Source organism: Eubalaena glacialis, chromosome 15, assembly GCF_028564815.1.
Source record: "Eubalaena glacialis isolate mEubGla1 chromosome 15, mEubGla1.1.hap2.+ XY, whole genome shotgun sequence".
In the NCBI taxonomy this organism is placed as follows: domain Eukaryota; kingdom Metazoa; phylum Chordata; class Mammalia; order Artiodactyla; family Balaenidae; genus Eubalaena; species Eubalaena glacialis.
The window spans coordinates 5861118-6005296 of NC_083730.1; the positions used below are offsets into that span (position 1 = coordinate 5861118).

Sequence of the window (144179 nt, forward strand, 5' to 3'; positions counted from 1 at the left end):
GAGAGAAAAGCTAATGATGGAACTGTTCACATTTCAAGCAGAATTTAGAGAAAACATAAAGGAGCCAGAACTTGCTAAATTCAAAAAATAAAACTTTCTGTCATCCCCAGACTTTGCAGATAGCAAAATACACTCACAGTTAAGAAATGACTTCAAAATAAAAGTTAAAACCAGGACATAGCCAGTAAAACAGGACTTCAGGATAAGTTCAAATCAAAGTTGCCACTCTAAGAATCTTGATTAATAATTCAGCTAGAAGAAAAGGTCTCAAGAATCTTATATGTACAATGTAGATTCTCTCAACTAGACAATAGGGCAACTAAAGATCTTAAAGGCATTATTCCACAGCCCCTAACTCTTAGCCCAAGGCAGAGAAGGAAATCTCTCAAAGAGATTTATTAATGTAATTTTTATCTGATGGAGGAGACCCCAATAAGATCTATAGGAAACCCACAAAGCTTTTAAGAAAAGTGTATTGGCAGAAGCATCCAGGGCAATGAAAGGGAGAGTTGTGACATTATTATAAAGCTCCCTCAGCAAACCCCACTCACAGCCCCTAGTCTTCTCCATCTCTGCTGCAGACTCCAGTTTTCCCAGCTCAGGACACAACTATCTTCTGTTTCCTTAAGAGTTTCTCACATTATTTGTATTAGTTATTTTGCTTGGCTGTGATATGTGTCAAACTTTCTCAGCTTAGATACCTATAAGCATTTTTATATTAAGCTATAAAAGTATATGGAGCTTGATGATATAGCTATCCTACAGCTATTGCTATAGATAAATATATAGATATAGATGTAAAAATAGGTACAGGTACATGTATAGATATAGGTGTAGGTATAAATATTATCCAGGTACCTAGGTTTTTATGGAATTGTTTCCATCTGCAAGACACAAAAATAGGTGTTTTTGATCATTGTGTTAATAAAAACTAGCAATAATTATTTATGCGTGCCTGACACTGTGCTCAGTGCTTTATCTGTCATTCCATTTAATTATTCAATAACTCTATATATTATTTCTGTTTTCAAGATAAGAGCAAGTAGGCTAAGAAAGTTTAAGTGATTTTATATATCTTCTAATTTACAGACCTGGCATTCTAAAAAGACGTTTCTGATTCCAGTGTTCTTAACTTCTATGCCTCACATTTAAATATTGTAAAAATCTTATTAAAGAATTGCAATTTCTTCTAACAAGTCATATGGTTATTATTCAGTTTGGATATATGCAATGTCTACCCACCTTCTGTCTCCTTATGTTGTGTGTGTCTGTGTGTGTAATTACTCATTTATTCCAGTAAGACTTTATAACAACACAAAAAACTCTGCCATTCTCCATTTTTACCTTCTATGCCCCAAGAAATTTCTACTCCCTGAGCTTTTCCTTACAATGCACTTGCTATTTTCTTTAATTGCTTTTTGGATTTTTTTTTAAGCTAAGGCCCATGGATGCACTTATTACATTCAGCAGTGGCTCTGGAGGTATGCACACTCTGGCTGGATGTGAGTAGTGAAAAAAAGCAGAAGAAATTAAGGCTTTCCTTTGAACTCAGGTGAAAAAAATCCAAATTGAGTAGCAAGCTTTTTTTCCTACTTTTCTTCCCCTTGTGAGTTAGAAGATCTAGGATTCCATCAGTTATTATGTTACAAATAAAGCGGCATTGGGGAAATCTCTGCACTTCTTTTGGTCTCATTTTCTTCGTTTGTAAAATGATAAGATAGGATAAGACTGAGGCTTGCTCACTCACATGCACACAGAGGCCAGCAAATCACCACTCTATTCTGTGTCCTAAACAGTCAAAACTGGTATTATAAAAATGTTGACAGAGATGGAAACGATATGTTAGTGCAGATGAAATGGTAAAGTGGAGCAGATATTCCCTACATAGTATCTCAGAGTAGTTGAGGATGGAGGAGATTGTACTGAATTATCAATTACTCATTCGGATTAAAAGGGCTGCTGACATTTAGGAATGTCGGTAAACTGTGGTCCACTCAGGATTTTTAAGTGAAGCAAGAATTATCCAGAATGGGATCGAATAAAATACATTACTCAAAAGCATCAGCTTTTGGACAAACAGAACTATGCTGTGCTTTTCAATTACAAACTAAGATAATTTTAACTTAGTCCTCTGTGATTTTAACTCAGATATTAACCGGTTCTCATAATCTGACCTGGTGAGAACATCTAGTTCTTGTAATACCAAAGCATGTCTCCCATCTTATAAGTTGTCAAGAAAGACCTGAAAACAAACATTTTAAAATAAAATCTTCAAATTCGTATTCGATGCATATATAAGAATTATTTTCTCTTTACTTACCTGTCTGTTTCTTTGACAAAGATCCACTGTGCTCAGAGGACCGTGTTAAGACAGTTTTCAGAGGGCCCCTCCAGGTGCTACTGCTTTATGTCATTTCCAAAACCCTTTTCTTTCTTTTCACTCCATTAGAAAGCATCATTGTAGAAGGAAGTGCAATTGTGAGTCATGTATTGCATACAACCTAGTAATAACTGTAATAAATCCTTTAATTTCCCAGAGAAATATATTGAAAAATTAACTGTGTTTGTCAATTATAAAACTATTTTGAAGGCTATTACTTTAAACAATACATTTACTAAAAAACATTGATGACACTTTTCCTTGATTAAAAGAAATCATAACCATGACTATTTGGCAAAAATTCTGCCGCAGCATCTCTCCTTTCTGAAATTGTATTTTTTTGCAAATTGGTCTGCCCTAAAACTAGGGGAAAAGAGCTATTTCAAATTTCTCTTTTTGTCTTGCAAAAGGAAATGAAAACATTTGGGGCATTTCCTTACAACCTATTGAGTATAACAAAAAATGGACAATCAAAGAAAGAATAGATAAATGACTTTGTTATTATATGTATATAAAATATATTTTTTTAATTAATTTATTTCCATGTGCCAAAGCTTGTTTATCTCCTCAGAATTGTTTCATGAGTCAGATATAAGTCCTGTCCTACTTTAACACTCAGGGTTAGAGTAAGTCCTTTTTTTTTTTTTTTAATTTTATTTATTTATTTATTTTTGGCTGTGTTGGGTCTTCGTTTCTGTGCGAGGGCTCCCCCTAGTTTCGGCGAGCAGGGGCCACTCTTCATCGCGGTGCGCGGGCCTCTCACTATCGCGGCCTCTCTTGTTGCGGAGCACAGGCTCCAGACGCACAGGCTCAGTAGTTGTGGCTCACGGGCTTAGTTGCTCTACGGCATGTGGGATCTTCCCAGACCAGGGCTCGAACCCGTGTCCCCTGCGTTGGCAGGCAGATTCTCAACCACTGCGCCACCAGGGAAGCCCTGCCTTTTTTTAAAAATAAATTTATTTATTTTATTTTTGGCTGTGTTGGGTCTTCGTTGCTGCGAGCAGGCTTTCTCTAGTTGTGGCTAGCGGGTTTCTCATTGCGGTGGCTTCTCTTGTTGCGGAGCAAGGGCTCTAGGCACGCAGGTTTCTGTAGTTGTGGCTCACGGGCTCTAGAGCACAGGCTCAGTAGCTGTGACGCACGGGCTTAGTTGCTCCGAGGCATGTGGGATCTTCCCGGACCAGGGCTTGAACCTGTGTCCCCTGCATTGGCAGGTGGATTCTTAACCACTGCACCACCAGGGAACCCTTTTTTGCCTTTTTTAAAAAAAATTTTATTGGAGTATAGTTGATTTACATTGTTGTGTTCAACAAGTAAATCTTGCCTTTTGTTATTTTCTAAATCATCCATATAATATCCAATAAACTGTTATAATAATAATACGATATGTCCTAAACTAGCCAACGCAAGTAAATTTAGGTGATGCTATTAATTTATGTATTTAAGGATAAAAAAATTATACCTAACCCATAAGTATCATTCACACATCTAATTTAGCAATTTTAAGTAGTTTTGTTTTCTTTAATGGATGTTTTGACATGGAATATGTATATTTATTCTTCAGCTTAATGTATTTTCTAAATATGATTAAATCCCTTTTTAAACTCTTGATGGAAGCTCATTTTCTCCCCGAAATAACAGTGAGTGAATATAGTGCGAAGGTGGCTCCTTTACAGAAAAATGCACTTTTCAATCTCAATACATATCTTTAGAAATGTTCTTTAGTTTATGCTGATTTACAGATTACTAGTGATTTAATTAGGCCAGCGGTTACTAAAAAATCTCGATCTTATTTTTATAAGCTACTGTCAATTAAAAATGAACCAGAAGAAAAATAAAGGTTTTTTTTTTAAATGTTGGCATAGATTGGTAGATAATGGGGTTATTTTTATTCCCCTCATATTTTTCCAGACATAATAATACATTTTTCTTGGAGGACAATTATCAGTAAATATGTAACAACATAGACAACAACTACATATCTGCAAGTATAGGTGAAAATTGGTTGAGTACTGTGCTATGAAAGTTCTTGCCCACAAGAGGCTAATATTCTTGTGATATAATACAATATATTTGTACTAGGAAGAGAATCATATTTTATTTTCCCTAGTCATTTTCATAACACATCCTGCCTGGTTTAAATGTGAGATTTCAAAGGTTCTATCTGTCTTCTATTTTATGAAGATTTTCTACTCTGTCAGGATACCTTTACAGACTGAAAGGAAATGGCTTCATCAATACTGCTTAAAACCAGTTTCATACCAGAATATTGCAGATAATTTTCCAAAAAAATTCCATTATTTGGTGGCAATTATTTATCAAGTGTTTTTGATAAACTAATATTATGACTTGTATATTGAGTTAATAAAATGGAAGAAACAGAACTTTACAGCTCAGAACTATGTCAATTAAAATATGGTAGGAAATTTTCAAGAAACTAATATAATACAGAATGTATCAGAAACACTATTGATATTGGTCATTTTTTTTTTGGTAACGTCACTTATTTTAGCTATTAAAAAAAAACCCTTGAAGATGTCAATACTGCAGATGAATTAATGAAAGATCCCTAGTGGGCCTGGAGCTTTATTATTTTCTATAGAGAACTACATGTATGTAGCTAAATACTACTTACTTTTGAATCAGAAGAGCAAGTGTCCTACACCAGTTCTTTATAGGGTTTTGGAAATCCTCCTTATCACTCATTGTTATAGGGTGCAGGCTCAAAGGAAACCAGTGACAGTGTAAATTGGGTTCAAGAGGCCTTAATTCTGCCATATATCCTATAAGTAGTCTCTATTGCAATGCTAACTTTGGAGAACTGTGACAAAGCACCCTCTTCTAGGACAGCACATTGAACTTATAAAAGCTATCCGTTTATAAGCTCTCTCTTTCAACATAATCACATCTTGAAATTTGGCCATATGTGTGCAAAACCTTCCCTTGGAGAAGCTGAACTTTTCCCGTATGTCGGTTTTTCTCAGAAAGTAAAAACTCGTGGGTCTCCGTCAGGGAGGCAGCATTACTCAGCAAGTGGTAGTTCAGAACTCAAAAACGAGAAGAGAGTTTGCCAAGCAAGCAGGATGTGGTGGATGGTTAAAAGTACTTGTGCATGTGTGTGTGTGTAGGAAAATGAATGGACTCTTCAAGGAAAAAGTTGCAGCCATAACCTGGAAGGATTAGGGGAGCAGAGCAAAAGCCTTAGCATCTGCCTGACTCTGTCTCTTGGTGAGTGAAGAAGTGAATAGAGGACCTGAGAGCCTCTGTCATGGACCAGGTCCGAGATGTGCACTCTCATTCCATCAGCACTGAGGTTTGCGGGAATAAAGACATGGACAAAAGGTTTGGGTGCCCCTCTTTTTTTCCCCCTGGGGTTTCCTTCCTGAATTTCCTGGATCCCCCTTCAGATGCAAGGACCACCCATTGGTCTAGGAATATTTCGGTGGTCACTTCCTTGGCTACGTTACAACGACCTGTGTCCTGGGAAAGCAAAGAGAAGGGAAAAAATGTTAGACATACTTGAGTGGACGGATTTAGCCAAGACCAACTTTACCTTCTTCTACCTTCAAGTTGCTATTGAGAAATACAGTGGTTTCCCTTAAGAAAAATTTTAACGTTGCCACTGTTTCAGTGAAGGATTATTTTTCCAAAAAATTATTTTGTAAATAAGATTTTTGGATGCGAAAAATAATTACGATCCATTCTTAAACATGTCAACATTCTACTATCAGCTTGTGTCATTGACCAGTTTTCAATGACCCTCCCTCCCCCATCGGTGACCTGTTTCCTTTGTCATCTATTCACCATCTACTAACCGCTCTAACCGTGCACTAGCCACTCTTTCTCAACTCCACTCCCATCCACTCATCACCCCGCCCTAACACACACACACACACACACACACACACCCCGAGCTGGCACAAGAATCGCACGTGGGTCACACAACTCCCTCGGGACCTTCTGCTATTTTTCCCCTTTGATCCTTTTACAACTACATATGTGGGCAGATACACACGGATTTTCTGAGACGCTCCTCCGGGCTCTCCATCCGTCAGCTCACCCCTTGCTCCTTTCTCGAGCCTGTAGCTCCTCTTGCAGGCACCAAGTTCATATGGAGTTGGCATTCCGCGGGCGCGCAGTCTCTCTCCCTCTCTGTGTTCTCTCTCTGTCTCTGCGTCTCTCTCCCTCTCTCCCCTCCCCTTTCCTCTTGGTCTGGCGGTCTGGCGGTCTGGCGTTCTCCTTCTCTCGCTCTAGCTCTCCATTCCATCCTGCCCCATCTACCCACTTTTCATTAAATGGACGGAAGCACACACACACGCACACACGCACGCCCGCACGCAAGCACGCGCGCGCCCTTCTCTATTTGATCACTTTACCCCACCGTCGAGGGCCTGCAGCTTCCGGGAATCAAAGGGCCAAAAGCTTGATGGAAGGCGTCTTCGAGGTTGCTTCCAGGGCTCGGGGATTCCCCCTGGCCTTGGGGGTGACCTCATTGCAAATTATTGGCCTGTAGACCTCTACCCTCTCCCAGCTGCTCTGCTGGGAAAATGAGGGCAGGACAGCCGCGAGCGTTCCCCCGCACCCGCGCGCACGCACGCGCCCTCGCGGGCTGCCCCGAGCCGCGGCAGCAGGTGCCAGAAGGTGGAGGTCAGGCTGGGAGCCCGGCGGCGGCAGCAGCCCGGCAGCCACCAGTCTCCGGGCCACTCTCCCGGCCCTTTCCTCTCTCTTCTGCCTTTTGAGGTGACCCTAGTCTTCGCAGCAAAGCGCCTCTCCGCTTTCGACCTCCTTTAATCCTTCCTACGCCCACCTCCTCACCGCCATCATCCCCAACAGGAGCCCCAGTCCGGTCTGCGGAGTGGGAGGCACGGGGGCTGCGGCTGAGCGCCCCTGGGGTCCCGCGCCGCCGAGGCGGGGGCCGGGGGTCGACGGCCTCTGCGTGGCCCGGAGGTGCGGCTGGCGGCCGGTGGGCGCGGGCGGAGTCCGCAGCGGCTGGAGGGCGGGACGCAGCCGGGAGGGGAGGAGGTGGCGCTGCTGCGCCCGGGAGGGACTCCTCGCTCCGCGCGCTCCAGCCCTCCTCGGGCCGCCCCGGGTTTACTGTTCTTCATATTCATTTATTTGCATTTTACAAACTGGGGTCTTTTTCGGAGCTGTTTGCCTAGCAACTCTTTTTTCTTTCTTTCTTTCTTTCTTTTCTTTTTTAAAATTTCCTCTTTCTCTCCGAGTTGAACGCACTGCGCGCGCGCGCGTCTGTCCATGAAGGGGTGGGGTAGGAGGTGATCTGTGTTTGCCTTGGGGGTTTTAAATATTTTGGGGAGGGTGAAGGAAAATTGCTAGAAGCCCGTGTCTTTGCAGGAGCAGTTTGTTGCGGGCGACCTCCGCATCAGGCCAGGTGATAAAACGCGAAACTTTTAATGCTGCCTTTGCCTCCGGCGCGCCCCTGCCTCGTCTCCCAGCCCGAGACCGGAGTAAATGGCAAAGCCTTCACCCCCGAAGGGAGACAGAACCCGTTTCTCCTAGACAGATAGAATATGAGGGGCGGGGGACAACAGATCGACCGGAAATTCTAATCGTTAAAAAGTGAAAATTTGAACCCCGAAAGGGATTTTCACACGGCAGCCCCTCCCCCTTGCACGCCTTTTATCCGGCACGAGGATGCAGCTCGGGATTTGCCGGCGCCCTTCTGGCCTTCTCGGCCCAGGTTGGCCGAGTGACGGATCCCAGCCTGTTCCCCCCCCCGTCTCCCCCCTCCGCACCCCCCCCAAATCCCCCGCCGGGTTCGGAGCCGGTGTGCTGTCCTTGCCGCTGCCGCCGTCGCCGCCCCATTCCGCTGCGCACCAGCCCCGGGGGCGCCGGCCGCGCGGAGCTGCCCGATTTCACGCCGGCCCCGGGCTTCCCGGAGCGCCGCGCAGCCCCAGGCGATGACTCAGGCGCCCACCTGGTAACTCTGTCGTTTTCCCGCTGCCTCCCCCGCCCTCCCGTCCCTGCCCCCCTTTGCCACCTCGGTTCCCCTCCACCACCCTCCGGCCCTCCTCCCAGACGCCCACCCCCCCGCTCCTCTTTCCGCGAGATCGCAGAGGTGGCGCGCAGCCCGGCGAGCCGATGACGGACCCCTTCCTCCGGTCTTCAATGCCTCAGCGGAAGATCCCCAGGGGCTGGAGAGAGGCGGGCTGCTGGACATCCTCCCGCGGAGGCTGCTCCGACCTGCTGCTCGTGGTGTATGAAACTGGGGACTGAGCGAGCCCCAGCCGCAGCCGTCCGCTCCGTGGCTGCCGTCGGTCCGGACTGGGCCCCGCTCCGCTCGCCGCGCCCGCCGCCCGGCCCCGGCTCGGGACGCCCCAGGGCTCGCCCGCGCGCCGACTGCCCGCGCGCCCTCCTGACGGCTGCGGCGGCGGCGGTGATGCAAAGGAGGAGGAGGGCGCTGCCGCCGGCGGCGCTGCTGGTGGCGCCCGGCGCCCGGGTGTGAGGCGCGCGTCACGGCGAGGATGCTGCTGGCCTCGCGGCGCTGAGAGGGCGAGCGCGAGCCCGGGGCGGAGGACGCACGGGTCCGGATCTTGCTGCCGTGTGGGCTCCGATCTCCTCCTTTCCTCTCTCTCTCGCCCCCCCCCCCACCCCCCTTCATTTGCTCTTGGTTTGCATATCCAAAACCCCTCTCGACTCCGTCCTCTCCCCGACCGCTGGAAGTCTCCCTGTCTCTAAATGGAATTAGTGGAGATCGGAGCCTCGGGTGTAACGAACAGACATGATCTATGGACGCAGTTTGTTTCACAGTGAGTACCTTTCCCGCCGCGCCGGGGCTCTGCGGGTGCCGTCCTCCCCGCCTGCCCTCCCTCGTGGCCGAACGCGCAGGGAAAGCCTGGCCACCGCCGCGCTCCCGCCGGACCGCGCAGGCCCGGCGAGTCTGGGGCAGATGTAAACTTTCTGTATCGCAGCATCATAGAACCGGCGTGCGGGCTGCGCAAGGCGGTGGTCACCGGATCGCAGAACCTGCCGCGGAAAACAGCCTTTCCGTGGGCAGGAACATCCCGGGGAAGAGCATGGCGAGTAGCTCGGGGGTGGGCACGTGCGCAAGAGCGAGGTGGCCGGTGGAAAGAGGGAGAGAGCTGGCCTGATAGTTCCTTTCGGGGGCTTCTGGAGCTCGGCCGGCCCGCCTGCCCACCCCCGTGGGTAGTTTGTGGTTCACCTGAACGCAGCCCCCGAGGGGAGGGCGAGGGCCAACCTCAACTCTTCCGGAGAGTAGATAGCCCTCTAGTGTTGCTTCACGAGTGTGTGGTGCGCGTGCAATTGGGGCGGGGGGGGGGATTGGAGGAAAATAGTGTCAGAAGTCATCGAGTAAACGGCAGTGTAAGAAAATATATGGTGGAAATCTCACAGTATAAAGCAAGGATTAGGGTGGCTATGCCACGCAGTCGAAGGACCGGCTTTGCCGCTGTGTTCATCACAGCACACGCTCCACAATGTGATGCCAGCAGAACAGGAAAAGCAGAGTGAAAACACCCAAACTCCAGCTTGATACTGATGGCTGTACACCCGGGTGTGTGCGCGTGCGTGTGTGTAGGTGTAGAAACACGGCAAGTTAAAGTAAGACTTGTTTTTTTCCTACCTGAACACAGACAATAGCAACGACTGATATTTTAATCTAAAAGCAGAGAGCCAGGCTAGAGTACAAAGTACAATAATTGACATCATTTCTCAAATACTAATAGCAAGGCCCACATACTTTTCCTGGAATAATCTTTAAGCATAAATTTGTAAGATCCTATAGTGAGCTTTAGTTAAGGAAAGCATTGTGAATTATACCCTCCCTTTTCCAAATGCGTTTTTAAGTGGACTTATGATTATACACCTAATGGAACTTAGAGCTTTCAGGTAATCGAGCAACAAAGTCAATAATAAAAACAGAAATAGAGAATGAAAAATCAGAAATTATGAAGACTAGATGACTTTAATACTTTTCTCAGTTTTAGGCTTTGTAAAAATATTAAGTAAATCAAGGATATGGAAGTAAAACAGAAGGGCAAGTTTCAGTGGTCTTCGTAGATATACTGTTAAGTTACAGATCAGAGGCTCTTTCTGATACTGGAAAAACTGACTCAATAAAATACTTATAGAAATAACCTTTCTCAAAATTATAAAATATTTCTGGATAATACTGAATATTAAATCAAAGTTAAGGCTAGGAGAGATTAATTTCAGAGCGTAGAAAATGCTGAGGACTGGGGTTACTTTGTAGTTCATCATTTTGTAAGAAACATTTTTAATTATGCTGCTTAATGCCTTCAATCCACATTAGTCTGTTTTTCTTCTGTTCCCCTCCCCGACCTGCCATAGGATTTTGCCTAAGTATTTATTTTCTAAAACACAATAACATGGTTGATGAAAATACAACTTTTCCTTTTCACCCTTTTACCTGCTGTCCCTCTGTATTCCTTTAGAGATGCTAGCAAGGTCATTCACAAAGAGCAGCTCAGATGTACTCCTGAAATCCTGCTGTAATGGGACATTAGTAGGTGACAATATTGACTCGTTAGTCTTGAAGTCTGCATTTGCTTTAGGAGTTTGGGTCTCAGCCATTCCTAACTGGCATTACTTCCTGAGGAGATTCCTAAGTTGTCCTGATTTGTACATTTTATCAGTACAAATTTGTACATTTTATCAGTTTATGCAAGTTCTGAGTCTACTCGGAACAGTTAAAAGTAATAAAGTAATCTTCTTTGATATCATTTTATCTTTAAGTTGTTATGTTGTTATAGAATTTGATCATTTCGGTGTACATTAAGCTTTCTAATTTTTCTTTTTTTGTTTCAGTTGTAGCAAGTTTAATCATCGTCCATTTGTCTGGGGCAACCAAGAAAGGAACAGGTGTGTTTCTTTGGAAAAATGCAAGTGGAAGACCTCCAGTCACTTACATTGTCCTATTTTCCCCACATTCTTAATATTCCAGAATATCTGAGCATTTTATAGTGTGTATAATTGATTGGTTTTGACTAAGACACCATTTAGAAGTTAATTTACTAATGGATATTGTAAGAATGTCCTCTCTATTTTTAGTTTTATAAAAAATTGGATAATGGCTTTAAAAAAAAATTTTTTTTCCAGAAAAGCAAACCACCTCAGAAACGCAGAAGTCTGTGCAGTGTGGAAGTTGGACAAAACATGCAGACGGAGGTGTCTTCACCTCTCCGAACTATCCCAGCAAGTACCCCCCTGACCGGGAGTGCATCTACATCATAGAAGGTGAGGAAGCCAGTGCCAGAGCTGGAGAAAACATTCAGCCAAGTCTGGCCACCTCTAAGCTTTGGATGGACAATATGCGTATAGACATTACAAAAATTGGTTTTGGAGACCGTACACATAAATATCTCTGAGTGAATCAAATAGCTGTAAAATCTGGAGTCCAGCTAATTATTGAAATTATTAGTAATGGTTTATAAACAGGTAAATTCTGGGAAATAAAAAGAAATCAACAACAGTTTATTTCGCCGTTCATGTAATTGATTTGGAATTCTAAATTAATGGAATGGATGCATGGTTGGCATAATAGTACCTAATGTGTAAGAGTTTTGGCGACTGGTATTTTTTGGGCTTAATAATTAGTAGAATAACCTATACATTTGTTATTTTTCTCTTAAATAATATGAAGCACAAAAAACATATTCTTGTCGGAAGTACATCTATGATCATATTTTCCAAACGTCAATCTGAATAGCACTTGCCTTAGTTTGTGCTCACAAGTGATATTTTCATACTTTCATGCCAAAGTCAGGATTCCAAATGATGATGCTTCTTTTCATCATTTTTTCCCCAGCTTGAAGGATAAACAGTGCTGAAAAAGGGATTCAGTTCTCTTTGAACATTTTCCATTTCCATTACCCTTGTAGACACCTCTCTATTAAGGATGATACCGATACATGAACACTTCATCTAGTGATAGAAGTTTTCAATATTATGTGTTAGTACTTAATAGCCCAAAACTTTCAACCTCCCCAACCCCTGTGCTCCCCCAGCACACACACACACACACACACACACACACACACACACACACAGCTACCTTAACAAAGACGGTATTTATGCTCACTGTTTACTTATAAGCAAGGGACATGTTAATTTGATAGATCTTTCAAATTAAAAGATGTTCTGGTTAACTGATTTCAAGAATTTCATTTAGAAATGATTCTTTTTGTAATTTCTGGGCCAAGATCTTTCCTCTCTTCTTGTCATGCTTCAAGTTGAACTTTTAGCAAAGATACACCATATTACAAGAAGAAGAGAAAGGAATAAGCTCTGATAATAAAAGCATAAAGCTGAGAAACTGAGCTCTGGCAGTTTTTCTTCCTCTTATGATCGATAGAAAAGGAGACCGAAATGTGGAAATTCTGGGTTAAAATTAGCTGTTCTTTCTATCAAGTTAATATTACATATCTGTTATATGTAGTAATACATACACTGTATAATTGTATCGTGTAGTACTAGTTTAAGATCCTCGGCTGATTGAATTTGAGGGTGTGAAAACCCACAGATACAAATACAGAGGGCCAAGTAAGGGACTTGAGACTTAAGTATCCTTGGATTTTGGTGTCCAGGGAGGGTCCTGGAACCATCTGCCTCCCCTCTCCCCTGCTGCCTGCAGATACCTAGGGACGACTTGTGTATATATACATATATATATATACATATACATAAATATTTAATCATAGAAATTTGGTATTTTTGTTGTCCCTACTGTACATATAAGGAAACTGAGGCACAGAAGGGTTAAACGTCTTGCTTAACTTCGTATAACATAATTTGTGTTTTGAAGCAACAGTATTTCAAAACTACAAATTATTAAAAAGAATAACATCAACTAATTCTCCTGTAATTCAGAAGAAAATCTTTGCATGTTAATTGTGCTTTCATGTTTATTCTTATTGATAATTTAAATGCATTGCTAACATTTGATTCTAATATCATGCACATATTTGCATTCATTCGTAGTCATGTGAAGGACAAAACTTAAAGTTGGGAAATAAATAGAATCTCCTGTCACTGTTAATCATACTTCTGTACCCATCTTGAAATACTTCATACTTGTCTTTTTTCCCATTCATACATTCATTTAACAAATATTTACTGAACCACTCTTGTTTAGAGAGTATTGAACAAAATAGACATGGTACTTGCCTTATGGAACTTACGATGTGGTCTGGGGACTATGCTTTTTTCAGTAAACAATCTAAAGTGGCCCCGAGATGAGCAGTTTTGGAATAAGGAGAAAGACAAGAAGTCTATAAGGAGGAAGAGATGCTTACACTCAGTTTTAAAGAACATTCAGGAGATAATCGTCCTCTGTGTAGAATAGCATGTGCAGAGGTTCAGAGACGCGGCGAGGTTGGTTACACACGTGTAGTATCATAGGGTGTCTGCAGAGGGTGAGGAGAGCAGCAAGTGGGGAGTCTGAAGGGCAGGTGGCCTCAGATAAAGGAGAGCTTGGCATCCATCTTCCACCCAGGCAAGTTTGGACTTTATGTTATAGACAAGCGAGTGCCACTGAAATAACTTGAGAAAAATAATAAGGTGAGATTTTGATGAAGAAACTGGAGGAAGAGAACATAAGCTGAAACTATTGTGAAAGACGGAGTAAACCATAGGAAAAGCCTGAACTACAGAAGTGACATTGATGGTGGAGTCGAGGGAACAAATGAGAGGTATTTGGGAAACCGAGTCTTGAGTGACTAGATGTAGGGATGAGAGAATAGGCAATCTCAGGACTGTTCTAAAGTTTTGGCTTGGTGATGTGTTACATGGACTTGCCATGTCAGTTAAGGAATAGAGGTGGAGAAAGGGGGGGATAAAGGAAAAATAATGTGTTCCATTTGGTGTTTATGGAGATGTCTCATGAAGAGATTGGATGTGTGATCTTTAGTTCAGTGGATAGTTCTGGGATAAAAATATATATTTATAGGTGATAAATATAGTGATTGCTGTTGAGGCTGCTAGTATGAATAAAATTACCCAAAGGGTATTTGGAGCACTTCAACTCTTTTGGAAAATACAGATACTTGGGTCTGCCTCCAGGAATTCTGATTTAATTGGGCTTAGATGGAGCTGCAGATATCATTATATTATAATCTCTTTCCATTGGGATGCTAGTGGCATCCAGAGCCCTGGTCTAGAAAGAGAGGAAAGAAGACATAGAATAGATTTCTGGAAAATAACATGTAAGGGAAGGCAGAGTAAGGAGAAAGTCAACACGGACTGTGAAGGAAAAGCCAGAGAATATCAGGATTGTATTTTATTTTGTAAGTCTCTAATTTTCACGTAATCATGTATCTCAACTGTATATACATTTTGATACCCATGCATGCAAGGCTTTAGTTTTAAAGCCATTCAAGGGTGATATTCAATATATATTTAAGAACTGTTGTGGAGGGGACAGTAGTCATTCAGAATGATTGCTGACCACGTGGGAAGCAGGCCCTGCCGTGCCAGGACTTAACTTTCAAGTTTCTGGAGGGGATTGGTCTTTAAAGAGGATCGAGTGGCTGGAAAGCAACTGAAGGACTCAAGACAACAGTTTACTAACTAGGATAAACGTGTGGATATTTCAACAACTGTAATGGCTGTTCTGGGGGTACTCTGGCTGCATATCAGCCTGGAATGCCAGAATTTTGAACAGTTTTGGCCATGACAAGGGAAGAATGGAAGGGCAGTAGCAAATGCATCCATGTGGAGGTCTATGGAGCTGCTCACCCTATCAGGCTCTTCCATGATTATTTAAAGAGCTATAAACACATTTACGAAGATAAGTTCATTTATAATTCGCCCAACAAAGATTTTTTTTTTTTGAGAGATTCTCAATGACAAGTATTGTGCTTGAATGCTGAAAAAAGAAGGTGAATAGATATGGGCTTTGTCTTTAGTAAGTAGATGTAGAGAGGAGATTTTTTCTTTTTAAGCAAGATTTTCCCACATAAACAGGAGTTGGATTGGAGGTATATATGTACTCAAGAAAGTGGGAAAACACACGAAAGCCTAAAAGAGCATGCTGTCTTAGAAAACATGATATGCCTGGAGTGGCCTGAACTTAGGCTGTATGTGAGGTGAAAAGACCCTGGCAGGGTGAGTTGTTGGATACTTGTAAGAAACCTATATGTCAAGTGAATTGATCATTTTCCTATAGTTGATAGAGAGTTGCTGAATCAATTTAAACCTGAGAATGACATGATAATATTTGTGTTCTAGGAAAATTACTCTTAATATCCCTCCACACACACTTCAATCTAATCAAGACATCTAATTGGGACTATTTGAATGGTTTCACTCCATGCTGAACAGTTCTCAAGTTTCCGACCTTAAAACTGGATTCTCCTGAAGATGTGGGAAAAGTGACAGAGAGATGCCTCTCTACTTTTTACACCTGAGTCAGCAGGCTTTCACAAAACTACTGTGATTTGTTCATTCTGTGTTAGATATTGAAGTGGTCATTTTATATCAGATAATATTTTGTGCAACATCATCTGTTTTAAGAATCATCCCTTAGACATTATTATGGAAATATTATCTCTTAGGATGCTAAGAATAACAAACTTGCTTAGCGTTTCTATGCATATCACAGTCAAAATTTGATAGGAGTTATACAGATAAAATCTGAAGTAGAATCAGAGAAACCAAACTACGGATTTAAAAAGGACCTTCTAGACATAATCTTTCTTTCTTTTTTTTTTTTCAGCTGCCCCAAGACAGTGCATTGAACTTTATTTTGATGAAAAGTACTCTATTGAACCTTCTTGGGAGTGCAAATTTGATCATATTGAAGTTCGAGATGGACCTTTTGGATTTTCTCCAATAATTGGGCGTTTTTGTGGACAACAAAATCCACCTGTAATAAAATCCAGTGGAAGATTTCTATGGATTAAATTTTTTGCTGATGGAGAGCTGGAATCTGTGGGATTTTCAGCTCGATACAATTTCACACCTGGTAAGTGGGGGCTTGTTTTTTTCCCTATATCTTTTTCTTCCTTGGTTTTCTATCTTCATACTATAAAACTTTTGTAAGACAACTTGATAATTTTCAAAGAGCTTCCCGATTCTATTTAAAACCAAACCTACAATACTTTCTCTTTTCATTTCATAAATTCTGAAAGGAAAATAATTTTTCTTTAAAATTTAGCCTACACTAGAGGCACAGCATAGTGACTCAGGGGTCTACATGGTCATCAGCAACACAGTTAATTAGTTGGACTTCCATTATGCTGAAACGTGTAATTTGAGAGGCCGTCTGTAATAGAGAAACTAATTATGCATTGAATCCCAATAAACTTTAAAAGGCAATTGCAATATTGTAAAATGTATCCATCAAAATGATCTTTGGAGAACTCGAATAAAAAATTCATTTGTTCTGAAAATTATAATTTTTTTTCTTTTTTTTGAAAATTATAATTTTTAAAGCAAATGGGTCTTAGTATAAAGCAGTCAGTCTAATCTCTTTTTAGAAATGCAAATTCCTAAGAGTTGTGATAAAAGGAAAAGTGAGTCCCATAGCAGCCAAATACCCATTTGCAAGGTCTGGCACCCATTAGCTGTTATTATATAATTATCTATTCTATGTCAATTTTCCTTTTAACCTGTTAATATTAAAAAGGGTCTGTGATGTTGACTGGCTCACTTTATGATGAGTTATCATTTAATACAATAAAAATTGGTTATATTTTTAAACTGCAAGAACTTCAGGCTGAAGCAATTTGCGATTTGATGAAGTCACTTTTTTTTAATGGAAAAATGACTCAACTTACATAAAGGACATTATTTATTTATAATTACATTTCTTTTAAGTTTGTACATATTGTTTTACTCAGGTTATAAAAGACAATAAATTAAATTGGAATATATGTAAAATTTGTTCCAGTTTCCATTCCATGTTACAGAGGTAACATCAGAGCAGGGCCATGATGCTCAGTTCAAGCACTAACATTTTTGAAATAATTAATATAAGATTAATGATGACTTTTATTATGATATTATGGTTTAATAATATCATAATTAAAATGAGTAAGATATTAACCCTACCGTATGCCTTAGCCTTAAACATTAGAAATATTTTTATAATATTTCTAAGAGATTGTGGTTTTTATTATGCTTTGCTAATATTGGATTGTTCACAGAAGTCATGGGTATTTCACATGTGGCAATCAAACTAATTTGATGTGTTCCGGAAAGGTATAAACACTGAGATTACTTTATTAGTGCTAGAGTTTTCAATGGAAATATATATATATTTTTTTCTTAACTGCTAATTTTGAGTATAGCTAAGACCTAAAAATAATGGCACATGGTATGATCTAGGCTTTTGTAAGTTGTATTTTCACCTTGAGATTGGAGATCATGGGAACAATGTGAGGATCTAACACTGTAGTTTCACTAGAAATGTAGGGTCAACTGACATACTTTATCAACTTAAGCAATTCTATCCACGTTTCTAGCTCTACTTGAGATACGTAAATGGTGGCGTTCAATCTGATAGCCTAGGTTTTCCAAAGCTTCTTTGTTCCCGAGCATTGTACTTTGCGCCTTGTTTCTTTAGACCCACCTTGCTTCATCTGTAGAAGGAGAAGATTTTATTACCAGGAACATCTGGATCGGAAGGGAATGTGAGGAGACGATTCCCTGTAATTAAGAATGAGTTAAGGATAGACTGAGGCTTCTGCTGTCACTCAGATAAGCTTGAGTGAAGTGTGCCGGGAAACCTACACTTGGCATCTGAGGGGAAAGTAGGACCCTGAAAAGGAGTTGTGTAAAACTTCCATGACTGCACAAGTTGACGCGCTATGGCCCAAGGACATTGCCTGCGTGGCACAGTAATCTACAACTCATTCCATAAAGAGGCAATATTGAGGAAGCCACTTAGTTAATGTAGGAGGAAGGGGGTAGGGATTAGTGACCATTTAGACAGCATTTAGGGAATAGGGAGTCAGGCAGGCTTTAGTTTAATTTGGGCTTCATTTTTACTTGGTGGTATGCTTCAAACGGTGACCTGTGGGAATTGAGAGAGTTCCTCAAGTCAACTTAATCATTTACGTGATAAAGCATTGCTGAAATCTCGAGGGCCCCAGAGTGGGATGCACATTGGAGGAGAGATCTTCCCACCAAGTCACTCCGAGAACTGGACTCCAGCACGGCTGTGAGGAACACTGGTTTTGGAAGCAGATTGGGCTTCCAACTCTAGCTTTCTTATTTCTTGCTTGCTGTAAACTCTAGACATGACCCTTCATGTTCTATGCCTCAATATTTTTATTTGTAAAGTAGGAATAATATTGATTACTCACAAGATTGTTTGAAGATTGTTTGATTATCGACCAATGCATATTTATGGATTTTTTCACTTCCTATAAGATCTCAACTGTTGATAGCTATTATTGTATTAATTTGATCACGTGTTCTTTAAAAGTAAAGGAGGCTTGGCATAGTTTATTGGGAGAGCAAGTGTCCCAGATTTTTTAAATTACAACTTCTCTTTCCCTGATTTTTTGGGATGGATATGCAAAACTAATACCTACACGATGTCACTTTTCCTTATTAGGTTTAAGTGGGCCTAAGTCTCTACATGAGGGTTATAGTTATTTCTGATAGCAGTCATAAAATATGTTAGGGCAGAGATAGCAGTAGGAAGGCTAGGTGGTCTTTATTATTTTTGAGAATTTACCATAATCTGGGATCTGGATCTTAATTTACAGTCCCAGAAACTTGTTGTCAGCACAGTGAGAATGTACCCACTCTTAGGAATGAATCACATTAAACAAGCTAAATATACACATATACATACATGTGATTGTACACAAATATATATACGCATACATATGAATATACATGTATACATGTACACATACATATATGTACACACATATAAACATACATACATTTTTAGTAAGAATTCTTAGAATCACACAGCTCAGTGTTTCTTGTAAGAGACCACACACGGGCATCCAGATTATAATCAGAACATTGTACAGTGAGTGTGAAATCCAAATACTGAAGCATGTTTAATAGCATCCAGCGAAGGTACATGAGGATTCATCTTTATAACATGGCTCATTTTTCCCAATGATGCTCTAGGTCCCAAATTACCATGGGTCAGCACCCCTGTCTAGTCTTCAGCTTCAGCCTTGCCTGACCGGGACACTGATTTGTGTCAACTCTTATCTCCAAACTTGTTTCTATCTCTTAATATCTGAATGTCTTTGACTTCCTTTCCTAGTCAACTTTAAAACATAGCCTTTTAATCCCTAGCTCCTGTGTTCCTAGGAGCTACTTCTGAACTGGTGGTCGATGAGAACTAGCCAGCTGGAGGTCATGTGTGGACTTGGAGGGCAGGAAGGCAGAGCCAGAGAAGATGCCACAGATACACACTTAAAGGGGTTTTCCATCTTCTGACACATTTTGATGACTCCGCAGTTTTTATGTTATGGATGCAGTTGATGGTAGATACTGTGCCATTAGCTGGGTCCACAGCGCAATGATGAATCACCTAGGAGTATAGTCTAGAATGCACAAGAAGGATTGTGAGACAGAGCAACAGTCAGAGAGAAGACAGCCTGTCAAACCCCCAGAGCCTGCAGAAATGAAGGATAGTGTGAGGTTCGAAAAAGGGCCAAGGAACCCAGAGCCCCGGTGGGAGCCTCCGGGTGATGCCTGTTGGGAAAACCTCTCTTCTTGCTGTGCAAGCACAGTTGTGTTGTGAGGTCTCCTCAACACACGCTCTCCTACTTCCGCGAAGAGAAATCTCAGAATCACTGAAAATGTTAAAAGTTACATGATGGAAAATTTGATAACCCACAGATAATTTAACGAGAAAACATATAGAAGTGTTCATTGCAATAGACTGATAGTGTTTTCTCATCTTAATAATGTTTTTCTTAAAAACAGTTAAACCAAATGTATTATAGAAAAATGAATCATGAGAAAATATTTTATAATGAAATTACCTTAATAATACTGGAATAACATTCACCAAACTCGTAACGATGATTACCTTAGATGGTGTTGGAGTGGGGTGGATGAGAAGGAACTGAAGGGACCAAGAGAGAGATACAGTGAACTTCTATCAGCATTATCAGTAATGCTTAAATTTTTGAAAAGGATACAACATGGTTTTTGTTACTACTAATGTAAATAAAATTATTTAAGATAAATTAAAAAAAGAGAACATACCATAGTTGGTAATTTTTAAATGAATTGTTATTAGAATTTAAAATGTATTTTTAAATGAATTTTTAAATTTGAATGGAAGTTTAGAAGAGGGAATACCATTTCTCCACAATCTACATTTTTTTTTTTTTTTTTACTTACACTGAGAATGCCTTTTAAGTAGAGGTTAACTCTTCCCTGCATCCAGCTGCCCCCATGCCTCAATTTTCTTTGTTACTTGAAAATATGAACTAAGGAGGAAACATGTAACTGTACTCGCTGTGTCCCCAGTCCAGAGGCGTTATCAAGGGCTTTATTAGATATTAAGAAAGAAGAACATCCAGGACGTTCTAGTCTTGGGGAAAGTAACCCTTTCAATCTCTGTAGGAACAAATATCTCTTGTTAGTCTTGTACTTTCCTTCCTAATGGAGAGATTTTCTCCTCTTTACAGACCTAGAATGTGATGATTTTGGAATCTTCCTCTTTTGATGTTATTTTTTCTGAACTAGTTTTATGAAACAAGGTTACACACACACCCTACTGGAGAAATTTAATTTAAGGATTATGCCTCAAAGTACCAAATAGGTGAGGTCGAGTTAGGTATTGGCTTGGGAGTGAGTGGAGTTGTTAACTATGTTGAAATAATTAGGATACTTTGTACTCAGCACCTTTCATCTGAGCAGCCCAAAGTGTTTTAGGGACATTCTGCCCAACTCCTAGCCTCCTCACAAACTCCATGCTGATTGACTTCAAAGGCAATGGAAAGGATGCACTGCAGTACAGTGATTTAAATTGAGTGTTTTAAAAAGATTTCCATGCATATTAAATGAAATATATTATTTAGGTAAAATATGGTCATGGACTCGATGTTACTTTAATTATCTAATGCAGTGCTTTTCCTCTTTCTGTCTGAAATGTGAATGCATGTGTGAGTATTAACCATGTTGAAAATTCCTAAATTTTCTTGTCTAGAAAATCAGAGTTCAGATATATGCTTTGGTGAGAAAGAAAAGAAATATTTCACCTATCTATTGATATCATTATTTCAACAACTAAACTTTAATTTGAATTTTGCACTAAAAGATGAAAGAAGTAAAAGAGGTTAATGTTAAATTCAGGACTTTATCTGATTACTTTATTTTAACATAGAAATAAAAGGTTGAATACATTTAGGTCAGATAGTATCGTATTGTCTTTCTATTATATTTACATGGTAGACCCAAAATATTCTAAAGGCTGTCAAATGGAAAACGTATGAAACAAATTCACATTTCTCGTTGAGGCTTATTTTTCAAGAAATGAAATTAAAAACTTGAGAGTCACGGTAGGGACAAAATTATCAACGTGTAATAGTTACCAAAGATATTCGTGTGAGGGCAATTTCATCTATCCTTACTCTCTTCTGCCCAGCCTGTGACTTGGTTGATCTGATGTGTAGAAAAGAGGGCTCATGGGGAGGAATAGAGAGAGAGAGGGGGAGGGAGGGAGAGAATGCTGTTTGGTCTAGGTGGGTGTTCAGGAGAGAAGTTGAGAGTGGGAGAGAAAATTTCCAGGATTAGCTCCCATCTGTACAGAGAATATGGAAAGCAGTGGCAAAGGAGAAGGAAGATTTTTAAAGAAGTTTCCTGTATGGAAAGAATGCCTTCCTTATCTTGTTGTTTCCTGAAAAGGTGGAGCAAAGTGTTTAGATGTGTTTATATTTATTTAGTGGTTAATTGTTGGACTGCATGTTTTTGAATATGGTACATTTGAGACTGGACCACGTGGAGTCTCAGATATATTTCCATTGTAGGTGTGTATTTTCTTTTGATCTAAAAGAGACCTTGAAGTTCATCTCATTCAGCCTTTTTATTTTAAAGATAAAGGAACCAATGATCTAGAGAAAATGTGTTACCCAGGTTCATGAGCTCTGTGTAGAAGTTAAGTTACTGCTTGTTTATCAGTTATATAACCACTGTGCTGATACACCTTCTACAAAGGGTAGAGATCGTGACTTTAATTACATCACATATTGCAAGTACTTTCAGTTTAGTTACATTAAGAAATTTAATTAAGGGATAATACTGTATCACCCATATTTCACCATTACTGGTGTATGAATTTTAAAATTCACCTTTTCCATGTTGCCTGAAATGCCTATTAATTCACAGTGATGAAAAAGGCAATGATTTGTCTTCCCTCCCTCTACCTCTGTTATAAAAATCTGCCTTTTCAGTCCTGCTAAGCTGGAAGTGTATGATTCATTTCCTGTTCTCAAATATCTGCTGTACTGACCTGGTCAGTTGTATGTATAATGCTCTCATGACTTGGAACCTGTGACTTACGTGCTGGGTACTCAAGGGAAAAACTAATTTCTTTCTCCTCGATCTCCCACAATTATTCCTCGTTCCTAACACATGTGTCTCTTTGACTTCTTCTGTGGCCAGTTGCTTCCAGTCACCAACACCATCCCTCTCCCCAGGGCTGCTGCGTACAGCTGTCATGTTAAGGACACTAGGTTGAGGGAGAGAGAAGAGCTGATTCCTTTCACATTCAGATGCCCAGGAGCAGACCCATATCCAGCAATGGGTACCATTTACTAATTCCCACAAGGGGGTCTTACGGACTAGCCCTGACCACGCATTGATCAATCATAACATCACCTCTGGACCCAATCACACAGTTGTGCCAACATCCAAGGACCAGCGTCCACCCTTCACTAAAATTGTCCTAAAGAGAAATGGTATCATTTGAGCCAGAGGAACATTCAAGAAACAAAATGAAGAAATAATGCTTATGTTCTATCTCCATTTTGCATTCTCATGTTTTTTCTAGGTGCCCATAGTTATCAGGCTTTTTGGTAAAATCTTCTCCTAGAAAACTCTAACATTTAACTTATTATTGTGTATTCAAGAAGTATGTTTTTCAAATGATAACATCCCACGTATTTTGCCTAAGAAAATATTATAATCTAGGCTTTTCTTTTTTAACCTTTTTTCACAACAATTTGCTGATAGTTTGAGGCTTATTATTTTATTTCTGTGCAAAATAAATCAAATAGTTATCAGGAAAACAACCCACAGTGTTATTTTCTTGACCAAAAATGTTTTTTATATTTTATAATTTGTATGCCATTATAGCTATTTAAGTATAGCTCATGTAACTATTCTTAAAGTGAATTCACAGAATAACTTAATTTTCACTAGGCTGTATTTGCCACTTACATGTATTCAACAAATATTTATTGACTTACTATGCTAATACTGTAAAAATACAGTATGTACAAGACACTATCCTCCCTACAATGAGTTCAATTTCTATAAGAAAAGAGAAAAATCGTGTGTAGTAGACAGAGTAATGCCCTTCCCCCTTCAAAAAAAAAAAAAAAGTGTCTATGATCTAATCCCTGGAATCTGTGAGTATATTTGGCTACACAACAATGGGAATTGAAGATAGTACATTGGATTAAGGATGCTAATCAACTTACTTTAAGACAACAACTTTGGATTATCTGGGAGGGCCCAAGGTAATCACGAAAGTCCTTCTATGTGGAAGAGGGAGGCCAAAAAGTCAGTGTTGGAGTGATGCAATGTGACCAATACTCATATGGCCATTGTTGGCTTTGAACATGGAAGGGCCCATGAGCCAAGGAATGTGGGCAGCCTCTAGAAGCTGGAAAGGCAAGGGACGGATGCTCTCCTGGGGCCTCCAGAAAAGGAACTACACTTACGGACACCTTGATTTTAACTCAGTGAGACCCATTTCAGATTTGACATCCAGAAGTGTAAGATAATATATTTGTGTTGTTTTGATAAACTTGTGATAATTTGTTATAGGAGCAAAAGGAAATTAATATAGCAAGTAAGTAATGTTTAAAATATGTGTTAAGATATGAGAAGTGATGTAAAAAGTAAACAAATGATGTAAGAATTCACCACTGAGACAGAGAGTATAACAATTTGAGTCTATCAATTCAAAATTTTAAAATACTTTTGTTCCAGATATAAAATATCCAATGCTCTCAGCTGGACTTTCCTATATATAAATTGATACTCTATTTCTATATGTATGTATGTATCTCTCTCTCTCTATATATATATCTTTTGATTTTATGTAAATGCCATCTTTATGCATAAATATGGCAGAAACCCCAACAAAATAGCAACTTGCGATCCTTTCCAAAGATGTGCATGGGATGGTGGTATTTTTGTTTGTGGCAATAATAGCTATTTGTAGAACCTGGCACTCTTTAAACCTCTGCCTCTTCATGGCATATCTGCCTGATGCCTTTGCTTCAAAAGAGCTATGCTGTCTGTTCTTGCTTGCTCACTTGGCTAGCTTCCCACCATTCCACAGCTATGCTGACTTGCTTGAAATTCTTCTTCAATACATCCTTATGGCATTTTCCCTTTCCAACTAATTTCAGACACCTCACTTCAACCAGACTACCACAAGAATTACAGGGCGATTATAATATAGTAGGACTATTCACAATCAGCAAGGCAAGTGCCACAAGAGAACTAAACTTGACTTTTTTAAGCAGAAGGACATATTAGTCATACATATGTCACTTATATTCTGTTGTCTATTGATCATAACCCAAATCAGAAGACGGTTCTATTCCCTTGGAACTTTTTTTCTGAAATTTGCACTTCAAAGCCCCAAGGAATTTCTCTAAGTGATTCAAAGAGAAATGAGATACAGAGATCAGTACTACCTTAAAACATTCCCAGACTCTATTATGCTTGCAGGTGCAGTCAGAAAGGAAAGTGTATTTCGTTTAGCGGATTTGGCAGGCAAACAAAGTAGAATTTGTAGAATGGTCAGTGGCTGTGCTGATGAACTAGGAAAGCAGGGATGGGGGTTGTATGGGAATGGTAGGTAAAGTCTGAAATAGAGGGTTTCCATGGGCATGAAAATGAACCAGGCTTGCAGAGATCTGCTGTCGTAGATAATTGTTTAACTGGTGAAAGAATTATTCTTAGCTATTTTTCATGTGTAAATTACTTTCCTTTAATAAGCATTTTCAAATAATATTTACATCTCAATTTTAAATTAAAAGATTATCATTTAAAAATAATACAACCATGCTTATTTTTTGTTGACAGCTGTTTTACCATTTGTATCATTTCCATTCTGTCCATTTCACTTGTTATCTTCTGGGTTCTTCTTGCGCTTCTGTGGCCACCCATTCCTTCTCAGCTCGTCTCAGTCCTCTGAGCAGTGGCTACGTACCTCTTTCCTTGACAACTCATAGGCAATGTGTCTCCCACTAGCTTCTACCTACCGCTTACCACCTTCTATTCACAGGCTGCTGAGTCCCTAGGTTCTACATTATGCCTCCTGACTCTGCCAACCCCATTTTTTTGGTCTGCTCCCACATTTTCTAGAAAAAAATTCAGATATCATTTCCATCTTAACTATTTATGAGCCCTTGATATAGGAGAAATGTAGTGATTATATGAATAAATAGGGTGTTCAGTTTCCTGTTCAAAATGTCAGTGTTGGTATCTATGTTCTTTGGGCTAAACTTTTCACGTCTAGCTTGAATTGGATGTCGGTTTTTCTTCTAACAACCACTTACATGCTCCGTTTTAGATCATAAAGTAATCCACAGTAAAGCCCAACTTTTTGTTAACTTAAGGCAAATTGGTTCTAAGGATGTGATTTGGTATGTTTTCTCATTATCTATTGACGAAATGTTCTTTTATGCCTGTGAGGTACCCATGTTCTAGAAAAGTTCCTCATGTTTCCAAGTTATTTTCAATGTAACCTATCTTTCCTCATTAGGGAAATAATTAATAATTTGAGGCCATAATTTACAATACATATTTAACTGAAAAGAGTTTAGTTTTGGCATTTCCTTTGAAATGTACAGGAGAATGCTCAGTTCCTTTCAGAGGATATTGGCACTATGCTAAATCTTTGTTGTAGTCTACCTGTATGGGTCTTCAGTTTTTCATTTCTGCATAAACCTATTTTTCTCAGTTTCATGGTTTTCTAATAGTTTCATATTATATGTTCGTGTACATATATATATATATATATATATAAATACTTCTATTAAACATGGTCAAATATGGGCCATAGTGCTAGATTGTCTAAGTTTTGGCTTGGAAACCTTCTCATTATGTGACTTTTGGCAACAGCAGTTTCCTTAATGTCTTAGAGTTTCAGTTTCCTCATGAGACCAGCATTTGACACGTTATCATTATGGATTTTGCTACCTAACGATAGAGTCAAAATGTTAACGTTACTTCCCATGTGACATGATATTCCCTGAGATCACATCGAAGCCTCTGATTCATGATTTCATAGGTTCATCCAACAACAGTAAAAGATTATTGACCCATAATTGGTCCAGACTGTACACTAAGTGTGAGATATGAAAATGATTGAGATGCAAAATCTACTCTTGAGGAACTTATCGTGTATTTGAGGACATGAATACTTATACCCAATATAGTGAGTGCCATGGCAAGTGCACAGAGTGCCGGCACCTAAAGGATAAGTGGAGGCATCACCAGATGTGGCGCGAGACGTGTACCTCAGTGGCATTTGCCTGCACGCCCCTCACTGCATCCTCTGGATGGATCATGTGTCCTCTTGTGCTCACCCAGCCATAGCTCCATCATGCCCTTGTGACCTGCATTATAACACGTCATACCAAACTTCTCAAGGAGAAGGAGCTTTGGTTTATACCGTTAACATTTCTAGAGCCTCTTCAGTGTCTAGCATTAGCTGATATTTACTGAAATTTATATGAATGAATATCTAAATGAGTTAATGAATGAATGAATGGAGTTAAGTAACCCAAGAAGGTAGAACGAGTGAGATACCAGGTATGGAGAAGTTGGTAAAATGTATAGCAGGTAGTCAAGACCATTTGGAAACTAGATGTGTGGCTTTGAAAGGAGAGAAGTTGAGGTGAGACTGATTCAGATAATGAATGGTTTTGTAAGCCATGGTAATGATACATACATAATTTTAGGTGAAGTGGGAAATATACTAATATTTTAAATTGAATTGCAATTTTTGAGACCTTTATTGCAGGCCTGTGATTTATCAGAATGTGGAGGATGGATTGAGTCAAGAGAGAATAGAAGCACAGGAAACAAAGATAAACAATTAAAACAATGCAGGTAAGAAACTGTAAGAACCAAGGTGAGAGTAGCGTGTGCAGTAATGTAGTGAAAGAAAAAATTTGGAATCAGTAAGATTTAGTGACCCATTAGATGTGCATGTTGAGAAAGAAAAGTAGAAATGACTGAAGTCTCCATCCTTAATGATTTGGTGATTATGTCATAACTTCTGTTGGAGAATAAAAGAATAGAAAATGCTATGTTTGTTTTTAAAGATGTCGAAAGAGAAATACCAGTGTGGTATCTTTGTGGGCACATTGCAAAGGCTGTTAGCAATTTAGAGCTGACGCACAGAAAAGCAGCCAGGGAAGGTGAAGAAGTGAGCTAATTAGAGGACTAAGCACAAAACCCCAACTAGTTATGACATCCAAAAATTAAAATAGAACATTATATGAGTTTGAGCTAATACTCTTGTCGAAGTAAATTAGAATACAAAATTATGTATTTTGGAATTTTACATTTTATTTGGTCTTGGCTTCTTCTTTTTGGACAATTTTAGCCAGTAGTCAATTGGCATCAGTTTTTCTTTGCGTATAGGTGAACTTTAGCAAAGCATTTTATTTTTTGAAATAAGGGAAGAATATTTCTTCTGTCTCATGCTTGGAGTCTTCCAATGATTAGGGACCTTTTCCTGAATTATGGAGAGACCTACTTCCATGAGACTGGTTACAAAAGATGAGCTTCCCTGGGATACTTTTGAAAGGTGCAAGGGTAGACGTGAGCTGTACTGCACATTAAATGACAGATCATTTAATAATATTTTCATTTTCTTTCTGTATGACTTTGCCATACTCCCTTTTAGGAATGACGTCATTTATTTATACTTACTTTTGAATACATAATATCTCAATTATCAGGATGATTTCAAGTGTCCCGCAAGATTTGAGGAAATACATTTTGTTTAATTTAATGAAGGGGCCAGGGGTGGGAGGGAGAAAAGAAAAGAGTTACTTTTCTCTATTCATTATTTCCTTGTCATTCAGACGGTATTTACTACTTTATCTGTTGCTTGATTCTATTGGATTTATGCTAATTGCAATTGCAAGCTATAATATTGTAAAATAGCAATGGTATTCACTCTTGGCTACAATTAAGATGGTAGGGATACGAAAGGGGAAATAATTTTGGAAAATATTCTATTAAATATATCCTACACATTTATAAAAAATAATTACTTTCTTATCAAAAGTATTTGGATTGTTTATTAGATAAAACATCTCCCAATTTTCTTAATGAAATTGTCCAGCAGAAAAATACGTGATAAATGCAGTCATTCAAAATTAATTTAAATGAAATAATGGTATGATTAGGCAGTGATTCTTGCTTTTTACAATCTGATTATAAGATATTCATCTTAATAAAACTAATGAATTGTTGAGTTCTTATTATATGCCAGGGGTTGTTCTAAGCGTTATCTCATTTGATTTTTATAGCCCACCTATGTGGTATTGTATCATCACCATTCTTGTTTTGAATTTTTGAAAAGAAATATTTAAAATGTTTAAATATTGTGCTCAAGGTCATCTCCCTAGCAAAGCTGAGATTTGAACACAAGAAATGTATTTATTTAGGTATTATGCCCCGCTGTCAACAAATGTCTATTTGCTTCAGGGCTAAACTTCTCAAAAACATTGACCATTTTTCACCCTTTGTGATTTTACTGTGGGGCATTGAGGTGTTTTCAGTGATCCTAGAATTTATCCTTTCTGTATATTTTACCGTCTTTCAGACAACAGCAACATTTGTCCCTGTAATAATTAAGCCAAAAAAAAAAAAAAATTTTCCTTGGATTTTTAAAACCATAATTAAAATATATTACTTTTATTATTGGCTTCATCATCATATAAATCATCAATATTAGTAACCAATAATAAAAATGATATGACATAATTTATATCTTATGAATCAACTTTAAACCCATACAAATGATATTTATATTTGTGAAGTACATTATAATATGCACTTGCCATAGAAAATAATTAGTTCATTCAATCTATACGTTGTCAACTAGTTTTAAAAAGGTGAATAACAATTTCAGATGCTGAAATAATAATGGACTACTTCATTTTGAATATTTCCCCCCATAGGTGAACTACTTTATATTTCTGTGTCTTTTTTAAAAAACTAATTTTGAAACCATTTCAAACTTAAAGAAAAGTTGCAAGTACAATGAACATATCTTCCCACCCTCTTACAAACCTTTTCAGAATGCATTCTGTTTCAATTAAAAAATAGCATCAGTTAGCTTACCTGTTCACTAAATTTCAGAAATAACTTAATATATTTCCACCACACTTTCTTGACCATGAATGTCAACATGATACAACCCCTTGTTTTAGTTGGTGGTGACAGGTGAGAGTGCCATGCGACACAGTAAAAAGAACACAGCTTTGGAGTCAGCCAGGCTGAAGCTAAGACTTTTGCATCTGGGAACTCTGACAACATAGTGGCCAAAAGGACACAGATTTGGGAAGTAAGGTGAGCCTTAGTCAAGCTGCACTTAGGATACTGTCCAGCTATTAACTAAAACATAACAATCAGCCTTTCTGATCTCATTTGCCATCTGCCAAGTGATTGTTACATTGACTGTTTGATCCAGTTTTGCAAGGACTAAGTAAGATCATATGTGTGTAACCTGTTTGGTAGGATCCTTTGCACCATCTTCTCCCACCTTGGGCCTGTTTATGGATGGTTAGAAAACATTTTGTCCCACCATACTAGAACCACAAATATAATAACAAAGTCGTGGATCCATAGTGCAGATTTTACTGAAGGTTTCTTGTGGAGCTGGGTTAGGCAATTATTTCAAATATCAAAAAAGCACATTTTTAAAGTATTTATTTCAAATATTTGCTTTCCCTCCAAATATTCTCTTCCTCCCCTAACCTCAAATGCTTCTCAGTCTTTCCATAAGCCTGGCTTCAACCTTGGGCTCCCAAATCCCTTTTCTCCAGCTCTTTGATGACCAAGCACCAGCTAGAAGGAGAGCTCTCACCAAAAGAGAAGCCTGCCAACAGCTAAATATCAAAGAACCCTTCCCCAAATTTATGCTGCTGGTAGGGGTGAGGAAGGGGCTCCCTCCTTTGGAAGATATTTAGTACGGTGCCCGGGACTATAGAGGTTAGTGGGCACTCTATAAAAGGTGGCTAATGGCTTTATATTCAACCATTATGCTAGTCACCATTCATCTGCTCTACTTAGTGACTACCAAGCTTTTCATTAGTCTCCTGCTGTGGTCATTTCTACTGTCAATCATTCTACCTTGAATCCCTAGAACAAACACTGATCTCACTAGAAATTTTACCTTCCCTTAAACTTACATTAGCCATAATCTTATACCTAGATTATTTGTTAAATCCCAGAGCATGATTTCCAAAAAACTCCTTTTCTTTTCCTTTACCCCTGAACATGCTGCTGGAGCAAACTCAATTTTTTAATGGAGTTATATAATGTATATTTGTGGAAAATTTCTCTAGGCCACTAACAGACTTTCTGAGATCTTTATACATCGTCTTCAATAATTATGTGCCTATTGCTTGTATCACTGAAAGAATAATCCTTGAAATATGAAATGTTTGGCGTGCAATGTTTGTTTGTTGGGATGTTTGTTTGCTTTTAATTAGCACTCTGATAAGATGTACGATGGCTTCTAGATGTAGGGCCAGTAGCTGCTACATGTAGTAATTGGATGTTACTAAACCAAAGATTCATACTTCAGAGTTACTCTAGCTTCCTGTGGGAATAAAAGTCACATTGACCTAGGCTAAAGTGGAGATGGGGAATTGTGTGCAGCCCATTCATATCTTCCGTTTTTGTACTTTCCTACTTCTTCTTATAATGCTTCCTTCCCCTCATCTGTTTTCAGTGTTCACCTTAGAATCTTATTTGCTGTCTCTTTCATGCAGATGTTTATTCTGAGTTAGTGTCCTGGCTGGAGAATGGCCCTATAAACCAATCTCTACTGATGAGGAATATTATCTGATGAGGAATTTTATTCACCCCAGCCAGAGCAATCTGCATTGTAAATGGTGACTTACAAGGACTGAAAAAATATGCTGGTCTCGAAGGAATGAAACATGGAGATTATACTTCTAGGCAATGGGACAGAGTATGGAGAGATAGAAACAGCTTCTGACTGCGAGAGCATTGCAGAATCCTTACCCCTGGACTCCATGCGTTCACTAACCACATGTTCACCAAGCACCTGCTATGTGTAGGCAATGGAAATACAGTCACAGAGACTGTCCCTGTCCTCCGGGGGCAGGAGACTAACAGACAAATGTAATTGTGGTACATATAAAGGGCTAAGGCTGAATTAAAAACAGGAGCAACTTAATAATAACTTTTCTTGCTTGACTATTAGAGCCTCAGACAAAAATTAGCCTTTTCCCTCTTTTCTATTCTTTCAATGTGGATAGGATCTCTCTATGTACACTCTCTCTATATCTTAGGGAGAGTCTATACTTTTTTTGTGGCAAGAATTAAAAGAACTAGGCATTTTAAAGGCATTTGGGGTGTTCTACCAAACTGAGAGAAAGTTATTTCACCTTCAAGGCACTTAAACACAGCACCGTGTTGCATGACCCTGGATTCAGAACGGGGCCATGTGACCTTGGGCAAGTCCTTCACCCCTTTAGGTTTCCATTTGCTCATTCATAAAAGAACTTGCTGTCATCCAGTACTGTTGGAGCTCTAACATGCTAAAATTGTAGAATCATTCACTATCTCGTTAAAACTGGTTTTAGAAACAATGATCACTTGATTTTTCAAAACAAATTTTGTGTTGTTTTCCCTGTTCCCCTGTTTTATAGATGAGCAATTTGAACTTTGGGGCATGTCTTAGTCAGTTTGGGCTGCTGTAACAAAATATCATAGACTGAGTGGCTTATAAACAACAAACATTTATTTCTCACAGTTCTGGAGGTTGCAAGTCCAAGATCAAGGCACTGGTAGATTCAGTGTCCAGTGAGAGCCAGCTTCCTGGTTCATAGACAGCACATCCTTGCTGTGTCCTCAGGAGGTGGAAGGGGGCAGGGGGAAGGCATCTCTCTGGAGTCCTTTTAAAGGGCACTAACCCCATTCATAAGGGCTCTGCCCTAATGACCTAATCACCTCCCAAAGACCCCTACCTCTTAATACCATTGTCTTGAAGGTTAGGTTTTCAGGGTAATGATCACACCCACTCTTTCTAACTCTTCTATATTCTTTTTATTCAAATTGGGAGACAACAGGTTCAGATTCTTTACTTCGTATATTCAGCATAACTTCCCCTTGCTGTTATTTAGTTCTTAACAATAGGTCTGCTTTAAGAAAATGATCATTTATTTTATTTACTTTTTTTGGACGTTACAGTAAAAGAAGTTTAAATTTGTTAAAGGACATGTGGTTGTCAATGTTTTGTGGAACAGTAGAGAAAATACGTAACAGGCAACGTCTGCTTAGGTTCTTTATGCATTATTTCCTTTAACCTCCACATCACCCCTAAAAACTTAAACATTATTAAGATTATAACAGGATGTAATTTTCCTGTTGCTTGGAAATTTTAGTCAAAACCTTACAGTTGATAAATATATGTTAAAAAAAAATCCTAAAATTCTAGAGACAACTGTTAGATACATCCATGTCAAATGTAAGTGACCAAGATTGTGCTTCACATTTTACCGCCAACTCCCCAACAGCCTTTATTAAATAGAAAGCTGAAAATTCACAAAGTCTTAGAATAGGAGAATTTTTATCCTGGTTAGGGATTCTCTAAGAAAAACCAGACTTAGAAATTGCGGGTTCCTGCAAGAAATGGAGCGCCCCACCCAGATGTACTGGAGCAGTGCAGGAGAGAGTGAGACCCTAGGGGAAGGTCTGCGCCCAGGAGTGTGGAAGCGAATGTGAGCAAAAGCATGGCGCCTGCGTCTTACTGGAAGCTAGTCATAGGCTAGAGTCTATAGGGTAGAGCAGCCTGATGGCCCTAGGAGTATGAGGGAGGAGTAGGCCCGGGCTGCACTCTCTCATTTTAGAGAGCGCATTTCCTGTGGGCCATTGGTCACTGCCCAGCCAGCTGGGCTATCAGAAGTAAAACCTAGAGGTGTCACAGCAATTGTCTCAAGATGTCAGTCAAAGAGAATGAGTGAGGGAAGAAGGGTCCAGCCTGCTCACCTAACCGTGACCTGTGTGTGAGAACTACCCTCAGCCATTCATCAACAATCAAGAGATAACTAACTACAAATTTCATCAGCTAAACATACAAACTTCTGCTCCATTTCCTTTAACCTCTTCCCCAACCAGGTAGTTGCAGAAGATGAGAGGCGCATGGGAATCAGAAGAAGAAAGACCGACCGGTCTCCCCTTTCCCTCCACAGGGTTCACATAGAGACACCTGTTAGGATGGAGATGGGGGAGGGAGGATGCTTTGATGATGTGCAGCTATTGGATTTTGAGAAGCTGAAATATGGGAAAGTGAGTCTTCATGATCATAAGAAGAAATATCTTAGAAATTAAAAAGCTATATGATCCTCCCAAGCTCTCATTCATTGACAGGGAAAGAAATTTCTACAATCAGTCAAAGCCTGTAGATGGAAGTAAAATAAATTAAGATTATTCCTCTTTGAAGTCCATAGAAATAAACCTAGTAAATTGGTTCGGCATATAACTATTTTCCTATATTAGAAGGAAGAAAACAGAAGCTTAGAAAAGTTTAAAAACTCGCCTAGCCTCACCCATTTTACAAGTTTCAGTAGAAAAATTAAAATCCCATGCAGTGTGACCCTAACTCTTGCTTTTAACTCCTATGCAGTACTTCCTAAGAAAATTAAATTGATAAACTAAATGCAGTCATAGATATCTTCACAGTAAGGAAGAACAATATTTTGACAATTTTTACTTTGCTGACTAATGCAAAGATTATTTAATCTTAAACTCAAGCCATGGATATTCCTTCATTTACCTTACTGCACTTTCTCTGGAAATCCAATTCCATAGAGAGCTACTTACTAGGGATCCCCCAGATATACACTAGCTCTTATATTTATGATGTTCAAACTTGAACTTATTAATTCTGCACTCCAAATGAACACCACACACTGAAAATTCTCCCAAGCTTACGTCTTTTCCTGTGTTCTATTTGTTGTTATTCAAGAGTACTGTGGTTCACCCAGAAATTCAAATCCAAATTATATGAACCATATTTAATTTTCTTTTTCCTACTCCCTAAGTTCTCATCACTCACCAAGTTCTTATGAATCTATATCCTAAAAGTTCTCCTATGCTTTTCATCTTCTCCATTCCTACTCACATTATGTTTGTTCTGGCCCTCAGTATGCCTCATCTGGCCAAGTGTAATATCCTGTGTCCTTTTATTCAGACACATTTCCCCCGTCTCTCTAACCCACTCTTGCCAGAGTTATATGAGAGAATTCTAATTGTAGCCATCTCCTGATTAAAACCATTCAGCAGCTTAGTATACCATTTCTTATCATGACACTCATGGGCCTTAACGATCTGACGTCTGTCCAGGTTTCCTCCACCATTCTTTGTGACTCAAGTCCTCCATTCACAAAAAACTATTTGCTATTACACTCTTCTGTGCTTTTGCACGTTTCTCCTGCCTAGAATGTCTTTCTCAACTCATTCATTTATGTATGGCACTTAGTAATCAAGTATGTATTGTGTACTTGTTCTGAGTCAGTTTCCACTGTACTGGGCACTGAGATCCACTGATGATCCAGACAAGTACACATCTTCGTCTTAAAGATATTAAATATCTGGTTACAGATTTTAAATAACATATTTTAAATGATTAATCAGTTACAACAAGTCCTGGAACCAATCCTCCATGGATACCTAAGGATGACTCTATGTATATCCCTCTCTTATTGCTCTTTTGCATTGCATTGTAATTAACTATTTACGTAATTTTTCTCTCACTGAACTGTGAGATTCCTAAGGAAGTAACTGTGAGTCATACTTGTGTTCCAAACATTAGCCATAGTATCAACATATGGAAGAATATGCTTCGAGTATTTCCTTCTTCTCACCCATTTATTTCTCAACCCACTCCTATTTTTACTTGCATGTCCCAGTGTCCTCTTCAAATTCAAGAATATCAATATTTCCTTCCCAGAAAATTATGTTTTCCTTTCGTATTTCATGTTTGGGGTAATGGTGTCACCAGTCCCTTGTCCTCCAAACAACAAGCTGTGCAGTTATTCACCATTCTTCCCTCTTATTTAACCTCCACATGCTTCAGAAATGCTTTCTAATTATTTCTTGAATCTTTGCTGTACCTTCCTACCTCAGCACTGATTTCAGGCCCTCCTAATTTCTTATCTGAGTTGCTACAACAGAGTTTTAACTTGTGTTCCTACTTCAGAATTGTCCCTCCCGTAATACCCAAACATCTACTACAGCGGGCTTTCTAAAATTCACAGCTCGTCATGATATTGGCCTAATTAAACTCCTTTATTGGTGGCTCTGCCTCCAGAATAAAATCTAAACTCTTTAGTAGGACACACAGGGTATTTTGTGATCTTGCTTCCCTAGTCTGATGTCTAGATGCTCCAGTGCTCAGAACTCTGATCTAAAGCATCTTGAACCACACTCAGAGCACCCAATGCACCACTGTGCCACTGAAAAAGCTGTCCATCTAGATGGCTCTTCCACTTAGCAAATGTCAGATGAAGACCACCCTCCTCTGCGAGGTACCTCTTGTGAGTATCCCTACTCTGGCGTTCATGGTCTTTCTATTACAATCTTAGTAGTCACTCCATCCTCCCTGACTAGCATACTGTGAGTTCTTCAGCCCCGAAATTGTGCCCTAGGATTTAAAAAATCACCAGTGCCGGGGAATTATCATATATTTAACATATTTTTGCCCAAGCAATGTGTCAATAAAAACTCAAGATAGTATTTTATTTCTCCAAACAATGAGAGATTTGGAGATGATTTCAAGGCCCAAAATAAATACAGAAATAAATTAATGAATTACAAAACATGAATTTTCTCTAGCTCCAACCTCATTATGACCTGAATAAAAATGTTATGAAATTGACAACTAAACTATTTTCATTACTTCTGTGTTTCTCATAAAGAAATTAATATTGTTTAGAATAGTTGATTCACTTTTTAAAATGTCATATAACTTAAAAGTGGAATTGGAGCTGGGGCCCAAATATTTTTTTCTGTGTTATATTGTCTAGTATAGACTGTATTTCTGTGGGAATGGTTTGCATTAAATACTAGAGATCTGGCATAAAGTTACACATATTCAGATCCTTTTAACTGCTGTTCTAAAGATTTTGCTACAGCAAAATATAACCTGTGGTTCAAAGGGAAGTAACTCACTTTGGAGAGTTTGGTTAAAATCCTGCTCCATCACTCGGTAGTCGTTTGGCCTTCGGTGCCCTTCAGATTTCTCACCTATAAAGTGGGAACAACAACACCGAACTCATCGGGTTACTGAGACTATTTAAAATATAAGGCATGCAGAGTTTTTGGTACACTATATGGAATAGATTGCTTAATAAGCATTTATTGCATTTATTATTTTTCTCTAGATTACACATAAACACTTCAATCTTCGGTGAACATTTGAGCAAGAAACATGGTTAGATCTGTCTCCAGGGCAGGAAAAAAAAATTTCCAGTGAACACTTTTAGTCATATGCTAAATGCAACCTGCAAATTCCCTGTTTTGACTGAATGAATTATTTAATTAAATGATTGTTTTGTCTCATTTTTCCCTCTTTTAATTTTACATATCAAAATCTACTTGCTGGTTGTCAGGGCCATCAAAGAGAAAAAACTAGGGAAGGGAAGTGATAAGATAGTAACTTTTTGTTTTCTCTGAAAAGCTCTTTATCGCCCTTTGCCATGTTCTTGTTAGATTACTCACCATTAATTATTAAAAGTACAGCTCTCCCTGCATTTTACCCTGTTGAGAGATAATGTTCTTCTTTCATAAAATGTTTCTCCCTTGAATCTTCCTACCTTGTTGACTTTTCTTTAAATTCCTATAGGGTACCCTTCCTAGACTATATCCCCAGATTTGGCAGTAGTTATTTTTTATTGTTGTGTGTTATTCTGTAAGTTTCGTGTTGATATGTTAAATATTCCTAGGTAGGTTTTACTTCCCTTGATCTGATTCTGTATCTTATTCAGTGCCTACCGTGGTTCTTTTGAAATCAATGTATACATAATGATTATAGATTGATGACCAGCGAAAAGAAAGTACAATAAATACTTTTAAAATCTTTAAATTAATAACACATTTCAAATGAACAATGTTCAAACTGTCCAAAAGTATTTCTAACTTTTGCTCATTTTATTTGTTTCAAGTTATCAGCATAATAAACCACACATTAAAAAGTTGAATAAAATAGTGTCACTTGCTAGTAAAAATATACCATTATTAAAAACAGCTTTTTATTACACTCCTATATAAATAAAATATACATATAAACACCAAAACTATAAAATTTTAAACAGAAAGCTGAATTATAATAAATGATATTCAGTCTATTCATTACTAGCAGCCTATATAAACATGAGGGCAGCCAGTGGAGTGTATTAGGCTAGTCTAGTCACATATCAATCCCTTGGATCATGCTAATAAACCAGAAGATGTTGTGTAACAGAGATTATAAACATCAACTGCCAGATGTTACCTATGAGCTCAAGAGACAGAATTATAAGCCTTGCAGTATATGGGTTAATAAAAGCCTAAAGAAGATGACTTGGTTCTTTCTTAATTCGTATGCAGTATAATTTAGAAGTGGCTCTTCCTAAATAAATGTAAGTAAATAAAATCCGAAGTGTTTATATTTCTCTGAAAGACATTTGATCTTTATGAGAGTGAAGCGAACTACTCTAATTTCAAACCTGAGACTTATTAACTATTGCAAGCAATAATGGTTTTCCTAAAAATATTTTTTGAGTCCTACTGAAATGTGTAGGATGTTATGAAATATTTTTGTAAGTAAAGTTCAGGGACTACATTTGTATTTTATTTTCTAAGAATTACAAAACATTTTATGTTGCACCAAAATGTAAGAGTAAGCACATGGTAGAGTTAGCAGGAATTCTAAAGACATCAACTAGTTCTTCTCTCAGTTATTTATTCATGTGCTAGGCACTGGAGGTAACAAATAAATGGAACTCATACTGCTCATATCCTACCTTAGGAGATAGAAGGTACAATGTGATATATATCATAATAAAGATAACATATGGTTTAAGGAAGAGAGCTGCCTGAACTCAGACGAGGCTAGGCAACAGAGAAACATTCTCAAGGGGTAAATCCAAATCCTATCTCGAAGCACTTAGAAGAGGAAGCACTAGGAGGAAGGTAGAACAGGCCTTCCAGACTCTTGGGCCACAATGCCCAAAGACAGAAATATTGCTATGGCTTTGCCATCAAAACAAACAAACAAGCAAAAAAAAAAAAAAAACTGCAAGCGATTTGGCTTGGTTGAAAAAAATGCTGTGCACAAAAGTATAATGAATGATATGTTTGGAAAAGTTATCCAAGATGAAAGTCAGTATTTGCTATGCTAACGTATTTGAGTTTAGTCTTGAAACAGTAGAAACCACCAAAAGATTTTATGTATGGAGATGATCATAGTTGAAACACAGAAATATTGTTGGATCACAAGATAGAAGGTAAATTGGGAGAAGGTGGACTTGTTTATGAATCAGGAAGCTGTAAAAGATGTCCAGGTGAATTAACATGAGTTCTAGTGGCAGCACCAGAGATAGGAAGATATAGCTTCAAGAGTTATGGAGATGTTAAAATTTATAGCGTATGTTCTCTGATTATATGTTAGGAAAAAAGACAGTGAGTTAATGGGAACATCTTTGTTTTGAGGTATCTTTGAAATACAGAAGTGAAGTAACCCAGTGTTTTTTAATTATCTGATGCACCAGACTGTAATTCTATGCAGAAATAAACCATTTTTAATTCGTTGTCATAGCTCCACTTGTTGAATGGAATTTTAAGTTATAGGAGAGACCTGATCAGTGGAATCAATTGTGTTAGTCATTGACATGGGGGTGGTAGTGGAAATCATGGGTGTAGATCATATTGCTCAGCAAAGAAATATCAAGAAAGATAAAGAAAACATTTGAGTAGGTGTGCTGGCAAGAAAACAGACATGTTGCTGTTTGAGACACCTAAAATAAGTACTCTGATGGGTGGCTAACTAGTGTCAGAGTTTCAAGTGGTGGAGTGGGGGTACCAGAAACCAAGGGAAAGAGACCTTTTCAAGTAAGTTGGTTTGTGATGTATAAGATGGAATACAATTATCAATCCAATTTTTTGCATTTAGAAGAAGTAATTGATATTTCTATCAAATACAATTTTCCTGAGTGGTTAAGGTAGAATTCAGACTGCAGAGAATTAAGCAGTGAATAAATCTGGGCAACCAGAGTTTATAAGTGTAGAATAATCTTCAGGGACCTAGTCTGTGAAAGGAATAATGTGATGGGAGGATGAAGAAAGAGTAGGTGTTTGAATCTGAGGCACAATGCAGCGTTAAGGAAGGGGGCGGTTAAAGTTCATCTTTTGTTTCTTCTTTATGCAAGACTTGGCTTCACTAGGAATTAGCCTTAAGACAGGTTTTTCTTATGCCTTGCTTCTACCTGGTGAAATCCACCTCCTCCCTGCCCATCCTACCCCCCAAACGAAGTCTGCTCCCCCAGAATTCTGGCACTCTTCTTTATTATATCTGCTTATTGAGGAATCTCAAGCCAAGCAACAGCCCCTATAGCCTTTGTTTTTTGGGTCCTTTTTCTACTTCTTCCTTGGGATCCTTGTTTAGATATCCCATTCCCTTTCGGTGCCCAATATAAGTGATATGACAATGGTTTTCTGAAGACATATGTGGTGTTACCGACTTTGCTGAAGTTCACACCTAGATGCCAGCCTCAGTTTCCGGTGTTTGGATACTGTCCATGGTGCTGAACATGTGGACGCAGATGCCACAGCTTTTGCCAATTTCAGCAGCACCGTTCCCACTCTCTCAAGCCCGAGCCAATATAGCCCTGCTGTTCCTATCTCATGTGGAGGCTGCTTCCACACCCATGCTGCTGCTTCCCCAAATCTGTGGATGACTTATATACTCCATACGATCGGATGATAAAGCAATAGATATTTTAGTACTTCCTCTTTGATTTCAGCCACATATGTAGCTCTGGGGACTGGACTGAGACCATCTCAGAGACGTACACTATGAACTCTTCCAAATCGCCCCTTCTTCTTGATTTGTACAACCAGGAGTCTCTCTTTTCTTGGGCTGAGGTTAACTTTCCCGTCTGTGGATACACTCCAAATATATTCAGATGTTTCTTAACCTGCCTGGCTCAATCCTGGGGTAATGCATTTTAGCCTCAAACTGTAAGGCAGTGCTCATCCCTACACACGGGCATGTTGGCTTTAGAGCTACACAAATGTGACAGAATGGTACACCAAGAACAGGACTCTCTTATGCTCCTGACTAAAGAACAGTATGTGTCCTCCCTCAGTTTCAGAGAAGCTGGCCAAACATCGTTTTGTTCCCTAGGGTTTTTCTGCCCTTATTATTCCATTTATTTTTCAGTCTTCCTTTTGGCAAAGGAGGAAATCATTTGCTTGAATTCCTAAAAGTAAACATATGTTAGAGTAAAACAAACATAGATTTACTTTAACAGCTAAAGTAGAAGCTGGATGTGAAAATACGCATTTAAATTTCACAGGTTTGAATCATGTCAGGTGTGTCAGGAATGTGCTAGGACTGTGAAAATACAAGAAGAAGAAGAAGAAGAAATTGTATTATAATAAGATTTAATAACTAGTCAGAGTGTCTTGGATATTTCTGGATCTTTATTCTTCCATCAAAGAAACTGAGAATCAGCTTGTCACGTTCCACCAAAGAAAATCACTGTTGGGATTTTGGTTGGTCTGTAGATCAGCTCGAAGAAAGCCAGCATTTTTCATATGTTGAGTCTTGTATTTCATGACCATGGTGCATGGTATAACTTTCCTCCTATATAGGTCTTATCTAATCTCTTTCACTGCCATTCAGATCTAAGCCTTTTAAAATTTCTTCCTTGGTCCATTCTTTTTTTGCAATGATTGTGGTTTTCAGTTTCCAAATGAAGTTAATTTATTTTTGTTATTAACTTCTTATTTAAGTTGTATTGTGATCAGAAAATGTGGAGTGTTCCTTGTTACCATTTCCTTTGTTTTCTGACCTTTCCTGTTCTCGGATCATTTTTCTTTGGGAATTACAACCTCAAAATTTCATTTAGAACCAGTCTCTTGGAGGTAAAAATCTTCCCATGTTTACTTACTGTCTAAATGTCTTTATTTCCCCTTCATCCTTGAACGATCCTTTGGCTGACTGACAATTCTAGGTTGACAGGTATTTTCTGCCAGCTCTTACTAGATATTATTTGACGGTCTCTTGGCTTGTGTTTTTGCTATTGAAATGTCTGCCATCACTCTAACTGTCATTGCCTTTAATTGACATGGCCTTTCTTTCTGCTCCTTCAAGGTTTTATCTTCATCTTCCGTTTAGTGATTCTACTGCCACGTGTCTACATGGATTTCCTTTTATTTATTTATTTTCCTGGAAGATATTATACCTTCTAGATCAGCGGCTTCTTATTTTCATCAGCTCTGAAAAATGTTTAGCTATTATTTTTAAGATATTGACAATTTTCAATTGTGTTCTTTAACAAATTTACATATGGAAATTCCATTTTCAATCTCTTTGTTTTCTTTTTAAATAATTTCTTATTGTATACGTCTTTTTGCAAATGTCTCTTTTCAAATCATCACATATATATCTACAGAAAGTATATTCTGTATTTGATGATTCCAAACTCTAAGATCTATTGTATGTTGTTTCTGCTGGCTGCCATGTAGAATGACGACCCTTCTCCTTTTGTGAGCTTTTTATATTCTCTTTTAATCTATTGCCATGTGTGGACTAATTTACGGAAACTTTCCTCTTAAGATGGCTTGTTCTGCTTCTGATTTTTTTCAGCCAGTAGCAAATGGTAACACCTGACCAGTACCACTTCAGCACCCTCGAAAGTGTTGGTTTCCAAAGTTCAAACCTCCCATAGAAGTGTCTATATAGGAATCACGCATCAGCAAAACCCTCCTTTTCAGCATGCCCAGACATTCAGACCAATTTATGTTTGAACTTCTATTCCCCAAATTCCCTTCTCCTATGGGCCTGTCTACTTGCCCTGGATTCCAGGTGCTTGTCCCCCAGCTACTGCAGGTCACTTCAGCCCAGGCTCCATCGGTGCAGCAAGGGCTCAGCTCAGGCTTGTAGGATTGTTTGAGCCTGAGAGTCATCCTGTGGCTAGTGGACCAGTGAGACCTCCATGAGTGTGACTGTCATGGGACTATCCTTGGGGAAGAGTGTGGGTGTATGAGTGTGGTGCTTCTCAGAACTTCTACTCAATTAATATGACAAGAAACAGAAGTCCTCAGAGTCATTTTCAAACAGTTATTTTACTACGAATATATTGAACATCAAGAAAAAATAGACTAAATATAAAATTCTGCAAACCCACTTCGGAGCCTTTACAAATATTGGAAGTTTACCATTAAGCAGGTAACTTACAAATTTGAGAACAGCCACTAGGTGTATAGAAATACTGTCTATGGTTTCCAAGCCAGCAAAGAATTAGAAGGGAATACAGAAAGCAAATGGAAGGCAGGAAGATTGGAAAAAAGAAATGTGAAGAAAAAGGAGGTTTAAGAAAACACAAAATTTGGTGTCAAAAATAAACCCACATAATCAATATAAATATAAACAGAGTAAATTCACCAATTAAAAAAAAACTGAGAAGTGGATTAGGTTAAGGAAAATGTCAGCTATATAATACTTATAAGAAACACACCTGAAATTAATTAAAATATACATACACACATATAGGAAGATAGAAAATTAAAGAATATAAAAAGATAGATAGAGAGGCACTAATGAAAAGAAAGCCACTGATTTCTGATCTCTTTCCACATCTACCATGATTAGCTTAAGAGTTCATGGCTGGAGATTTCTTAATTTATTGGAACTTTCACAAGAATATGTGACAACTTTTCTTGTTCTATTATTCTAAAAGCAAGAGGTAATTTTATATTTAATCCAAATCTCTCTTATGGTACTTTAAGTCACTTTTCTAGTCTCAAGAAATGAAATGAATATTTGGGAACTATTCTCATGCAATGATGTCCTCATGACAACATGTCCCATTGTTCAAAGGGGACACCTAATTCATCTGTACCAAGTATACAGAGCCAGATAATTGTTAAGTTCAATTTGAGATCATAATTCTAAGATTGGGGCTCACAAAAATTTTATGAGAAGAGAAACATACTAAGAGTAGAGCACCATGGAAATATAATTAGAAATAAAGTTACCTTCGGACAAGACCCAGCACGTCATTTGAGTGCATTACTTCTTTAACAGTTATTTCATGAGTACCCACTAAATGTTAGGAATTTTGAGAACTATGTTTACTGAGATTAAAACAAACCAACAAAACTCTACCTACTCTCAAAATATGTATCTACTCCCTTAGGAGTTTTGGATGAGTATACATTATTGCCATAGAATAAAATGCTGTAATACAGACATAAGATTGTATAATAAAGTCAAGCCCTATTCCCAACGGAATATTCTCCACATGGCAACCAAAGTGATCTCTTAAAAATATAGTCAAAGTCATTCCTCCACACAACCACCCACTGTTTTTCTTTTCCATCAGAGTCCTTCCATTGCCAAGATGCCCTTTAGTAAAGGGCTAGAAAGTAAATATTTGGGGGCTACACAGCTTCTGTGGCATTTACTCAGCTCTGCCATTGTGGGGGGGAAGCAGTCCCAGACAGTCCATAAAAGAGTGGGAGTGAATGTATTCCAATAAATCTTATTGTGGACAATAAGATTTCTTTGAATATCTTTTTTTTGGGGGGGGGAGCGGGAGGGAGGGCGGTTGAAGAATTTATTGCTACTGCTGCTTTTGTTTTTCTTGTTTTTCCAGAAGTTTGATTGTATATGCAGTTTTAATAATTTCTTTTTTAAAAAGCTTAGAGTACAGTGTCTGCCAAGAGTTAAGTCTTCAGCTTTTATTCCTATGACAACCCATGTTGTTTTGATAATAGTAACACAATTATTATCTATTTTACAGTTAAAAGATGCACAAAACTCGGGGGTACAAAAGTGTCACTCTATTTCATAACTAAAATTCTGTTCTTGACTCTGAGCTCATAGTTTTGCTTGGCAGTAAACAACTTAATCTTATCCAATAAATTTTCTCTTTTTTTTTTAAAGTCGTAGTCAAGATTCACCTCAATTCTTTTGATGCCTCCTCTGCAACTGGCTCTTGCTCTCTGCTCCACTTCCCAAGTCCTGCAAGGAGACACAAGCGGGGCAGTGTTCCTGACACTGTTGGTGTTTTGCTGCTGGTGTCAGGGCACTGTAGCTGCCATCCTTGCAGTCTGATCTGTGGCTTGGGTTGTGCCAGTTTTCACTCTCCTACGTGGCCCACTGGTCAGTCTGCAGCTGCCTGGCATCACGAGCCCACGTGGGCTGACTCTCTTACCCGGTCCACCTGCCTGCCTCATGATCAGCTAGCCCTCTGGTGCCCATCTCTCCCCGCCCCCTCCGGCCTCGTGAGACTTGAGCCCCAGTCAAGCTCCCACAGCACTTCTGACATCCCCTCTGTATCTGTGAGCTACACACACATTCTCCTCTAGCTGTGAGAAGTTAGAGATGATACAAGACCTCTGCTGCTCTCCTCATAGAATCTTCCCCTGCTGGGTCTGGTATTAGGGATCTGTGGTCACCCAGGTGTCTAGGGAACGCCCCTCACTCATCAGACCCCAGCAGGGGAGTAAATTAATCAGCTTCTCTGCTCTTCAATTTATAGGACATTGGGACAATTTAGAAAACTAACAGGAAGCCAGCAGGTGAAGGTCCAGTATGTAGCCTAGGTGAGAATGAGCCCCGTGTCCCATTACAGCCCTACACCTTTCTCCTTGCAGTTCCGTTATATTAAATCTTAGAAGGGCACTTTAACCCCGTAGCAGGGAAGAGTGTGGACTCTAGGGTAAGATTACCTGCATTCAAATTCCAGTTTTGCCACTTTTTTGAGGCATAACCTTCACCAATTTTCTCAGTCACCTGAAGTCTTACTTTCTTCAACTTTAAAAATTGGGATGATAAGCACCCTGTGAGATAAGTATTACTTTGAAGATTAATGAGATCATCAATGCACAGGGCCTGGCATATTGTGAGGGCTCACTAAACATTGCATGATTCTTCTGAGATGATTCCTATACTTTTATTTATTTATATAAAGAGGAAGACAGAAAGGGCAAAGAAAGCTCAGCTCCAGGAGACAAAATATAGGTGCTAAGGAATAGACAATATGTAATGTGTCAGCTAGATTTAGGGCTGTTTCCTAGGCAAGAGACAGGCAGGAGAGAGATGCAGGGCAGATTTTGGGGACCTGTGTGTCATCTGTATTGGTCAGGGTTCTTCAGAAAAATGGAATCAAAGATACAGGCGTATATATGAGATTTATTATAAGGAATTGGCTCATATGATTATGGAGGCTTAGAAATCCAAAGATCTACAGCTGGAGACCCAGGAAAGCTGATGGTTTATTTCCAGTTTGTATCCAAAAGTCTGAGAACCAGGACAGCCAATGGTGCAGTTACAGTATAAGTGGACAGGCTCCCAGAACCAAGAGCCAGTTTTTCAGTTTGAGTCCAAAGGCAGGAAAAGACTAATGTCTTAGTTCAAGCAGGCAGGCAGGAGGTCTTTCCTCTCACTCTAGTTCCATTTTTGTCCTGTTCCGGTCTTCAGCTATTCCATGGATAAGGTCCATCCACATTAGGGAGGGCAATCTTCTTTACTGTCTTTACCAATTCAAAGATTAACCTCATCCAGAAACATCCTCACAGACACACCCAGAATAACGTTTGGCCCCATGTCTGGGCATCCCATGGCCCAGTCAAGTTGACAAGTAATCGTTGCAACATCCTATGTGTTTCCAAAGGAGGACAGATGTCTACTGAACAAATGGCACCACTAGTAAGAGCAAGTGGGCTGGGATGAAGGGGGACAGAGTTCTGTTGCCTACTTAGGTAAAGGTGGCAAAGGATAATGCAGCCTGCATACTCTGTAATTGATTTTGCTTTCCAATCTGGGTGGTTTCCAACATGTTGATCTCTTTGTTTAATTGCTCTACCTGGAGGTACGTTGTAACGGGTTGAAATTTTAGAAACAGGAGCTTATAAAATTTAATCCTCACACATTTATTGTTGATCTTTCCTGAAACATGAAAAGTAAAAATCATTTATCCTTCTCTCATCGTCTCTGTATAAATTAAATGAACATCAGTGGACTATCCATATGTCAAAAGGCCTTTCTGAATTTTTTAGAGTAGCTTATAAATTTGAATTTTCTCACTTATGTAGCTTTAATGTGAAACATATTCTTTACTTGCTTCTAGCACAAAAGCAGAAACAGAACGCTCTTAATTTTTCTGGTGCCAGAATAGTGGCATCTATATGTTTGAGTTTTTATTGCATGCATTTCACATCAACAAAATAAGTTTTGAAATAGAGACTGGGAATGGTTTCATTAAATAGAATGAGCTCAGAGCATTAGTACCCCTGATATATAAATTCAATATCTTGAACTTACAGTCTTTTTTATATCAAGTATAATTCAAGATTAATTTTATGTATTTAAAGAAAAAGTAGGGGGAGGGGCAAGATAGGGGTATAGGATTAAGAGATGCAATCTACTATGTATAAAATAAATTAGCACAAGGATATCTTGTACAGAATAGGAAAATACAGTCATTATGGGGTATAATCTATAAAAATATTGAATCATTATGTTGTACAACTGAAATTTATATAATACTGTAAGTCAGCTATACTTCAATTAAAAAATAACCTTTTTTACTTTTAGTATATTTTATTTAGAAATTTCCCTACATTTAACATAGCTTTTTATGCTTAATATTATTTTATTACTGTTGTCTGTTTCACTATGAGGAAAGTTTCATGATAGTTGACAACTATCAGAAATTTCAATGTATGAGGATAGAAATTTTAAACATGCAAATTAAGAAGTGAAATTATAATTATATCAAAAGTTTTAATGTTTTTAATATTTCAAGTTAGTTTTTTAAATCCAGGTTTATATATTTTAGTGTTGGTAGTCTTAAGATTGATTCAAGGCTTTATTGCTAGAACAAAACTTAGAAATGTTATGAAAATATCTCATTTTGAAATAAACCCTATATTGAGGTCAAATATTTTTGTAATCATAGCACTACTTAATCGTGAAGTGTTAATCAATTCTCAAAATGTCAGCAATTATACAATGTTTTAGAAGCTCATCATTTTCTGTAAAGCAAACAGTATCAAATATATAAATAAACTAAGGTTTGTTAGAAATGCGTATACATCATTGGAATGAAATGTCACAATCTTCCCATGTCACAATTTTATATGGCAGACATCTCTTATCCCTGTTGCATTGGGCATGATTACCACATGATTGCTGTGGCCTTACATCCAAGCACTCCAGAAAAATTCTCGACATAATTTGAAAAGAAAGTCGAGAGACAAAAATAAAGGGAGAAAGAAGATGAGAAGGAAGAAGGGAGCAAAGGGAACCATGATTTAGATTTGCATGGCTTTACAAGTCAATGGCAGATAAAAAAAGAAAAGAGAACTCTATGGAATTTATGCAAAAAAAATTCCATCCAAATCAGTGGAAAAATAGAGCTCATTACAGAGGTGTATGTGTGTGTGTTTTAGGAATAGACTATGTATACATACATAACTGCCCTTCCATTTTTATATTTTTAGCTTATTTTAATTTTCCTGTGCTGTTAATATTGGAAAGTTATACACATAATAAAATTGCAATGACTATCATGGGAGTTTCAAGAGAATGTATTACTTGTTGGTTTTATTTGACTAATAGATACATGAGAAACTCTTTTTATAAAGTTATAATTAGCATAATATTTTATGGTATAAAATTTTCCCAAAGAAATATTGTAATATAGATAGTAACATTGTAATATATATTTTTATCAAGTCAATCATATCTCAATAAGCAATGGATCCTCTAGGATAAAAAAATGCCTCATGCGTGTGTGTGTGTGTTTTTGTGTGTGTGTGTGTGTGTGTGTGTGTATTTATTTATTTTAACGCCTCGTGTTTAATTCTAAAATCTGAGAATACTAGGCTACTTAAAGTCTTCTTTTCTAAAGAATAGTCTTAAAATGGTAAAGGGAATATTTTGTTCTGAAAGCAAAACCATATATTCTTATTTTGAGGAAGAACTACAAGAGAAGCTTCTACACGTTTTCCACTCTATGGCAACCAAAGACTAATATTATTTAAGACAAAAAAAAAATCGACAGGTCTGTGTGCAAGATAACCACAGTTATCTCAAGGCTCAGCTGGTTGAGGATGCACTAGCTCATCCACACAGCTCTCAATAAGGCTCACTCTTCACTGGCCGTGTGGGTTTCTCTGTGCGTTTCTCCATTGGATAGTTCATAGTAAGTCTGTTTATGGGGGGTTTAATTTCAGTTATTGTGATTTTCTTTTCTAAATCGATTTGGTTGTTTTTCAAAAATGTTGGGCTCTTTTTGATAACTAGTCCCTGCAGGTATTTTCAATCTTGTTAATAATTTCTTTACAATATATTTTCATGGTTTTATCTACACACTTCCTGAATTTCTTGTAATTGAACATTGGTAAATTCTCCAGCTATATTCCTGCGTCTTATTTTCCAGGGACATGCTCTAGTTCTTATATCCTGATAATTGTTAAAGAAGAATATATTTATTATCTGTATGCTGTTCCTTTTGCCACTGACTTTGGCAAGACATCCCTTCATCTTCATCATTTTTCTCAAACTTTTCTCACACCTTTTTTTGGTATATCTTCATAAAGAAATCTTCCCGTGCTCATTTGTTTTTCTTTTTTGTACTTTCCTTGAATTTTTTCCTAGTCCCTTTCATTTGTCCCTGTGCTGTGGTAACCAAGTGGCCAGCAGTGACTTAGCTATGCATGGGTCCCCCAGAGGAGGAAGTCTTGATAAGTCTCGATTGGTGGCATTCCTGGTGATTCCTGGTATTGTAGAATGGGAATTCTAGGGCTCCGTGGGAGATGTGGGGCTTATCAGAGTGATAAACCTACATTTAATTCATACCCCATGGTGTAGGACCCCCTGGTGATGGCCACGTGTTAAGTGGATCCTTAGCCCACTCTCATTTTATTCTCCTCACCTGCTGGCCCGCCTCTAAATTCAAGTTCTCCTGGGCCATAATGTTTATAACAATAATGGGAATTAATTATAGCAGGAGTGATTTTCTTCAGATTATCTCATTGTGGGCAGTTTGTACTGAAGAGTACTATACACTGCTAATTTCAGGTCTTACATTAGGTCTTTGATCCATTTTGAGTTGATTTTTGTATATGTTGTTACGTTAAGGGTCAGACTGTACTATTTTGCATGTGGATATACAGTTTTCCCAGCACTGTTTGTTGAAAAGATGGTCCTTTCGCCTTCGAACGTCTTGGCACTCTTGTCAAAAATCATTTGACCACATATGGGAGCACTTACTTCTGCATTTTGCATCAGTTCAGCTCAAAAATTATATGCAAAGCACTGGATAAAGGAGGGACTAAGGCAGAGACTGGTTGAGATTCTGATGCCCTAAGCCTTAGGGCTAAGGTGATAAGGGTTGGGACCGAGATCATAGCAGACTAGGAAAGGAGGTTGCTAGTGAGAGATTTTACAAAAATAATTGAAAGTTCTTGGTATCTCGCTGATGAAAGAACAGTGTGAAAGAGTTTTTGTTTTTGAAGTTTTTGAATTTTTGAATTTTGTTTTTGAAGTTTTCATCTCAGAGAATCATGAGAAGGCTAATGATTGATAAAATGAAAAGAGTCTAAGGGAATAAAGCTAATGGGATCTCATCAATCGTACTCTCTGACTAAACAGGAGAGACCTAATTCTCTCCTTCCAACCTAAAATTTATGATATTGATTTATATTGCTATAGACCATTACTTTGGGAAAACCATGGATTATTTTCACACCTAATGAAATAACTTTAGGTGCTCTTATATTTGAAAGAAAAATGAGCAAAGGGAATGCCGATTTAACAACTGTCTCAATAAAGAGCTGGGTCTTAAACTGTAGTCTAAGGGCAAACAAACTATTTCAGTTTTTATAATGCAACACTATTTTCACAATTACACAAATGTTTTTAAAATACCAGTGGAAAGAAATATCAGTATAGCATTATTAAAAATTCTAAGACATATTTCAATGAACACTTCAAATTGTGCTTGATATAGGCTGAAAATGAACTTGATTCTTGCAATCTTTAGGAAGTGATAGATTTGGGGGCCGAATGGAACCTGAGAGTCCAGCTCTGCCTGGGGCTCTAGCATCTATAATTCTCCCCAAGATGGAGGTTACACTTTTGAGAAATAACTCTTTCTCAGAGATGCAGGGGTTTAGGGAGCTCTAGTCTAACTTTCTTAACAAGTGGTTCAAAACTAGGTACCCAACTCTGATCACTTGTATTCTCAAGTGAAATACTCATTAAAAATACTGGTTTCAGACACTCATTCAAACCTGCAGAATCACTGTGATATTGGGGACATGTGTACCAGGGGGATGAAAAGAGATGTGAGAAATGGAGATGGAAAGATTATGAATTTTTTGTAACTGTTTAATTCCCCTAGACTTAAAATGGACCATGTTACTTGCTGGTGGAGAATGCAAAAAAATGATGATCTTTTCAGTTTTCAGATAGTTGCATACACCTAGGAGTAGACCTCTGAAATTGCCAATTGCGATATTAGACACACTGCTTTCTTACATGGCTTCATACATATTTAGATCAGCTCAATTTTACTGTTATCTAAAATTTGGATATAATTTTTGAGCTAAATTGACATACAAGGGCTTTTGTACCTAGTCTATGTTGTTATATATTAAGGGAAAAATGGATATCTGGAAATTTACCAGGTATCCAGCATTATTTGGATGTTTATAAAAATTCAGTAAGAATTATGTTATGACTTTTCTGCAGAAATTCTCCAGCTGATCTCAGGCATTTGAGTTAGTAAGATGAACTTCCCACAGTTAAATACTTTCTAATAGAAATAATTGCAGTGTGAAGAATATACAATGAAGCTACAGCAATGGTATTTAATTTGTAAATAATGGTTTTAGAACCACAATAATATTTTAGGTATATAAAAATAATATTTCAGGTATTTTTCATCCATTTTTCACCCAGGAGCTAAAATTCTGAACTGTACATGGATGAGATAACTTATATTTATACATCACTTTATGCTTTAGGAAATCTGTATCCTATCCATTATCTAGTTAATATTTGTGAGTCCTCTGCTTTGTACCAAGCCCAGTTGATATTAGGATATTAGGATATATCCTAATCTCTTAGAAAGAAGGCTTATTGTTGTTACATAATACAAGTTCAACATCATCAAACTTTCTGGTGAACTCTTCTTGATGAAATTAATATTTACCCTACCTTTTGATTTTATATTTTGGTTTTTCTTTTAAGTCCATTTTGTTTAATAGAATATCATTATAGTTTTTCATTTTTTTTATTATTTGACTGGCATATCATTTTGTGCCCTTCTAATCTCAATCTTTCCACATCACCACGCATTGCCCATGGCTTTTATATAAAAGTGTGTGGCCGGGTTTTGGGATTTGAAGAGTAGTAGGATAGCTAGAACTCAAAGATACTGACCTTGGTGAAAGGAGATGAGAGTTGTGACTTAAAAATAAGAACACACTTACATTTAAAGACAGAACAAGGTAACTTCAGGGCCTTGTCCAGACTGGCAGAAATTCAGCCTGTTCAAGTCATTCCATGGGCTTCTCCGGGATTTATCAGGAGGAGCCTCCTGCGTGCTCCCACACCAATCGATTGCCACTGCCAGCTCTTGGCGTTTTGCATTTGCTCTTTTATTCTAGTCCTGTTATGGCTCTACTTGCCCATGGGCACTGCTAGTGCCTGGCATGAAAACTCTAGTGTCCTTGCCAGGGGCACCAACAGAGGACACTCCCGAAGTTTCCAGTTAGAGGCTGTTCCAGTTCTATTTAGAAGGGGCTAAGGCTCATCAAATTGACTGGAAGCACAAAAAAATCTTGCCTTGAAGCTAAATTTGCTTAGCTTGTACCACTGTATGTGTCCGTAGTATATTTACTTAGCTGTAACTTATAAGGCTTTTTCAGGATATTTGCATTTATATTTTTAAATAAAACTGAGAAAATGTAATATTTTAACAAAATATTTTAATTTTTTCATTTTCAGTGATGTAATTATTTAGCATACAGTGACTTAAGTGGGATGAAAGATACTGGTGTAGGATAATGCCATTCCTCACCACGCACACACACAATTTGTGGTGCCACCCCTGCTTTCAATTCTTGGCATATCAGAGCCAGGAGAATTCTGTTCCTCTGCAGCCATGTGCTACACGTGCTGGCGCAGGTTCCAAAACAGTTAGTTATTCCCAGACTCTCAAATTGCTCTCATGAAGTAATTTCCTGTTCTGACTCTTCTAGGCATAAAACCTCAGATCCAGTTTCATACTACCTGCCAAACTATTTACCCTAAACCCTTCTATGGTCAATGTTCCACCCTTCCTCCTGATTACCAGACAATACTTGCTGTGCATGTTAAAAAACGTGAATAGGTATTGAGAAGGGAGTAAATGGGAAGTAATGGATAGAGAGAGGAGGCCATTGGAGGTGTTTTAGTCACTAACAGTGCTGGCGCCACAGTTGTGCCAGCAAGAAACGTCCATTAAATCAGTTCTAGTGAAGAAGATGGTTCAGAAGATGGACTCATTTATTTGTGGTTTCGCGTGATTTAGGAAGTCCTTATGAAGCTGAATCTGGCCTCTGTACCGTGACACCGAATTAAATCTTGGAGACAGAGTGTTGGGTGAAATAGAAAAGAATAGCTTTATTGCTTTGCCAGGCAAAGGGGGCCACAGCAGGCTCCTGCCCTCCAAACTGCGTGTCCCGACCTGGAGGGGGTAGTGAGAAGCTTTAGAGGAATGGTTCAAAGAGGGCGTGGTCAGCTCGTGGACATTGTTCTGATTGGTCGGTGGTGAGGTCATGGGGAGTCAGCATCATCAGCCTTTTGCTTCCAACTGTCTGGGGTCTACGGGCTTGTGGGCAGCACACCGTTAACTCCTCCCACCTGGCAGGGGTTTCTGTATCTGCAAAACAGCTCAGAGATATTGTTCTGTGTATCTCTTTTTAGGGGGAGCCAGGACCCTGCCCCAAGGCTGCACCATTTTTTCTTTGACTGTTCCTCCCTGGTCTCTGCATCCCCTCCCTTCCTTAATTAGCAACTGTTTGGACCTGCTCCTTGGAACTCAGGGAAGGTCAGGGAGGCTGAATGAAGCCCATTTCCTGTAATCAAGGAATGGGGGACACAGAACGGCTTCTGTGCCCAGGAGACCCTGCTCATTATCACTTACTGGTTGAATGAATAAGGGCATTCTGAGAGAATTTGGTGGCAGGGGGGGCGGTTTGCTAATAATCAATCAAGAACTTCCCTGGTTTCCTTTGAACAGAAAATTTAATATGTTCTATGATAGCTAATTCAAATATACAAACACCAAACACCAGTTTTGGATGATCTAGTTTTTTAAAAATTGTCTTTATTATTCTTTTGGTCTTCTGATGATTTCTTCTTCCCTCCTTCCCTCAAGGTTTTTCTCTATTCTGTATAGTAAATACATATTTTCTGCATAGAATAATACTATTGCCTTGTGACTATCAAGAACAAACATTGTAAAAGCCTATTTAATATGAACACAAGCAAAATCCAGCACCAGCATCTGTGCATTCATTTTATAAGAAAGAATATATTTTCTCAATATATTTAGAATTATGAATACAAGTATCTTGAGGAAACATAGTATATTACAGCTAAGTCAATAAAATAAGGAAACAATACATCTCTACAGGCCATGCAAATGTCAATAATATTTTATGGGGCTTGCAAGCTTCCCTCCTAAAATTCTCATAAGTTTTGATTTCTAAAACTCATATATGAATAAATTTTATGTTAAACTAGAAAAAAGAAGTCATGGTATGTAAACTCTATGCCAACATTAAGACCCTTAGGGAGGCAAACTCAGTATGAAGCTGTAATTGTCATAGATAACAGTAATCCTTTAAAAGAGGCTTAAAATAATTGTGCTATGAATTTTGTACTAGAAAGATGTTTCTTCTAGAGAAGAGTGAAATAAATTGAATTAGTAAAATACTATGATGATGCAAGCTATCTTAGTGCTGCGCTGTCAAGTTTTTTTGTTTTTTTGCAATCGATTTTTCAAACAGCATCTTAAATTCAGTTAACTGATTTCCAAAACCACAAACAGTGCTTTTAAATCTTGACTAGGAAGCAAGGTGTCGACAGTGATGGGCTGAAGGCAGGTAAAATAGGACAGGAAAGTACCCATTGAAGTGGGCAGTTAGTTTTGATGCAAAAGCTGATTTAATAAAGATACGCGTACAGACATTACTGGCTTTCAAAAGTAAGCAGAGATGAGAAGTGGAGACATTAGGAGCACATGACAAAATTCAGGATGTGTGAGATGGTGGAAATTTGATGAAAATATTGATTATCTTTCTCTAAGACTAGCCCGTCAGGTGGTTGAGCTGTGCATTGAAAACATATTAGAGTATCAAAGTTGATTTCTATAATCAGAGGGCTTTGCAGGTATAGTTACATGGCCACGTCAGGCAATTACATTTTCCAATAATTGTTCTAGCAACGCTACTGTGCTCTGTGATGTAACGGCACACTTGTGCTATAAAAGCCTAAACCAGCATCTTGATTTTAGCTAAGAAAAATATGTTTCAGAACCACTTAGTGATTTGTTCAAAATTTTAGGTTTAGGTTTTGGATCAGAACACGTTTATTTTTCTAAAGTTGTTGAACCCCCGTTTTGTTCATTTGATGAACAAAATGAAGATGCCTCTGATTTTGATTTAGTCATAATCTAATCAGATAAACAATAATTTACTGAAAGTCCAACTACAATGTGGCTAGCATTGTGGAAATTTCCTTGGAATATAAAATAAATGAATTGCACAGTCCTGAGTTGATAAATTGTAAGTTAGATTTTTGTTGGGAGAAGGCATTTACCCATAATTCAAAGATGGGGTTCGTTCAGGCAGAAGTTCTGAAATATTTTGGTCTCAAAAGCCCTATCTTCTCTTAAAAAAATACTGAAGACCTCAAAATGCTTCAGCTTATTTAGCTATGTCATTCAATATTTATCATATTAGACATTTAAACTGATAAAATTTTAAATAGCTATTTATTAATTCATAGAAAAATTACCCTGAAAACCAATTATGTGTTAACATAAAGCATATTTAAAAAACTGATGAAAGTGAACATATCTATTAATAAATATTAAAATAATAATTAGGGGAATTACATTGTTTTCACATTTTTGTAAATCTAATGTCTAGTTTATTAGGGGACAGCTCGATTCTCACGTGTGCCTCTGCATTACATCTTTGCAGTGTGTTCTTATGGTTGAAGTATATGAAGCAAATTCAGCCTCACAGAGGAATGTAGATGGAAAAGGGAAGAGTGTTTTCATAGCCTTTTCAGATGGATACTAGCGCAAACCTCAAAAAGTGATAGTTTCTTAAAGGTTAGTTGCAATGGGGAATGTGAAACTGTATCAATGGAGTTTTTGTATTCTGTTAACATTAACATCTATTAATGTATTTTGCTCTTCAAATGCCTCTTTTACCCATGCATAATTATTTAACACCAAACATCACTAGATGACAGTTATTCAATGTCAAAAAGCACACTTGTTCACATAAACAACAATCACACGGAAAATTATTTAAGTATGAGGAACTGTCAGATACACAGTGATGGATACATTTTTGTTTGCTCGGAGGTGGAATTTTATCTTTGGCAGCAAATATTTTCAATTTGTTTTCCTTAAAGTCAACAGATTCACTGTGTTCTTCCTGCAGAAAAGATATGTATTCAAAATGGTACATTTTTTAAAAATTAGCAATTTTGAGTGCCTCATCAAGGAGACTTTAAAGTAAAATTGTTTTTTTTACCCCCGAGAATGCATGGAGATGAATTATACAATGAATACTAATAGCTAAGGTTTGGTGCCATTGTCTTGATTCGGGATAAAGCATCAGCAGTTTTATTCACCACTGCCTTTGCACTATCAATGCAACTGTCAACACAGATGTTTCAGTATGTCATAAGATTTAAAAGTCATCCAACATTTGGATATTTCAGTACTTCTTGCATTTGTTGCCAAGCATTCGCGTGAAAGAAGATCTGTGATGATTGGTCCATGCTGACACTGAACGAATTCAAGGAAAATAAGCAAGCTTAGCCATGTCTGTACATCTGTCTATCTGTTAGACAAAAGTAAGGTTCTGTAGAAAGATATTAACTCTGTTTTCTTGTTTAAAGCTAAAACTTTCTATCAGCAAGTTACTATATGGTTGGAAAGCAACGGTGTCCTGGGTTTGTCTTTTTTTTTTTAACTACTTTTCAACCAGTAGACATTCAGCAATGGCAGCTGACTAAAGGCGTTGCTTTATTAGTTTCTCAGGTCTTATGTGTGCTTCTCCAGCCAATACAATACGATAACCTACTTTGTAACATGTTTCAGTGACTGTCATTTTTAATTTGAAAAGTGTAACAAATGACTTTTAGCTTTTGTTTTTGTTTTGTTTTGCAATATTATTTTTTGTTTATTCAAAATTTTCCCAAATAAAAAGTTATATGTAATAACTATATAATTATATAACATTATCTCATATACTTTTATAACTATTATATTAACATGTGTTATTGCACCATAAAATAAAAAATTATTATTTTTTTTAATATTTAAAGACTCATTGTAGACCTTTATTAGGAAAATCTGAAGACTTTCTTTCTCAACCCAACTGCACAGTTTAACATCTAACGATGCTGAAGAAGAAATTGGAATAACAGAGTCCTCTGACTCATGAAAGTGAAGGATCTACTCCAAAGAAAATGAACTAAACTCTAAATAAGAAACAAAAGTATAATGAAATCTGTTCTTTCCCAGGCTTCAGAGATGTTAAAATTTAACTGACTGTTATGCAATAGGACATTTTTGAATGGTATTATTGCATTTGTTCAGTTGTGGCATAATTTTGAGGTCGATCATTAAAGAAAAAGAACTGAATTTTTCAACCATAAATGTGATGAACTCTTTAAGATCCGAAAATTAGCTGTTACAGCTTTCAAACTAGATATGCAAAAGCCACCAAAGCATCTTACAAGGTAAATTGTCACAGTGGCTGGAGAGGCACACACAATACTGAGAGAGTTTTAGCTTTTAAAGAGCATATTACGTCTACATTTAAAATATTCAATACTTCCCAAACAATTACTTGTCTCAAAATAATGTTGCAATCAAACTGTCACAATAAAACTACCAGAAAATATTTTTCTTCCTAAATCACAATAGGGCAAATTATTGACATCAATAAAGCTGAAGGAAAGATAGCTTTTGTCTTCTTTTCATTTCTTATGTGAAGCTTTTTCATTTTATTCAGAGTAGATTTCTCCTTTCCATAAATAAGAGACTGCTTTGAAATATCAGTTTCATTGTTTTCTCAAACTTTGGATATAGACAGTGTAATGGTGATGGAGAAAGTGAGGTTTAGTCTCCTCCATCTCTGACAAATGTCCATCCTTCACAGTAAGAAACTTATATTATAAATATATTTTATTTCAGGGGAAATACTGTTAAATTTCATAATACTTACACTTTTATCTATGTGTGTGTATTTATAAAATAGGACAGAGAAATGTACTAATTCTAGCTGTGCTTCCATGTAGGCTCAAGACAAAATTCAAGATTTCAAAATTAGAACGTATCGGACAAAAATGGGGTTACAGGGATTATAGCAGGGAAAATTAAAGATAACATGTCATTTTAGTAGGATTATGAAACACTTTAGCCTTTGGGTCTCATGAAAGGGTCTCATGGACCCTAGGGGCCCTTGACCATAACTTCAGCCTTGAACAACGCTGGGTTAGGGGAATAATAGCTGTAATAACAACAACAAACAATCTAAAACCTCAGTAATTTCACATTATTGAAGTTTACTTCTTGCTCATTTAGCCTAATCAGGAAAAGGCAGTACTCCACACATTCATTTAGGAATTGGAGCTGATGGGGTTCTACGTCGTCAATGTCTGCCTTCTGAGGTTGACCAGGGGAGAGCAAAAGTGGGAGTGGATAATTTTTTCAAGACGTTTTTATGAGCCCAGCCTTCAAGTGAACGTCAACGCTTTGTCCACATTTCATTAGACATGGTATCCACAGGGATACCATGCAAGGGAGGCTGGAAACATAGTCAGCTGTGTGCCAGGAAGAAAAAGATGCAGGTTTAGTAAATAGGAGGTAGGTCTTGAATATAGCACCTAATTTGATAGATTTCCTGTGAGAGCCTCTGCATTGGAAAAGTGTAGGTATAAAGCATTGTACATATGTCAACAATATAAGAAAATCAAGTCGGTGTAATGTAAATTCAATAACAGTCAATAACATTTATTGTGCACGCACTCTGTCCAAGCAGTGTCCTCGGTCCTGGATAAAGGGAGGAAGAATAGACATAAAGGCCCTTGTAGAGCGTACTTCCTTATAGTCTAGTGGGAGTAAGTGGTCAATAAAAAGCTAACAACTGGCAAAATAATAGTGAATTGTGATAAAAGAAACCATGAAGGGAGAAGAGAAAGTGGGAGTCAATGCTGCCTTGGAGAGGGTCATCCAGGAAGACCTTTCCTCAGAGATATTTGAGCCAAGAACTGAAGAATGAGAAAGATTCACAGGTGCGGAGCCCTGGGGAGGGATGCTGAAGACAGAGAAAAGAGCAAGATCAAATTGCTGAGGAGGTGAACAGCCTAGAATGTTGTAGAAGTAGAAAGGATCCACGTGTTTTGAGAGGAAAGAGCAGAGATTAGCAGTCTAGGGTGTGTTGGCCCAGGTGGTCTGGGGCAAGAACACACAGGACTTTCTAGTCCATTACAAAGAGCTGTGGCTTTAACTTAAGGGCAATGGAAAGCCAGGAGCATTTCATGATTTGATTTGTATTTCTAAAAGTTTATTCAGGTTGCCTAGTGGAGAATAGATTTGGGGAGCTGTAGAGTAGTAGATGACTATTAAGTCCAAGGTCACTGTGCTTCTGCATAATAATTTATGTCATTGCCCTGGACACCCTGAAGCAATAAGTCAATCTCAATATTCTTAAATTCAGTGTAGGCTGTTTTTAAAAATTATTGTGTCGTTTATTTTCTGTCATTTATTTTGCAGCTCGTAGGGGCCATGTGTTATTGTGATTGTGATATTACTGGTGCCTAATTCAAATGGAATTGCAGAAATGATTTTTTCCTAAAGATTTTTTTTTAAACAATCAGTGCTCTCACCATTAATACAATGACAAAAATACATTTTCAATTCTCAGAACTGGAATTTCTCTCAACGTTGTCTAGCATGAGTTATAAAAATGACAAATCTTTGCCTTCAAACTAGAGAACAGTATACTAACTACATTCTCACAGGCAACAAATTATGTTGCTAACTACATAATCATAGCAACAGCCATGCAAGACTGAAGCATCCTCATCAAAAAGGAGATAGTGAGTAGCAATAATGACCATTATGAAAAATAGTAAAAAGGATATAATAAATAAAAAAGAATCCAGATAACTGGGGTAGGCAAGCTTGATGGGTGGGTCTCTTCAATACCAATAAAACTGCTTAATTGTGACAGCCAATCTGAGTAATTCTGTACAAAACTGTTATATTCTTGTACATAGTAGGTATTATATATACATTTCTTGAAAGAATAACCAAATATCCGTTGATTTAGATGAAGGAAAAAATCTCTGACAGGAGGAGGCCTGATCCAAATAAACTATGCTGTCCTCATTTCTATTTCTTTCATGGATATTGCATACAGATATTTCTTTCTGTCTTTCTTTTCCAAAAAAGCAAAAGAACTGTTTTCAAAACAGTTATACAAAGGAATTTGTATCTTGATTCAAAATTTATTACCACTGGTATTCTAATAGTGTCCTGCAATAAAGTGAGTCTAAATAGGTGATATAACTAAATTGTAGGGGGGCCAATCCAGGACTTTCAGATTCAACAAATCAGTGCACATTACTGTTTAAAAACGAACACACAAAAAATTAAATATTTTCTTTACTTAGTAGAAAAAAAAAAAAACCTGTAGTGACAATAAGTACCCTAGTAAAATCAGCCTGAGGTTATGGATTTGGTGCATTCACACACACAGATGCACTAGGAAGCACACTTAGGTACACACGGACACACACGCACACATGGTCTTAATATCCAGAACTAATTCTATACAGAAAGAGTGCTACCCTTTCATATTTCAGCCCTAGACTATTATTGAGTGGTGTCTTATGAAACATTTCTAACTTTGTAAGATTTTTGATTTATCACTACTACCATAGTAGCAAAGAGAAATTAAAATTCACAATCATCTTTTAAGTTGAATACCATGTGCCTCCAAGATAAATCATAGCCTCTGATGCCCTCACCCATAAATACGAGAAAATCAATTCAAAGTCACTGAGACTATAAGGATGTGTATTGTTTCAAAAAAGCAAGAAGCCCAGAGAAGTGCAACTCCAGACGAGGTGAATACAGGGCCCCAGTGATATTCTTAAGGACTCACGGTTCTCCATGGTTCTATTCTGCTCATCATAAGAGTCAGCATTTTCTTACCTTAGCATCTGTCAACATCACAAGTTGCCCACCACACATGATCCCAAAGGCGCCAACACAAACGTGACCACAACTTGAGCTGGGAAAACTGTATGCCTTATGTCTATTTATTATCAAGGAAAACGTTCTCAGAAGCCCTCCAGTAGGCTCACCTTTATGTTACCCTGGCTGTATACTGACCTCAAAATCAATTCCAGGAAATGGAAATGAGACTACCGTTTTTGGCTTATAACAATTGAGATGTTTCAGAGGCTCATGATAAATCAAGCTTCCCTGAAGCGCACAAATGAGCAGAGAAGGACAGATTCCTGGACTGGAGTAGATTGAGAAGACTGGGGAGAGACTGGATATTGAGTAGACATAGCAGAAGACTGAGTGGTAGTTTGAAAACCAGCATGGGATGAAAAGTTACGGTACAAGATTTGATGAAAACAGGATAGTGGCGTCAGCCAGGGGAGAAGGACCCTAGGATTTACATCTTAACTTTGTGCTTCCAGTATTTCAGTTGAAATTGAATCTTTTAAATCAGACAAAATAATTGTATCTAGAAGAGATGGAAGTTTACCCAAACCTTGAATTATCTATGGATACATTTTACAAAAACATCTGTTGTCTGATTATAAAGAAAATGAGTAAGATTTTTATTTGGTTATTAGATGAAGGAATGACATGGGGAGGTTTTTTAAAATGACTTTGTTTAATTGATAAAAATCCTGTAGTAATAATATTACATTATGTAAATTAACATTTCAGTCTTAACATTATCATGCACTTTTTATTTAATCATTTAATTTCCCCTAGTATGTTTTATAAGGCAGATTCCTGAATAATTTAATGGTATCTTACTCAACCTCATTTTAAGTCATAAATGCAGAATAAGACTAATTGTCTTTTTCTCAATTTTTAAGATCCTGACTTTAAGGACCTTGGAGTTTTGAAACCATTACCAGGTTGGTAAAATAGATATTTAATACTGTTCAGAGGCCTTTGTTTTCTGCTATGATATATACTTTCGGTTTATTACTCAAGCTCCATTTTTGTATGTTTGTTTGGCATTTCGTTATTTAGTGTGTGAGTTTGAGATGGGCGGCCCTGAAGGCATTGTGGAGTCTATACAAATTATGAAGGAAGGCAAAGCTTCTGCTAGCGAGGCCGTTGATTGCAAGTGGTACATCCGAGCACCTCCACGATCCAAGGTCAGTCTTAAGGTGAAATGCCGGTTTGACAGTTGGCTTGCAAAGTGTCTCCAGCGTGCACTGCTTTGAACCAACTGGACATGCTTCGTTCATTTCAGAGTGCAATCATAAGCTATCATTTTCTTTTAGTTTTGAATTGCAAATCGTCTTCCTCTGTTTAATGTAACTTCCAAGGTCATAAATAATATGGAGAGGATGTTGAAGAGCTCATTGGATAACCTGGATAAGAGACCCTGGGGTAAATCTACCTCTCTGAAAAATGCATTGAAATGTCATATATAAGCTATGGTTCTGAGCATAACTTATGTCCTTATTGTCAGTATCTGTAGTTTACTTGCTTTTTAACCTAAAATCATATCTATGGAAGAAATTGTCCAGGGCTCCCAAAGTCATGTGTCTCTGGAATATAAAATAAACCTGCAATAGGGCTGAGGGACAGTGGTGATTAGGACCATGAAGAAGGGACAGCGGGTCCTTAACTGCCTATTAAACTCCTTGATGATCATCATGAGAAAATGTTGGTCCAGCATCACCAAGTCCTCCATTTTCTTCATAATATGCCCAATATCTAGATTTTATGTTGATTACCTTGTTTTGTTTTTTTTTTAATTTTTTGGCCATGCTGCGTGGCATGTGGGGTCTTAGTTCCCCGACCAGGGATCAAACGTGCGTCCCCTGCAGTGGAAGCATGGAGTCTTAACCACTGGACTGCCAGGGAAGTCCCTGATTACCCTGATTTTTAAATGTTGACGATAAATTTTAAAAGTGGGAAACATTAGATGTATTAAAGTAAATATATTGTGGGCCAGATTCAGACTCAGATCACTGTTTTGGAAACACTTGTTTAGAACAACCCTATTCATTCTATTATGGATGTATCTTAAGAAATATTGGGATGAGTAATTTTGTGCCAGTAGCTGTCACAGGTTTAGAGTGTCTATTACTTGCTTATTCTCCCTTTATTGTCATCCTTCATTTATAGAATATAGTTACAACCGAGCTTTACTGATTTATTAGATTTGGAGTTGCCCATTTATTGAGGTTGAAACAGTTTGTTATTTAATTAATTGACTTAATGATGCTATAAACTCTCAAGCACTATGCTGAGGAAATGAAAAATTACGCTGTCCTCATGTTTCCAGCTTAATCCTTAGACAACTATGTATCAAAATAATCCATAGAATATGACAAGATCATTAAGGTATTTATAAGGTGTAGTAGAGTGAGGGAAAAGACCACATATAGCTGGTGAGGAAAATCAAAGGTGGAATCAAATTGCATTGCAGGGCGTCCTCTGAATCTTAATGAGAAATGGTGCCGTCAGGTAGACAAAGTGGGAAAGACTCTCCATGTAGAGTGAATAGCACCTGTAAGGTCATGGGATCATAAGAGAGCATGCTTCTTCAGGAATTAAAGTAACTGCATGTGACCAAATGAAAGCAGAACTATGGAGGTGAGTGGTTAAGCCGAAGGGTTCTGTCCATTCCCCTAAAGAGCCCAGATTTATCCTGAGTGCATTAGTGATACATGGAAGAGTGTGAAACAGGAAAGTGATGTGATCAGATCTGCATTTTTGAAAAACAGATTTTCCCTGTCTAGAAAAGACAGAGGTGTTAACACCTCAAGCTAGATACAAAAGAATTTGGTGGCTGGATATTTAGGATGAGGGAAAAATAAAACTCATCTCTGAGGGAGTTGGTATTTCAGGAAATATTTTTGTCCTTCTTCACTTGATTTCCCATGAGTATGTCTTTGGGGTTTGCATATAATTTGGAAGTGTGGAACACTTTCCCCAAACTTCTGGTAATGGAGATTCAGACCATGGTCCAAGTTCCAGCTTTGCCACTGCAGGTCTCTTTGCATCTGAACAAGTCTTTAAAAAGTTAATTGCATTATGAAGAAAGACACAGTGATTCCTCCTTCAAAAAAAAAATCCAAGGCTACTGGTGACATAAAACCCAACCCACTACAAAGATGATGTGAGAGCTGATTGCAGTTTATTATGCTCCCTTACATAATCTGTGGGTTCACATGTGCTATTTATTTTCCTTAAACTCTATGAGTGAAAGAGTTTTTAGATTTTTTTTCAACAGGGAATATTTGAGTCCCACCTCATGGTCATAACTAGCACCTTTGTCACCTCAGTGTCAAAGAGACAGTTTCTATGGAATTGTAAACACACAACCATTTCCTTCCAGCTGGTAAATAGACTGTCTTCTGTACAATTGCAGAACAACAATACCCAGTGTACCTGCCTGTTACAGAATTTGGCATTCCGTGACCCAAAGGGTAAGCCGCCTGCAGAGCTGGACAAAGATGGCTCTATTGTGACAGGCTTTCTCTGTTAAATTAAAGGTTAGGGGATAGGAAGTGGCTTTGAATAACTGTCGAGAAAAGCAAGAACTGGAGATGACAGCCTATGTGGGCTTTCTATTTATATGGAGTTCCTAGCAGCCTCGGAGAACAGACTATCAAAGCACAAGTTAAACCTGAAATGGCTCATGCGAATATTTGAATGATAACTAGTGACAGAAACATATTACACAATGAAAGTGCTAAATAGCTTACTGGGGTTCTATTAAAATTTTCATCAAGTGTATATTGCTTCTCAGCCTTTTCACAAACAGAAAATACAATATCTTATATTTCCTTTGTTTGAGAATTGTAATATAGATGATCGCCTTTAATTAGAATGTGATTAACCCAGATTTCTTAGAAACTGGAATACCAGAGCCAGAAAGAAAGTTGGAAATCCGTTACTGATGTGCTCCTTTAACAGATGAATACGGTGAGTCAGGATAGTCAAGTTGGTTAACGATGGGATGTCGAAATATGCCTCTGTAAGCAACACTTTGGTTTTCATACAGATTCTAGAGCAAGGGTAGTAGGAGAGTGTTATGGTGTCTAGTTCTGGATCTGGTCCAGTAAAGAACCACTAGAGAAGACTGTTGGATGAGCCAATCTTGCTAACAATGTTAATTTCATGAAGGCTGAGACTTATTTCTCTCTAGATACCCAGTACCAAGAAAAATCTGTCATTCAGTTAGAACTCGTGGAAAAAATAAACTGATGTATATACATCTAGAAAAATGGACATGGTGACAATCTTCAAACATTTGAAGAACTGTTAGGAGACAGAAATAAGAGGATAAGGCTTAATCTGCATGTTTTCAAGTACTGCAATTTATTTGTGTGCTTGAATCTAGAGAAATATTCAATATAAAGAAGGTTTTTGTTTTTTATTTTAATAATGGAGATGCCCAAAGATCAAATGAGAGTCCATGGGAGGAATCCAAGTAAAGTTTGGCAGGGATTTTGTATAATAATTAAAAAGTCAAGTAATTTTTTGGCATAGATAATATTAAACTCCTTTTAAGACCAAAACATGATGAATCTATGGTAAGTAACTGCTTAAATATTTGATTAGTTAGTAAAAGGGCTGAAGCCAGTTCTCCATGTCCTGACTCGAAGTCCAGTGTCATGTCACAAAACCACACTCTTTGGGGAAATTGTCAAATTTGTTAAGACAAGAAAATAAATAAGTCAAAAGGCTTTTAAAAGTGTATACATGAAGATAATTAATTTAATGATTAAGGTCTTGGGAGAATAAAACTAGCTTTTATTAATTATCTATCATTTAAAACTTCAAATTAATTTTTAAATGTTACTTAATTCAAAATACTTTGATTAAAATTAGGATAAAAAGCAGAAAAACTTGACAAATACAATAAATCAATCTTTTATAGTGAAGTTGAGTTTTCAGCCTCATATGACCTTAGCAAAAAAAAAACAAAGTCCAGCTCACCAATACTTCTAATCTATAGATAATATATGGGCATTGTTTAAAGCTGCTCAATTTGTGGTAATTTGTTATGGGATCAAGGAGAAAATTAATGCAACAGGTGAAGGGTGGCAACAATAATTGATTACAATGATAAGTTTAGGGATTCTAAAGATTGAGTCTGCCCTTATTATCTCCAAAATGAAAATACAAATTGGGTAAACAGATAGAAAATCTTAACTGATTAGAAAACTACCAATGTTATGGTTCAACTTTGTTTTTAAATGAAATCTCAGTTTTGTAGCATCAGATTTTGGAGGGTTATTCAGATGGACCGGAAATATTTTGATACTTGTCTGTGCACGCCAGAAAATCATTTTAATATGGTTGTGTCTGGGTTTGTTGTGCGGGGTGTGTGTTTTTTCAGTAGTATGATGTTCTGGTTTTTTCCTCCAAATAAAGTGCTACCCTCTAAATTCATGGGCTATCCTACCTAAAATTATAAGGCCTGGCAAGTCCAGCCACAAATAAAAAGCAACCACAGAAGTCCTGGGCTACACGCTTTTTAGAATGTAGCTTTATTTATCAAAGTGTAAAGCAATATGGAAACCGTGGTTAGTGTTTCTCAGACTGTGGTGTATTTAATTTGTATTTATCATGGAGAAAACTTTTCTGGCAAATCTTAAATAATTGCGCCAAACAATGTTTGTATTTTGCATATCATTGTGACATGAGAGGAGAGAGCCGGTTGAATGGTTGCTATTACACGTTTGTAAGAAGTATATTAACTTAGTAAATCGCTAGCTAGATTTACTTGCTTTAAGTATACGAAAGGGATTCTGCTCTCTACATTAGTGTGATTTGGAAGACAGATATTACTAGAAATTGTTTATGTGTTCTGAAGCCTCCCACGTCCTATTCAATAAATCATCTTGTCAGCTCAAACTCTTTGTGATTGATTAGAAAGAAGAATGCATCAAAATGATTCACGGAGAGGAGATTGTAATCTGACTACTTTACTGGAGTTATATATGATTCTGTTTATCACTTTCTCTTTTCTTCAGCAGAGAGACTAACGAGCTTTCTGTGGTTTTCTACCTTAAGTAAAAACATTGTCATATGGCATTCTTCCCCTTAGTAATATTATGGCACAAGCTCTAAGCTGATGAGATATCATTTAAATCCTAATGTAGGGAGGGTTTTTATATGATATATACTATAGCTAGTGTGGGAAAACTTGATCACTTTTCTGGCTAAAGGCATTTGGCTTTTGCAGTAACAGCTCTGTACCCAGTAAAGCTAATACCCACTGGAATATTTTATTTCATTTTTTAAACTATTAAAAAAATTTTTTTAAATGATTGAATGCTTCAGAAGTGAATATATAAAATCTAGTGACTGTAATCGTTCACTTCCTCTATGAATAGTATTCTGTCTAATAAGAATAGTCTTTAGATACAGAAGTTTCTTAGACTTCAGCCATTGCCCTTCATGTAAGAATGCAAACCACTCATCTCCCGTGGAAGTTCACACTCTCTAGAACTGTCAAGTGAGAAAACATGGGCCAAATATGCAAATTGTCTTTCTAACTACAGCAGTATTCTTCTATAAGATAGTCTTATTTTTAAAGAAAATTTAAGACAGCCATTTACTTCAGAGAGACACATTTATTTTCTGTGAATGTTATTCATATCTCAATCGTCAATATGTTTCTTAGCCCCTTTAGAAAAATAGAAATGGTTTTGCTTTGCTTGTTTATTTGTCGATTTTGTTGGAGTTTGTTTTTATTCAAGACTATAACTTTCTTTCTGGAATATCGGTCTTTGAAAATTTTCAAAAAAATTATATGAGGCTGCAAAGTTTGATACTAAGGAGAAAAGTGTCAGGCATATTCAATATGAGTTCAATACCAATCTATCAGTAAAGGGCCTGTGTCACTTTGAGAAAGTTACTTAGCTTTTCTAAACCTCGGTGTGTTTTTTCATTTTAAAATAGTTATAATGATAGTGTGTATTACTGTTGAGAGATTTGAGTGAAATAATGTGTTAGCTCAATGTCTTAGTTATTGCCAGTACATGATGCAAATACTAAGTTAGTATGTTAAGTTGAGTTTCTGAAATAATTGTTCAGACATGTTTGGCCACTGAATCACTCAACCTGAAAATGTCACAGGATCAAATATCTTTCTTTCTTGAATTAGTCAAACGATTACTTTATTTTTCTTTCTGTGGGGATGGTGTTTGCTTTTTATAGCTTTGTAAGAACATTGGAGGGAGGGGTTTTCAGTTACCCTACTCAGTGTTTTCTCCTGTTAGTAGCTATGTATGTTTACAATTGTAATTGCGTATTCTTTTGAGGTCTAATAAACTATGTTGGAGTCATTGTATAGTATTTGAGAATATAGATATATATTTGATTTTTGTTGCATTTAACAACTTCTTCACTTTCTAAGAATACCTAGATTTTATAGGTATTTACACTTCTTATATTTTTATAGTGTTTTCAATTTGTTTACTTTTATTCAGGATGGGGCTAATGAAGAGCTCTTTAAAACAAAACTTTGGGATTTTAATACTATTTAAGGCTCTCAAGTTGATTTACTTATTTTCCTTGAGCAAGCTATTTTGTCTCCTGTGCTCCAGCTTCCTGGTAAAGGTCATCTAACTACAGACCCAGTTCCTTTTTACAAATCCTTGTGAAAATTTGAAAAACAAACCAGTTAGTAGAAACTTGGAAGGTTTAACATTTTCAGATATGCCTTCCTAGGGTGGACAATTTGAAATTTTCAGGATGTAACATTTGGTTGGGAAGAGTGGATCCAAGATGGGCTACATGAGTAATATTTGAACTTTTCATAGAATAAAGCAAAGCAGTGACGGAGGAATGAAGAACAGGCAGGCTTTCTTAGGCTGTATGTTTTATAAGATTGCAGTAATGGCAGTTAATTTAAAGTCAGTATCAAAGTATTTGGGAATTTTGGGATAGCTTCCAACTGAGATGTTACAGATTGCATATACATGAAAACCTGCTCACCATGCAAAGCATAATGAAACTACAGTGCTTTCCATTGTTTCTCAGTTTTGCCCATTTCCCCCTATTTTTCTCTTTTTGTTCTTCCTCCTGAGAGTTATATGAGGACTTCCTGCCTTGGGACTCACATTTTATTTACACTCAATTCCTTATAAGTCTGCAACATATGACGTATATGCTTTTATGTCATAGTTTAGAGTTATAAATACCTTGTTTTGAAAATTCTTGCATGTCATTTTCTACTGCAAATAATAAAATGTCAATTATTCTATGTAATTATCATGATTTATGGCACTCAAAACAAAGTCTGGTGTATAGGTGCCCAATAAATATGAGAGAGATGCTGAAAAAATGAAGTTAATAAAGAAAACAGAATTTCCAATCAGTAGGTCATTAAATGTACATCCGTGCAAATTTTATGGAGTGAGTGCTTAACATACATCACACATGGTGTAACACTAAGAATCAAATAAGTACACCACCACCCCAGCTTTTCAGGAACACACAGTTTAGCAAAAGGTACATATAACCTGTAACTAAAGCTTAAAATATGTTCAAAATACTTTAGCACAAAGGGAGAATCATGCCGCTGTGGTTGGGGAGTGGGAGGAGTGAACATTCTTTTTTTAATATTATTATTATATAAGTTACAGGTGTACAGCATTATAATTTACCACCTGTGTACTCTACAGAGTGGTCACCACCACAGGTCCAGTTACCATCCATTCCCATACAGTTGACCCCTTTCACCTGTTTTGCCCACCCTCAACTCACTTCCCCTTTGGTAACAACTAATCTGTTTTTTCTATCGAAGAGTTTGATTTTGTTTGTTTGTTTTATAGATTCCACATCTGTGTGAAATCATAGCGTTTGTCTCTCTCCACCTGACTTACTTCATGTAAGCATAATACCTTCAAGGTCCATCCATGTTGTCACAAATGGCAGGATTTTGTTCTTTTTTATGGCTGAGTAGTAGCCCATTATACATACATATTTATCATTGGTTGAATTAATTGTTTGTGATTTTTAATGCACATTTGTGCAGAGTCAAATAATATCTGTTGCTCTTAAAACAGTATGTCTGAAGCAGTATAATATTGTGGAAGGATTATGGGCTAGAGAGTTGGAAGGAACCTGTGTCTAATTTGCAGTTTATACCATCCGAGTCTGCATTTCCTGAACATGACAATAAAAATGTGCCGCTTTATAGAGTTGTTGGGAGTATTTAACAGTAATCTATAAAGTAGGTTATGCAGTACTTTTTACTCATTAAGTGTTAATTTAATTTTTATTTATGTGGACTTAAAATGCCTTGACCCTGTTGTGGTGAGAATGATCATAGATTAGCTGTGCTTTTTGAAATATTCTGAACCTCAAAAATGAAGCAGCATAGTTATGTGAAATAATCTAAACAAAATAAAATCAGAGACTGTCTTTTGAAACCATTTCTGTTTTTGTTTGATATTAGTACAAATTATTTTTTTCCATGAATTTTTGGAAGTACATTGAAGCCACGGAACTATCACAAAAATGTATCAGGAATATTTAAAACACATTTGTGCTGATTAAAGTAAAACAGTGTGTAAGTATGAAAACTAATAACTGATTCCAGATAAGCTATGAGAAGAAATAAGGATCATTTGTGTAAAAATACTCAGCTATGGGAACTGGTACATTTACCTAAAGAAAGGACAATAACATTTGAAAATAATTTGAAACACAAGTTGATCTGAGTCATACATCTTTACTTTCCACAGGGAAAAAATAATAAGATTGATTGCAATCAAGACTGTCTTGTGAGACAGAAAGAGAAGGGACGTTCTGGTGCTTAGTGAACTACTTTCCTATATTCATTCTGGGAAATTATCCTATCTTTGTTGTTTTACAGATCTACTTACGATTCTTGGACTATGAGATGCAGAATTCAAATGAATGCAAAAGGAATTTCGTGGCGGTGTATGATGGAAGCAGCTCCGTGGAGGATCTGAAAGCCAAGTTCTGTAGCACGGTGGCCAACGACGTCATGCTCCGTACAGGTCTCGGGGTCATCCGCATGTGGGCGGACGAGGGCAGTCGCAACAGCCGGTTTCAGATGCTCTTCACATCCTTTCAAGAACGTAAGAATCTCTGCACTTCACTGTTTATCCTTCAAATGTGTCAGATGATGCAAATCTCATAAACTGTTCATGGTGTTTTCTTCATGCAGTTTGAACACAGCAGGCTGAGCCTTAAAAAGTTGTTCACATCGCTGAGATTCCCTTTCCTTCACTTTGGCCCAGGGACAGGAGAGTTACCTATTACCTTTTGATTACCTATATCAGCATATGCATCATAGCCTTGCTTAAGACATTTCACACTATTCAATTGGGAAATTATGAATTTTGTTTGTCTTTGGTTTAGCTCTTACCAAGCTATGGAACTGAGGCAGCAGCTTCCAATGAAGTTTAAGTCTTAAAAACCTGCATAGAGATATTGGGTAGGTTCTCTTTAGTAAGCTTCTCTTGCCGTCCCATTGATTTCAAATAGGTCTGTGACTACAGAGCTCCTATTAAAGTAGGCAAAGAGGGAGAATTGCTTGGGAAGAGAGTAAATAGAAAAAGTTCCAGAAAATAGTTTAAACGGTTCAATGGATGACACCCAGAGTTATGGGCAAAGCACAGAAAGTTTAGAAAATCATGTTCTAACAAATAATGAATTATATTAATAGATATATGTTTGAACTGTTCTTTAGAAGCTTTGAATAATTCATGTTTAATAAATTTATACAAATGAAAAATAAACCTAAGAAATTCAGCTTCAAGGAATCAGTACTTTACCATTTGAAACTATACATTTTTTTAAAAACAGAAAAGACAAAATATTTTTGAAATGTCAAGGATTTCTCAGTGATAGGCACAGCAGTCACTGTTTTTTCAATTCATAAATGTTAAATGTATTAGACAATTACTTTGTATCATAAATAAACAGTTTGGGCTTTAAATTGCTCTTTAATTACCCAGTTGGAGAATTCTAGGGCCCCAGAAGTACTGAATGTCACTCAGTCTTTCTAAATCTTGATACCGTCACAGAGTATGTTAAATCTCCCACCCAAGATTATTGCAGATTTCAACAGCATGTTGCTATCTATGTCTTCGTTTCAGGAGTTGATCAACATGTTAGAACGAGTGCATCTTTATTTCAGCAAGGTATCTGGCCAAAAAACCCTCATCATTTTCTTGTCTAGAATTTGAAGAAATTCAGGCTATAAGATAGCACATTTGGTATCCGGTCGATTGTGCCTTTGGTGAGGCGCAGAGTGTACCTCATTCAATATTTTTGTCAGTCTTGGATAATCACAGATTGAGAACTTTCTAATTTAACACATATGGAAGTTCTAGTTAATATGTCAGTTGATATAATCAAGTTTTTAAAACTATCACAAAAATATGCAATTTTTATCAAAGCTATGCCATAAAATGTAGTAAGGATAAATTAAAATATGTATTCTTACGTTTCATATATCAAGTAAAGAAACTCTGACTCCTAGGACTTCCTAAGGTTTTATTGCATTCAAACTCAACATAAGCCAATAATTTTTTAAATAATTGACAAAAAAGATCTAATGCAGTATTGGCTTATATTAAGGAAAATGCAATAAGCAGCTCAAAGAAGATACTCCTGTAGGAAGTTGCCCTGGTCAAAATGCAAATTGCATAGCCTGTTCTCTTCTGGGTGTTATTACTGAGGAGAATAGTCATCTATTAGAAGAGGCTGACCAGGATGCAGAAGCATCTAGAATCATGGGAAAAGGGCAAAGGAGAAGGAATGTTTATCTTACAGATTTCTTTTGTTCAAAATGTGATAAGTACCTTACACTTAGGTGGGTGATATGGATTAATGTTTGAGAGGTAAGATTAATGTTTGTTAAATTAATTATAGGAAACCATTTGAGTGTAATTTAGGAAGAAGAAATGTCTAGATCATAGGAGCTGCAATATTCCAAAATTGAATGGGTTCCCACAGAGGATATTTCACAGAAGGATATATGAGAAATGGGTTCTCATCGGGCGTGAATGGTGTAGGGGAAGTGTCTAGGTTGGACAGGGGAAAAGGAAGACTAGCTAACGTCTAAGGTCCCTTTCATCTCGAAGATTAAGACCTGTGAGACTTTAAAATTCTGCTTATATAAGAAATGGTGAATTATATCATACTGTGTATATATCATTAGAGATATTTTTGAGCTAAAAGACAGAGTTTTCATTCTGTAATTAAATAACCCCTGGAAGTCATTCAAGTGGGTGAACTTTCAGTGACTAATCCAAAAGAAACAGGGTATTGTCCCTAAGAAAGCCACTTAATGTTCCTACACAGTGGATGGATGGATTATCACGCTCATCTGAGTGAGTATTACGTAGCAGTTTCCGTGATTATCTCATAAATTTACGGGAAGCTTTGATTGAAACAAATTTATCCTCTGTGTCATGTTGCCTATGCAGTTTTGTTATGATATTTTGTTTTTTCTGCCTTGACTAAAACTGTGCAGAATTCTACTATTACATGCCTACTATCAAAGTCAGCATGTGATGGAGTATATGGGTATAGGCTAAGTATTTTTGCTTTGAAATCAAGGTATTCCCGATAAGAGAGGAAAGGTTTCAAAACAACAGGAAGTTGACTTCAATCAATTCTTTTATTCAGAAATGGGTGATTCTAATCTTTATTCCACATACACACACATATGGAATAAAGATTAGAGATGTGAATCAATGACCAGCTTTTTCTTACTCAAATAATGAGAAATCACCTTGATATTTTTCTTGGTTCCTATGTTTATTAGATGGTATCCCCCGTGCAGTGTTGAAAAGTGCTTAGGGCATATTCAACACTATTCTAATATCTGTCAAAACGTCTTATATTAGGACCATAGGATATTTTTAGGAGTTAGATAAGAGCTTAGAAGCCATCTATTTCTATCTCAAACATTTTATGAATTCAAACAGAAAAAGAAAAGACCCAGGGAAGTTAACTGACTTTCCCTGAATACCCTCAACACCATGCTTAATGATTTGAAAACAGCACGGAGGCAAGAATGTAAGACCTGACTAATGGATGCAAGTGGGAATATATTTTCAACTCATTTTATTTTTACATTTGTATCTGAATAAATTACAGTAAAGGGAAAGGATGAGTGTATAAGAGAGAGGCGTAGAAATTCTTACTATGAGTCATCCTACTTTGAGGTTTCACAGGCACCTTAGAAGAATTTTAAAAGTCTGGATTAAATGCCAACATTTGCAACAATGAAAAATATCCTCTAATGTAATGGGAGGAATATAAGATCACTGAATTGAGAAGTATTTACCTTCAACTGTGTCATGAGAAATAACATCTTCCCTATAGATAGATCCTATAAATATCATACTCCTGCCCCTACTGTCTTGCTAACTCTTCACCTCAGCCTTTTCTCAGCTCTGCCTGAGATTGCTGCCCTGATTAATGGTATCACACTGCTGTTGGCTGCTGCTAAAAAAATGTTTAGAGCAACTTTGAAACCTATCAACTAGAGAACAAACAATCAGTGTTATCACCAAATAGGCACTGTCTTACTTCATTGGATTATAGTCTTTTTAATACTTCAAATGGCATTTTGTACTCAGATTACTCAGAATGCTGAGTCCACTCTTAAATAATTCATACAATGGAGATGAACGCATAGATGGGCACCCGAAAAAGACCTCAGATTTTTAGGTATTAATTTTGGATAGTATTCGCTAAGAAAGATGACTTATTTACACTTTAAATGTATTCTGAAATGAAGAGGAAAATGTATTAACCACTGCGACTAATTTGCTTTCTTGGGTCAAAAATCAACAATTATGAGGGAGAATCACGGTTAGAAACACAGCTGAGGATAAAGAAGAATGGATCCAACTTGAGATAAAGACGGAATACTTTGAATAATTCTCACATTGATATTGAAAGTATGCTATATTTTATTTTAGTGACTCAATTTAAGATTGCCTATAAGAATAGAGTTTTACACATTTGCATCACTTTTTATAAAGACGTTGGTCTTGCTCTAAAAAAATCATCTAAAAATTTTTAAATTGATTATAGTTAGTGTAATTTCAATGTTGAGCATACTTAAGAAAATGCATGATCAATTATGATAGAATTGTATATTTAACTATTGTATATGTATAATGGAGACATTAGTGAAATGTACCTCTTCACATTGAGTCACAAGCCAGATTTTCTGATCCAGCCTTTTCCTGAACACACCGTGAATTTGCAGTAACTAGAATGAATGAATACAATAGTAATATCTCATTGTGACTTCTGAAGTTCTACCTTCAACTGCTCTTCGGCTCTTATTTACACCATGATAAAATCTCAATCACTTAATGCTTGATTAACGGGCAGCATATTTCTGTTAAAAACAGACATGCAAGTAAAAAGAGATGAAAAGAAAATTGTTCATTTTAAAGATGTGGGAATAATGTTTACAATAATTAGCTAAAATGAGATTATGTATGTCGTTTCATATCAATTTATGGCAAAAGGCCATAGAGTCTAAACTACAGATTTATTTACAGTAAAGAAATATACATACAGTAGTATTTAATTTCAAAGAGGAGTTGAATTGAAGGATTCTGTGGAAGGCACAGAATCCTACAATATCTTTTGTAATTAAATTACATTCTATGGCAAAAGTTATTTTGCAGATGTAAATAAGGTCTTAGTCAATTGATTTTGAGTTCATCAAAAGGGAGATTATCTTGGGTGGACCTGACCTCATCAGGTGAGCTCCCCAAAATAAGGTGAAGCATGAGTCAGAAAGACTGCTGGCCTGGAAGAAGAAAGCAAACAGGTATGTTGTGAACTGCCTGCCTGTTACAGGGGTGAACTCTAGGAGCTGAGAGCATCCCTAGCCATTGACTAGCAAGTAAATGGGGACCCCAGTTGTATAACTGCAAGGAACTGAATTCTACCAACCACCCGAATAAGCTAGGAAGACAACCCTGAGAACCAGATGAAAACCACAGCCCCAACCGATGCCTTGATTTCACCTTGTAAGATTCTAGCAAAGGATCCAGTACTTGGGCTTCTGAAATTGTGTGATAAAAATTGGGTGTTGTTTTAAGATATTAAAATTGGGGTGATTGTTACACAGCAATAGAACACTATTGCAGATTTTAGTACTGTATGTGAGATGCTGCTATAACAAAACCTAATAGGTGGAGGCGGGTTTGGGATCAAGCAGTGATCATAGGTTGGTTAAATTTTGAGAATAATGATAGGAAAAGCCTAAATTGCCTCAGACAGAGGCAAAAGACCCCAAATAGGTGGATAATAATCAACTCACAGCAATAATATTTAATTTTCCCTCTAGAAAAATCTAGGCAAAACACATTTACAAGTTTGGGGTAAATGCTAAGATCAAAAGGCATTATATTCTGTATATATTTCAGCAAGGAAAGAAAATTGTAAGCGCTAGAGGGAGAAATGTGACCAATTACAACGTAGATTTAAATGTAAATTGACATTTTATGGGTATAGATCTCCATGCCTCATCATTATGAATTGGTGTATTTTTAAAAGATTAAGACCACTTTATTAATACAGGAATTATTTACTTATATATGTCTTATAGCAGTGTAAATACCAGATGGCATAGATTTAAATATCAACAATACACAAAATATGATGGGGAAATTGCTGACTATGTGTCAGGTTTGGGCATATCTCAATAAAGTAGACATAAAACACACTATGGGTAAGGGAACATATCACTATATACAAATATACAAAATTCAAGATGTATTATTATTTAAATGTTTACATTTAATTTAAATTAAATTTAAATAAAAGGGAAAAGCTGAGCTGGAGGACAATTAGCAACATAAAGGATAGGCAGTGGGCAAATATTATTGTCCTGTAAAGAGTACAGATTGTATGGTGTGTAATCTATAAAACCACTGAATCACTATGTTGTACACCTATAACTACTATAATATTGTAAGTCAACTATACTTCAATAAAAATAAATAATAAATAAGCAACAATAAATAAAGAATACAGATTATATAAGACAGTAAGAAAATGTTATATAACAATAGAAAATGGGGCAAAGTAAACAGTTAATTCATAGAGAAGCATAAATGGCCTACTGGTATAGGAAACAAACACCTATTCATATTAGTAAACAAAAAGACATAAATTTCAATAAGAATGAGACATCATTTTCATCTGTCAAATTGTTTTAAAAAATTAGCAATGATGAAATACCCAGTTTGGGAGATGGTGTGGTGAAATGAAAATTTATGTATGCTGGCAGGAAAGTAAAAGTTTTCTTAATTTAGCACTATATATCAAAATTCTAAAACAGGTAAAAAGCAAAAATAAGGTCTTACCTGTTGATCTAAAAAATGAATCTAAGAATAGATACTAGTGGTGAGAATGTTTAGAATCATTTAAAAAATGAAAATTGCCTAAATGGTTTGGTTAAATGGTTCTTGAAACACGCCTATATTCTTGTAACTGTTACGATGATGTGTTAGATGGATACTGACAATGAACTATATTAAAAAATAAAATTCTAAAAGCGAGTGGCAAGCAAAACACATGTACATTACAAATATATTCTTGTAAACATGTGTGAGAAATATTTAATATACAGTATCTATTATATATGTAATACATATGTGTAGAAGGCAGTGCAATTAACTGATTATTTTTAGGATGAGGCTTATTGATTATCAGTATTTTATGATTTTTCTACAACAAAAAGTTGTTGTTTTAGTAAACATTTTTAAAGTAATAAATATAATTTGGTGCGACGTTCTGAAGGGATTTATTAAATCTAGGAAAACAAGATATATACATTTTTTCTTTTTTAAATTTAAATATATTTGATTTACAATATTGTGTTAGTTTCAGGTGTACAGCAAAGTGATTCAGTTATATATATACATATTTTTTATCAGATTATTTTCCACCATAGGTTATTACAAGATATTAAGTTATACATTAATTTCTTTATTGGGAAAATTAAGATTTATTTATGATTTCAGAAAATAATAATTGGTCATTGGAGGTTTTGTTGGAGGGGTGATAATTATGCAACAGCTGAGGATACCACATTTCTGTCTCATAGCATACTCTTTTAGACTTAATAGTCACTACAGCCTACGACAGAATTTCTCCACCATTTACCTTAAAGACACACTTAACTGAGGGCTGATTTACTGCATGGCAAATGGTGATGGCTAAGCCCACATTTCTGCAGGGTCCTTAGAACAATAGAGGTAGAGTAGCATCAGCCCTTTCTCTCTCAGGTGATATGAATAAATCTTTGTGTGCTCTGATATTTTAGACTATGTAAATAATTAGAAAATGTTGCTCTTAACACATTTCCCAGCTAATTGTGACTCACAAATTGTCAAGGTGTCCTGGTTCCAAACTGTTCCTCTTCCACCTCAGAGATCTCTTTCTTCCCTTTTCCCACTTCTGACCTTTCCTTCCCCATTTTGATATTGTGCAGCCATAGCTATATCTGTGGAACCTAGGGGGGCAGGTCTCTGATTACCCTGAGAAATCAGCTACGAGTTTTCCTATTGCTGCTGTAACAGATTACCACTCACTTAGTGCCTAAAACCACATAAACGTATTATTTGAAATAGGTTTCCCTGGGCTGAAACCATGGTGTCAACAAGGCCACCTTCTAGGGGAACTCTAGGGAAGAATACATTCCCTCACCTGTCCCAGTCTCTGGATTCCTTCTATTCCTTTTTCAAAGCCAGCAAGGTATCATCTTATCTCTTTTTGCTATGTTGTTAAATCATGTTCTGTCCCTTGGAGCTTCTAAATTCCTCTCGTGAGGACGCCTTTGATTACACTGGCCCCTCCTCGATAATCCAGGCCAATCTCCCCATTTTGAAATCCTTAACTATATCACATCTGCAAAATCCCTTTGCCATAAAAAGTGACATTCACAAGTTCTAGGAATTAGGGTGTGGACAAACTTGGGAGCCATTATTCAACTAAACACAATAGGTTCGATATTTTTATTATTATTATTAAACTGACAAACTCTTGTCTGAAATTATGAAAACATAACTTAGTTGACTTAAAGACCAACGGTTCATAATGCCAAATGGTAATCGTATATCTAAACACATGTTCCCTTCATTCCCTACCACTGAATAAATATTCTTCTATATAAAGAAATTATTTTAAAATTAAATATCTTTTCACTATAGCAAAATACAAAAAAGGAATGTATCATGAAGATATCAATATGTACTTTTTGGCAAGTATACATGTGTTTGGAGATTCTAAGATTAATGTTAATATTTTAGAAAGAAAATCACAAATCTGGCATTTGAAAAAATAATTTTTGTTGTTTAAAAAATACGAAATAGGATGAGAAAATGTGTAAAAGCATGAATTTGGTGCTGGTCAACTACTTTTTCTATTTTCCTACCTGTAACACCTTGACATTAAACGTGAATTCTCCAGAAAATGAGGAATCATTACAGGACAGCTGTAAGTTTTAAATATATGTGTCTAGAACAGAGCAAATAGTCAATAGATGGTTCTACTATTCTGTCTGTTAATGGGATAACAGTACACTGAAACTTTTTAGAGTCAGTAGTTTCTTACTTTCAAATACAATGAGGCTTTTGAGCAAAGGACAATGGTATAAAATTGTGTAATCTGCCAGAGACTCACCCTTCTCTCTTTCTTTTTAAATGTTTAGTTGAGTCCTATTGTACCATTAAAAAAATAAATAAAACTGTCAGTCATATCTTAATATTTGAAGTTAATTCTTGATGGACATTTATTACTGGATATTAAATTATTTGATCATTTAACTCAAATCACTGAAGAAAAGTTATACATATAGATATATAGTTTAGTGATATAATTAAAATTTAAAATCAATTTCCTCAACTAATTTTTAGACTAAAAAAATTAAATAATTTTAGCTACCATATTTATATGTTGAATTACTTAGAAAATTTTGTAGAATTTTCATTGAACTTTTTAGATCAACATTGTCTTTAGTTAAGTGTCTGCCAGGGATCCTGGGACAAGAATAAAGGCAGCAAATTCCTTGTAATTTTTGGTAGGATCCTTGGGGATAATATATATTGATCTCTTTGATTCTGGCTTCACAGCTACATGCTTTACGTCTATCAATGAAAATAAACAATGTAGTTTTGCTATGGAGAAAGGAAATTATTATTCCAAGTCGTTAGTCTTTGAACTAACAGAATCACAAGCTGAGGCTATGGCCCTCCGTTGATGCTTGGCTTTAATCCTTATTTACTGGAAGTCCTCCTTTGGGGAGTTGGCATGTTCCATAATGAAACCAAATATACATTAATACATTTAACAAAACGATGAGTCTCCCCTAACAACTGTTGCATATATGTGTGCGTCAGCTATGGAAACAAACCCTGGACCCCATGTCCAAGTCCTAATAATAGAGTGCAGACCCCAAAGAAATATAATATCCTAGTTACTGTAACTAGAGTCACGTCTAATTGCACACAATGAATAAATCAAGGGGTAGTTGACCCAATGCAGACATAATCATAGTATAAAAATGTATAATAATTTCTTGGCATCAAATGGAATGGATAGATCGTGACGTGGTCCTTGCCCTCTGTGAGTAATGAAATGGTCTCTATCTATGGAATATAATTTTCTCCTGAAGGTGCTTCTCTTTTCATAATAGCGTGTCTTTTGGAACAGTAGGAATATGCAATTTTAGCAGAGAGATTGGGGGGTTCTAATAAATGGGAGTGGGATTAGATTGTGAATAGAATTTCTTGTATTAGAAAAAAGATTAAGCTATAGCTTAATAATAACACTGGATATTTTGACTGATAACTAAGTCACATTGGAACATAGGGTTTTAGAAGCAGATATTGATTTTTCAAAAAAAAATATATGAAGATGATGAAAGAGGTGACGAGAAGATGCACAAACCTATTTCTGGCCTCAAATCTGGTCAGCATTTTTCAAGTAAAATGACATTTCCTCTAATTGCATAGCCCAAGGGCCATTTCATGTTTAAAGTATGGTGGCGGGGAGATTATTCCATTCATTTTGGGAAAAACAAAACAAAACATTTGTTTTGGGATGCAATTCTAATGGCCAAATATATTTAAATTTTTTTTACATTTTCTTTTTCTGTAATTAGAATCTCACCATTAAAAATGGTATTTAGCAGCAAGCTCTACATTTTTTAAATCCAGTTTTTGAAGTCTTTGAAAGCTGACACAGATGCTTACTCATAATTGGGATCTCTGATGTTTTAGATATTTTCTTCCATCAAGTTCATGAAGAAGAAAAGTTTAGCTATTCCGTAGAAATTAAAAGCATTGTTAGAATTTAATGAGACTATGGCATATCCATTTTACTGCTTAAAGAAGTTTTGTTCCAGTGTCTCGTTGACAAGTATTTATTAAGGACCTACGATACGGCACCTGATGTTCTGAGCGCAGTGATAAATTAGTGAACAGAACAACGCCTTTGCCTCTCATTAAAGGAAGCTAATGATGTACAAGTGAGTTAATTTAAAAAGATGAACTCAAATCCTAATAAGTGTTGTGGAAAAACACAACACGGGGTAATGTGCTGGAGAAGGATGTGGGCATGAGTGCCCTGGGTTGTGTTGGGCGATCCTTATGCTTAGAAGTAAGTTGGGCAAAGATTTGGGGTAAGCAAAGGGGTACTAAGGAGTTTGAGATTTGATTTCACTTTATTGGGAAGGTTTTGGAGTGTTTTAAAAGGGGATGAAACTCCATCTGATTTACACTTAAATATCCAAGGCTTCTCTGGCCACTGTGTCCGTGGATCCGTGTAAGAGACCATTCGGTGAAAGACAACTCAGAAGTACCAGTGGAGACGTTACCAAGAGCCTGGAGTTGAGAGAGAGCTGACAGACCTACAGGACAGTTTGATGTGGGTGCCAGGGCAGAGAGGACTCAAGGATGACCCTGAGCCTTTAGCCTGGAGCGAGGCGATGCCCCTTATTGATGTCAGCAGGGTGTGTGAGGGGAGAATTGAGGCAGGGAACAGGAGTAGGATGATCACCGTTATCTGAACCCATCCAGCCATATTCCATTTGAGATGGTAATTAGAGTGCCAAGTGGGGATATTACTTAGGGATTTGGATGCACCGAACAAATCTGGGTCTCAGATAGGCGTCAGAGCCAGAAGTGTGAGCCCATGAGAATGAAGCCAAATCCAGCCTCTGTACTCTGACACCAAATTAAATCTCAGAGACAGAGTTCCGGGTGAAGTAGAAAAGAATCACTTTCTTGCTTTGCCAGGCAAAGAGGACCACAGTGGGCTAATGCCCTCAAAATGTGTCTGGACCTGGAGGGGGTAGTGAGAAGTTTTATAGTCATGGTTCAAAGAGGGCGTGAGATCAGCTCGTGGACTTTCTTCCGATTGGTTGGTGGTGAGGTAATGGGGAGTCAGCATCATCAACCTTCTGGTTCCATCCAGTCGGGGGTCTACATGCTTGTGGGCAGCATACCGTTAATTTCTCCCACCTGCTGGCGGTTTCAGTATCTGTAAAACAGCTCAGAAATATTAAGTATATCCCTTGAAGGGGGACCCACACCCTGCCCCTAGGCTGCTCTATTGTTTCTTTTGACTGGTCCTCCCTTCCCTAATAAACATCTATTTAAACCTGCTCCTTGGAACTCAGGGAAGGTCATGGAGGCTGAATGAAACCTATTTCCTGTAATCCGGAAACGGGGGACACAGAAAGGCTTTTGTGCCCAGGAGCCCCAGAGGGTCCTGCTCGGTACCACCAGGAGCCTGACTGCAGGGGTCCGCCAAAAGGCCTCAGAGGGCTGGGAAAATCACCTTTGCACCTGAAAGATCAAAATGATTATTGAATAAAAGTAACTGAGTTTTTCAGTGTGCCAGATTTTGCTATTTAGTAACAATTAACTACCTAAATATACAATGTAGGTACCTATTACATTTACATAATCATAATAATTTTAAGCTTTGTTCCCATCTCTCAGGCAAAGAAAGTGATAGACTGTAGAGCCTCTTGACTGTCAGAAAATTTTAATAAATCAATATCTTCAAGGGGGATACAAGCTGAATTCAGGAAATGAAGCAACAACATGTAAACAACGTGCTCCAAGCTCTTTCCTCGTTCTGATGCTTCTCCACGCATTTTTGTGACCATTTCCACTCCAAGTTATGATTGGGAAAATAAGAATAAAAAAAAGCAGAAGTAGAAAGCTCAAAGACATGGGTGTGTGTGTGTGTGTGTGTGTGTGTGGTCTATTCTCACACAGGCCAGCACATAGAGGCGTGAGCTTTTGACAAACCTCCAATTAAAGAGGTTAAAAGATAAGAATTTGAGAGAAGCAAGGAGAATACCTGTGGAATGAAACAAGATATGGGTTGGGGGCTGGGAGACGGGGTGGGGGGGGGTGGGGCGGCAGGAGCATCTGATCTGAAGCCCCAAGCAGTTTTTAAATGGTATAATGATTTTTAAAGAAAAATAGGATCGAACATCACTTCTATTTCCAGATTTTCTTGATGAAATATGATGTAATTTGACTTTGAACAGATCTACCAAATGATAGTTTCATTAACAAGAAAGCAGAGGTATTTGAAATATCAAGGTTTCAGAGAGAAATCTGACAGTTTTTATTTCCATTTTGTTTTAACTTTCCCTGAGTGGTATTTCTGGACTTGAAAGGTAATGGGTGAGGAAAGAAATGACTCGAATAGAATGAGCATTAGTGCTGGTAGCATTAAATAGCAATTATGAATTACGTGGCTTTTAATTACAGAATTGGAACAGTATTTATAAGCATGTGACATGATACTGAAAAATGATGATACATCCATGATTAGACCTTTAACATTATAAAATATATGTGTGGTGATTCTTTATGATATTTTAAAATAAAATTTCCTTTATTTTGAGTGTGTGGCTGCCCTTTTTCCTCTTGTCCTCCTTAACCTAATTAAAATACGCCCAAAATTCGTTTGTTTGTCTCCTGATAACGTTTTTACTCCTTAAGAATCAGCAATATGTAGGTATAAAGGTTGTTTGTCTCAGATGCCGTCATGATTTAAGCATCTTGAAGGACTGAAACGCTATTTCACTGAAGAATGGTAAATGCTCCCCACCTAGTGGGACGAATGGGAACATATGAGGATTTAAAACTAGAAAAAATTTCCAAAAGAAAACAATGAATTCAGTGAAATATTGAGTTCATTAAGTATCTTTACAAATAATAAAGGATAAATATTATGTGAAAGCTATTCTTTTACTGGTTAAAATTTGAAAGATAAAATAGACTTGTTTGGATTAATATCTGGCTTTTTTTTCATGAAAAGTTATCAGATTTTTCCCAATCATAAGAAGTAACTACATGTGTATATATTTGTGTATATACACACATATGTATATGCATATATGAAAAAATTTCCCAACAAAAATTAAATATAACTTGTAAATATCCTAGAAATAGTCATTGCTAACATTTCAGCTTAGTATTTCCAGTAAAATTTTTCATGTTTGTTTGCATGTGAGGCTTTATAATTTGAAACAATTTGTATTCTTATTTTTCACCCAACTTTATACCTCAATAATTTCCATACTATTCTATGACCCCTTAAGAATTAAGAATCCTACCACTATGATGATTTTTGAACACTGGGGCAACACTTGCCAAGCTTTTGTTTTTGATTTTGTTCTCGTGTTGTCTATTAAGTGGTATACAAATAAAATTGGAGATATTTGGATTAAACAAGGTTAAACATATGCTTTTTGGCATATGACTTCTCTGAACAAGGTGCTGAGAATCGCTAGAAGGGTGACACACAGGAACACACTGTATTTCCCAGTCTTCCTACTCTGCAGTACACATCTTCCTTGCCAGAGCAAAATGTTGAGTTAAATTTTGTGTTTCCAAAGAATTTGTTTTGAAATATTTAGAGAACTGTTCACTTAAGGTATTTTAAATTGGAATTTTTAAATTGGGCTTAAAGGACCTTTAGATAATTTCAAAATCTGCATCTGTGTATTGTGTTTCTCTGTACTGAAAATTCTGTTAATACAATTGTAGGACAAATGTCACTTTTATCCAAGCCTCAGTTTCATAGGATCACTAAAAACTTCAGAACACTCTTGGATTTATACTGGAACCAAAAGACCAAGATCTATTCTCTTTTACACACTGCTTGCCTTGGTTTCTCAGGATGGGACCTGAATATCTCTCTTTACAATTTGGTGTTAGAAAATGCATGTTATCTTGATGGTCTTGTTATTCTGTGAAAGATGGAATATCACAAACACCTTATATAGCTAAACCTTCCTCCTATAAAGTAGTACAAACATTTAAAATCTCCATTTGCTATTGTATCGATATTTCACATGCGTAGATTCTGTTCTGCTTCTTTTTTAGAATTGAACTTTAATGATATTTTACACTGGGTATGAGTGTAGCAAAGAAATATACCCCCAAGATATTAAAATATCTCAGTCAGGAAGTAATAGTTTTAGGGAAGTCCTAGGCATGTCTTAGAAAGGTGTGTTTATTGTGTACTTGGATATAAAAAATGGAGACTGGTTATAGACTATTTTTTTCTTTTTACATGTAAATAGTACAGTAACACAGAATCAAAGACCTTGAAGCTGAAGGGCTCTGGTGTATTGTTGACCTTGTTTTCACATTCAAGTATATTACGAAGCTCATATAATGACTTTTAGGAGAGCAAGAGGATAAAAACCTTCTGCAAATTGTAAAGTTAATTGTTTGTATTACCTGTCGTTGTGCTACTTCATGTAATATCAGAATTAATTTAAAACCACTTTTTGAATCATAGAAGGGAGTTGTCTACTTAGTCCTTGGGATTGAATTTTTGTGAAATACATAGTGTGCTAGAATAAGGACTTGGAAGAAGATATGGTAGGAAAATTATTAAAATAAGCATTCCCCTGTCGTTTTTGAGAAAAAGATGTTTCATTATGCATTAATTTATTTTTCAGTTTCTTACAAGTGACTGTAAACTTGGGTGTTGTAGAGCTGGTACACACAGGTAGGGTGGAATGCACTGGTGTGGTATGTCCAGCAACATCCATTTAACTCTGATTGGTCAGTTCCCATGAAGTAATGATTGTTAAATATTTTAAATATTACTCCCAACATAATATCTTATTGATCTATGTAGCATAATCCATTTAATTATATTAATTTTATTACAATATCTTACTATCTAAAGAATAACTATCTGCTGTTTTGTCACATGAGAAAACAAACAGTTCTATGTATAACTCATCTTTTTAAACAGCATTTATTGCATGCTCTTCTGCATGAAGGGCTGTGCTCTGTTCTTTCAAATTTGCATTCTCATTTAGTCTTAACAAGAGGTCTGTGAATAACTATCGTCACTTTACAAATTAGGAAATTGAATATAAATCACTTAACTTTTATATCATGTATCTCCTTAAACTTATCCCATTATATAGATGTAAACTGAAAAGTGGAAAAATTTAAGGAGTATTTGCTCAAGGTCACACAACCTAGAAGCGGTGAACCCAGGATTCAATCTCAGACATTTTGAATTCACAGCCTCTGTACAATACTCGCCTTTTAGAACAGCTTACAATGACAACTACAGTGCTTGCGTCCATATGGCCGGCACTGTCCTACATTCTTTGCATAGTTAAATCACTTAGCGAAGCATTATCTGTCTCCCTATTTTATAGATGTGGTAACTGAGTAAGTGTTCATGGAAGACGTGATCTCTCCTTACAAATTATCACTCCCTACAGCCTGAGACGCAGCCCTACCCTCTGTAGCGTTGTCAGGACTCTAGCCCAGGATGAAGTGCCTGGAGAAGCATTCTCTAAGCTTCAAGTTCATGGACAGTTAACCTGGTCCAAAAAGGATGCTTTGCACAATTGCGTATGTGTTAGTGTATGAGAGAAGAGGGGAAAGTTGGGAAAGACTCACTTTGCAGTGTTAAAATATCCATTTTCTATGTTACCCGAATGATTTAAATCAATAACAATGCTGTGCTTACACATACGACATTCTTTTGGCTGACTAGCATATTTCACTACGTTCTGTTTCTGGCTTTTCTCAAAAAGAAACACTTAGCATTAGAGCCGGATGATAAAATGGTGATGTTCAATAAACCCTTCCAGAGAAGTGAGTTTGCAATAGCTGCAGTCATTATGTCTAAATATGCTTTTAAATAATTCAGAGTCAAAAAGCAATGCGAATACTGTCTTCTGTGTACTTAGTTTTTAACATCAATATGAGGCTATGTTTGCTATTCTGAAAGCAACAGAAGACCTAGTCCCAGAAATAAGTAGATTCATCTGATCATGGAAACTGCCTGTGTGAGTTACTCTGAATTTTGAGGATTACGTGATTGGCTGCCCTTTATTATTGGTAAACCTTAATTTTGAGTTTCTTCCAGATAATTTTAGGGAATAAGGGGTCTGGTTTTTAAGAGCCAATAGCTTTCGACAATTATATTGAATTTCTAAGTAGAATAAGTTCTCTAAAAATTGGTAGAGTATGTGCTTTTCCAGCAATAGTAAGAGAGCCAAATAATGAATGGGATTTAGTTTCTGAGAGTATCACAATTTGTATTGTATTTGAGAGCTAATTCTCCACAGTAAACACACCTGTGAGAGTCTTCTGTTCTCTGGGATACTCAGGTCGGCAGCCTGGCCAGAGCTAAACTTTTGCTCAGTGATATTAATCAATTAAAAATATCTGTTGACTATTTACTCTAAGCCTAGAGATATTAAGCCACATAAGAGATTACAAATAATTTTTTTAAAAGCATGTCCCTAGCCTCAAAGAACTCTTGGGGAAGGATGATAAGCATATACTAAGTGCTAAACTCTTTTTAAAATTGTAAGTAGAATAGGATTTAAGGAAAAGATAATTTTCTGATAGATTGGAATGATATTTTAAAACTGTAGAGATAATACAGTTCTGATATGATTTGCATAGCAGAGTGGAGAATGGGTATTCCAGGACAGAGAGAGGGAGGGAACTGTATGACCAAGGAACCAAAGATCTCAGGAGAGTGTGGGGAGCAGTGGGCAATGCTTATGTGCAGTGTATGTACTCAGACATCCTTGAAGGAGCAGCGAGAACATGGCTTGATTTGGGAGGCAGGAAGTTGCCATTTTATTCTTTTAGCAGGAGATAGAAATAAGAATCTTTATTGAACTATCGTGTGTCTGCATTTATATGAGAGAAATATTCAGATATGCAATATAAAGAAAATTCAGAATCCAATCTATTTTATTTTTGGTGTCTACGAGAAAAAATTAATTTTTGTTCAAGGGGTATGTTGTGATACATTGGTTTCTTAGCCACTGCAAGATTTCATTGTTTGTTTTTGTTTGTTTATTGTTTGCACAGCAGTTCTATAAATGTAGCAAAAGTAAGAAAGAAAAGATGGAATAGTACTCGGAATAATAGTGATTTTTTTAAGGGAGGATGATTTCAGTTAACTGGCACATTTGCATAATTATTTGATGTAAAGTAGTGTGTCAAGAATGTGATTCATTGACAGTCCTGGATGATCTGTTCCACTCCCAGTCAAACCACCAATATTTAATGATAACTGATACTGGCACATTGATTGGTGTTTTGTAAGACTTTCGCAACAGCAGCAGAAACAGAAACAAAATTACATTTGGAAAATTTGGAAGCCAAATCTCTAGTGCATTTACTAACATACTGTTAGTAGTGTTAGTACTAACATACTTCACTGTTGCAGAATGCAATGTCATTTTTATCTATATATTTAAAACTTTAAAAACACACCCATCCTATTTAATAGTAATTGTAATACATTTTCCAGCTCATTCTGGAAGGTCAATAAATATTTATGCTCTTTTCGAGGTATTCTTTACTTGATGGATTAACTGTACTTTCAAAACCACTGCAATTTATCAGGCAGTAAGTGTTTTTTTACATTTTCTCCTAAAGCAATTTGCAGCTGCTCTAATCTATTTGCAGAAAACTACTTTTTTGTTGTGTGTACACATTTTGACAACATTCATTACCTGCTAAACAGACCATATCAGTTCTGCAAAATGGTTGACTACAGAAATTCAAATTTAGTTCCTTACCGAAAAGCAGATTTTTGTAGTAATAGATTGGATCATTACATTTTACACTATAAAAGCTTTACACCATGTTGAAAGCAGGAGCACAATAAAATGTTCAGCATGATACTTTTCAAAATGACTACTGCATCTGCCTCTTTTCTACTCTTTAATACTTTGTTTTTCAAAACGACGATTACATCTTTTTTATTCTTTAACCAGGGACTTAAAGGCAAACCAAGCAGAAGGAAGAAGAAACTCTCCTGGGAATTGGGACTGTGGGGGTGGGTAAGGGGAAGGGCTTGGAGAGTCAGGGGAATGCTTGGCTCAAGTTCCCCTTGTCTTTGCCACACTTTTGATTTTCAAGACTTGATCTTTTTTTTTTTTAATGATTCCTCTAGGAATGTTAAAATATATTAAATTACCTTACGCAAAGCATTTTCTTAACAATTTTCATTAATATGGAAAATACATTTAAGGAAGACAACTTTCTTTAAAAAAAAAACAACCCTGCAATATGCGGTTTTGAAGGTGAAAATTAATTATAACATGACTGCACTGTTTCGATAATATTGATCATTGATAAAACTTTACTGATTGATGAACCTCTGTAAATTATGTGTTTTGTGTCTAATATATTTTTCTAGAATACCTATCCTTAAAAGGGTCACAAAACTATAACTGAAAAAAATCAATGCTAAAATTACATTTTATGAGATATGTGGGATGATTACAAAGCTACAAACAAAAACTACTTTAAAGGACTGTCTATAAGCTATAATTCATAGTGTAGCATTACTCTAGAGATGCATTATTATAAATAACCAATTACTCTGACAATGAAAGAAGTGTATTTTTTGGTAATATTGAAGTCATAGCTAACATTAGACTTTGCTATATTAGACTTGTCACTAATTCTCTTATTTCTATAGCCAAATTGTATACTTCTTGGAATTCTTATTTTACCTCCCAATGCCCTAAATGTGCATTGTAATCTGGAGCGCATGGACCATTGTACCTAAAGTTAGTAGAACGTGTGATATATACGCAAAGTAGCCTAATTTCATCACCGTATATATTTTAAACATTGATGAGAATAATGTATATTTTTCTTATGTTGTTCAGAATAAATTTTCCCTTGTTCTGAATCTCCATGATATTCTTCGCTTCTTTCATATGCTTAAATAATATTATACTTTCTTCATTAGTATTTTGTAAGCATATACTTTCCAAAATATTTCAATATTTCCATTAAACTAAATCTTTTTTGCACAGAACAACTAAATTTATACATACAGAATTTCAGTGTAAAGCATAATGTTATGCATGTGGTCGGCACTTAAGTTTTGCTAAATGAATGCACCAAGTTAAATAAAAAAGAAGAAGAAGAACCCATATGGATAATGTACTTCATTTTTACGATGGAAAACTTCCCGTGCCAGTTTTATAAGCTGAGCACATCTAGAAGAACTCTAGCTCTGTTAGTAACACAAGGAATAATTACCGCTATGGCAACACTTCTGAGAATGGAATGTCAGTCCTATCATTTATCTCAATTTGACGGCAAATTATCACACTAATCTTTTTGTTTTTAGATTTGCAACGTGAGTGATTTACAACTGAGCATCAGTTAAAACTTTTTTCTTGCCTTTTTCTTCTCCTTTTTAGCTCCCTGCGAAGGCAATACATTCTTCTGCCACAGTAACATGTGTATTAATAATACGTTGGTTTGCAATGGACTCCAGAACTGTGTGTACCCTTGGGATGAAAATCATTGTAAAGGTAATCATGCGTCCCTGGAATCTGCAAAATCCCTCTACCTGTAGCGTGGGAAGAAGTTTATCCAATGTTTCTATGTATCAGACAGCCTTAAAAATATATTGTACATTGGCTTTATGAACTTCCTGTAGGTTTTATAATTGATTTGTTAGCCTTTTCCTTTGCTTTTACTCGTGCTGTAACCAGAAGTTTTCACATTCCCTAACGCACAGTACTATCCTTAGTTTAGCACTTGATGTTCATTGGCAAATCTCCTTTCTGGAGCCTGCAGCAGGGCATTGGAGCTTTTCATGCAAAGCAGGGTTTCCTATCAGAAGCTCCTTCATCTGTGGCTGCACCTCTCACTTAGCCAGTCCGTCTTTACCAGACATTGTGCACATACTCTAGAGATAAAAGTGTATCGAAGGAACATTAGGGCTTTCCGGTACCTAAAGCCACTTACCTCGACTTCAATTTTCCTACCCAAACGCTCTTCTTCCTCTCCAATGAGAATCGCTTCCAATGTTCCGGCTTCCTTCTCTAGCCTGTACGCAAAGGTTTGTTTACATACAGAGCATCCCTTGGCTTGGTTATAAATGTTGCAAGTTTTGGTTAAGTTCAAAGTGCCACATATCCTCTTTTGTTCAGATCCAATATTAACCAGTTTGCAAAGGAAAAGAAACGGGCAAATAACGCTCCATGCTTAATGTCCAATATCTTCTATTAAAATGCCCTCTGTGGATAGAAGCAGAGAGACGTTGCCACAGTACCCATGGTTCGTAGAGTCAATAAGGGAAGCCGATCCAGTATCAACTATTTTGAGGAGATGGGCAATGATTCATGTTGTGTCCAAGGAACCACTTTGGAAAGGATGGGAAATTAAGCATTTTGTGAAGAACCTTATACAGCACGGTTAGGGATTCGTTTTACTTGCCTAAAGTGGGTCTGTTCCCATGGTTCTTGGTGGCCCACCTTTCTCCATGGAGAAAACCTCTGCGCCACTGCTCTGGATGGTAGGGTGGGGCAGGGCCAGTGGCTCGCTTCTCTGAGAGGAACACCCCTGCTTTATGAAGAAGGCACTCGGTGAGGATGGAGAAAGGGGCCATCTGGTCTCCTCAGCTTGTCTCTTCAGGGAGCGCCACACTGTGGGTGAGCTGCAGCCAGTGTAACCGGGGCCCTGTATTCTCAACCTGCTGTGCCTGGTGTAGACCTTCTTTCCTACCAGTGGGGCCTGGGAGGAGGAGGGGAGACCCCGCATTCCAGCCACTCCTGCCTGGAATCAAGCATCTGCAGTATAGATCTGGGGGTGGAAAGGGCATTGAGAAATGCAGGTGGCTTGCCCTTCCTGGGGAGGTACTGTAGCTCCAGACTGGGAGCCTGTAGGGAGAGGAATCTTGTGTTGCCTGAAACCACCCTGAGTAGAGCTTCTATTGGGCTAGAAGCTTCTATTGGGATAGCTTCCATTGGGTGGAGGAGCTCAAAGGCCACAGACCATCCCTGTTCATAGAGAAATTCAGTAGATTTTCTTGAATAAATGTACCTCCCTTAAGACAATTTCCAGAAACTTTAAATGTTATTTTTTAACTTTTACCATGATGGGAAAAGACCCACAGAAGCCCTCATGCCAACATCCCAGAAGTGTCTGTCTTAAAAGTGTAATCACCTCCTGGTATCAGAATACCGTTACAGAGACTTCAGTTATCCACATCAAGAATAAATTCAAAACAATTTAGGCATATTCACGTTCCCATTAGTGGAGTTTGCGGGGTTTCTTATACCAAGAGAAAAAAAAGAATTTACTGTTTTTACCATTACCGATTGATTCGCAAATGACATCCTAAAGGTTTTATAAGACCTTCTTCAAAACATGTATTTACATTTAAAGTAGGGATGCTGTGCAACAGGAGAGCCGTTTCTAAGGCTAGAAGATAGGGTTCTTGTGAAGAGTGAAACCTTTTGTTTCTTTTTAAAGACTTGTTTACGTTTAAGACAGTGAACGTTTTATGCTCAGCCTGTTTCATGTAAAGCTCTCAACGTGCTGTTCGACTACCATATTAACGCGTGGTGGGTTGTTTCTTGTTTTGTTTGTTGTTTTCACTCTCCTCAACGTGTAGAAAAGAGGAAAGCCAGTCTGCTGGACCAGCTGACCAACACCAGCGGGACTGTCATTGGCGTGACTTCCTGCATTGTGATCATCCTTATTATCATTTCTGTCATTGTGCAGATCAAACAGCCTCGTAAAAAATATGTGCAAAGGAAATCGGACTTTGACCAGACAGTTTTCCAGGAGGTGTTTGAGCCCCCTCATTATGAGTTATGCACTCTCAGAGGGACAGGAGCTACAGCTGACTTTGCAGATGTGGCCGAGGACTTTGAAAACTACCATAAACTGAGGAGGTCCTCTTCCAAATGCATTCATGACCATCACTGTGGATCGCAACTGTCCAGTACGAAAGGCAGCCGCAGCAACCTCAGCACAAGAGATGCTTCTGTCTTGACAGAGATGTCCCCACAGCCCGTCAAACCCCTCATCCCACCCATGAACAGAAGAAATATCCTCGTCATGAAACACAACTACTCCCAAGATGCTGCAGATGCCTGTGACATCGACGAGATCGAGGAGGTGCCGACCACGAGTCACAGGCTGTCCCGACACGATAAAGCCGTCCAGCGGTCAGTATCTATAGATTTTTTGATGACAACTATTACCTGAAGACTGAAATGCTTCCAGAATATTGTGTTCTATTTTGTCTTCATTTTTCAGTTTCTCTTTTTATTAATGACTTAAAGCATAGTATTTCGACTTTTGCCTCTTCTTTTCCTTTTTTCCGTGCTATCCATGCTTTTCCTAAATCCCGTTTGTGTACATATGTGTATGTGTGTGAGCACACACAGACCAAAGAGATTTCATTTATTTCTATACAGATATAATATTTATTTCTATAAAAATTATGGCTCTAATTTATATTGCTAATTTGCTTCCATGTGGTCATAAATGTTGCTCCAATCAATATTTATAGATTTTAAGATATGAGATGATATTTGGAAATAATTGCCTTACCAAGATGGTTAACCCATCTTGTTGAATAATTTTAATGTAAAAATAACATATTTTGCAATATAATGTATTATATTTTTGGTATGAAAGTTAAAACTTTTTTCCACATATCACATAATACTTACATTACAAATTGCATATGATAGCATGGTATGCTAAAACAGTAAACATTTATATTTAAATGTAGCGAGGATTAGTAGAAACATTTTTCTTTTAATATGGAGACAATATTATCTATATTGTATTATTAGGCCTAAAATTAGTAGAAGTCTTGAGGAAAGAAGATTTAAATTGAGAAAAATATTATTTAAAATTCCCAAATCCAATCTTCCTATGTTTTGTTTTGCATGTTTAGTAGCATTTAGTTTATTTTGTAAATGTACGTAATTCCTCAATTCAATATATATTCTCAAAACCTAAACTACTTTTAGTTGATTTAATATTTTTGCATGCTGATGGAAAAAATTTTATTTCCACAGTTTTATGTATTTTTAGGAATGCTTTTAAGTAAATATTTGTGTGCATATTTATTTTTTGTGAAAATATTTCTTTGTTGAATGAAATAGCCATAACATTCCAGGTTCTGCCTCATTGGGTCTCTAAGCAAACATGAATCTGAATACAACACAACTAGGGTCTAAAAAGAAAATTCAAGGTAAGCAAATGCCCTTGGTTCCTTCTCCGACTTTGTTGTACTCTGTTTCGTTTTGTTCTGTTGAACTTGTCTTGTAGTTTTTTAGGGAATGTGCTATTTATTCATTCTTTCTTGAGAGATGTGTTTCATAACATTTCACAATTAGAAATATACGGGATTCAATGCTGATGGAAGGATGATTCTTAGTATACGTATCTTTAAAATAAATGTTAATATTCTTACCATCAAGCATTGTACTACAATGTTATTGAAAAGGATGTTAAGTTAATAAGTTAAATTTTATCTATTTTAAGGTAAACATACAAAAATTGGTGAAGTCTTAAAAGACATACCAGAAGAAACCCAAGGTTTTCATAATTTAAAAAATTGAATAGTCTCAATATAGCTGAAGTCAATATATAAAACTGGTAATAATGGTATTGATCGAATTTGGCAACATTTTACTCCAAACTCATACACTAAGTATTCTGTGGTACTTATACAATTTGTGCCCTCTTATTTTTGCATGAATATGTAGCTTATTTCATCAAAATTAAATGCAGCATGTTATGTCAAATTTTATAATATAAAATTTGAATGCTTGGTAATGTAAAATGTTCCATAAATACCAGTTGTCTATGTGTACATCTATTTTGTCATCGGGTACCATAATGGCTTTATTTTTAGCGCTTAGAGTCTGTATCTCTATTAGACTAATTTGTCTCCAATTAAATTTGCTTGGCGGTTAATCTCTTCAAAACTCTTCAGACCTATCAATTATTCTTGAATTAGGTGAATGCATTTCCATGCTCTATATTACTTTGATAAATTGGTGTATTTGTGTGCATATTTCATCGGGAGAAAATGTTTTAACTGTGTTTTATTTTCAGAGAAGAACTATTTATACAAACATGGGGACTGTGAAAAGAAAATTCTATAGTGAATTGTGAAAAGTGGACATATTTCTAAATTCATTCCACTGCCTTTATCCAAACTTAAGAATTACAGACATTTGTTATCCCTTCAGCAAGACATCCCCGCTGCACAATGATATGTTCATTTCGTAATTTGGTTGCTGGCCACCAAGTGCTCCTTAGTTTTTAAATACATTTTCAGATTTACTGGAAACTTGAAGAAGAAATTATTTCCTGATTAAGACTATCCCAACTTTATTTTTACTGTCAGTTTCACTTTGTTTCTATGTTGTTTTATGTCTTTGTTAGATAATTGTACATTGTGTGATATGTGAAAAAACACGATTTTGGATGAACTTTGTGTTACATGTACATTGTTTTCATTATATAGACTGCTTGAGAATAGTGCGTTCCTGAGTGATTTTGAACATGCTACAGTGAAAAGTGAGAATATGGACCATGGAAACACCAGCTAGAGGTTTTATGGACTATAAACATCTATTGTTGTATTAAGATTAAATGCAGCCAAAAGTACCGAGTAAAATTACTGGATTGCAATAAGAAAAATCTCATTTTTTGTCTTTCCTATATACCCCCATTTCCTTTTTTTAAATAAAAAATCAAAGGAAGATACCGAGTTTCAGGAATAGTTTTGAAATCAGGTATTTTACCGTTCATACCCTTCAGTAGAAATGATTTTTGATTAAGCACTTAGCAATATGATTGATTGACAGTTTGAGAAAATACCCTGCATGCCAGTACTGGATATTTGAATTGGAAAAATATCCTTTTTATTAGACACATTGTAAAAAGCATGCATTCTCCAATACTGCTGTTACTCTTCCATTTCCTTGTGTCATATGCTTGCTACTTGTAACTTTTTATATAAAGATATATAAAAATGTATAATAATTTCCTAACTTGAGTTAAGAGAAATGTTTTCTTCTATTAGAGTGATAAAAACTGACTTCCGTAAGTACACACTTTATATCTACTCTTTCCACATTTTAGGCTACAGGATGTCCTTTAGTATTAAGACATACTTCTTCAAAATTTGATTTCTAAAACTTTATGGAGTACTCAGTCCACAAGGCAGTCAGAAAGAGTTAAATTAACTGGGGTAAATAAGATTCCTACATTACATCAAAAGCATATGATATTCTGCAGCAACTGGGAGCATTTTTAGGATGGGCATGTTGTCCTCTTTACAACTAATTTTATCAGAAGAGTTTAAGAAAGTGGACATTGTACCACTATCAAGCGCATTTAAAAGTGACATGTTTTTGTGCTAATCTGAATGACGTAGCTAGTGAACTAGTCACCAGTAACTTGGTCACCAGGCAAATCAAGCCTGCAAGAAAGGGAGCCAATATTCAAATTACCATGTTATTGTCCAACCCACAGAATTTATTTTCAACATAAACATATAACCTCAATATGAGATGTCTAACTAAAGGAAGCACCACCAAGACCAAGACAGCATCTCCTCTTCTAAGGTTTAGGTTTTGCCCAGAATTCTCGATACATGGAATAGCCCATACCTAAAGAAAAAGAATGCTAGTTAAGCATTTAAATATTTTTTTTCAGTATTAGAAAATTAAAAACAGTTCATAAAGTAGCTAAAAGTAGCACCCTTGTTAGCATACAATACTTACAAGGGGAACAAGGCCCTACGCTGCTAACACTGTTGCTTTCTTAAACAATTCAAATTTCTAAAATTCTTTTTACACAATTTCCCAAGTATCTCAAGGCCGGTATGACTAGCTCAGACTGTTAAAATATCAATATTTATCTGGCAACTTTAAAAGGAGTTACTCTTGCTGTAAAATACCAGATAAAGTCAATTAATTATAAAGCCTATAAAAGCATGTAATATCTTTTCCACCTTCAAAAACTCAGTAAAACAGGAATCATGTCTCTCCCAGATGATGGATCTTATTACCAATCCTATTTACATATCTAGACTCTTCAACCAAATTATAAACTCAGTGAAGGGCAGTACTATCTTTTCTTTCTTTCTTTAAAACCTTAGTAAGATTTTATCATAGACAGTAAAACTATGTCACGACTTGAACTATTTTTATTAATTCAGTTTTTATGTGAAAATGAATATAAGTGATATTTGCAAACTGCTTCAAAGTCAGCTAAAAGTATCTATCTTGTTTTATTTACAAAGAAATCCATTACTGGGGAACCACAAATTTGAGATATCCTGTAGGAACATACCCAGAGTCATTGCTCCCACAACAAAGCCTTGGGCTGCCTCGCGCATGTGGATCAGGTGAATAGACACTTTAGTATTGCCCCTGCTCTTCAATTTATATAATCCATATGCAACGATTGCTGCAATCCTGCCATTACTGTAAAACAGACAGTCACAAGTATGTCAGATGCATGGGGGCAGGGAATCAAGATGATTTTATCATCAATCAGGGTTCTATTTTTTTTTATAAGGATGCTTTAGGAGACCATTAACCAGCTAACATACAAATTGAGTTTTTAATTTTTCCCCCTCAGAACTAAAAATCCACAATTGGAAGCAAACAGTAGCAGATCCAGAAAGCTAAGATCATCTTTAAAATGTGGGCTTGTGAAGCCAGTAAATAAATTCCTTTAAGCGTGCCAGGGGAGCTCTTCTCTGTCCTACTTCCATCCCCGAAGGCAATCAGTTAATGTGGTACAGACTGTAATAAACCATAACTGTGAGTATAACAGAAAAAAAAAAACTTTATGGAATATATTCTCCTTTTAGAATAGGAAAGTCTTTTTTAAATGCTTTAAAATCACAAGACCTTTTATGACCCAAATTACACAATTCTGAGTTGTCCTTATACTCAGGCACATACATGATTCCTGAAAGCTTACTAATTATGGTGTGTTTAATATAAATAAAGGAAAATAATATTATAATTAATTGCTGTTGAATTACATACTCTATAAAGTTTGATTTAGTGAGTGGGTACTTTTAAAATATTGAATGTGTATTCTCAGAAAATAATTTCTAAACCCAGATTACTGTAAATCTGCTTACCAGCATTTCCCAAATGGCTGAATTCTACAGAATTTTGTCCTACAAACACATAGCCATCTGGTCTATCACAATGCCAACCTGGTAACTCAAGCAAGCTCCACAAAGCCAATAGATGAATTATTCACATACATCCCTGTTAGGAATTCAACTTCATATGTGTTACAGAAAGAAATAAATGGGAAAGAAAAAATTTTCTGATAGAAAAATTAATTATCATAGCAATTCTGAATAGTCTGTATTGAAAAAATGTCAATCCACAGAATTTGATAAACTGGTAAATAGAAAAAATATATCCAACATTATAAAGAAAGATTATTTTCTATTGTTTTGCTATATATTTTGTATACATTATGTTGAAATTTAACCTTTTTTGTTTGACTTGACTAATTCTTTTATTATCATGCCGATTTTCATTCCTTTTACTTCAAAGTTGATGCATCCAGAGACTTTTTCAAGTGATTAGCCATGTTTTATATTACTGTCTCTATTTAGAAATCTTCATAAGACCCTGTACACTTTGAATGAATAATCTCAAAAAGGATGATATACATGTGAACCACTTACTATCCACTGTCCTTTCAGCTGTCCACAGGACTTTCCTCTTTCCAGTTCTTCCTAAATAAGTAGAATGCTTCTGATCTGCTGGTTCACTGCTGAAAGGATATTTGTACCAGAAATCGAGGACTTAAAAAATAAATCCAACTACATTAAGTATAATGATAAAGATAGATTGCTTACATATATTTAATACACAACAGCTCCATAGGAAAACAAAAATATTGAAATGAAGAATAGGCCTCTTCGGTGGTAATACTGAGAATGTATAACTCAATGTATAATTGGGCATTGCCTAATCAGAAAACAAGATAGTGATGGCTCTGAGGCAGGGGCCTGGAAGCATCCTGTCGTCCCTGCCTCAACTCTAGATGCTGGATCTTGAGTGTGTAGGGGCTCCATGATGCCTGGGGGTTTCCTGAAGGAAGGTCTTTAAAAGCCAGTATTGAAATCTACCAACACATTAAAAATTCCTGTTTACTGGCTACATCAGACCTTGTCACCTGAATATCAACCTTTGGTTTATATTCAAGTGGGGGGGACACATGTAGATAAGGCATGAGATATTTCAAGACTTTCAAGATGTTTCAAATCAAGTTATTTTAATAAATAGTTATATTTTTTGATAAAGTGAATTCAAATATTACTTGCACGAGTGCTTTATTAATCTCATAAGATGCTTTCTGATAGCGTAATTACACACCATGTTAGTTATTTGAAAATAGCTGTTTTTGTTTCATTTCCCTATGTTTGAATTCACTTTAAAAATCTCGGAGGCATATCATGATTATGTGCAACACCTATGAAACCCTGAATTAAGCTTTTTACTTCTGTCCAAGTGCATTTTAGTTGCCTAATTCAAGGTTGGCATGCTGATTTGGAAATATGATTTTTATGTACCTGATTTTATACACAAGCCATTTTTATGCATCATATTGGAAGATAGACGTATGTAATATTTGATTTACCATAATTCAATTCCATTTGATTAGATAATTAAAATGTGGCTGTAAACTTAATTGGAGACCAATGTCTTTGGGCTTTTAAAGGAGAACAGTCCACATTGTGGAGATGCTGGCTTTTCTGCTTTTCATTATTTTTTTCACCAGAATTATTTCAATGACTCCATAAACCATTATTCTTAGCATTTAATAAAGTTAGGTCTTTGACATTTCTTGAATATTCACTTAATATTGAATCAACTTTTTCTATATTTTTCATTTAGGAATTTGGCTTTTCCTCAAATTTGATAGCATTTTTAAAATTCCACGAGTGGATTTTCCTCAACCTAAGAATATCTTAATAAATAACAAAATATGATACTGATTCCTATTCCTTAATTAAAGTAATGACAAATTATTTATCTTTTGGTGGTAAAATAAATAATAGCATTTTATCTTCTTATGAAATTTGTATATTTCAATGATGAAAATGAATCCTGTCAGATTCCAACTCTGGAGGGAGGTTAAATAAATAAAATCATGAAAATATTCTGAATGCGAAATGTATATGATTTGAAAAGTGAGTCTCAGTTTTGTCCAACTTCACTGAAGCAAGTTAGTTTCTGTATCATGCCTACCTGTACATTCTTCCTCTTTTGGCTCATTTTTGGGATCATACTAATGGCCCAGAGGGTCTATCCAAAAAAACTGTCAAATAGATAAAATAATTTTTAAAATCAGACTTGAATTATCAGTTTCTTATCCATTTAATTAATAATTCCCATTTCTCTCTTAAAGGTGGAATTAAGTAGCAGAATAAAATATACTGTTAAAATAGCCAGAGATGTGTTTTTATAAATAATCTTGTTCAACAAATCAGAGCCCTTTGTTAATGTAGAATTATCCTGATTAATTTTATTAATGAGTTTGTTTAAATTGTACTACAGATTTCTTTAACTGAATTATATTATTCAAATAACAGTGTGATAGAAATAACAAATCTAGGTGACTGACATCAGGCACTTGTAACATCTCAGCTTTTTTTTTATTATGGCCTCTGGTTCTGTACTTTCTTATGTGTTATTAAAGAAGTAAATGCCTTCTTAGTATGCCTTTAATTCCTCAGACTTCAAACTTACTAGGGCTGGTTTCCAGAAGGTTCTTATTCCTGCACTAGTATGATCATAAAGTTAAACCACTTCTTTGTGTCCATAATTGTGCAGCCAACATGTTCCTGTTTATCCCCAACTTCTATCACCTCTCCAAACTCTGAAGCATGTCGTTTTACATTGGTTCATTCTTTGGAAAAAAATTTTTTTTGCCCTCTTCTTAATAGACACAGATCTAGACACAAAATGTAAAAGTGGTCAGAAAACATAGCATATAAATTATTTTAAATAAAATTTTCCTTATTATATCACATTATAAAATTTGTGCTCTTTATTCGCTTTCTCATGAGTTAAGTTTAATATCAATATAGCCAGCGTTTTTCTTGAGCCTGTACAATCCATATACCAGGATTCTTCCTAAGTGCTTTGGGGATGAAAATAAAAGGTGGTGAACTGGTGGGGAGCATAATTATGGAGCCTTATAGAAGGAAGTATTCTTAGCGGAGCTCAGTAAGGAAAATGAAGCTCAAAATTATTTGCTAAGCTTTCCATCTTGAAAAGCTAATTAGTTGCTTCCTGCTAATCTGGCGTGGAAGGTGAAATATATTCAACTGTCAAGAGAATACAATACCAAGAATGTTTTATAATAAAGAAGTCAGTAGCATAGATAAGGGGGTAAAATATATTCTCAAAGAGATCAAGAGATGCTTGATGAATAGTTGTCCTTCTAAGCAGGTCTTGAAGATTGAGAACCATTGTCAAATGGTGGAGCAGGGAGAGATTTCCACCTAGAGAAATTAGAGCAGAGAGTAGTCTCCCAAGGCCATGTAAATATTTGAGTTGGCTGGAGCATAGGATTAGACTAAAGGAATAATAGTCAATATAGTTGGAAGAGCAGGTTGGCGTTTACATCATGATCTCTGAGTGCAGGTAATGCCATCCAAAAGACTTCACGTTTAAGTCAAAAAAGAATTTTAATGTCACTTAGCAAAGTTGGGCTGAAAAACTATACTCTAAGTAGAATCCTCTGACAGCGGTGTATTTGTTAAACTGAGTGAAACTGGAATAAATAAAGGAAATCAAAACAATACAGACACAAGATATTAAAAAAGAATAACCGATGGATTGTTAGATATCCAGAAATATCTGTCTTACTTTCTATTTATTTTCTACCATTTTTTTATTATTTCAAGATCATGGTTGGGTAACTAGCCAAAATACTGAGTGTTGTATGCTAAACACCATTCTGAGAGTTTTTCATGTAAGTATTCCTTTAGTCGTCTTAGCAATTATTATTATTCATAATAATAATAATACTTGTTGTTATGGTTGTTTTATTGTTATTCCATTGTACCTATAAGGAAACTGAAGAGAGTTTTGGTAGCTTTTCTAAGATTGCACAATAAAGAATGATACATCCAGGTCTGAACTCAAGCTGATTAACCCCAGAATCAGCCAGCGATCCTATCGATGTGAATACAACCCTTTAATATTCAATATAGTATGTTTCACTGAAATAAGTTGATAGGTATTCATAGAAACCCCATACTTTTGTGTTTTCTCATCTGTAAAAATACGTATTATAACAACTTCTCTCCACCCTATAGCTTTTGAGGACCAAATGACAATGCATTGGAAGATACTTTTTATACCCTATGATACATTATAAATAAATCATTTTTCCTAAGTCATGTGTAAACTTCATTTTATAATCGACATGGGACAAATGTATCACCTATACAGAGCAGTAATGAAAAATAACTTCTAGCCTCCTCTTATCCACAGTGAAATGTATGATTTCCAGAGCCCACTGATTCTTATTTCACTTGAATGACATTTTTCCCCAGTGCTTCTTTTATTGCATCATCTTATTGAACAACATTGAACTCCAGAGCTCCTAAGTGATCGCAAAAGCCCTAGTCATCAAGTACAAACAGAAATACTAACGCTTGACAGATAATTCTGTTTTTCAATCCCAGACAATTGTTTGGTATACATTCGCATGATAGCCTAAGAGTGGGATAAGCGAGCAAATAGGTAGGTAGATAACTGCAGTCTCATAACCATAATTATGGTACAAAAATGTGGTACAATGCGGTGAAAATAGCTTTTCAACAGGACAATTTCAAATTTTAGTTTCACTTCATACTTCTCATTTGCTCTTAAGGATGTTGTTGGAATCCTTTGAGCTTTGCTTCCTTTATCCTTAAAATAGAGAGTCTATACCCAATAATGAAAGTTGCCCTGAAAATCAGAGATGACACCATCCATAAACAAACAACATGAAATTGGTGGTACCAATATGGGGGGTCTAGTTTTCACATTTGTGTCTTACCAGTTTGTACTCTAGAGTGGGCAAAATGTCTCCTCTATGCCTGACTTTTGTCCATCTGTGAACCAGTCATTGCTGACAAAAATGGACTTCTCTACCTCCGTGATCAACCTTGGGTTTAGACAACTCGGGAAAAGCCCTCACCTTTCAAAGGTGACATCAGTTTAGGACGGATTCTTAGGACAGGACCAGATGGAAGGAGCGTAGGGGTTAGTAGGTGGGAGAGAATGAGGTTAGCCGTTGCCTCTTAGCTCTTAGTGTGCCACCATCTGGCATAAATGAGGTTGACACTGGAAAAGACATCAACACAGATATGCTATTAATGATGTGTAATTGAGAACTGCTAATTTCTAGAATTTAAGGATTTGAAAGTAGGCATCAGGAATGAGCAATTTGGGGATCCTTCAAAATAACTGTTAAGTGCATAGTCAATACGGCTCTGCTTAAGTGAGCAAATGAGTACAAAAGTTACACTTAAATAAATAAATACATTCCTTTACTTGTCACAGAGAAGCACTGTCCTGACCTGACAAGGGGCTTATATTCATTAGCCTTTCCTTCTAGAAACTACAGAATTAAGCCAGATTCAAAAGTAAACTTAAAGAAGTACGGTTTAATAACCATTGTGATGGGCACATTATCTTTCTCCTTTTTTAAAAAATGTTTAATTTGCAGGTTGTGTTTTCAAAATAAACATACACAAAATACAAAAATGGTAAGTTTTAGAACACACAAATTTAGAATAACATTTAAACAGAATTGCTTGAAGTACATATCAATTCAGTATACTTACAAACCATGGGTCTCTCTAGATTTTTATATTCTTACATACGCTAACTTTATGAATAAACGTGTCTTTTTAAAAAATCACTCTTTAAGTGGCAGCTTTTCCAAGTAGATCATTCTTGTTACGATGGATACTACGAGCACAGTTTCATACAATATACTTGCCCAACTTTCTGAAAGGACAGTCTTTTTGTGTTAAAAAAAAGAGTAATGAACTCTTGTTAATTGATAATACTGAAGTATTTTATAAAATATTAATGCACTTGTGAGAAAACGCCTTCTCTCTCTACAAGTACTCCTTTTTTATAGCCAAGGTTTTTCTCCCAGCTATGTTGAGACTTTTATACGATATATATAGATATTTCCTGAGCCTGTACTTATCCTTTAGTCACTTGTAAACAGGCATCATTTTTTGAAGGACTGTGCTGGTTGGTAAGAAGTTACATCTCATCTTTGAATCGACTCTGCTCTGAATTGGTAGGGCTGGGACTCTGCAAATGAATCATTCCCTCTGCCAGCTGATCCCCGCTCAGGTCTCCTAATAGAGGGCAGTAGAGGAAGATGGGAAGACAGATGAGGACCTGAAACACTTTTATGTGTGCCTCCTGTTCCTGTCAGCATCCTCTAAGGAACAGGACTTGGATTCACCGGCAGCCTCCAGCCTCCTTCAGCCCTTGGAGACCAAGCCTCCCAGTTCCCCCTCAGAAGCAGCTGCACCAGCTCGGCGTGTCCTCCTCAGAGCTCTGAGCCCTGCCTCGGAAGGACACCTTCTGGATTCTAGATTCTGAAAATTTCCATTCATTTCCGTCGTTTCCTCAGTCCTAGAGCAAGCCAGGCTCTGTATGGCTACCTCCTTATTCCCTTTTAATTTTTCCAGTCTTCCAAACCTGTGTAACAGATTCCCAGGATCACAGTCTCTCTGTTGATATATCTACCGTGTCTTCTGTTTTCCTGACCTGAGGATTATGATTGATTTTAACTGGAATGTTTTTCCTTGCTAAGGGCTTTTTAAAATTCTTCCCTGAGATTCTTTTACTTAACTTATGACAACTTTGCCTAATTAAATTTCACACAAGAATGAAGTGTTTGGCTAAATTATTTCTGGAATATTAGTTCTATAGCATGAGACATTCAATTATCTATGAGAACAGGTACACAAGTTTATAATGAGCAAGCGTTCCCTTTCACGGGGTGGGTGTTCCTCAATTCTCATGGGGATTTAAAAGGGAGAATATCAGCTATATTAAAATGACAGTGAAATGAAAAAGCATCATGGGTCCTCTTTCTAATTTATATTCCTGACCTAAACAGCTCTAGTCAACTCTTCTTAATTTATTTATGCGGCCCAAAATCAATTCCTGTGGATCTTTAAATTTTTTCTTTATTCTCTGGGAATAAAGCCCTTTTTAAAATGGTTGGCCAGTGCCTTCAGGAGAGCCTGGAGACCCTACCCTGGTCTATTAGACGTTTCAGAGCATTTCCTAGGAGGGTTAATAACTTAAATTCTAACTAATCAGCCACAGAACTTAGAAAGTTAAAATTTTATAACTTCAATTTTTCACAGGGAATGACTTCAAATCTAATCACCTAGTGATAAGAATTGTAATCTTTCTAAAGTCAACCACCATCAAACTTTTATCTCAAGGGAACAGGGAGACAAATAAATGTGGCTGACAGGTGCATTGAGGAATTTGACTCAGTCTGGGGTCTGTTAAATTTTGATTCCCTGCAGCTTGTGACTATACAGAAGGAAAGATCCATTTTTCTGGCTTAATTGGATGAAACTATAGCTTGTTATGATAAACTCATTTGATACAAAAAAATATTCTCAATACTACTTAAATTTGGATTTTTCCCAGAACACTCACCTACACATATTCCTGTTTTCTTAGTAAGTCTAGCCAACTTAGCCATTTCTGAAGGTACAAAAAGAAAGAGCTTTGTCTCAAAAGAGCAATGACCAGCGAAAGCGTAGCTTTGTGTTAAAGTACTAAAAATAAGAAACCATGGTTGAGTGTTCAACTTGTGTGAAACACTGTTCTAAATATTTTACAGGTATTTATCCAGTCAGTCCTCATAACAACCTTATAAAGTAGTTATTATTAGCTTTATTTTATAGATGTGAAAATGCAATCCAAAGAAGTTACATAAAATACCCAATCTCATGTAACTAATAAATTGTAAGGCCTGGATTTAAACTTTGGAGGTCTAGATACAGAAACTATAGTCTGAACCACGCATCACTTTGCTTCTCATTGATTATCCCCTTCTTAATTTTAAGAAATGGGAAATAAAATGTTAGCCACTAACTTAAAACCACTCTTCATAACCTAGTGAGCACAGACAGAGAGACAAGGAATAAAAGATAGAAATAACAGTCAATTCTCCTTGAAAACATGCTTTAGGAATTCCTGATGAGAATCACTGTAGAAAAATAATGGGGAATAATCTTCATCTGTGGAATGATTGTAGCATGATGCATTGCACTGTCTAGGTTGCTTATGATAAATGTATTTACAGTTTATGGATTTATGGTACAAAACCTGCTAAAAACTGTCAGAGTCAGCATGTGACTATCTAAGTAATAAATGGCAATGTTTCATAAGTGAAATCTCTCTCTCAGTAAGCGATGCCCTACATGGCCCCCTTAGAGAGGTCCTGTGCTTAAACTGTGTTGGGTGGTCCCACAGCAGCTATAAAGGACCGAGAGTCTTGTGTTTGCATCACAGTACTTCCACACGCTTTACCTTCAACTCATAATTACCTGTATCCTTTGAAGTATTAGTGAATTTTGATCCTGTGTAACACGTGATTCTTGTATGTCTGATTTGAGAGTCTGACCCTTTTTGCTATATCAAGGAGTTTCCTGCAGTTCCTTCTTGGAACTTTTTGGAGTTCCAAGAAGTTCAGTGCCTAAGCTGTATGCTCCTTTGGCTTGTCTTGGTAGTTATCAGGGGCATTGTTAATTTATTCAACAAACATAACATAAACAATAGCTCATTCAATAAATATTAATTGCAAGCAACTAAGTGCATGAAACTGTTTTAGTCACAAAACAGATAAAAATATTCACTCTTTTGTGTCATACAATCTAGTTAAAGGAAACATACAGTAAAGAACAAACAACAACAATAATGATAAAAACCATTTGTCATGTTATGAATGTGCCTTGCCCAAAAAATTAGGCATATCGGGGGGACAGAGAGTGTTGAGATACAGAATTGGTATTTTATGAGGAAAAGACATGAGCATCTCTGGTAGTGTAACGTTTGACCAAAGTCTTAATGAAGTAAAATAGTGAGTTGTGAATATCTGAGGGGGGATATTTCCTGGAGTTCGGAAAAAGTTTGCCTAATATGTTGGAAAGGACGGTGTGGGAAGAATGGAGTGAGAGAGTGACAGCAGTAAGAGATAAAGGGAGAAGCAGGTGGGGATGAGATCAGATAGAGATGATCAAGCAAAACTTAAGAAATTAAAGTTTATTCTGACAGAAATGGGAAGGGTCTGAAGGGTTTTAAGAGAGCCGAATATGGCTAAGCTCTACCTGGTCTCCTCTGTTGCTGTGCTGAGAATAGTTTATACAAGTGTCAGTGTTGAGGTCAAGGGGAACAACTAGAAGGCATTAGTGCATCGACAGGGCAGGTGAGAGAGGATGGAGTGTGGTGATCTGTCAGGGAGCAGTCAGGAAAATCAAAGCCACTTGAAATATCCAAGCCATGAAAGACATAGCTAGGAATTAAGGTCTTAAATAAGCTGTGGAAAAACCTGAAGGAGCAGAGTTCAGAGAAGTTTCACCAAAGGTCTCAGCCTGAAGCACCAAAGGAGCTCTGATGCCTAGAAGATTCTGCAATTCTCAAGACTCTCTGGAAAACCCTACAAAACCACTGGCATCTAGAGAAGTAGAGTGCGGAGGGGAGTTCTGAAAAACACGCCTGCACATATGGAATATCATTACACGCCCACGCCTCTGGCTGTATATGTCTTTGGAGGAGTCTCTCCCATTTGGCAAATCTCGCATGAGTCCTCATCACTGACAAATCCTATCATTAACTTACACTTTCTAAAATTCCTTAAATAGGAATGATCACCTGTTTATAGTCTTGCTTTCAGTGTAAACTTCTTTTCCTATGCCATTCGTTATTCAGCGGATTGGTAGAGAGGGAAGATGAATATTTGGTCTTGCTCTCTCTCTGGAAGTAGAAGTCTACCTTAACATATTTAATTAAATAAATAATTAAATTGCTTATTTTTATATTTTTTCTTCCTACTGGTGTACCAGCTTTTTGAGGGAAAGAAGAAACTTTTTTCATTTTTTGTAACCCCAGAAGATAGCATCATTCCTGGAATATGCTGGATGTATAATTAACACTTTTTGGTTGAATGAAAAACTTTTCCATAATAAGAGGAATAATCGTAGGGCAAGCTAATGCTAGTAGGCTAAGAGAATCAAGATGAACAAGTAGAGAGTGTATGTTAGGGTGATCTACACTAAGAAAAACTTAATTTAAAAAATTTTGAAAAAAGCGACCTACACTGAGAGAAAGTATCCATATGCAATCATGCTTCAAATTTGAGTGAGTTTGTGAAGGAAGTATTGGACCAAAAGGGCGTAGTGTGAAGAGCAGAAAAATATATAAGAAGCAGGAATTCTAAAAATGCATGCAGGGCACAGCCAGGCTTAAAAGAGCTGCAAAACATTTTGAGTATACCATTTCATTTTTTTCTATTAGTTTTTTTTTTTAATCAGGGAAATCTTTCAACTATTCATGATGGACTTGGAAAAAAAAAGATTAGAGATTTACATTCTTCTCAAAGTTTACCAAGAATGATTGAATTCATATGCTTGTATTTTTTTTTCAGATACCATTACATTTCTTGGTGCAATTCTTTGCAAATAGACGGCTCAATCTTGTCAAACTCTGAAAGGATGTATCTAAAGATTTTCTAAGAAGTTATTTTAGAAATTGTGCTTTTTAAAAAACAATGCAATGACAACAAAACCCTTTTAGAACCAGACTAGATTCATTGCTTTCCATAGAGTATTCTCAATTTACCTGATGGCCGTGCTCAGATCAGATTATGGCAGGAGCTGGAGCTTGGTCACAGCAAAGGCAAAACAACATGTGCATCTGTTAGGAGGATCTGATTTCTCAACAATAGACACCTAGTTTTCTCATGTCAAAGTGAGCATTCTTCCTGAAAATGACAAGTTACTATGAAACAAGATAAGGTTCACTATAAAGTGATTCTTGGACACACATTGTTTTGTTTAATGGTATCCTGACTGTAATTCTGAAGGAAGATATTATTATGTTCTCCATTTTACAGGTAAGTAAACCGAGTCTTAAAGAAGTCAACTGATTTATCCAGTTCACAGAGCCAATAAATACAGGGACTCCCAGACGTTTCTCACTGACAAACTCATTTCTACCAAAATGATTACTTCATGTATTGGGCCCGGAGATGTGCTACTCTTTGATATACATTATCTAACTCAATTCTCAGAACCTCACTATAAGGTGCATATAAGTAACCCCATGCTCTTCCTTGTGGAATTGATGCTCAGTGACCCTATATGACTAATGCCAAGGAAAGGATTTAAAACCATTGGGAGGGTTAAAAAGAAAAACAAAACAAAACAAAATAATATGCATGCATCTTCATCTCTATGAAAACTAATTGTCCCATCAACAGTGAGTTATTTATTTGGTTTCTCTTTATAAGAATTAAGTTGGATTGTCTGTTTTTAATGAAGCACCATCAACACTCTCTACTAGGACTGGAAACTAGGTTTCACAGTACTCCTTCCCTCTTTGGCCCAGGGTTAGAGTTTGTCAATGAGAGGAGTTCACATAGGATTTGGAAGGAGGAAAGGAGTGGACGTCATTCTTCTCAGGAGGTCCCGGTGGGCAGATGCAGCGGCTTCTGGGCCATGTCTACAAGCTCCCAGTTCTCCGCGGTGGTGACCAGACACGGAGGCTCCAACATCTCCTGAGCTCTGCCTTCTCTCTGACCCCTGTGCTTCAGTCCTAAGTCGTTATGGAACATGTCCCCAATCCTTCAGCTGCTGCCTCCCTGATCTGTACTACTCATCTCCTCTCACATCTGTGGAATCCCCAGTTCCTATAGTAAATTCCTTATTCTCATAATGCTACAGAAATTCTACTTTCCTGACTCAACCCAGACTAAATACAGGTGGAAGATTTATCCTGTGTCCTGGAATTGCCAGTAGAGGGGCAGTGATTCTTTTCTGAAAGAAAAAGAATGGTCATTGGGTGGAACACACTTGAAATTTTTAAAATTATATATATTCCAATAAGTTTGCTTAATGCAACCCAGTTAACTGTAGGGGAAAAAAAAATAGAAAGCATCAGAGAAATAGTCAACATGTGCAAGGAAGCCTGTGTATCTAAAATGAACAAGTTTCCCTAATTGCTTTTTCTGATCAAGTAGTGCCTTTGGCTTTGACATGAGGTGAATTGTGCACAAATATGCAAAAGGATTTTGATGTCATAAAAACTGAAATAGTAACAATATTCTTATCAATATCTAGGAATGAGACTAAGGATTTAAATATGCTGACAGTAACATTGGTATATTACATATGACTATATTTTTACAGTTTGTACTCTAGAGAATGTATTTCACTTTGTATTATTAATACGGCTACCATTTATTGAGAACATACAACATTTGAGCCCACTGAGTTTATAAGAAATTACATATATTTTTTGTGATAGGTAATGTAGTACAAGAACATGAAAATAACACTTTCAGGTTAGCACATATTTAAAAAGCCTGGATTTTTAAAATCATAGATTGTAAAGCTAAGGTCTTACTATGTACCAGGTAGAAGCATATTGAACTATATATGATGGAAAAAAACACACCTTCTTGTGTGCAGGGTATACAAACCTAAACATATAAAATGATAGCACTGTCACTGATGCTGTCATAAAGATTAATGCAGAGGAAGTTCTTTGAAAACAAAACCTGCTATTAAATGCTCAATGCAGTTACCATTATGAGATTCAGGCCCATCTATCAGTATCCACTAAATAAAGATTAACAGCCTTCTCTCTATTACAGGTGTTACTTATTCCCATTCTATCTATGTCTCTGAGGAATAAAAGAATCTTTATCCATAATACTGCTGCAAAGTTATTATTGAATGGAGTTACTATCAATGTATACAGAAATATATAATTTGACTCTTAATAATCTAATCAAACACTTATATACCATGCTGCCTATCTGTGACTAAAACAGATTATATACAATGTTTTGTTACATGTAAGTGAAGACTGATTTGTGAATTCAAAATACAACATATTGAGTACAGTATTTCCAAAGATAGCATGAAAAAGAACTAGGTCTATAATATGGTAAATGTGTAGTGAACCTTTCCCACACGGTGTCATGGAGAACGTATCAGCGGCACGCTTGCAATTAAGAATATCACTTAAAATGATGCCCAAAACACCTAGTTTCTGCCTCTTTTACTTGAAATGCTGAATCCTTTGCAAATCATCACAATGACGGTGATGAATTGCATGAATGCCCAAGAGGAAACCTACCTGGTGGTGTTTGCCTTCACATATGTTCAACAAGGTCATGCCAAGTATTAATGTATAAAGCTAAAGAATAAAACAATTATCTCAGAAAAAAAGGAAATTGTTATTGTGTTCTTGGGAGAATTATATCTTGGTTACTTAATGCTATAACTTCTATAAGATCCACTTTTCCTGTTTATCCCTGTTGTTTAACCTTGATTTTGGCTATAACACTGTTACTGGTCTTCAGGGCTCAGTATCCACGTTCCTTGTGTTTCTATCGGGTGGCTCAATCCCACATTCCTTGACTCGCCTCCCTACTGAGATAAACATTACTCCAATATGTCAACAATTAGTATAGAAAACAGTCATCCCTATAGACTGAAAACAACATAGAGGGCAGGCACTATTTATGGTATGTTTTGATTACCTCTCTGTATACATTCAGTCTCTAACATAGCTCCAGGGACATAGCAGGCTAACAACGTACATTTGGTAAATGAATATATATTCATTATATTATTCATCAAATGATACAGATACATATTTTAAATAAGAAGTTATGCTTAGTTTTAATTTCTTCTCTCTTTTCCTATCAAGGGGCCAATGAGCATTTAAAATATTCTAGACTGACATCAAGATGGTTAACTTTATCCTTGTGGTTTCCAGCACCAGGGCATTTTTCTTCTACAATAGCTTAGCAGCAGTAAGTTATGACCCATTAACTCAATGGCTCATGCAAACAAACTCTTATTTTTCGGTCTCCTTTCACGTCAGAGGCGGTGGGTCGGCTCCTACACTCTTGTTCCCCAAGGTTCTCATTCCGGAAGCTAGTCTGGAGGAGGAGCCCTTTTTGAAGATATGCTATTCTCATGGGAGAGGAAAAAACAAGAGAGCTGGAGGATATTTCTGACGCTTCTGCTTGGTCTTGGCTTAGACCACATGCGCTTGCATTCCATCAGCCAAACCTGTCACATGGCCAGACCCAGAATCAGTGGGGAGGGTTGTAAAATCATCTCACAAAGAAAGAGGGAGCAAACAGCTGGAGAGAATGACATAATCTTCCTCTCCTCTCTATAAAACTGATCCTGTAAAGGAGGAATGTTTCAGAAAGTTATCCCCATTTTAAGAATAACATTCAAGGACCAGAATGTGTTATTCAAAATGTTTAATTAAAATCACAGAAATCGGAAAGGTTTTTGTCATCCAACACATTGAATTCGAGCTTTACAATCAAAATATCTGTGAACTTTATAGGTCTCATGGTTACTTGCCCTCTCTGAATCTTAGTGTCAGTATATGTAAAAAAAAAAAAAGAAAAATGAACAAAAATACCCACCTTATAGAGTTTTTGTGCAAATTATATAATAACATGTTTAAAAGTACCAGTGACAGCTCCAGACTTAGAGTAGCACATACTACCCTCCTCTGTCTCTCTTCCTCTTTCCAGCCCCTTCTCTTTTCTCTAAAATATCTTTTTTTCTCCCTCCTCCTTCCTGCTTTCTCTAAATTATCTTTAGGCTGGGAGAAACACTTAGTTTTAGTTTCATTGCTTTGTTCAGTAACTTCTGGCTTCCTGAAATCTGTCTTCCCTTAACATTTTTTAATCCCTCAGCTACTTTCCACCAACTACCTTTGACATTGAAAGCTGGGGATTTGTTCTCCACCTCATGGTCCTGAGGCTTCAGCTGATTTTCATATCTTCCTGCAGGCAATATATTCTCTCAACCTACACTATTAGATGAAAATCAAGCAGTGGTTTTGCTTTTTCTCTTTAACTCTAGAGATCTGCTAGGTCACTGTCATTCCTTCAGTCTTTTCCTGGATCCTCCTTCATAAGAAAGGTATTCAGAAACATATGAGAATATAGTTACTGGCAGCAAGAAACTCAGCTTTTCAATTTCGTTCTTGAAGAAAAATCTCTTTTCTCCTGCCCACATTCTTTCAAAGCATCGCAGAATAAAGTGACTGTTTGTACTGTCTTCCAACCTGAAATAATTTGACATATTGCTTCTGAAATGAATCTAAACTTAAAGTCTAAAACTTTAATTAACAAAAAGAAGTAATGCTGTACCCATAGATTTCACAGCTTTATGACAGTTTGACACTTTGCTGTACTGCATCTCAGACTCTTGGTAAAAATTAAGTGTTTATTAGTTTGACTTTTGACTAGCAACAAAAAAAATAAATATGGTAAATATTTGAAGTATTATCATGTATGTGTAATTATATATGTACATGTTATACATATATAATAAAGCTTTCCAGTAAAGTAATTGGATTGTGTTTATGTAAAAATTTTCTCATTTTTATATTTAAAAAAATATTTACATGTCCACTTAATCTTTCAATCATGGCTTCATACATTAAATTAATATTTATAAAGTGCAGACTCTGTGCCAGACACCTGTCTTGTGACCTAGAAATTTAAATATGGACATTCATGTTCTCATGAGGAAGACAAGTAAATAGATAATTACAGTACCATAGATTCAAGCTATGTAGAGATGTAAAGTATATTTATACTTGTATAATATAAATATAATTGAGTACCGCGAAAGCAGCTAATTCCGTAAGAAAATTAAAAAGATATTTCCTACATGCCTGATACTGGTCTGATTGTTTTATATACATCGCCTTCTTATGAACTCGCAGTGGCAAACCTGTTCTCCAGCAGAGGCAGGGATCAAATGCAGTTTTCCTGGCCATGAGGCCTGTGCCACTTCAATGACTCTTAAGCTGGCAGCCAAAGGAAAATTAGTTTTCCAGGTAAGGAGGCTTGTCAAGGGTCTTCCAAGAAGGAGGGCCTGCTGCCGGTGGTTGGAAAAGAGAACAGTGGTCCAGATACTGTGCCTGAGAAGTGAGACCAGCCGGTGAGCAGAAGCCAGGTCGTCTGATTTCCATGGTCGTGGTCTTGCTCAGCTTACCTTCTTGTAAATGAATATAACTACTCACCATTCACTCTTTTTTTTTTTTTTTTTTGGCCATGCTGCATGGCATGTGGGATCCTCGTTCCCTGACCAGAGATCGATCCCACGCCCCCTACCTTGGAAGCGCGGAGTCTTATCCACTGGACCGCCAGGGAAGTTCACCATTCACTCTTGCAATTCAACCTTTGCTGAACATCATGCCAGATCTCGAGAGAGACAGTGATGAACAAAAAGACAACGGTTCTCTGACTCTGAGACGCTTATAGTCACTTGCTGAGGAGAAGAAAGTCATCGAGTATTCACACAAACCACCTCAAGAGCGTGGGGAGAACAGGATCAGATGCTTGGAAGGTTGGTGTGAGAGAAACTATCCAGTAAGAGCAGAAAGCAGAGGTCTAATTAATCTGAACCTATCGAATATCAGCAATGCTCTTGGCCTGTGAATCAGGAAATTACCTAAATTTCTGTCACTTTTGCAGAGTTTTCTGGATCCACTTTAAAATTGCCCATTGCTGTTAATGCTAACCACCACCCTCCCATCTCTTATTCTGCAAGCTTCAAGGGTTTCCTAATGTTTCTTTTAGCTTCAATCAGTTCAGACTACAGTTGATCAACTTTCAACAAAATAAGTTCCTCTTTAAGTATCTTTGAAGTTTGTCTGGTCTTTCCTATCTCAGTCACCACATGTATTATTTCCCATCTATCACCATTACTGACATTATCTAAGTTTTCCAATCGGACATGCTAGATTAATTCACCTTCCTTTTGATGAAGAACTTTCTGGCCTAAGTATCTTTTGGTGCCAAATTGGCATCTTGGAGAACCGGTCTGCATTATAATAACATCTATTTTAACCTGAGGGCTTCCGTGTCCTCTTACCTTCTTCTCCTTCCAGATTGACTCTTGGCAACCATTAAGAGATTCAGTGTCTTTCTTACATTCCAGAAATTACCTGACTTTCTCAGTCTGGTGCGGTTGCCTCTCTATTCTGCTCCCATAGGCTTGAATTAATCTACAATAGCCTGTCCTTGCAATGATGGATTTTCTTGATTATTTCTCGCCATTGTATTTGAATATTTGAGACAAGGGATGGTCCTATTTATATTTTATCACTAGAACCCAGCAAAACTTCTGATGTAGAGTATATCCTATAAGTGTTTATGGAATTTATGAGTGAATGAATATATATTACGGGGGAGAAAACTTTCTTCACTCCAGTCTTAAAAAAAATTTTACTAAGTATTCTAGTCATGATTTCCTATATTTTTCTTCAAAAATTACTCTTCATCTATTAATAATTAGTGTGCATTTTGTATGAGTAGACTTTTAAAAAGTCAATTAACCCACCTGAACTGCATTACTGTGAGGGAGGGAGTAGTCGGGACTGATGGTTTTTCTGTCATCAGCGTTCCCCAAGGTTGAGGTGGATGCCGTGAGGATTTTATCCCTGTTGGAATTTGGGGACTGAAGCAGTACACTTCAGGAGGAGTAGCAGAGTGAATTTAAATGAAAAATGCTTCCCTACATAACTAAATTGTTAACCAATATTAGTTATCGTAATTATAAATTACATAATTATAAATTTAATTATAAATTTCCTTATATAAAGATGATTAGCGTCTTGGAGGTAATAATAAAAATACGTGGTTTTAGAGAATTCAGATTTAAGGGGACAAAATAGAGCAGATAGTAAAACTTTAAAATAGAAGTTAGCATATTTAAGTCACATTTTCATGTTAATTTCTATTTTCTTCAACTCAAATTATTAACATTGTTTTTTTTTTTAGCAACTTATTCATGGAACAAATGGAACAGTAATAGATATAAAGGGTATTTCTTTCTTTTCAGAAAAAAGAAAGACAGTGCTCAGTCTGTTAATTTATATTACTAAGTATATGCACTTATATTGATCATTGCTTATCATTTGTTTTTTATACTTTTCATTTCTATCCCCACCACCAAGAAAGAGTCCTGTGCTCTAGGAACCACCATCAGGGTTTCCACATCTACTATTACACATATTTTGTATATAATGTATTTTTGTATATAGTGCATTTTCATCCCTTATGAGGAATATTTAACTATTCATATGCATTTATAAATAATTGTCACGAACTAATTGGTAAAACTGAAAAGATAAAACTGCAGATGAGCGACTATAATTAATTATCATCAAGATTGTACTGAGTATCAAGTCTAGATGCAAACTAACATTTTCACATGACTCTCGTCTTTTAGCCTTTGCCAAAATCTTGTTGCCAACCCTCCCCAGTTGGTTCCCAACAAGGGTCCTCCTACCTGGTGTAGCTCCAGCCAACAGAAGGAGAGCGAGTTTGCTCCAAAAGCAGAGGAAAGCCTTACGCTCTGATCAAAGAACGGAGAGGTGTGAGCTCGAGCTCTAGAGCACACGCCCTCCCCACAGGCGGTGGGCGGGGCTGCTTTGCAGGGGTCACAACCTTGGGGAGGGGGCGGAGTTCTGGGGGAGGGGGCGGAGTTCTGGGGGAGGAGGGCGGAGCGTCCGTGCACACGGGTGGCGAGCTGGGGTGTCCGCAGCGATTTCACGCCTGGAGTTCTGGGCAGAAGGGCCCTGCGTGAGGCCTCTGCCCGTGGCCCACTGTGAGCCCGTGAAGCTAGACTCAGCACAAACGAATAGAAAAAGTTGAGACTTTGTTTACCCAGGTTCTGTCTTCATTTGCTGGGAATTGTTATCAGGCTTTGCTGTGACCGTCTCTCTACCTTCTCAGTCTTCTTTGCGAATGACAATGATAGAAAGTGATGGGCAAGCGATACTTTGCCTTCTAAGAAAAGGAAACTATATCAAATGATCTACACAGCATACACGTGAGCTTTTTAAAAGATACACTGAAGAATAGATAGTCGAGGTCTGGCCTTGGGGAGGGGGGAGGGGAGAGGGGAGAGGGGAGAGGGTGCGAGCCGAGAGGCCTCAGAGTCATCCAGGGTGAACCGCTGGCTCCACAGACCATACACTGAGGACCAGAGAGGTCGAGGGACTTCCCCGAGGTCTCCCGACAGATCAGAGAATACAGTCCCACTCTCCTCACTGCGCGTGGGTGCTGCCAGCGTGATGCCCACACCTTCTAGGAGTTAAACTATGTCAGGAAGAAACAAGATAGATCCCGAGGCGTCTGCAAAGTGGACTCCATTTTCCAAGACCATCTTTTATTCGATGCTAACAAAATCTCAAAGGGGAAAACATTGTCTCTTTAAACAAGGAAAAACATGTACTAGGTCTCTGTAGTCATCATGTTAGGGAATTCAGTGATTTCTTGAGACATGCAGGAATTGGGGAACCTGGGGAGGCCCGCAGGAAATGGATCCTGCAGCCAGGCGGGCCTGCTAATTATCAGATCGGATGACACAGAGCCTTAGGTGTTGCTATTGTCACCGCAGATAAAATGCATCCTTTTGGCTTGTGGAGATTTTGGAGTCCGTTCACGAAACCAGATGGGTTCTAATTAATGCAGGAGCTGTACACAACCCACTTCTTTTTATTCCTGACTGGCTGCCTGAGATGCATTTGGGATTTACCTACACGAGTCTATTCCAGGAAACTACCATGTGCATTAATCAACTCTATGATAGAAATAGGGGGAGCATTCAGAGGGTTGTTAAAATGGCGACAAGAATGTCACATTCTCAGTTCTCTGAACCTTTTGGCTCTTTAAGAATTGTTCTTCAAGAGAGGGCTGATATCCCAATACCATCTAGAGTTCCTCAGCCTCTGGAGTGTTACCCCTCTCTTTAGTGTTCAGAGTAGTGATGTGCCCATTTAAGTGGTCGCCTCCCCAGCCAGGCATGGCCATGTGAACCAGTTCTAGTCGGTGATATGTAAGTAAAAGTCTTCTGAGTGGGGATTCTGCAAATGGATTGTTTTTTGACCCAAAAGAATAGAACTCAGGTGACCCATAAATTTTACCTTATCCTCTTCCCACTTGGATTGTAGACATGGTGCAAGAATTGAAGTAGTTATCTTGATTTCATAAGGACAAAGTCCCTATGAAGAGAGTGGCAGGGGAGAAAAATGGACAGAGTCCAAGACAGGATGGCCTCCTGTGTCCATGCTCCTCACCAGGCTGGCACTGTGTCTAAAGACCAAATTCCCCTTTTGGCAAATTAACTCCTCATTTTTATCCTGAACCCCATGGGAGTCTAAGCTCTCCCTGGAATATTCTTGTGAATTAAGTAAAAAGAAGTCTTATATTTTATTGGTCACTTTTTCTCGCCTGTGATAATGAGTTTGCCCATTGTTGTGAAAATGCAGGTGAAGAAATCTGCCTCTCACTTTTCTATCAGCACATCCAAGATCAACTCACACAAGGCATTTGTGAGTAAGAAAGAATGTACTGAACAATCAAATACGTGTCAATTAAGGATCACAGGAAGTGTTTCATACTGTTGAACTCCAATATGCATTCAAAATCACATAGCAGAGATTTTAGTTTTTGTCTTTTGGGATCCCACAAAATGAAGATTTTCCTTGAGAATTTTTCCGAATAATGACCAGGGTCCTATCCTACTCTGGATCTTTTCTGCATCCCTCAACTTTCACTTCTGTGTCTCTTTGAAAGCTTAAAAGCAATTCCTACTCTTTATCTCAGGATCAGTAGTTTGACTTTCTTTTTTGAAGCCATCATACCAACACAAAACCTGGCTTTCTACCTCAACTGTGTCTTAAAGTATTATGTGTTTCTTTGTTTATATTTTTTAGAAAACTTTTTATTGTTTTGCTAAGAAGAATATTGGTATCAAAACATAAGGATTGTTACTGAAACATGAGGATTGTTTCACTTTTTTATAAGTAAAGGAAGAGTTTATGTACACATATTAGCATGGATTTATGTCTAGTTTTACATTTCTAAAAATGTCAATTTTTGTGGGCCTTAGTAATTAAATTTCTACTTCAAAGGGCAGATATAGTCTTTATAGATGGCTCCTAAAATATCAATAGAATCTCAGAAGATTTTGAAAAGGCAGCAAGTGGGATATCGGACCACCCTCATAGGCTCTTAGTTGTTATGTAACCATTTGACATCTCTGCCTCACTCTGACTTTTTAATCTATTAAACAGAAATAACACTGCAGTCATTATATGGCTTCAATCATAGGCTGCCTGAGACAACAAGGAAATGCCGTAAAATGCTAGAGTTGATTTTCTTTTGAGAAGGATGATAAATCTTCGTTTTTAGGTTTGTCGAGTCCATCCTTTTTTCAAACCCAAACTAGATCCGACTTTTGATAATTGTGGTTTGCCTTAAAATTTCAACTCTCAGTATATACTCTATTGAGAATTAATTCAGGAAATGAGCTTGTTTCCCTAGGCAGTGGTAATTACACCCTTGAGTAGCACGTTCCTATATGATGATTAGTGCTAAACTATAAAACAAAAGGCAGGGAGGGCTCCCAAACAAACTCCACAGTGTGTTCTTCTGTGGGAAACTCCTTATCTAATACACTGCCACCAGCACCCCTGCTAGAGTGAGGCTTCAGGGTGACTCATTTTAAAATACTCCCTCTTTTTTTTTTTTTTTTTTTGGCAAGTGAAGTCATTTGTAGGTAAAGTGAGAGAAAACAAGTGAAAAGAGGTGGTAAGGGCTAGAGTTTGGAAGGGAGCTGACAACAATTCACCCAAATCAGCACCCACCGGCCCACAGAGACCCGAACAGAATAAAACCAGGAAGGTTTCCTACTTAGATTTCAAAGCATATACAACCATGGGATGTGAGTACCCGTCACTTGATCCCTCTGGAAAGCTGAGCATTTATATTTTAGAATCAGTATCAAGATTATGTTTATAATCCAGAAGGGAGAAATGCATTTGCTTTATTCTGTTTAATTTCCAGAAATAATAAAGTCACATAAATAGAAAAAATAGGTGTTTCTCATGCCTTTTAATTTTTGCAAGAAAGAAAACTCCAATTTCATCCTGAAATTCTTATATATTCCTCTGATTAGGTAAGTTCATTTTTTTCCTTTACTACCCAATTATTTTGGCATGAAATACAGAATTACCTTTATTGGAAGGGTATATATCTTTTAGGAACCATTTTGAATTTAAAATTCCTTTATGTGTAACACATATCTCTGTGGTTATATCAATGTCCTCTCACTGTGCAGAATATCTTTTTCTCGTCCCAGTGAAAAATGGTGAAACGACACACAGAAAAAAATTGCTTAAGATATGAAAACCATTTATTTCATGACATTTCTTAAAAGCATACTTTATGGTCAAATGTTAGGTGGAAGCAAATAATTCAGCATTGTGCAGATATAATCGACCACTTTTGGAACCAGGAATTCCTCACAAAAGAAGTTTTACTAAAAATACTCTTATTGTATATAAAACTGACATTGTATGTTACCATAAAAAATAGGTTGAATGATTTTATTGATCTCGTTAAAGAATTAGATGTGAGACTTTCATAGGTCTTAGAATTTTAAATAGGGTTGTAATTGAGTCTAATACAATTTATTCCTTATATGTACAAAATAATATAATCATTTAAATATTTTTCCAATAGCTACTGTTTATTAACTGCCTACTACATGCCAGGAATTGTGCTCAACAAGTTATAGGTGTTATCCTCTCTAACACCCACCGCAACCCAATGAAATAAGTATTACTATTTTGCCCATTTTAAACATAAGAGTTCTGAGACTTAGAAAGATGGAGAATCTTGCCAAAGGTTACTCAGCTGGGATTAGACTCACATCTGTTTAACTCCGAAAAGCTCATATTCTTAACAGTATGGGTGCTCTCCTGCAATATCCTGCCAATGTTTTATTTCCTTATTTCTTTTGTAATACAAGACTTTTATCTTAGTGCTTCTGGCTAATACTCTATGATGTTTCAAATGGTTTCTGAAATTTATATGATAAGAGCATGACATTTTAAAATACTTCTCCTTGATTCGGATAATGTAATCCTAACAGAGACACCTCGTTGACTTTGTGTTCAAAATGACATGCTTTGTAGAAATGCCACTGCAGAATTCTTGACATGATGAGGCTGACCTTTCTGCCTTAAATCCATGCATATCTGGTTGACTAGAAGATCTCAGGAGAGGGGGTCAGTAGCACCTCTCCTCCACTGACTTAAAAGCTGTTAAGTGCCTTGGTGCATAATAAGCCATGTGGGTTTCGCATCTCTTCCAAGGTATGATTTGGGGTTTTCCAGTCTAATAACATATCGCGAAGTTAGTGAGCCTAAAATTTAAACTAGGCTTGAAAATAACTTCCTCAGGAGTCCTCCACTTTATTACTGACTATTCCTTTATTATTCCAGTTCTCCATCTAGAAAATGGAAATTATAATGCTTAGATGTACTGCAGTGGGAGGTTGTGAATGATTAATTATATGGATTTAGCTTATTGAAGTCGTAGAAAATTACTAAGGATCCTTTTAACCTCTCTTCTGCTCTGCCAGAGGGATGGAGGACATGAGCTAATGAGTCTCTTCCATTCTAAGCACATGATCTTTACAGAGTTTGAACATCTGCACTCAGGTGAACTCGCTAGTGAAAATCAAGTGGAGTGAAACCCATTACCAAAAGAAAATGGGCTGATTGGTTCAAAAGAGGCCATTCACTCTTGAATATCATTTATGTATATTTTGTCATCACTATAGTAGTTCCTACTCAGTCTTTCCCCAGCTTCCTAACAATCCATCTCTGAATGGGCTTCTGGCTGTTGCTCAAAGAGCAAAACACTTTTATTTTTCCTGGTCACCTCTTCCCTGTTATATCCACATGGTTGGCTCACAGATTTCAGGTTTCTGCTCAGTTGTCATCCTAGCAGAGACGACTTCCACCACCTCTCTATCTAAAAGAGCAGCGCTCTGTCCTCTGCAGCCCACACTGTCACTCTTTAGCCCTTTATCCTGCTTTATTTCTCCAGAGTGATCCTGGTGACTTAGCACATAGTGTTTGGTTGTCTGTTATCGATCATCCCGCTCTATAAAGGGAAGCTTTGTGAGATCAGGGAGTTTGTACATCTTGCTCATTGCTGTATTCTCAGGACCAAAAGGGGGCTTGGAACAATTTAGGCATTCACTGAATATATGCTGACTAAATGTAATACTTCTGCATTATACATCCTTCCTTCCTAAGTGTCTGTTTCCAGTAATCATGGATGTGGTCTACGTTCGCTTTTTGGCATTAATAAGGTACAGAAAAATCTTGTCCTTCAGAAAGTCTTACAAAACAATTGTAACTCACAAAAATCAAATTTTAATTTGCTGTGTAAACCTCTGAAGAGAGGGTAATAGAAATATGTGTCTCTGATCTAGTATCAGTTTTATCACATACATATACATCTGAACTTATTTTAAACTCCCTTTGGCATACATGGTCCCGTGTAGATTTGAGGTTCAGATAGACTGGGTTTCAATCTGAATAAGCCATTTGCCAACTGAGTGTTGCTTGAACTATTGATTGGGGGATAACAATACCTACTTATTTTTTTTCTCACGAAGTTTATTAAATAAGATCATTTGAAGACATCTAGCAAAATGACTGATGTATGTTGGGCATCCAATATGTGTTAGTTTTCCTTTTTATCAAAGCAAAACATATAAATTTTTATTTATCTAGGAAACCAGGAAAATGTGTCTAATTTTTCTCCTTTCAGGGAGTGGCTAAGTCACCTCTAGATGCTTCACGGATACATCTGCTGTTGGTCAGGCTCTGAAAGGATGTTTCTTCTACTTACCTTCTCACTCTTGCACCTCCCTCTGTACCTCTTCAGTTACAATTTCTTTATTTGCTCTTGAGTTTCCTGTCCCCCTACAGTCTCATCTGTATTAATGTTTCTAAGGATTCTGTTCCTATCCCATCACTCTCTTTATCCCATAAATTTTCCCCCAAGTGGTTTTATTCATTCTCTTCCTTTTATTATGACCTATATGCTAATGGCCCTCTAGCCAGCCCTGTCCTCTAAGATTCAGGATCTTATACTCAATCAGTGCCCTGCTGGCTCCAATTCAGTGCTTCTAATAATATTGAAGAGGAGACTATCATTTCCCTCAAATGAAATTGTTCTTCTTGCTGTATTTTTTGATGACTGGATGGCAAGAAGTAGGAAAAGGGAGAAGACAAAACTGATGTCTGGTTTCTAGATAACATGGTAGCAACAACTGAGGGAAAGAATAGGGTGACAGAAAAGTCCTCACCCTCAAGTGTGGTATTGGTTACACAGATGCGTAACTTTCCGGAGAAGCCTGGCAGATGCTACTTTAATCAAGGAATCAAAGTTAACATCCACAAAGATGAGACAAATCAAATTTGATAGGATGCAATGAAAAGAACACCCTATCACTTTTGTGATATTTGCTTCAAAGATGTGTAACCTGGACCACATTCTATAAAAACATTAGGTAAACCAAAATGAAAGGATATTCTTGAAAACAACTGGCTTGTAATCTTGTAATCAAAAGCGTCAAAGTCATGAAGTCGAGGAAGGATTGAGAAAAGACATAACTAATTTTAAGGCATGATTTTGATCTGGGTAATTTTGCTATAAAACATGCTATTAGAAAAACTGGCACAACTTGAATGGGGTCTGAGGATGATATTGTAGAAATGTATCCATTTTTATTTTTTACGTTTGTTGGTCTTATTGTGATTGCATAGGAGAAGGTGCTTGTTTATAGGAAATATACACTAATATTTGGGATGGTGGGCAACACATTGACAATTTTTTCTGAAATGGCTTGTGGGAAAGAAAGTCCTTTGTAGTGTACTTGCAGTTTTTTCCCTGAAAGTTTGAAATTGTTTTAAAATAAAAATAATTACTAAAAAAAAAGTTTAGAAATTTGCTCATTGCTATACAATTATTGGAAGACATAAGCTGTATGGTGACATAATCAGATTGATGTCTTTGAAAGGTCACTCTGGCTGCTCCCTGGAAAGCATATTTGGGAAGTGGGAAAGTGAAGGGATTGTTACACTTTGGGCATGTACTATCCCTTGGGGGAAAATACAGTAAGGTTCCCCTCCTGGGGGATGAATTGAAAAATAGCAGGCAGCCCATTTCCCAAGCTGACATTGTTCCAGGCCAACCTCTCAAAGTGCGTGGCTACATGGAGAATCTCTGGGAAACCCAGAGACCAGATGGGAAGCTATAGCAGCTCTCCACAAAATAGGTGATGAATGGCTTTAGGAGCAGATGACCTCCAGATATATTTTAGAGGTTAACTGGATAGAACAGGCTGAAAGATTTGATACAGAGAGTGAGGAAAAGAGAGAAATCAAGAATGACTTACAAGGTTTTAACCTTTAACTTCAGCAAGGGCTTAGTGGTATCATTTATTTCTATGGAGAAGATGGACGCACAATTTTGGGAGAAAAATTAAAAATTCTTATTTTGTTATGAATGGGCAATTCACCAAAGAAGAATTCCAATGGCCAATACGCAATATCAACTTCATTAATATTCAAAAAATAAATAAAACATTGAAGTATTTTCACATATCAGATAAGTAAATTATTTTTCTTTCAATTTTGTTATCTATTATTGATGTTTTGGGTAAAGAAATGGGTTCTTTTTAGACTGATGTTAGGCAGGCTAGTTGGAAAGGTCTTAATGGGGAGAAAATATGCATGCAATATGGTTACAATAATTCATACTTTTGAACAAAAAAAATTCTACTTCTAGAAACTTACCCAAATGAAATTACTAAGGAGGTATATAATTTACATTATATGCATATGTGTATGCATGTGTGTGTATAATTTGCATAGAAAAAAAGGAGAAACATATACACCAAAATATTAAGACTGATCATCTCTGGATGGTGACATTTATAGTAATCAAATATTTTTATTTTAGAATATGTGTTTATTAACTTATATTTACCTGTCCTACCTTTGGGAAGAGAAGAATAAAAATAAGGATAATAATGTGAAATAAACATTAACAAAATTATAAAAAATATATTTTATGTCTACCTATCACTAATACCCCATTTCTCTTTTAAACATTATCTATATTTTATGAATTTTTTGGTCTTAATAACTTGCAACATCAGCTGATGGCAATAAATAAGCTCAAAATAATGATAGTGTGTTTAGATACATTCTTTTTTCCATGAATCTTTTAACTCTCAACCAATCTCATTATATCATTTAATTTTTTATTAGATTTCTATTACTTTTTATTAAAATTCCTATTACTATAGTAAATATGAAATCAGAATCGCAAAATTTATTTAATAACAGATGTTTCTGTGGTTGAAGAAAATATATCTTACAATTTTGTGTGGAAAATGTGCAATGGAAGTTGTAGACATCCTTTCCAGCATGTAGGTGGCACTACGTCCTTGCCTTGTAGCAGTTAGAAACCGCATATTCCATGGTCTTCCCCGGTGGAGCTGACTCTCAGGACCCATTAATTTTCAAGAAACAGACACTCAGCAGACACACTTCCTTACATTCATGGTATGTGTTCTGCTCTCAGTGGGTTTATGGCCCCGGTGTCAACTGGTCTCTCAAAATAATACTAGTGGCCCCTCAAATTCAAATATAAGTATGGGCATCTAGCCACTGGCATATTCTTAACATACTTTTCTGTTTTACTCATGTCTCAGCCTGCTTTTGTTTATATGAGTCCTTCTTACCTATTGCACAGAATATTTGGGAGATTCTGCTGAATAATATTTAAGAAAGCTGCATTGCTACATTTATGCAGTGTGTTACTATTATTACAATCAAGTCAATTGATTTATTAATTGATTACTGGCCTCCAATGGGCATGAGGATACTGTGCCTTGACTCCATGAAATTCCAGCTGATAACCAATAATATATGATGTCCGGTGCTATCCAGTCCTTTATATTTTCACTAGAATGATATTGTACACTTAAGACATTGGGATATATCTATCTATATCTATATATTCTTTATAATCCATGAGAGCTAGAGCCATTATTCCAGGTATACTTACTAATTATTTTAAATTTAATATTTTGTTAAGTACAGATACTACTATAATATTTAAGAGAATTCTTGGGTTTATGTTAACGTAGTTGAGCTACCCGCAAGGCAAAAGTAAGACCTTCTCTTTCAAAGATAAAAGCTGTACCAAAGTTTTGGAAAAGTGTAGTTTTGCCCTGAAATATCCATTCAATATGATCACTGTAGTTTCTAAGAAATTTAGTTATGTCATGACAGCTTCAAAAACTGAACCTCTCCTGACGAAAAGTTAAATCAACCCTCTGTACCCGGCTTTATGCAATGCCGTGCTCCTGAAATATTCAATATACATCAAACAGTATTTTAAAGGTACACAGGGAAATAGTTTGTGCAAGAACCAAAGGATGAATTTTCATATGACTAACTGTTCTCTGAGTTATGTCTTCAGTGAAAGTTAGATTTTGTTAAATCTTGCGTTTCCTATCACAGTTACTCAAAACACTTAACGATATTATTCTGGAGACTGGTTTCATTTTATTCAATGAAACCATCTTGAAAACTATATTAGACTATTTTTTAAATGGTGAAAAATCACTGTGTTAAATGTATTTTAATTACAAAGTAGTTCCCTAAACGTGATCCCTGAGTGTGACGTTGCCATGATGCTTCTATGTCCATGTTCAGTGTTTCTTCTGCACTAAGGCCCAGCAAGGCTTCAGGGAACAGACATTTGGGTTGACACTTTAAAAAGTGGAGGTTTTCCGCAGCTGAATGGAGAAGTGGATCTGATCAGTGAAAGAACGTGTAGGAAGTCGTGCAGTTGATTAGGCGGGAAGGGTGTTTCGGCCACCACACCTGTCGTATGCCAGACGGGGGAGGGTCTTGGCAGCCCTGCTAAGGGATTTAGACTTTATTTGTGGACAAAGAGAGGATAAAGGAAGATTGTGCAAGAGAAGTAATGCGGACAGGACCTCAGAGCAGCAGGGCTATGGATTATGAGGGTGTTTCTGCAAACGATTTGTTGTGTTGTCCAGAACTGGAAAAGTTCGGGCGTGTGGGAACCAATTGGAAAGTGCTATGAGAATAACGCCCGCTCTGAGTTTTCATGCTTAGTTATTTAGGATACATTTTCACATAAAGTTAAATCCTTAGAGTATCTTACCACTGAGAAAACAAAGGACCAGAGAAGTTTAAAACACAAGAGACAGCAGACTTAGTAAGTGGCTGCTCTGGTATTAGAATACCGGCCTGTGAATCAGAGCACATAATTCTACTCAGTAGTTTGTTTTTCCTGCTAGACAATTGTTGTTACAGTGGGTGACAGAGCTCTAAACCCTACAGAGCACTTCCACTTGATTTGATGGCAGAATGTGGAAGCAAAATTGGAGAGAGCTTAGAGCTAAAGACAGTTCTGAATGACCCCGTTTACAAGAACTTAACTGATAAGTAGCAATCTAACTTTCTTTTAAGCTTAGCTGGTTAGAGCTAAAGGTGTGTGTGCACGTGTACAACGTACACACACGTCTGTCTGTAGATAGAACCTACAAATTTTTTAGTTTCATAAAGTAGTGTATTCTGACTTGGCTTTCCTCAAGCCCATAATCCTAATGGGCCAATTTTTAATAATGAAATAACTGTGTATGTAAGGTAATGGGGAGGCATACTTTTCTAAAATCATTTTCAAGTTCATTTTCCATTGTTGCAGTTGCTAGTTCAAAACATTTTGACACTTGTGTAATTTACTATTATTGGTATTAAAAATATTGGGGGGGACGTTCAATTTTCCTAGATGTCATACCTATTAGATCAGTTTGCTAAGTGTTGCTGTAACAAAGTACCACTCACTGGGTGGTTTAAACAACAGAAATTGATTTTCTCACAGTTCTGGAGGCTAGAAGCCCAAGATCAAGGTTTGGCCGGGTTGTTCCTTCCGAGGGCTGTGAGGAAGACTCTGTTCCACGCCTCTCTTGGATATGCAGGTGGCTGTCTTCCAAGTCCATTCACATTGTCTCCCCTCTGTATGTGTCTGTCTCTGTGACCAAATTGCACCTTTTTATAAGCACACCAGGCACACTGCATCAGAGCCCACCCTAGTGAGCTCATTTTAATTGGATTAGTTCTTAAAGACCCCTGTCTCCAAGTCAGGTCACACTCCGAGGAAGGGGGTTAGGAAGGACTTCAACACAAAGCTGGGGAACACAATTCAACCCAAAATACCTATGCTACAGATGAATATGTTAGTATAGTAATTATTTATAATGGATTTGGGAGATAATTTTAACTCCATAAATGGAACTTTGTTTGACACGTACATGCTGCCTGGAAATTTCTTGCCCCTGGTCTCCGTCCTAACATTCAGATCTCAATCACAGTTTCTTCTCAGAGTAAACTTTTCACATCCCAGTCTCCATCTAAGACCTTTGCTTTTTGTAGCTCTTTACCTGCCTGGAATGGGCTGCTCTGTTCCTGTGATTTGTCTGTCTCTCCCAGGAAGGAAGGACACCCCTTCCCAGCAGGGCTGCTTTCTGTCTCACTCACCACTCTGTTCCCAGGGGAGAGGACAGTGCCTGGCACAGAGTGGCCTCTCAAATAATAACTGTCGAATGATCACATCCAACTTTAAAGTTTTTAAATTTAATCTGTATATGGATCGAGTGCATTAGACGTGCAATCATGAAGCCCTACTATGTGTCTCTGAAAAACCAGGATGAATAACGCATGGCCCTCACCCCCCCACGGAGGCTGTGGTTTTTTCTGCTACTCTCTGCCATGGTTCTATCGGGTCAGACACTTTCTGTGTACTGTATCATTTCCTGTCCAGAGTTGTAGAAAGGTAAATGAATCCTGATTTTGCAAATTTAGAGATCAAATACATAAACATAAATATATCTATCAAACTCATTTTAAAGACTAAGAAACTAAGAATCTACCTGTTACTATGACTTGCCTAATTAGTGACCATACTAAGCCTAAAACTTAGTTTTCAGAAGATTAAGGTACATGCAAAAAAAAAAAAAAAAAAGGAATGCCAGAATTTTTTATGTTTATATTTTAGTATCTGCCTACTTTATTATGCAGTTTTTGTCTCTCGCCACACCTGCTGATGGAAAAGCAAAGGCCCAGTGCACATTCTGTTTCCAAAACAATAGTGTGTTTTCTCTGTGGACATGGGGGCTCCTGGGTCTATGGTCAGGCAACCACCACCTGCCTTCTCACAGGCTGGCCTATGGCATCCACTTCTCAGCACATCCTGAGCTGGCTTGTGTGTCAGCCCCAGGAAGTGTAGCCTTGTGCGTAAAAATTGAGGGAAAAAAAATTGAAGCTCTGATTGACACTTGCAATTTGGGAGGATGATAAACAATCTGATCAGAAATAAATTAAGAGTTAGTAGCAGCATGTTCTGTTATCAGCTCTGCTACTGACTTGCTGTGACTTTGAGTCAATCACTGAATTCTGTGATTTCCCCATGTGTAAAATAAAGAACGAAATGATATCCAAGGCCCCTTCTAGCTCTAAAATTCAGTTTCTATTTCAAATTGAAAATATCTGCCTGAAGGCATTAACACATTGTTTACAGTTTTCCAATAAACAGCTTTTCAATAAATAAACCGTCTAAGGCAGTTTGAATAATAGTCCCTTTCTCTCCCCGTCTGTCCCTTTCCTTCTCTCTCCCATTTCCTCCTTTTAGATGAATGATATATGAAGTATACACTAATCATCCTATCTGTTTGCACTGACTTCTGACTTGATTGGTCACATGACTCAAAATCGTTCTCTGCATACCCCATTTCCTCACCTGAATTAAGGTGCGCTTTCACTGATGGTCTGTGGACATAAGCAAGGGAAACAGCTGTCACCCCCCCTGCGGAGGGCTCCTCTGCAGTGGTCTTATCTGCATGGGGCAGCTGGCTGGTGAAAGTTGTGCATTGCGTTGATTGATCTTCTACAGATTTTGAAGTGCGTTTATACCTGTCAGTGAGTTTTATAACATCTCCCTTGCATTTTACATCAATAGCATTAAGTAGACCTCATGGCGTTCACCTGCCATTTGAAACAGCAGATGGCATTTTACTTCTTTTTCTTTTGTAACAATTATTAGCAGGGTTTTAAGGTACCCATCATAAGTACAAGCTAATAAATTACAGTGGGTCGGTGGCAGTTATTTGGAGCATACCATCACAGCAATTTGCCAGAACTTTGTCTTTAAAATGACAACCTCATAATTCCCTCTGATATAAAATGCAAAGAAGACACCTTCTATAAATCCCTCCCAACCTGTTAACTCAGTGCTTTAAAATGGTTTGCCAGATGTTGAGAAAGTGTATCAACTGCCTTGCTTTCCTCTTTGAAGCTAAATTGTCCTTACTGAAATCAGGGCTGTGGAATTAAATCCCTGTTGTTTCTCTAAACAATAAAGCCCTTCACAAAAGCAAGCCATTTCTGAAGTCACAGGAGAGTAAGCACATTTAATAGCTTAGGTACCAAGAATGTCTAACAAGGACTTTATAGTTTGAATTACTTCTCTAAATACAGTAGATATTTACTGACTTTCCATTTACATTCTTCTTTATGCAGATAATTTATGTCACCACAAAAACTAGTACTTAATGGCAATTATTATTACTAATTACTGAAAAAATATTATTTAAAACATTGTACAATCACATCATAATTTTAAGAAACTGATATTCTGTGACTGAGATGATAATTCAATCTTAGCTTGTTGTTATAAATCTTAGTTTACTGGCTTTTGTTTAATCCTCTAGGAATTATCCTCTAACTTCTATGAATATATTCAGTTCAGTGTATTTTCATTCAGTTCAAAACGTTTCTTTTATTTCCCTTGAGACTTCCTCTTTGACCTAAGGATTATTTGGAAGTATAGTTTTCGTTTCCAAGTGCCTGGAAATTTTCCTATCTTTCTGTTATTGATTTTTAGTTCAATTCCACTGCAGCCAAGGAACACATTCTATATGACTTCAATAGTTTTAAATTTACGGAGGTTTGTTTACTGAGTCAGGGTATGGTCTATCTTGGTAAACGTGCCACCAGCACTTGAAAAGAATTCATGTCTTTTGCAAAATTTGGGAACTACTTAACCATTATTTTTTAACTACTTTTTCAGTCTTGCTTTCTTTCTCAGCTCCACCCAGGACTCCGATGGCACGTATTTTAGATCTTGTGTTATAATCACATACGCCCCTGTTAATCTATGCGTCTTTTCCAGTCCATTTCTCTCTTTTTTACACATTAGGTGATACATATTCTATCTTCAGGGTCACTGATTTTCTTCTTTTTCTCTTTCTCCATCCTATTATTGACCCCATCCAATGAGTTTTTCATTTCAATTATGATATTTCATAGTTCTAAAATTTCCATTTGGTTCTTTGTATCTTCTTTTTCTTTCCTGAAAATTTCTTTCTTTTTTTTTTCATTTGTGCTTGTAATGTTGAAGCATTTTTATTGTGGCTTCTTTAAATCCCTTATCGGATAATTCTAGCGTCTGTATCATTTTGGGGTGTGGAATCTGTTGGTTGAATTTTCTCATTTAAATTGGGTTTTTCTTAGTTCTTGGCATGATCGGTGACTTTCAACTAGACCAGGGTGTGCTGGGTATTATAAACCCTCTGGGGGGCTTATTTTCATCTTCTCTTTGGGCTGACCTCCCCTTACACCCCTCAGACAGGAGCAGGGAGCATCACCTCCTTGCCGCCGGGTGGGGTTGGAGGTCCAGGTTCCCTACTCAATCTCCCTTGACACCGGGAAGGGGGATAGGGCTGCTCCTTGCTCTGGTTCCCTATTTGCCCCTCGGTGGCTTGGAGGGGCAGGAGTGCCTTGTTACTGCTCCCCAGTCGGTCTCTGCTGACATTGATGGGGTAGAAGGGTTGGTCTCATTACTGCCAGGCAGCTGTCCAGTGATGATAGAACCCAACAGGGAGGCAGGGGGACATCTCATTACTGCTGGTGGGGCTGGAAGTCCAGGCTCTCCGGGCGCCATTGCCCCACCAGGATGACACTGTCCAGTGGGGAGTCTGGAGCCTGGTAAGATCAGGAATCTAAACTCCCTGCTCCCTTTGATGGCAGCGGTGGGATGGAACCGAGTGTTTTCCTGCGGTATTTGCTGGAGGAGAGAGATTATTGTCTAAAATATTCTGTTTTCCCAGAATGCCCCTTTCTAGGTCTTTTAGCCAGAGAGAGCAGCCTTTTGTCAGGGTTTTTTTTGTCTGTGCTCATTCATGTTTCTGGGTTCCTGGTAGAATTCTTCAGCTCTAAGTCTGGGCTGAATGAGACAAAATAAAACCCAGGAATGCCATCAATTCCCTTCTTGAGTTTCATCTAGTTGCCTTCTTCTTTCCACCTTTAAGAATCCTCTTATGTTTGCTTTACATGTAATGTTCAGAGTTTTATTAGTGCTTAGCAGGAAGAAAAGGGGGAAAAAGTACTTCTCCTCCATCTTTACCAAAACAGGAGTGCTCTATATGATTCTTTAAAAAGTATGTCTACAAGGTATGGCATCCCATTAATTTATTAGAAAGATTAAAAAGTGTGCATAGAAGATAATTCTTTTTTGACCAAGACATGATCGTGATTATTACATTGTGACTATTTCCCGCTTGTCTCTGAAAATGCTTCGAGTAACTTCAACTATCAGCACCAAACAAAAATTGTATCTCTACATATGACCCATCCAAATTTCACAATCGCTCTGAATCACACTCTGTTGTGCTTTTCTCATTGAGATAATGATTTAATGCATGTTGTTTCATACTTTAAAGCAGAAGTATACAATTTGTTTACCACAAAAATTTGAGCTCACTTCCTTTACTGAAGAAAGTTTAATATAATTTGGAATCTTCAACATTGAAGTAGCTAGCATCAATGTTATTTTATACTAGAGAAATGTTGGTTCCATACAAAGTAAGTGAATATTTAGCTTTTGTGCATTATCATTCAATAACTATTATCTAGAGACATGTGGTTCACTTTGGTGCCTGTTGCTTCTTTTTATCACTGTTTATAAAGGTATTTCAGTGGGCAGAATTGACAACTGAAGAAGGCTTTCAAAGACATGTTACTCTATTTACCTAACTTGAAAGACATTTGGTAAGTAAAATCATAAAACCTTTTATCTTTCAGAGCTGAGGGGCTCTTATGGGATCTGAACTCTTTCTCTAAGATAAGGTAGATTGTCAATTCCTATTTTTATATTCACTTCCTGAGAAGATTAGTTCAAACATTTAGCAGTAAAAAAAAAGTTTATTAAATTCAAGGTATTTAAGTGATTGTCATAGAGTTTATTATTTGATCTCTGAGCCCATATAGACATGATGAATACTGATACGAAAGCTGTAAAATCTCAGATATGGCAACCAGCTACATTTAGGTTTGAGAGCAGAGTTTCTTCCCATAACGGGAAGAGTTTGACTTGGGAGTGATACAGACTTGATTCTGAATTTCTAGTCACAGATGTTTAATTTCAGTTCTCTTACTAAACTTTCATCAAGTTTGTTGCTTCTCCTGCAAAATGGGGGAGATTATTAATTTTACATATTTGAGTGATGAAAAATAACCTTCCTTTGGGGAAGAGTATTTCAAAACCCTACTCCCCCCGCTCCGCTCCCCTGCCCCCCACACAGTCTTGCTCAACATTGAATGGAAACAAATGTAAAGGAAACAGTATTTCAAGTGAACAACTTCCTACCCTGTTCAAGACTCATTTTACTCAATTAGAAGAAGATCACAGCTGTTATCCTGCAGCTGCTGCCGGATGCCCTCGGCCAAGTAAAGCAGCCTCCTGAAGTTAAACTAAGATCTGATAGTCTGAGCCTTGCTGCAGGAGTGAACACTATATTCTGCATTTCCAGAATAGTGATGGATCTACTCTTGTATCTTCAATGAAGTATAGAGATTATAAATATCCAGGCATGTAGAGCATCTCTTTCCTAAACTTTTGGTCAGCATCCATAATAACTGGAAGCTCCTCCAGCCTTTTTAATTGTTAGAATCACTCTCCAGTTTTACTTAAAATTATGTATAAGCAGCAGGAAACTATTTCTCTAATGATGAAATGACTTGAAATTGATTTTCCAAAAACACTCAAAGCTGAGAGAGTGTAAAGTATCACTGAACATCTACAGGAAAATCTTTTAAAAACCATTGCCTGTTGTATTTTCTAGATTCTTGAGAAAGTATAAGAGAGACCTCTACTGGAGAGAATAGGACATACCTTGCTATCAGATGAGTTCTCTGTTTCAAAGAAATAACACAATTTCCATTGCCCTAAGATTTTATACCATATACTTTAGAGATCAACATGTTACCATAGTTATAAAGATTCATTTATAAAAATGTGTGGACACCATATGGTCAGTTGTCAGGAGAAGGCTAAGTTTGATTCAAAAGCAGAATACAGAAACCACTTAGCTAAATCCAACAAGTGTTGCTTATCTAAATGATACAGATGAAAGGCCAGCCAGGATACACAACTAATAGCTGAATGGTCCATAGCAGAACAAGATGTGAGTTTTGGTCCTGCTCCGCCACTAACTGGAGTAGTTGTGGATGAATAATTCTAAGTGATTGAAAGTCACATAAAACTTACTGGAGCTCAGCTGCACCAATGACACAGCAAGTCCTACTCAGTATAAAGAAATTTGGAATAATTCCTCATTTAGCTTAACCTGGATATTTGCTGAGGACACTATTAATCTTGAGGACTCTGCATTTTAGCAAGTTCTGGCTGCAATTTAGTTAGCTTTGGCAACTGTAACAGAATACCATAGACTGGGGGCTTAAACAACAGAAATTTATTGATCACAATTTTGGAGACTGGGAAGTCCAAGATCAAGGTTCCAGCTGATTCAGTCCCTGGTGAGGACGGATGCCCTTCCTGGTTTTCAGGCAGAGAGCTTTCTTGCTGCATCCTCATATGGTGGTGAGAAAATATCTTGTATCTCTTCCTTCCTTATAAGGATATTAATCCCATCATGATGGCCTCACCCTCATGACTTGATCTAACCATAATTACCTCCCAAAGATTCTACCTCCAAATACTATCACATTGGGGGTTAGGGTTTCACTCTGTGAATGTGGGTGGGGAGACAAACATTCGGGCCATAGTATTCAGACATTACCCCCATTGTTTGCTGTCATTAACTCATGCTGACAAACCTTGTTCATGTATATACTGAACTTAAATCTTTAGAACCAGAACAAATGCCTTTTAGACCGACATCTCTGGGACTATGCTAACAGATCCTATTTTCTGGATTTCTAAAGTAGAAATTATGTAAATACTGAGGAAGATGATAATCTTAGGGTAATAAAGCATGTTATTTCTTTAAATTCATTGGCCTCACCTAAAGTAGTTTCATTAATTTTTAATTAAAACTTTTATTAAGATAATTGTAGAGTACATGAAATCAGAAGAAATGATACAGTCTCTTGAATAATTTGCCTGACTTCCCAAATGTAATTTTACAAAACTATATAGAATTTCACAATCAGGATATTGACATTTACTTAGTGAACCAATGTTATTCAGGTTTCCCCAATTATACCTGTATGTATACAAGTATACGTACACTCATTACATCTGCCCAAATTTATTATATGTATAGGTTCATAAGTCTTTCATTTACATTAATTTTTGACACCAAATAAAGCCATCATAGAGGATGTATAAGTCAATTTGCCATTTTCAAACATTCATTAATGCTTATTCATTAATTCATTCATCTTGCCAAAGGACAAATACTGCCTGATTCTACTTATATGAACTATATGAAACAGATAGAAACAGAGTAGGATGGTGGTTGTCAGGGGCTCGGGGGAGGGAAAACTGGGGAGTTGTTTTTCAATGGGTATAAAGTTTCAGTTATTAATACACCAAATGAATAAGTTCCAGAGCTTGGCTGTACAACACTGTGCCTGTACCTACAGTTAAAAACACTGTATTGTGCGCTTAAACATTTGTCAAGGAAGCAGATCTCATGTTAAGTGTTCTTACCACAAAGGAAAGCATAAGGAAGCTTTTGGAGGCAATAGATGTGTTTATTACCTTCGTAGTGATGATAGTTTCTTGGGGATATGCATATGTCCAAACTCATCAAATTAATATAAACCTTAAGTATGTGCCATTTTAATAAGCCATTTTAACCTTAATAAAACAATAAAAACATGATACTGGTTAAGATTGTTAAAAAACAGAAGGATAAAGGAGGCTTTAGGTATTTGGAATACCAAGGAGTCAACATAGAATATAACTAATTTAAATAAAATGTATTTCCTTCTCTGAAAATTTCACTGGAATGCTTGATGATAAAATGATACAAATGTTATGTTAAAAACATGAAGATCTGAGATATTATCCTACTTGCAAGTCAATAAATTATCTTGGGATAGATAGTTATAAATAAATAGATAGAAAAATAGGATAGATAGACAGATAGATAGATGATAGATAGGTAGATAACAGAGTAGTGCACTTTCAATTGGATGTCTCTGTGGAGGAAAAATGATTCTAGACCCCTAACTTGTCCTTGCCTTTTTCCTCTTATTTATTAATAACTTGAAAATTACTTTTAAAAAAAAAACCCTACAGAAACAGAGATTCAGATCTACTGCCCTTTAGAAATCACTCTGGGGCCAAGATGTGCCAGGCTCCACCTGCCTGTGAGGTGGCCTCCAGGAATGCCCGTTACCCCTCCTCTGGTGACACAATCTACCCAGCTCTGATGGAGAATCCACTGGGCATCTCCAGAATTATTAGAAGCTAACATTTAAGAAAGTAAAATTGTGACTCTCACACAAATATAAAATAAACACACCCCCCAAGATTATTTAACTCACTGATTAGTGACAAGACCAATAAGATGGGAAAACCATGTCAAAGAACAATCAATCCAAAAGTAGACACACACATATAAACAATCAGGAAGGCTGAAATGAATTTGCTAATTGACACAAAACTACTCATCATCCACAGGGTATAAACTGTTGGGGACTATCTTTCTGAAAAAGTGGATATTAATTGAATCTCTACTTAATAAAATGCATTTGAATATCTATGAAAGATAATCATTAGCATTACTATCAGTTATTTACAACTTAAAGAATTATAAAATAGATCAGCTGAAAAACAAAAGGATCAGATAAGCCCTGAAGTCCACTAGACATTCCATGATTTCATGGAAAGAACACAGAGTAATCTTTTTTTTCATTTTAAAGTCTTCTAAATTTTTTCCTGACATAATTTAATCAAGTTGTCATAGGGTAGAGAATTAAAAATGATTTTATACCATAGATCACTCCATGATATTTGGAATATATCTTGAAAGGAGTTCAAAGAAATAAATGACATTGTTAAAGCTCATTCCATTCCTGTCTTTCTGAAACAAGTTTTTAAACAATCTGTAAAAACAATAAAATAGAAATAAAATTGTGCTCAGCCCTACCTCATTCTAGCAAGAGATAGTATTAATACACAGATAAATAAAATATTTGAAAATAAAAAACCTCATCTATCTCATTGAGATTCATTTCCAATGAAAGTTTGCTTTTTATGTCTAATAATGAATAAGACATAGCCTTTGAAAAAATGTATATTATGATGAAAAATCGTAGATACCTCTTAAAATATATGAGAGTGTCCATGATAAAAAGAAAAGTAACAAGGAATAAAAGAGCAACAACAACAAAACAATGACGGTCATAGGTTTCAGTGATTTGGTTGTGGATTAATGGGGCCACGTGGCCTGTGAGTGGTGGCAGATAGCTGCCAGCCCACAGCTCAGCAAGCTCAGAAGAAAGAGTGAGTTCGATAAACCTATGCAGGCACATGGAAGATATGCACCCATCAGCCCCAAAGAGTCTTTAAATCTCTTTCTCCCTAAGATCCGGTGAGTGGGTCTGCATATCTCTCTCTATGTATCATACTTAGAGTAGACTTTGTTAACACTTAGTATGTTTTTCCAAGATCTCCAAGAACACTTTTCCAAGATTACTGTGGTAGCTTAGAGTCTTCCCCCTCGGTACACCACTCTCCATCTTCATCCCAGTACCTTCTCCAAAACTCAGCCAGAATACTTTTATAATGGATATCTAGTAAGCTCCTTCCCCTTCTTTTGATTCCCAGGGCTCTTGGCATTAAATCTGCCAGCTCCCCTCTGCCTATGTCTGTAACCAGAAATCTCTAGCATCATTCCATCTCTCTCTCTCCCTCTCACTTCCCTCCAGCTCGCTCCCTTCCTCTCAGTACCCTGAACCATCACACTGACTTCTCTCCTGACCTGTGGTCAAGCTTATCCTCCTCCTGCCCCTCCCACCCCCATTTCCTATTCAGCTCCTTCTCATCAAATGTCAGATCAAATGCGTCTGCCTCAGGGAATTCTTCCCTGACTAGCCAGACTAGATCAGCTTCCCAATTTTACCCTCCCATCACACCCTACATTGACCTTCATTTCATTTATCCATGTTTGTCATAATAAATCCCACAGTTGTGGGATTACCTCATTAACTTCAGTCTCTCTCGCTAAACTGTAAATTCCATGAAGACAGGACCCATACACATGTGCACACCGTGCTATACCAGCAGCTACTTCAGGGTTTAGAATACTTTAACCTTTCAACGTTTCATAAAATACAACGAATGAATATTTTATCAGAACAATCTACGTAGGGGAAGGAAGCGTAGAAAGCTTGGAAATATTTGAAGTGTAAAGTAGAGTTTGTTCCAAGCTTTACTTCCAACAGATGATTTGATGGTAGAAATCTGACCCACAGAGGCAGAATAAAAAGAATGGATGTCCTGTACTCAGCTACTAGTTCAAGTTAAGATTTTGGTGACTTACCTTTCCTCTTCAGATTTCCTCTGTTTCCTCATTTGTAAAATCACTATTAGATTGGCTCTGAATGATACCTTCAGGTTCTGCAGTTCTGTGAAATAAGGGGTGGAAACTTTCATTTTAAACAGTTGTATAGCATATTCAAACTGATGTAAACAGTGATGATTTGTAGCGGGTAGGGATAGAGAAGTCCTAGAAACTGGCTGCCTATGAGGACAAATAAGTCAGGGCAGACAAACAAAAAACAGAGAACACATAGAGAAAGTAGCAAAGATTTTGAAGACATGATACCTGTTTTACATAAAAAAAAATTCAAAACAGGTGAGGTAGGGCCAAAATCAGGCAAATGGCCCAATGCGGCTTCCATAAGTATAAACAAAAGCAAACATGATAAAACAAAAAACAAGCCAATATATAGAAATTCAACTTAAAAATAGTTGCTATAACAATCGTACCTGGAAAGTGATTTATTTTTTTCTCTTTGTTCTGGTAGGATATTTTAGAGTTTAGATAGTACACTGTGAAATAATTTTAAATTCTATTGTCTTAAAAGATATATATATACATATATAAATGTATACATAACAGATAAGAGGTCATAGTGGCCCCAATAAATGACGTATCCCTTTCCTCCTATCCATGTCTAAAGTAATTCTAACTGCCTCCGCAGTGGTACGAGAATGACATGTCACCAATTACTTAGGACAGCATCCTAAGGGGAAGTATGGCACTTCGGGGGAAGGGAGTAGCTATAATATTTGTCATGTAACCTCAAGCTCCTTTTGGCAATGTAACTTTATGCAATTTCACATTAGATAGATATGCCCTAATGAGTCAAGAAATATTTCCTTTAGTACATTTTTCAATTAATTTTAGGCATAGCTTCAGATAAAGTTTTGAAGCCACTAGTTAGTCCACAGGGACATTTTACCAATGAAGAGATATCCTCCCTCCCTCTGCCAACACCCTCCCTTCTGCCATATAATAAGGAAGCAGCTGTTTCAAAGATTGAGAACTTTCAAGGTGGAACTTAGTCTTATTGGAGTCTAGGAGAAATTGTTTAATATCTTTGCAGAAACTGAGACAACACTGTCCTCTTTAGTGTATGTCAAAGAAGAAAGTAATAAGCGGAAATGTTTGACATCACCCTGTCTGATTGAAGGGAACATGGCCAGCTGATGGCTGAAAGTCCACTGTCCCCTCCAGCTTCTTGATTCTATAAATTCCTTAAGCAAAAAATGGGTTTTCTATGTAAACTTGGGGGTGATAAAATCGTGGGTGTACCCTCTATGCATTCTGCTTTTGCACTTTTGCAAATGAGTTATATGAGACCTCTGTGATGTAGCCTAGTAAGAAGTGCTTTAACATTTGTCAGCTAAGCACCAATAATCATTGCTTGGTTATGACAAATTTATCAAAGCATATTAACGTCATCTTCCCTTTGGGATATCTTGTCATGTAAAATGCTCCCAATTTTTGTGCAGCCTCTTAATAAAAGCATAGACTACAGAGAATGGATCAAGGAAATCGATAGCCAAAGTAAAGGGGACTTGGCTAATTTGTTCATTTCTTACTACTTGGCAGGGGCAGGTGAAAATCGCTCATCAGGGAGCAGGTAAAACCAAGAATTCAGGCACCAGAGGGGTCAAAGAGAACTGGACCATGGAAAAAGAGAGAGAGAGAGAGAAAGAGAAGGAGAAGAGAGATCTCAACAGGAATTGGAGGAGTTAACTAGGGATGAAGTGTTTCTATATAAATGTTTACTATCTTAGTAGTTAGCCAGATGATACATGTTTGTATCTTCGTGTAAGTCTTGCTATAGAACAAAAATTTGAAAACACTCACGTAGGATGGTACATTTAAGAGGAAAGCAAGGAAAAGTTTCTCCAAAATTTTATTTTCTGTCTTTGAAAAAAGGAATTGAAAGTATGCCTTAATCCCAACTAATAATTTTTTAGAGAGATATTTTTAAAAAGTAAGTTTGTCTTCATAACCCTTCAAAAGTCCACTGTATTCACTTCTGTAAGGGAATCAAACTTTTAAATGTTCATGCATCACAAAGGGCACTATGAAGAAAGAGAAAGACAACCTGCAAAATGGGAAAAAATATTTGAAAATTGTATATCTGATAAAGTCCTAGTACCCAGAATATATAGAGAACTTTTTGCAACTCAGCAACAAAAGAAAATCTGACTGAGAAATGGAAAAGGATTTGAATAGAGAATTCCCCAAAGAAGGTGCACAAATTGTTAACAAGCGAATAAAAATGTGTTTTCAGTGGCATTTGTAATCGTTTATCGCAGCATTTTTATGATGGGTATTTTAAAATCTTTCCCAGATAATTCCAATACGTGTATCATCTTGGTGTTAACATCTATGGATTCTCATTTCTCACGCAAATTGTGATTTTCCTGGTTCTTGGCCTGATGAGTGATTTTCTAATTTATCCTAGAAAGTTTTGATATTGTATTATGAGGCTCCGAATCTTATGTCATTCTCCTTTTCATCCAGGGGTAGCAGCAGCCCAGGGGTGTGCTGATGCACAGCTTCCTCCCGGGCTTTCATGGTATCACCCCAGCAAATCGAATCATTCTGCTTGCATGGTGGATGGAAATTCAGCTTCACCCTTGGCCCACCTGGCACCTCCCCTTGGAAAATGGAGCGCTGATTAGCACCAGCTCAGTGCCTCTGAGTGGGGTGCAAGCTCAGCTTCCCATTAGGCCACCTGACACACCGGGAGACGAGAGGGGGAGAGCAAAGTGTCCACTAGCCCTGCCCCTGACCACCTCGTCCCCCCCTGCCCCCCAGTGGTGCTGGTTGGCTTGAGGCTCAGCTCTCCACTAGGTCCCCCTCCGACCCCTGCAGGGGATGGGGTCCTGGGGTGCTGACTCTCCCTGCTTCACCCGCCTTGTCCAGTCTCATTGATGGTCGGGGGGAGAGGAGCCTCAGCTCACTGTTGGACCCCATCTCTCTCTCTATCTCTCTGGGGAATCAGATCACCACCTGCTTCTTCCAGAAGCTGAAGGATCAGCTCCCCACTCAGCCCCCAGTAAAAACCAGCAGGACCCTGCAGAGCCCTCCCAGGTACAAGAGCCCCTCCATATCTCCTGTTTCTTGGTTTCAGCAAAAGGCTTTAGTCTCCTAGGCTTTCCCTGAGTTTCAACGAGCAGGCTCCAGCCCTTCATAGGACAGTCGAGTCACACGCCTCCAGCTTCCTCCTGAGGGATGTGGGCAACAGCCTGGGACATATCTCTGAGTTGTTCTGCAGAATCTAAGACCCCACCACCACCCAGGTGGAGGGTGGCGCCTCTGTGCTGACCACAAGCATGTGGACCCCAGACTGGCTGGAACCAGAAGGTTGGGATTCCAGAAACATCACCCTATTACCTCACCACCAACCAATCAGAAGAAAGTCACACATGCTGCAGCCCTCACCCCAAATTTTGCCTTTGAAAACTCTTCCCCGCAAAACAATCGGGGAGTTCGGGTCTTTTGAGCACGAGTTGCCCGTTCTCCTTGCTTGGCCCTGAATAAACCTTCCTCTGCTCCAGACTCCGACGGTTCCGTTTGTTTGGCCGCACTGTGCGTCAGGCACCCGAACCTGGGTCCACAACAGCCCTGTTCGGTGAGGCACTCAGAGCGCTGGCGCCCGTTTCTGTGGGCAGGCTGGTGGTGGGGAGGACCCACTCACTTCTCTGCCCCACTAAACCTCAAGGGAGGAGAGATGGGGCTTTTCCATTGCTGTCTGGCTGGAATAGGGCAGATATTGCTTAAAAGATTTTCTGTTCTTAGATCACTCTTTTCTCGATCCTTTAGCTAAGGGAATAGTTTTTTCTAGGATGTTTGTCTGTCTCTGTTGGCCACTCTGGGTGTATAATGCTCTGTCTGGGGTATATGGGAGGCAATACAGAAACACAGGGAACTCACCACCTCTGTTCCTCAAGTCCCAAGGTCCCTACTCATTCTGCCTTCTTCTTTTCTACTTTCAGGGTCTTCTTGTTCCTGTTGGTTGCCTTATGAACAGAAATTTTTCAGTTGCAAAAGAGAGGAACTGGGAGGAATGTGGCAGCTCTATCTTTGCCAGAAATGATCAATATGCCTTTGAAATAAAATAA

At 37.2% G+C, this 144179-nt stretch overlaps 1 protein-coding gene across 1 annotated transcript; it reads left to right on the top strand.

The window, feature by feature from the left end:
- The first annotated feature begins 9116 nt into the window (after positions 1-9116).
- NETO1 (neuropilin and tolloid like 1) lies at positions 9117-95149 on the top strand. Its single transcript, XM_061169818.1, has 10 exons — positions 9117-9144; positions 11183-11236; positions 11474-11611; positions 16089-16337; positions 62472-62513; positions 62632-62759; positions 71459-71687; positions 91361-91474; positions 93565-94123; positions 95089-95149. The coding sequence occupies exons 1-10, from the start codon at positions 9117-9119 to the stop codon at positions 95147-95149; spliced, it is 1602 nt and encodes a 533-aa protein (XP_061025801.1).
- The last annotated feature ends 49030 nt before the right edge of the window (positions 95150-144179 follow it).

Bases quoted from the DNA above. Each gene is read 5' to 3' on its own strand.
- NETO1 (XM_061169818.1), top strand. From the start codon at position 9,117: ATGATCTATGGACGCAGTTTGTTTCACA. The intron at 62,514-62,631 runs GTTGGTAAAATA...TTCGTTATTTAG, and splicing joins AGTTTTGAAACCATTACCAG to TGTGTGAGTTTGAGATGGGC. The intron at 62,760-71,458 runs GTCAGTCTTAAG...GTTGTTTTACAG, and splicing joins GAGCACCTCCACGATCCAAG to ATCTACTTACGATTCTTGGA.